The 143,433-nt window shown below is 46.2% G+C and overlaps 3 protein-coding genes, 1 long non-coding RNA gene and 1 pseudogene across 9 annotated transcripts; 2 read left to right on the plus strand and 3 right to left on the minus strand.

The window, feature by feature from the left end:
- Window positions 1–914: 914 nt before the first annotated feature.
- Window positions 915–76,974, minus strand: CUEDC1 (CUE domain containing 1). Of its 2 annotated transcripts, none has more exons than XM_063109649.1 (11): window positions 76,387–76,974; window positions 21,028–21,622; window positions 16,530–16,657; window positions 11,403–11,529; window positions 10,476–10,668; window positions 9,448–9,531; window positions 7,607–7,678; window positions 6,677–6,770; window positions 5,846–5,904; window positions 4,975–5,045; window positions 915–2,643 (listed from the first exon to the last, which is right to left on the minus strand). In XM_063109649.1, the coding sequence occupies exons 2-10, from the start codon at window positions 21,346–21,348 to the stop codon at window positions 4,978–4,980; spliced, it is 1,146 nt and encodes a 381-aa protein (XP_062965719.1). In that variant the 5' UTR covers window positions 21,349–21,622; window positions 76,387–76,974; the 3' UTR covers window positions 915–2,643; window positions 4,975–4,977. The 2 variants fall into 2 exon arrangements, with proteins under 2 accessions (XP_062965719.1, XP_062965720.1); XM_063109650.1 differs by lacking the exon at window positions 76,387–76,974 and adding an exon at window positions 33,827–33,907.
- Window positions 76,975–89,658: 12,684 nt separating this feature from the next.
- On the minus strand, window positions 89,659–105,811 carry VEZF1 (vascular endothelial zinc finger 1). 3 transcript variants are annotated; one of them, XM_063109761.1, is made up of 6 exons: window positions 105,320–105,811; window positions 99,932–100,626; window positions 99,110–99,173; window positions 97,871–98,072; window positions 96,237–96,392; window positions 89,659–93,044 (listed from the first exon to the last, which is right to left on the minus strand). In XM_063109761.1, exons 1-6 carry the CDS (start codon window positions 105,350–105,352, stop codon window positions 92,617–92,619), a joined length of 1,578 nt encoding a protein of 525 aa, XP_062965831.1. In that variant the 5' UTR covers window positions 105,353–105,811; the 3' UTR covers window positions 89,659–92,616. The 3 variants fall into 3 exon arrangements, with proteins under 3 accessions (XP_062965831.1, XP_062965832.1, XP_062965834.1); XM_063109762.1 differs by having other exon boundaries at window positions 97,871–98,054; window positions 105,320–105,808; XM_063109764.1 differs by lacking the exon at window positions 105,320–105,811 and adding an exon at window positions 102,463–102,643.
- LOC134387277 (uncharacterized) lies at window positions 105,294–108,704 on the plus strand. Of its 2 annotated transcripts, none has more exons than XR_010024581.1 (4): window positions 105,294–105,503; window positions 106,342–106,483; window positions 107,042–107,162; window positions 107,561–108,704. It is a non-coding gene; the product is annotated as an uncharacterized LOC134387277 (long non-coding RNA). The 2 variants fall into 2 exon arrangements; XR_010024582.1 differs by having other exon boundaries at window positions 106,385–106,483.
- An 11,334-nt stretch (window positions 108,705–120,038) lies between these two features.
- On the minus strand, window positions 120,039–123,816 carry SRSF1 (serine and arginine rich splicing factor 1). 2 transcript variants are annotated; one of them, XR_010024674.1, is made up of 5 exons: window positions 123,504–123,816; window positions 122,897–123,081; window positions 122,356–122,528; window positions 121,469–122,155; window positions 120,039–120,549 (listed from the first exon to the last, which is right to left on the minus strand). XR_010024674.1 is itself a non-coding variant. In XM_063112495.1 (4 exons), the coding sequence occupies exons 1-4, from the start codon at window positions 123,695–123,697 to the stop codon at window positions 121,961–121,963; spliced, it is 747 nt and encodes a 248-aa protein (XP_062968565.1). In that variant the 5' UTR covers window positions 123,698–123,816; the 3' UTR covers window positions 120,039–121,960. The 2 variants fall into 2 exon arrangements, 1 of the variants encoding a protein (XP_062968565.1); XM_063112495.1 differs by having other exon boundaries at window positions 120,039–122,155.
- Window positions 123,817–137,415: 13,599 nt separating this feature from the next.
- Window positions 137,416–137,725, plus strand: LOC134387282 (enhancer of rudimentary homolog; annotated as a pseudogene).
- The last annotated feature ends 5,708 nt before the right edge of the window (window positions 137,726–143,433 follow it).

The following is a 143,433-nucleotide window of genomic DNA, read 5'->3' on the forward strand; positions in this document are numbered from 1 at the left end:
GGGGTGGGGTTGAGAATTGGAATTTCTAACAAGTTCCCATGCATGCTGGTGCTGTGCCCCAGGGATTACGCTGGTCCACAGCCATCAGTAAACAACGTGCAGAGCCAGGGCTGGAGGATCATCTCCACTGCAAGTGTGGAGCATCACACCTGTCACAGGTGTGCCACCTGGGTCTGACTGGGGTCGGGGGAACCTCTTTGTAGGGAGGGTAGGAGGAACAGGAAGAGAGAAGGTTGGATCACTGAAACAGGACATCGGGGGGAAGAGGGACAGCCTAGGCCCCAGTGAACCAGAGCTGGGGAACAAGATGAGTGGTTGGAAGCCACAAGGAAGCCTTTGGCTGGACATAAGTAAAATCTTTTTAACCTTGAGAACCGTCCTGTCTGGAAATAGCATCACCTTCCTCTTTTGGCAGTGAGCTCCCTGCGTCTGTGGAGGGAAGTCCAGCTGTGCTGGGGAGTAGGGAGAAGCTAGGGATATGTGAACTGGGAGATCTCTGTGTTCCCTTTGAAGTCTGAGATTGCACATCCCTGCTGCATCCAGTCCGGCAGTTACTTAATCCAGAAGTTTTCTGTCTATTTAGGGAGGTGACTGTCTGGAGCTTTCCAAGACTGGCTTTCCCGATGGTGTTTCCTTTGCCTGTCAGCAAGCGGTTTATTTTCCCGGTGCCAACAGTAAGGCGAAAGCGCCAAGCCAGCAGGTCGGCAGGGTTGCGCGTCAGGTTGCAGGTGTCACCTCATGAGGGCAGTGGGGAGACTGGGCTGAGTCCTTTAGGCCCTAGATACGCTGCGTTAATGGAGGCGGGCGAGGCAGGTGGCCCACGACCGTGCCCCGGGGCTCTAGAGGCAAACCCTACCCTGGGCAGGGAGGAGAGAGAAAGAGAAAGGTCCAGCCCACGCCGCCGGCCACATGAGCACCAAGAGAACACCAAGTTTTTATTACAGGAATTCCTATGAAACAGCTCCAAGAAAAAACCCACACATCGGAGGGGGAAAAAATAACAAAGCAACACACAGAGAGGTGGGGCTGGGGTTTCCCTCACCATGCGCCGGGTCCTGGAGCACGGAGAGGTCAGGGCCACAGCCCAGAGCCCCCTCCTCTGCCCCTCGGGGTCAGACCCATCTGGAGCCCAGGCTGATGGCCCGGGGGACTTCTTGGGGACCTCTCCCTGCAGGTGCCACAGGCCTGGCAACGGGGAGCAGTGGAGGGCGGACGGCCCGCCCCTCCTCCGCAGGCGTCCCCGCGCCAGCGTCCCGGGTACCGCGCGCGCTTCCAAACTTGGTCACGCTCTGCGGCGGCGCGTCCCGGCCCCTCCCGCGGCCGCCGCTCTCCTAGCGAGGGGAAGCTCTGCCGCCCGCCCGGAGTCGCCGCTGCGGAGGGCGGAACGAGGTGCGATCGCCCTCTCGCCTCCGCCACGCGCTCATTATCTCGTGGCCACTTGCAGCCACCAGGGCCCCGCCAAGAATAGTATCCCACTCCCAACCTCCCAAACCCGCGCCCCAGGAGCCCCGAAGCCTCGTGCCTGCCCAGGCTTCCAAGCTCTCTGGAAAGGTCAGCTCTTTCCCGTGTGGAGGGTGGGGCTAGATAGTCCGGAGCAGCCTCCCTCCCCTAGGCAGCGGTTGGTGCCAGGTAAGCATTTGCAGAATCAGAGTTTTCCTAAGATCATCTTCTCGCTCTTTGCAAGGGGAACCTGGCAAGTGCTTCTGCCCTAGGCACTCCCACCAGGCCAGCAGCCTCTTTATCTTGCTCTTCAGGTCTGCACCTCCTCCAGCGGTCACTCCGGAACCTGTCACTGCTCACCCTTAGAGGATAGCAGGACTTCTAGTCCGGCTGGGGTAATTCAGAGCCCCTGTGATCTCCCATGGTGGTGTGACTCCAGAACTGGCTGTTGTCTTCTGCCAAAGTAAAGGCCTACCTAGCCAGAATCCTCCAGCTCCGGGGTGGCCACCCTCCCCATCCCTGCTGGGTGTAGGAGAGGTTGCTGGAGGCCCACGCCAGCCCTTAACAGAAGCAGCCCGATGAGCCCAGGCAGGCAGTAGATACCTCTCTGCAGTGCCCCATCACTCCTTGGAGGGTGCCCGAGTGGCTGCCCAGGGCTCTCCCACCAGGAGTTGTGTGCAGGGGTTGTGCAGAGGGTCAGTAGCCGTGGGAAAGGCCGAGATGCAGCAGGCCACGGGAAGAAAGCACGAGGTACCCAGAGGAACCTGGGGATGGACATAGGGGATCAGGTGGGGTCTGTGGCCCGGCAGGAGAAATGGGAAAGGGAGGGAGGCAGGAGCTCCACCTTTGGGCCAAAGAGCCTCTGGTAGGGTCATTCTGCCCTTTCTCGTACTCCAGGGTTGGTGGTTCCTGTGTTCCACTCATTGACCATAGAAAAGCCTGGCTGCAAAAGGGGCTGTGACTGGCTGCTGCCTTCTAGGGGCCCCAGATCCTTCCTCCAATCACAGGATGGCAACTCCGAAGTTCTAAGTCCCTTGGAAAGTGGCAGTGGCTGGGCTGGACTGTGGCCGGAGAATCACTGGGCCATGGTATGCAAGCACCATCAGTCCGGCTGCAGCTGGGCCCTTCAGCTGGGGACCAGTGTTGCCCTCCGGCTGCTCCCACTGGGTCAGATCATCTCCGGCAAGGAGGAGCTGCTGGCATCTGGTAGGGGAAAAGAGATGGGAAAAGTCTTTTTCAAAGGAGCTCAATGGTCTTTCCTAACCACTGGTTCCTGGAGAGAGTTTTGGGCAGAAGATACCAAAGACAAGAGTCCCCTCTTCTCTCCAGGGACTCTAGATCCTCCTTGGAACTCTGCCTGGGGTCATCTCCCCCATCCAAACTCCTAGAAATGTTCCCACTTGCAGAACTGCAGGGACTGTGGCAGCTGGAGTTAGAGTGGGGACATGGAATGCCAGGTGGGAAGCAGGTATCTGGGAAGGTCTTAGTGGTGGGAAAGTGCCTGGCCCATTCGCTGACATGGTAGCAGCTCAGAGGAGCTAGACCAAGGAGACCTGTAGGGGCAGAAAAGTAAACTGGGGACAGAATTTGGTGGGCCCCAGACACCAGGCTAGGGAGTTCATAACACTTAACTCAGAAGATCCATTGAAAGAGCAAGGGAGAAATGGAACAAAAGTGGTGTTGTGTGATGGGATGAACAGAGTAGGGGCAGTGAAGAGACTAGAGTGTTGAGAATCTATCAGGGCAATGGTGGAAGGAGTGAAATGGGGACATCGGGAGGAGAGACTGCCTGGCTTGCAGTGAGATGACAGGGGTGGAAAGACAATCGTGGGTGCAGCTGGGGGTACAGAGCATCAGTGGAGGGCCGACTGCAATGGAGATTCAGATTCTGTAGCCAACTGCACAGCAGCATGCTGGCGCTGTAAAGGAGGTGAAAGAGGCACTGCCAGAGAGTGGGGGAGCAAGAAGACTGTGAAGAGGTCAGAGGCAGCCACGGGGAGAGCGGATATTTAGGGAGTAGGAGGAGCAGCAGGGGCCCAGAAGAGGGGAGAGAGAACCAGGATTCCTCGGGTCACCTGAGCCCAGGGAGGGAGGTTTCAGAAAAGACAATGGGCATTGTGTGTGAAAGAGCACCAGGAGAATGCAGAATAGGATAAAACCCTGGAGCTGGCAGGAGACCTCCTTGAGTCAATCCAGAGGTAGCGAGAGGGGCTGCCAGCCTGCAGTGGGTGAAGGAGGTGCTGCTTTTTAAGTTTGGTGATGAAGGAAAACATTGAGCACCCAGGATTTTTTTTTTTTTTTTTTAGTATTTTTGTGTTTTGGTGGGGCCAGTAAGGGAATCTGAACCTGTGACCTTGGTGTTATAAGGCTGTGCTCTAACCAACTGAGCCCCTGGGTTTTTAAGATAGGGAGGAGGAGGAGGATGTAAACGCGAGGCAGGAGCTGGAAAGGGGAAAGCTGGAAGCTCAGGAGAGAAATCATAAGCAAGTGAGCAAGGTTCCGATGCAGCGGTGGCTTTGGACAGATCCTGTTTTCCTGGGGACGAGTGGGATGGAGAAGATGGTGGGAGATGGCAGCAATGTCCAGTGGGAGCGGACGTTTGTTTCCCTGGCTGGCTTTCTTTGGGCATTTCAGAGAAGCAGGAGGCGGGGGTGTAGCTCTGTGGGTGAAGAAATCCTGGGGAGAATGGCAGGGGCTGGAAGCCCTGATGAGGGATGTGGTCACGAGTCAACCAGAGGGTTGGGAGGACCAGCTGCCCAAGTGGAGGTGAGGGCACTTGTATTTACTTGTTCCTGGCTGTCCTCTGCACCCTGGTTTATCTCACCTTCACTATGACCTGCCACATCATCAGGTCAAGATATCCTGGTAGATGCTGATGACTGCGACCAGGACAGGGGCTGGGGTAAGGGCAGGCAGGCAGCTTTCCAACTGAGGGAGAGGGGCTGGAGGAGGGGCAGGTCTTGCAGGAAGCCCTGACATTCCCTGTCCCTCCTCCAGAGGGGTGCACAGGGAGAGATGAGGAAAAGCAGCCTACGGACCCAGCCTCCAGCCAGACACAGAGCTACCTCGGGAGGGTCCTTTTCCTCATCTGGTTGTGGCAGATCCCAGACTACCCAACCCAAGCAGGGGACTGGAGAGAGTTCTGTGTGTACATGGCCAGGTTTAGGCCACCTCAATTCTTCCTAAATTGTGCTCTCAGAGTGCCATGTGTGTCCTGGACTGTCTCCTCAACTGGGCTGTAAACTGTTCAAGGTCAAAAGCTGATTTTGTTTTCCTGTTCCCAACATCTGTCATAGGAAGGTGTGATTATCTTTTGTCAACTGACTAAATAACCAAATAAAAGAAATGCAAAAGACTAGTTCCCATGCAGAAGGCAATGTCCCCTACCACAACTATGAGGGAAGAGACCCAGGACCTGTACTACCCAGTTGCCTGAGCCCAGCACCTCCGGACACTTGGGAAGACAATGGGGTGTGGGGTGTGACAGGCCTCAGCCTTGGGCAGTCCCTGGGCAGCAGTGGCTCCAGGCCTTACCTCCTACTGTCCTTCTCTTAGGGCTTCCTCTGCCTTGGGTGCCTCCTGCCGCCTTGCCCGGAAGTCTTCATCTGAAAAGCACAGGGATGCAGCCTCATTCTCCACCCTGCAAGGCCTTGCTCAGACGTGTCCACCAGAGTGGGCAACAGAGCTGACCCTACTCTCTGCACCCTTCATCAAATGGGACACCTGTTGATCCCTAGGTGGGCGATGCATGGGTCTTATGAGAGCTGGCCTGGTTCCATCACTGACCTCTGAGACCTTGGACAAATTCTTTCCTCTTCTTTGGGCCTCTCTTTCCTCATCTATAAAATGGGTTGGGGAAGTTGGACTATCCAGATGACCACCAAGGCCTTGCTAGTCCTTGTTTCTGGATGTCTCTTGACCCTTGAAGGGCCCCTCTTGCCTGTAGCATGAGGATCAGGGTTTAGCTTTCAGCCTAGTGGGGTCAAGGTAGGGTCTTCTGGCCCATGTGGCATTCGGAAGGGACTGAGTAAAAGTTGAAAAGTCTCTGGGTTCACAAACTGGAGCTGCCCAGCACCTGGCTCTCAAGTTGAGGCCCCTTCACATAGGTAGGCCTTTGTGCCCCCTCGCACCCCAGAGAATATTCCACAGAAATAGTACCTGGCACTTTGTGCTACATACAGTTGAAATCTAGGTGAAGGTGGGACTATGGCCCCCCCATTCACAGGATGCAGGAAGGGAGAGGCTATATGGACCAAGTGGGGAGGATCCATTTCTTTGGGTCACCTGCCCACCAGCCTTTGATGTGCCCCCAGGTTGGGCCCACTCCTGAAACACCCAGGAGCTCCCCTTGGGAAGTCACAGATCACAGGCAAGTTGGGGCTTAAGGCTCCCCTCCCTGTCTCACCACAAGCATGGCCTTCCACGTCCTCCAGGAGATTGGCTGTTGATGCTGCAGGACCCAGCCTGCCAGGCCATTAAGGAAAACTGTCCTGGGATGGGTGGGAAATGTTGTGGTCTGCCCACGTCTCCCCACTCCCTGCCCCACCCCTCCTCCACACCCACCTAACCCCCAGTACTGCCCCTCAGGCTCCTTTTCTTAGGGTCAGCTGAGCAGCCAGACCATGACCCTCACCCTGCTTCCATCTCTGGGGACAGAAGCAACTTTCCCCCTGCTCCCCTGTGGCTGTTCAGCTTCTAATATCCTGGGCCTTGTTTGACGCGCATGGATAGAATTGGGGTAAAAATATGGAAAATCCTTGTTTCTTTTCTTTGTTTTTGGCAGCTGGCCAGTATGGGGATCCGAACCGTGACCTTGGCGTTATAAGGCTGTGCACTAACCAACCAAGCTAACCGGCCAGCCCTGGAATATCCTGTTTCTACTCAAAGAACTGAAAGTGAGAAGGCAAGGCCAACATGCTTGAAATCTATGGCCAGCACAACTAGAGAAATTAGAGAAAGGTTTGCTGATTTCAATGGAAGAACCTATTTTTCTCCCAAGATGCAGATTACTCCACACCAAAAAAAAAAGCTGTAGGGCAATTTTTGAGCCTACAAAAGGATGACATGAGCCACTGCCCTGCTCCCCAAGCTTGGCCACTGGTGTGAAGGGTGGGCACTGAGAGATGGCAGTGGCCTGGTGTGCTGGCTCAGAGGATGGGAGGCCACAGAGCCCAGCCAGGGGTCTCACTTGGACACCCTTGGCGTCCCCCGCCCAGTGTCAGGCCGGAAAGGATATGACTGATGCTTCAACAAGTGTTTCCGCTTTGACTTCCTCATTTTGGTCTTCTCGGAGAAGGCTCGGGCGAGTTCAAACAGCTTCCTCCGGGTGGCTGGGGGCAGAGACACCTGTGAGCTACTCTCTCATTCTCTCGACAGCCAGAACACCAGATGGCCTGCTTCCAGGTCTGGGGGAGGCGGGGCAGGGAGCAGGCCAGCATGGAGGCTAGGGAGGGGGAGGTGACCGGGATCGCCTACGCGGGTGCCACCTCGGGAGCGAAGCTGCCATCCCGGGTCGGCCTGCAGGGGCAGCACAGGCCACCAGAGCGAGCCAGGCCCAGGCACCGCCAGCAGCCCAAGATCCGGGTATTCCTTCCCCAGTTGCGACAGACAGCGACGCATCTGGGCTTTCTTTCCCGCCACCGCCGCCTTCCCGCCCCTCCCCCAGCCACCTCCAGAGCTGGTTCTGGGATTTCCATGACTAATCCCAGATTTTCCCTGAAATGGAGCCTGAAAAGATCACAGTCTCATTCACCCATGGCTGTGGGTCCATATGGTGGGGAAGCGAGGGGGATGGGAGGGGGGCATCCAAGGTCTCCTGCCCCCACAGAAAGTGGGCTTAGCAAGGGCCTGTCCTCACAGTCACATGCAGCCAAGCCACCTCAAGCCACACAGAAGGTGACCACTAAAACTGGGGTGAGGGGTTGTGCAGCACATTATCTTTCTGTAGACAGCTGGCTCAAGAGGATTTAAAACTTCATTTGTATCCAGACTCAGCTGTAGAGGGAAGTAAGGCAGGAAGGCTGAGGGAGCCGCCTGCGATTAAAATGTCACTTCAGTTCACCAAGAGTCGGCTGCATGAAAACTTCTGGGTGGCTCCCTCCCTCCCTCAAAGCCACAGGCTCGTCTCAGGAGAGCCAGGAAGGGAGGGGACAGGCGCTGGACTCACATTTTCCCATGTGTTTCAATTTGTCCCTGAATAAGGCATCTTCAGACACAGCAGGGTTGGCATCACTGGTTCCTGGAAGGGGGAGACACCTGCTGAGGGTGGGGCCCCGGGGGCTGCTTCAGCCCTATCCTTCCATTCAAGGAAGGCTGCAAAGAGCAGGAGTCCTCCCTCCCAGGAGGGAGTTTACAACGAGGACGAGGACGAGGACGGCACTGGGGGTTCTAGGGGCACTTCTTTCCCTGAGCCTCGCTTTCCTCCTCTGTAGAACTGAGGACAGTCATGATCTGCTGTGTTTGGGGAGCTGGTTCTCATGGGATCCCGAGAGTCCACTTCTCTGACCAACTCTACGTTCAATGAAGTCGCACTAGTAGCATGACATCAGCTGTGGTGGGAGTATTTACACCACGAATGACACTGGGGGCTGCAAACCGGGCTTCCCTGCACCCGGAGCCAGCTGTTAAACAGTCACCAGCACATGCGGGCCTGCCTGTGTCCTGACTCGGCGCAGGAGTCCAACAAGGAGACAGCACAGGGCTGGTGTCCACCCGTCACAAGTCCCTCCTTCCTTCCAGGGCCAGCCCCTCTGTTGCTCCCTCCCAGCCAGAGTTGCTGGCTTGTTAGACAACACATAGGAGTGAGAATGGGGCTGGTCCTAGAGTCAGAGCTCAGCTGCCACCGAGTCCCCCCTGCTCACTCAGCGCCCACTCCGGCCTCTCACTGCACTTTTAAAGTCCCCGCTCTCCATCCTGCAACTTGGCTAATCCCGAGTCACCTTGCCTGCTAAGTCCCCTTTGGGTCATTTTATCCATCTCAGCAGCCCTAGTGTCTAGTTAATTCAGGATCAAGGACAAGAGGCTCCTGTTAAAACTCCCAGATGCGCATCTGGTGGTGCCTAAGCTCCCCGGCCCGGCCCCTGCTTATGAATCAGTTCCACGGGATTTTCTCTCTCTGAGCTGGGGTCAGCTGAGCTCCCCGTCCTTCTCCCCACTCCCACTCCACCGAAGGATGTAAGGTCTGTTTCAGGCAAAAGCTGCTGAGCCTTTCTCAGAGACAGGCAGCTGTGCCACTGCGTGCACAGACACAGAGTCCAGAGCGTGAAACTGGGGTCTCCTGCATCACGACAACACAGCTGCCCACTCCCTGGTCCTCCTTTAGCTAGGGCTCCCACGTGGGAAGGCAGGGGGCGTACAGGGGTGACCCTCTTCTGATGCAATTCTTGCTTCTCACCAGCTTGTACACAAAGCTCAAATTTTCTCTTCCTCCAACACCTAGGGCAGGGCTTGGCACAGGGCAGATATTCTTCAGCTACTGAACAGAGGAATGAATGAATGAACACTTCCCAGGTTCATCCTGCCCTCCTTTTCTCCATGCATTTGCTATGAAAGACAAGCATGTCCTCAGCTTTGCCTGTTTGCTCTGCCTGCTTCTTGGCCATATCTCCTTACGAGCCTGTAAGCTCCCCCAGGGCAGAGAGCAAGCCTTCTGAGTCTCTGAGTCCTTCCCGTCCCATTTTCCACCATGGGACAGTATGTGGTGTGGTATGTCCCCTTGTAGCCTGTGCTCCAGGCACAGCTTGGGAGTTCAGCCAGCCTGTGTTGGCCGACTGCAGCTCAGAACCCCCAGCAGCCGCTGGATTGGTAAGAACCCACGGCAGCTAAAGGGACGCCATGGTGGGTGTGGAGGTGGGGACAGAAGCATCCCTTCCAGCCTGCTGAGAGGCCCCAGGCCCCCACCCGCAGTCTGTTTCCTCACCCTACCCCCAAACTCCAAATACACAAAGCAAAGTTGGGGTGTGAGCCCCTTATACCCTCCGGACTTCTCTTGCAGAAAGGTAAATTTACCTGGCACAGGACTAGGAAAGCCAAAGCCGTTTCCGACAGCCACGCTGCTGGATTTGGATTTCTGGGACTCATATTTCAATCGATCTGGAAAAGGACCACATTCCAGTCAGCTCCTGGGCTCCCAGTGGCAGACTGGGCTGAGACGCAGGAGGTTGTTGGAAGTGGAACTCCCAGAGTCACACGGGAATGCGCACACATGATACTGTATGTGTGCACACAGTGACTACAAGCTCTCAGAGAGCCCGCAATAACGCAGAAACTACTGCCTGACAACCGTCTGGAATATTAGAGTGGCAGAATTAGAAGGACCCTGAGGGATCATAGAGTCCACCCCCATAATTTAAAAGGAAAGGGCTGAGACCTCCAGCACCTTTGCTGCTGAGCCAAGCCAGGGCCAGTCTTGGACTCCTGTCTCAGCCGAGCACTCTCCCTGAACAACTTGCTCCTCCCCCACCGACACACACACACATGCACACGCGTGCACACACGCACATGCGCTCTCACTCTTTGACCCTCAGAAGAACCAGCCTGGGCAGCAGGGTCCCCCACCCCAGGACAACCCGAATACCAAAAAAACTTGAGAGCCTGTGCTCTAATGTCCTCCATTCTGGGAGCCTCCACTGTTCCAGTGCCCATGCACCCAGTCACTCTGTTCCGGAGGCTCCAGACACATCATGTCTGCCTGCCTTGTGGCCAATGCTCCATGAGGAAGGGCAGCACTCTCTTATGCCTGCCTCCCATGCCAAGGCCAGTGCCTGGCCCACAGCAGGTGTTCGGGGGGAAGGAGCAGGCCTGAGTGAGCACACCCCTCTTCCTCTAAGTCCCAGGGAGGGAGAAGGAGTGGTTGGTGACCCAGGTCCCCAGTGGCAGAATTCTGGGGCTCCCACAGGATAACCTGGTGGGGGCTGTGCCTTAGCAGGGCAAAAAGTGCCTGGCACCCTGGCCTCTACCTCAGTGCTCTCCTGAACCCCAAGGCGAAAGCCCTTCTTCAGCCAGAGAAGTGACTGCAGTGCCCTGCTGATGCCCACCTCTCTCTAGGGCAAGGAGGAAGTCGCGGTTGCGCTGCAGCTCCTTCATGAACTCCTCATTCTGCAGGAAGAGTGCGATCCTCTCATCCTCCAGGTACTGCTTCCAGCGGCTCTCCTGGTCGCGGGTCCCCTGCCCGGCTGTGGGAGACGGGCCTCCCTCTCCACTCACAGGCTTGGGGACCCCAGCGTTACCCTGAGGAGAGGAGCGAGCATGTTGAATGCCTATTCACCAAGGCACATGTTGCACAAACTCCATGCACATCTGCGTAGACACGCGCCATTTCCCAGGACCCTCCAGGCTACCCTGAGGCCCACACCTCCTATTGCAACCTAATGGTCACCCAAAATCCAATGTAACAGCCCAGAACCCTCTCTGCTGGAGAAGCAGCAAGGGCTTAAAAACTATTTTTCCTCCTCACTTTGGACCACCTCATCCCTTCATCCACCACCTGAATAGTTCTGAAAAGGGATTTGCAAACTGGTCAGTGGGGTACACATGGACGCCCATACTCAAACCTCTCACTGCACCAGTGGCCCCAGGGTGAGACCCTCCTCTGCAGAGGCACTGGGGCAAGCCGACATCTGGGGAGAAGCTGCCCTGACCCTTTCCCAGGGGAGTGAAGGAAGGTGCCCTGGCCCTCTGCCACTGGCTGCCCCTTGCCCATCTCCCTGTAGCCTGAGGTGATGGCTACAGCCAGAAAGCCTCCTCAGGCTGTCACCTTCCCTGAGTAGAGCAGGAAACCTCCAGGCCCAGACAGGAAGTGAGGCCTTTGGTTCAGCATCCTTTCTCTATAAACCCGGGACAACAGAAATAGCTCAGCCTGGGCTTAAAAATCAGGAAGTAAAACTGGCTGGCACCAATTGTGCAGGCAGAGAGAGATGCCAGGCAGGCAGATGGAAGTGGAAGGTGGGGGGCAGCCCTGTTACCTGTATGCTGTCCAGCTGCTGGGGCAGGATGCGGAGAAAGTCATCGGGGAGGTTGCCCAGCAGGGGTGGGTTCCAGTTCCGGTAGCGCCTCTGGCTTGAAGGGGGTCCAGAGCCCAGCACATCGATCCTGGGGAGTGGGAGATGACAATGATGAAGGACAAGTCAGGTCCGACCACAGTTCTCCGGCCCATCACACTAGGTCATCAGCAGGTCGGATCCTGCCCAGAGCTTCCCTCCAGGACAAAGGCCATCTCATTACTGTCCCATCAGTACTCCGTCCCATCACTGGTGACTCTTCTCGATCAGCCTCAGCTCACTCTCCAGCCTCTCAGTGCCCTCACAGGTCTCCAGACCTAGACAACTCTACTGTGGTGCTAATGTTTGTTGGGAGTTGTGGATTCATACATAGATGTTTCTGAATGTCCTCTCAAGACAGCAGAAATCATATCTTTTCATGCTTATATCCCTGGCACCTAGCACAGGGCAGAGCTCATGGCTGCTGAGTAACAGGTCCGGTCCAATGAATGGATATATAAGCCGCCAACAGCCCAGCCTGCCTACGCGTTGGTTTGCTGCTGAGGGGGGATATGGAGATGCCGGGATCCCTAGAGAGAGTTGGGCTCCGATTTCTGGCTCAGCCGCAGCAAGCAAGGTGGTCTTGGGTAAGACCTTGTTCCCCTCTGGGGCTCAGTTTCCTCATCTAGAAAATGCTACCTCCCTGCCAAGGTGCTTGGGCACCCCTCCTGAGACTGTGTCCTGAACAGTGTTCTGAAAAGGCATATAGAGACGTGCGAGTGGAAGGGATCTCGTTCCGAGGGGTGCTCAGGGGCCGCCCTTCCTAGGCAGGCGTGCAGCAGCAGGTCTGCACGGTGGCAGAGGCCAACAGCAAGGCCGGGTGGCGGTGGCACACGCCCTGCACGACCCCGGGCTCCTGGGTCTGAGGGCAGCCTGGAGCCGGGCCAGCAGCTCCCCACAGCTCCTCGGCAGCCTGCGGCGTGGCTGCCCCTGCGGCGTGGCAACCGCAGCACACGTGTTCTGCTGAATCAGGGAAATGACACACTGAGAAGGCAGCCGAGGCGGGGGCGGTGGGGGCCACTCTGGCTCGGGCCCCGCTTTGATTTGCTCTCCAGCTCCAGGAATCCCGCCGCCCCCTCACTGGAGGGGAGCTTTTCCGGGCTGCCACTGACTATGGAAATAACTTCCTTTCCTTTCTATTTTGGGCGGGCGGGCGGCCGTCGGGGGAAGGGGAGGGACGGGGGCGGCGGCAGCCGGGATAAGCCGCTGCTGAGTGCGCGGTGGGAGCTCCGTGCGCGCTCGCAGGCTGCAGCCGCGGGAACCCCGCACGCTCCTCCACCCTGTCCGGTTCAGACGAGGGAGGGGCCGGGGAAGAACTTGCATCATGACCCAGGACACCTGTTCCTAGCCCAGGTTTCTTTCTTTCTACATCACTCTGCCACCTTCTGTCACTGTGGAGGCCTCATTTTCTCCAAGGGCCTGAGAGGCAGAGGAGAGGATGCCCCGTCCTTCAGGGACTGGCAGACCACCTCCAGCCACAGCTGCGAGAAATCCTCTCCAGGGTCCTTACCCTTCCTTGGGCCTCAGGGTCTTGGTCTGGGACACAGTGTCCACCCACAACAGCCACACCTCGGAGCCACCCAGGAAAGCTGTGAAGGGAGAGCCCTCTAGTCACTTTGTTACGAGATGCCCAAGTGAAGAGGGGGACAGATGGTGGAGGCCCCGATCCACAGCTGAGTTTCCCTTGCTGCTGGGTCGTGGTCCTAGAAGAAGGGCAGGCCAGTCCCTTCCCGGCCCCTTACCCTACACGGGTGGAGATGAGGTCAGCCCACAGCTGCGCCAACCGGGGGAGGGGGGTGCCCTGAGCACTGGCAGCTCAGGCAACTCCATTGTGGTCAGAAAGGAATGTCAGAAATGAGCTGAGAGGCAAATAAAAAACTTTCAAGGCTGTAATTTCAACGGAAAAACAGCAGGAGGCTTGTGTGGAGAGGTCTCCTGGGTGTCCAAGACTCTTTCAGGCAGAAGCAGGGGAGGACAGGCTAGGGGAGGGGAAAGAAAGAGGGCTGGGAGGATATCCTGGCCTGAAGCCTCTGTTCCTGAACTCCAAAACTACAACGTGAAGCCCCATTAGACCCTCAGGTTTACCTATGGAACATCAGACCTGACCAAGAAGGATTTCAGAAACAGGCCTTGCAGGTGGTATTTTTGGTAAAGACTGGACATTGAAATCTAGATAGGGCCAGGCCCTATCCCAGGGCACACAGATCATCTAGGCAAAACCTGGCCCAGGTATTCTGTCATTCCAGGATGCTCCCCTGGGATTGCCCTGCCTCTCTGTGCCCCGGCAGGGTGATGCCCAAGCTCCCAGACTCTGCCCTACCTGCAAGCTCTCAGACACCCCAGTGACTGGAGGTGGCAAAAAGAAGGCCAGATCATTTCCCCACTCAAATTTGATCTCTCTCAACAGCCAGAGGATAGTCCTAAAACACTAACCTGATCGTGTCACTCTCCAGTTTAAACCGCTTCAGTGGCTCCCTGCTGGCTGCAGGATAACATTGAAGCTCCTTGGAGGGCCACAAGGCCCCCAAGATCTGCTTGCCTCTCCAGCCTCACCCAGCCATTCCATACTTCTAGGAGTTCTCCAGGTGGTTCCCTTTTTCCTGCCTCCATATCCTTTGCCTGGACTGCCCTTTTGTCCTCTGCTTCACCAGACTAATGCCAACGTGGTCTTTAGGTCACAGCTTGGACATCAGTTCCTCTAGGCAGCCTCCCCCGTTCCCCATCCCCATGTCTATGGCTTCTATAGACTCTGACCTCCTTGGAGGGAAGGGCAGGGGAATAAGGCATTGCTTACACAAGGTTCAGCACCTGCACAGTGCAGGTGACTCGATAAATCCTAGAAATGCATGTCCTGGGTAGAAAGACTGAGCAAAGCCCCGAAGATGGCCTAGGGTAGATCTGGGCCTACAAGAGTCATCTGGGGCAAAGGGGAATGTACCTCTTCTGAATACTGGCCTCTGGGGGAAGCCTTGCCACTGGTCTCAATGCTCGATATTAGAGCCAGACACAGAGGCCAGCTAGTGCAGCTGGGGGGCAGGAAGGAGCAGTAAACCACTGACTGTGTGTACCTAGCACTGTGCTTTAGTGCTCCACACAACATCTCATTCAGTCCTCATCATGGTGCTGAGGTGGGAGTTAGTATTTCCATGTCACAGATGAAGCAGATGAAGCTCAGAGAGGTTAAGCAATCAGCCAGAGGCCACACAGCACAGGAGAATCAGAAGTTAGGCAGCTGAATGAAAGGGGTAGGGAGAGCAGTCTGCTTCTGTCTGACTCCACAACTCAAGTTCTCTTCAGTGCATCTACTGCCAGCCCAGCAAAGCCTTCCTTTCCTAGGTCTGGTCCCTGAATCTCAGGCAAGGGCAGTAACTTGTCTAAAGTCCACAGGGTCTGAAAGAGGCCTCCTAAGCCTTGGTCTAGGGCTGAGGTCACCTTGCCCCCAACTGGGGTTCCCATCGCTGGGCTGTACTGTGCTGCCACTCAGCCCTACAGCAGGCTGGACACCCAGCCAGAGCAGGGAGAAAGCGTGTAGTCAGGATACCTATGCCAGGTTTACTCTGGGATTCTTTCTCTTACGGCCTCAGTTTTCCCTCCTGAAAAGTAGGCACTCTGCCTAACAGAAACTGAACTTCTTGCAAAAGCATCCTGGGATATTTTTTTTAAAAAGTCAAAGAAAAATCGTTCAGCCCTGAACTCTGTGACCCATCCCAGGCTGCAATTCCTGCCCAGGTCTCATCCAGACCCACCCACCTACCCCCTACCTCCCACCCCATTTAGTCTGCCATCTCCGGGTACCACTTGTAATAAAGACCCTAGCTCTGCTCCTCCCTGACTCAAAACGCTGCCCTCCCCACACCTCATAACTCCCTAGGATTCTATCAGCTCCCTAAGCTGCAATCACAGAGATTTTTCTCATTAGGGAGGTAACGACACTGCAGTGAAGAGTGATTAGCTTTGAAGTCAGAATGACCTGGATTCAAATCTCAGTTCTTAGTCTTGAAGAAGTTATGAAAACTCTCTGAAGCTCAGTTTCCTCATCTGTAAAATGGGGATGATAACAACAGTGCGCACCTCTGCTTCAAATGTGATGGTGTAGGTAAAGAACCTTGGCAGTTTCTGGCATTTGAAGAGTGCTTAGTAAATGGCTGCTGTTATTATTAGCTATACCTATATAATAACAGAATTCTCCACCGCCACCGCTTGGGGATTCCCAAGATCCCCAGAAGGGAAGCTCCACTGGGGCAAGTCTCCTGTCCCATCACCTCCCCCGCAGCCACCCCAGGCCTGAGTCATTATAAGGAACAGCCACTCCAGAATGAAGAAGCAACACCTGGCCTCCAGCAGCCCCACCACAAACATGGAACCCAGAAAAACAAGCACCTCAGAAGCCCATGGGAGCTTGCTGACAACCACCTTCATTTTAAGCTTCCCAATTACAGAGTCTCTAACCTGGAAAAAGTCTCCAGGGACTTCACAGGCTACTCCCCTGCCTCCAGTTATCAAACTATTCCAGAAAAAGAGACTTGCTCCCATTGCTTAAAATCCTCACAACATCTGTAGCCTAAGGCTGGCAAATAGCCATTCCATCAATTACCGATGACTGTCTGGGAAGGCTGTGTTGAAGAGGACGCTGAGGTTCTGTCTTGACTCAGCAGGAAAGAGCACAGTGATGAATTTATAATGTTTGCCTGGGCTCAGGAGGGGAAGTATCAGTACCCATTCCATGTGTTTGTCATTCCTATTCTGGCATCTCCCTTGACTATGAGCTCCCAGAAAGCAGAGGCTGCCTTACTTAACTCTGTGACTCACATGACACAGGACATACCACCTCGCCTAAGTCAGAATTTAGTAAATGTTTGCTCTTGCAATCCTTACATTTTAGAAGTTCTCCTTGGTATCAAGCTAAAATGTCTCTTGCTGCGGTAGAAGCCTGTTCTTGCTGGAATGAAATACTGAGGGGTCCAGCCAAGTTTCCCACCGTGTTTGTACACAACCCTAACCCCTGATCCTTTTCCCTACTACCCTGAGCTCTGAGACAAGATGGATTCTCACCGGGGAGGTGGAGTGGGGGGAGCCAGAGGGTAAGGCCGGTCGAACATGTGCATGTGGTAGGCTGGTGGGGAGTACACAGGCGGGGGCTCTTCATCAGAGCTATCAGGTTCCAAAGTCCTTTCCAAGATCTAAATCAGAGACAACAAAGAAAGAAACATTAATAATCCTTCCTTGAATTTAAATAACATTTAGACAAAACCAAGTTTGGGCGAGGATGTGTAACAAGGGAAGTTTGCGCATTGCTATGGGAGCGTAACTTGACACAACCACCGCTCTGGAAAACTGTTTGGCTTTATCTACTAAAGCAAAACACATGGTTACCTCCGACCCTACAATTCCAGCAGAATCAACAGACATGAAAGTACATGTCCCTGAAAGAATGTTCATAGCAGCATTACCCATCCAAGTAAGGTTCAAAAACAGGCAAAACAAACACAGTGATAGAAGTCAGAGCAGTTTGACCTCTGTGGGTGGGTAAGGATGGGAAGAAACCCAAGGGGGATTCCAGGTTCTGCTGATGCTTCTTGGTCTGGGTGCCATAACATAGTGTATTGATGCTGGGAAACGTCACTGAGCTGCACATCTGATTCGTGTACTCTTCCCTAGGCGCTGTTCTTTGATGATAATGTCATTCATTCCCTCCCTCACAGTACCTCCACATCTTTTATATCATCTTAATTTCAAACAATGTGGCACAGTAAGATATGGGTCATTACCCCCATTTTACAAATGAGAAAACTGAGGCCTAAGCTGACTGAGTAGCACACACTCCTTTTAAATCTGAGTCTTCAACTTGGACCATGGTCTCTGCAGCAAGGGTGCCTCCTTCAGGCTCAATGCCTGCACACCCAGGTTGGATTCTTAGGGTGAAAGAGATAGGGGAATGCCCAGGATGCCTGCTCTCTCTCCTGGAATCCTTTCTTCATCCAGGAGCCAGAAAGAGAGGCAGGGAGAGGCCAAGACCTGGGCAAAAGCTGGGCTTCCTGCTACATAGACTGACCTGGACTCTGCCACAGAGGAGTTGGTGGCAGGAGGCAGCCACCAGCCAGCAGATCCCTCGTCACACATCAGCCCATACCTTAGCCTCCAGCTCCCCTCTTTGCTCCTCCCCACAGCTCAGTTCCCATTTCCTCCAAGACCAAAGACCATGGGAAGGGCTCAAAGGCTGCAAATCAGCCCCGAGTCCCCAGACCTCAGGTGAGTTTGCAGAAGTCACCTGTGCTTCTAACTCTGCAAGTCTGAGCCAGGCTGGGCTGCACTGGCACACCTCTGCCCCAAAACCAGCTGTGCCCGGCACACAGAGCCTCACAGGGACACCTTGGTGGGTGAATCCGCACACTTGAGTGCCCGCACACACACACACACACACATACTGCAGTGATCTGTGTACACACAGCCAGCCTGACCCAAGAAGGCCTCCCTCCCTGGAATACACTAACGTTCTTTCCTTTGAGGAGGAAAGTATTTAAACAGATGCTTTTGCAAGAAAAGAAGAATGTAGCTGCTTCGTGGGCCACTGCTCTGCTTACCCCAAATTTCCACAAAAAGGAAAAAGAGCGAGAACACCATAGGCTCCAGTCCTGTTCACCGGCAAATCTCTGGCACCTGACACAGGATGGCAGCTCAGCATGTGTATGTGGAAAACTTGCTGCCGCTGTTCACCAGACTGCTCTGCTCTGAGAGACAGGGTCCAGGCTGGGGCCTAGAAGCCAGCTCCTGGAGGCTGAGCCCTCTCATTCCTCAGTGGTCAGCCTGGCCTGTTCCCACTGAGGTTGGTCTGAGCAAGATGGGTAAGGACAGCTCAGTGTGATTGTTCCCAGGAGGAATCTGCTTGGTGTTTCCTCTGATTGTGGTCTGTAGCTGTCAGCCCCCCAGACTCGGGGAGATCAGGCTTCCAGGCTGTCCTTACCAGAAGGCCCCTCCCTCCCAGCCCCTCCTGCTCCTCAGCACAGCCTCCTGGGGCAGCAAGACCAGACTTCATCAGAGGGTCCTGGAGCAGAATGCAGACATACCAAGGAGGCAGGCAGCGGGCCAGGCAAGCTCCAGAAAGGCCAATGATCTCCAGCCCCAGGGAGAGAAACCTCGGCTGTGTGTCTGGCCTTCCTTGCTTCTCTCCCCTACTCCACCAGCCACAGTGAGGTTATTCTTCAGGATCTAAAGGTGCTGAAGTCTTCAGCTGTGTGGCCTCCTGGCTTAACTCATTGTGGGTGACGGATGCCTGCCAGGTGTTCCCCGGGGCAGGGTCTGAGCAATTTATCTGACAAGAGATATTTCTCTGTGGCAAGGGTACCCCTTAGGCCAGCCCACCATCCATCAGCCTCCAGAGAGGGGGCTTTTTCCAGTCAGCAGTTATTGTCATTCCAGCTGCTGCTCATAAATTTTCCAAAGCACTTTCTGCTGGCTCAGGAACTGCTTGCCGATGGGCCCAGGCAGAGCTCCAAAGGTGGGGGGTTAGGGAAACAGCCAAGGGAGGGGAGAGGTGCTGAGATGGGAGATTGATCTGGAAAGGAAGATTCTTAGAAAAACAGAAGCGCACACACAGTGCAGGCCTACCTAGGGGATGGGAAAGCCTTGCAGAAGTTCACAGGGCTGTGGGTGCCATGGATAAAGGAGGAAATATTATCCTACCTGCCAGAACAAATGAGACTGTAGAAAGAGTCAGAGCTTGCAGAGAACTTTTCCAGCTCACACTTAAAGGACGTATCTGCAAACACACGCGCACTCTCTCACCCCTCCTTTCCACAAGGTTTTCCAATATTCCCTCCACTGGCTAATCCAGGCAGATCAAAGAAGTGGTATCCCAGGAAAAGACGATAGAAAGCTGTGCAAAGAGAGCAGCAACATTTATTCCTTCAACAAACATTCCTGAGTGCCTGCTATGTGCCTTGACTGTCCTCGGTGCTGTAGGTGACACAGGGATGACACATGTCTTTTCCCACAGAGCTCCTCCTCCCACCAGGAGTTAGTTCTACCAGCACCCACTAAGGGGAGGAGAGTAAGGAGGCGTCGCCCTGCAGGGTGACTTTGATTGATAGAGAGTAGCTGCATGCAGGGCTGTGTTGAGAGGGACTCTGAGGCTCCATCTGGGTCTAAGTTTTCTCACTATAAACAAGGGTGATAATAATGCCCTCTCACAAAGTAGGTGAGGATTAGAAGAGATGATACATCTAAAACACTTAGAATGGTACCTGGCCAGGTTGGGACTCAATAATGAATGGAATTAAATCTCATCTGCGGCAACCTCTTTCCCTGACAGACTGTGTGCCTCACCCCTTCTGCACCGAGCACTGCAGTTCTTTAGAGACATGCCCTAAACTCTTGGATGGGGCCAGGGAGGACCAGCCACCCTCAGCAGGTGGGTCTTGATTCAGGGTGGCGGTCCCCTCTGCCCTAGCCATTTCCCTGGAGAGAATGAGAAAACTGCTTGGGTATGACTCACTACTGCCTCCATCAGGCCAGTCAGATGGATTTGACTGGCGAGTCTAAAATGTCAGTCCCCTTCTGTGGCTCGCTGTGCTCCAGGGATACGGCCCCACCCTTCTTCTCAGCAGCAGGACCTTGTCAGCCTCACTGTTCTCTCACTCCAGCATCCTAGAATGACAGAAGATCCTGCTGCCATTTCTCTAACCAGTCATGTGCTGTTTCACCTGAGCCTCAGCACAAGCTGTTCCCTTTGCCCGCACTCCCTTCCCCCAGCTCTTCGCGCTTCCTTCTTCCTTCGGGTCTCAGCTCAGCCATCCCTTCCTCTGGGAGGTCATGCTCTCCTCTCTGCAGCTTCCATTTCTCCCGTCATAGCACTTAGCACTCTGGGTGGTCAGGGCCTGACTCCTGCCTCCAGTCCACATTGAACTGTGAGTGCTGGGAGGGCAGAAACTTTGTCTGACTTGAACAAGGTGAAAACCCAGAGGTTCAAGAGCCTTTCTTGAAAAAAACACACTTTTTTCAATACTGTGTATTTTTTCAGATATAATCCCACTTCTAGACTCTAGTCCTGGAAGCGGGATTCATTCAGTATGTTGGGGTGGGGCCTAGGCACCTGTATTCTTTTTTTTTTCTTCTTCTTTTTTATAAAGATGACCGGTAAGGGGATCTTAACCCTTGACTTGGTGTTGTCAGCACCAAACTCACCCGAGTGAGCTAACCGGCCATCCCTATATGGGATCCGAACCCGTGGCCTTGGTGTTATCAGCACCACACTCTCCCGAGTGAGTCACAGGCCGACCCCAGCACCTGCATTTTTAACAAGCGCTTTAATTCTGATGACCCCTGACTCAGGATCTAGGACCGTGCCTGGCGCACCCCTGAGTGGGTGGTCAGTGTTTGTTGAATGACTGCATGATTTCTGCCGGTAAAATAAGGCCGATGACTGACGGCACGTTTCCCCAGGGGAAGGAAATTTGCTCGCTGGTTAGAACCCAGACGGGGAGTAACCCAGGTCCTCTGAGAGGTTCAAACGGTGTTTGGAGCTCGTGGTGAATCATCGGGGCCGCGCCCCTACCTCCGGGGGGATGCTGTCCTCCGAGTCGGAGCTGTCCTCGTAGACGCTGCCGCCACCCCCCTCCAGGTTCATCTGCAGCAGCTGGTCGATGGTGGCGTCCACGGCGCCGCTGTTGGCGCGCAGCACGCACTCGATGATGTCGTAGTCCATGTTGGGGAACATGGTCTTGAAGTCGTCCATGGCCTGGTTGAACTCGAGGCGGCGCACCTGGCGGGCCGGCCGGCTGTTGTTGAGCTCCTGCGGGGCCGCGGCCGCCGCGGCGCCACCCCCCGCCCCGCCGCCGCCCCCGCCGCTGCTGCCGCGGCGGAACAGGCTGGTCATTTTGCAGAGCCGCTGGGGGAAAATGTTTCCAGCCGGCTGCGAAGCCGCTTCCCCTGCGTCCCCCCGCGTCCCCCCGCCGTCAGCCGCTGGCTTGCTCTTCAGGCTCGGGGAGCTCACTCCTGCGCCTCCCTGCCCCGTCCCCGGGCCTCCCGGTCAGGACAGTGCGGGCGCGGGGCCCTCGCGGGGCGGCGGCATGCGCCGTGCGGGGGCCAGAGCGCTGGTCATCCACACCCCCGGGGCATCCTGGCGCCGGCTCCACGACGGACGGTCCCACCTGAAACCGAGGGAGACAAACGTGAGCTCAGGGTGAAAGACAAGGACCATTAAGACATGAGGGCAGGGAGAGGCGACACCTACCGTGCCCAGGGGAGACCTGCTTCGTTCTCCTTTCTCTCCAGGTGCAAGAATTACAACACATGAGAGCTAGCAGCTAGCAACGGCTTCCTCTGTGCCACGTATCCCCCTAAAAGCTCTGTGTGGGCTAACTCACGACAACACTATGAGGTAGGTACTGGCATCCCCATTTTGTAGATGAGAAAACTGAGGCATAGACGCAAAGGAAGGAGTCAGGATTTGAACCCAGGACGTATGGTCCCTGAGCCACGGGTCTCAACCACTACACTTACTACCAAGGACCCCTGAAGACCTGAGTAGGGCAGGTGGGGCTCTGTACAGATGTCCTGCCCCTCTAGTCTCTAGCCCCATCCAGTCCCTGCTTTCCTCCTGCTTTCCTCATCATTGCACATCACTGCCCCGACATCACTGTCCCACCACCAGGGCGTGCACCCTGTGCAGAGCTCCACGATTCCTGGGGACTGTGGTGCTGAGAAACGGGACTTCCCAGTGTCTTCCTAGTGGAGAGAGGAACACGATTTCCATCCCTGAGGAGTCTTAGGCTGATAGTGGAGGCCCAGGATCCACTCTTGGAGAACTCACGTCAGGCCCTAAAACTCAGTCCACGTTCCTGAGAAGCACCAGCCCAAGACTGTTGTCGATTGCTGGACTTCATTTTCCTCACCCCAGTGTCAGGCTGACATGTGTCAGATTTGTTTTTACAGAGCACTAAGTATCCTTACGTATTTTTTTAAATTCCGAGAAATTTCTTCTCAAAGCTATCTTGAGGAACCACATACATCATAAGCTCTGTTCTTATCCCCACCAAACCCACTTCCTCTGCTGCAGCCAACCCAGTCCCCAGGCCCTGGTATCAGCACGATGTACCTAAAAACGTGTATGGATGGGACTGAAAATCAAGCACAATTAGGGACCTAAAGCTGCAACAGAAAACTGCCCAGCCTATTCAGACCCAGGCATGTAAATCACTGCCAAAGTCTCATTTCTGCTAGTGCAGACAATGGAGACTGGAAAGTGTCTAAAAACATCAAGTTCCGACTTTCTCATGCTTACTCCAAGATTTACAGTAATTTTGCTAATTGTAGAAAAGTGGCAGCTGTATTTTAAGGCACTGTTCCATCAAAGGATATTCTTAAGTTTGATGAAACAGGTGCAAATTTGTTTTCCCTTTGCTAGGACTTGGGGTCAAGATCTTAACAGCTAACAGAGAAAAGTTTGTTAGTGTGAGCAAATCAACATAATCTTCCTTGCCACTATCTCAAAGTCAAATACCTGATGGTATAAGAAAGATGGACCAGAGGGCTGCATGGAGGTGCGGTGGAAAGGCCTCTGTCACCCCAGGGTCAGAAGACATTATTCATACTCTCTCCCCGGTGGTTTCAAGTGCTACCATCCTGAGGTTCTAACCACCTTAAAACCTCTACCTCCTTAGAGGGATGTAGAAATTGTCAAGGGCTCCTGTTCTGGGGCCTGTTGGGTGTCTACTAGTCCCAGAGAAGTAGACTATATTAAAGAAACTAGAAGCACACGGGCTGCATGCAGCCTGTGGACACTGAGTTTACCAAACTAAAATCCCCTCCCACCCCTGAGAAAATCTGTTAGCACTCTAGTGTGTCTATGTCTAGATACTTTTTCATACATATGAGTACTACCATATGTATGAATTTATAAAATGCGATCAAACCAGAAGTTCTACTATGCTACTGGTTTTGTCCGCTTAATAATATATTGTGGTCATCTTCCCATTTCAGAACATATAGATCTACATTATTTTTAATGCCTGAGTAGTATTCCATTGACTGAGTGAAGCATGATTTGTTATCCAACTCCCTCTACCCCATCTCTTCCCAGATGAGCAAGTCAGAAAGGCCAAAGACACTTCATGAGACACAGAGGGGTGACCTCAAGTGATCGGTCTAAGCATTTTGTTATGAGAATGAACACAGAAAGGTAGCCAAATATGGCATGGCTTCTCACAGCCAGCTTCAGATGCCCCAAAGCCCCACACCCACACCTCCCACCAAGCCCAACACATCAGAAGGTCGGAGGATGCTGCTCCGGCTCTGCCAAAACACCTTCCAAGGAAGGCTCCCCACTGGCAGCTGCCTTTGTCCTGGGCTCTGGAGACCTGCACTGAGGTCTCGTAAGACAGACCTCAGGCACAGGAGGCTTCAGAAGCCACTCACCTAGGCTGCTGTCTGCTATCTTTGTGTCATCACACATAATGGTCAGTGCCTGGTACTGAGACCCTCTGGAGTAAAGCCACCATCTCTCTGACTCTCTGGTAATTTAGTAAGACAGATGAAGGGGCCCAACTCTCATTTTGCCAAAGGCAGTCCCTTGGAGAAAGAAGCCAGGACCTGGCCCACTCCCAGGGGAAGAATAGCAAGATGGCCAGGCCTACATTTTCCCCATTAACCCAGACCTCTCCGAGTATTGAGAAGCCCCCAAGAGTCATTCTTGCACTCCAACCATTTGCAGTAAGTGTGCGCTCTTCCCACCCGGGCTGCAGTTCCCGCTCTGCCACTCCCAGCTGTGGGACGTCACACGTCTCCTGTCCTCTCTGCAGCCCAGCGCCCTCAAGTGGATGTACCCTTTATGGGGCTTCAATGAGAATGCCACAAGATAATGCTCAGCATGGCACCTGGAATGTGATTAGCTGCACTCTTCTTGTCACTGCCCCAGAAGCTGGTGAAGAGCAGGAGCTGTCCATGTACTGGCCAAGCTGCTCCCGCAGTGGATTGGGTGGGGGAGATTCTAGGGTATTCTTCACCAGCATCTGGATCTCAATCCCTGGAGTTCCTTCAGTCCTCTGGAAGGAGATACATACTGATCCTCGCAGCCCCAGGGGAGGCCTGACTGGCCTGGGCAGCTGCAGACACCACAGATCAATCAGCCTCTGCCACTGGTGCAAAGCCTGGAAAAATATCATTTTGTGTGTGCACCACATCATGTAAACGGCTGACCACTCTAACCCAGCCCCACACCCTGCTCCACGCTGCAGATGAAGAGACTGAGACCCAAGACTCAGAGGGAAGTGCCCAAGGACACAGAGAGAGTAAAGAGATAGTCTAGACTTTTCCATCAAAGGGGCGGTTTGGTGGATGAAGAGAAAGTGGCTCAGGAACTATAATGGGAAGCAGGGAGACAGGGTTTAAAGAAATTTAAAGAAATACCATTTCCACAGCACTCTGCAAGGACTCAGGGACCCCCTAAAGCCAGGCTGCCTATAATCAGCTGTGAGGGCCCCCAGTTCTCAGAGAACTGTCCCCCTCTCACCCTTGCTAAGCTCAAGGGCAGAGGCTGAGGCCAGGACTGAGGTGTGGCTGGCAAGGCTGGGAGCAGAAATGAGGGCTGTTCTCAGGGTCGGGGTCATCCATGCCAGGCTCCCTTTTGAAACCAGCACTGCTCAATTGAAAAGCACCTTAAAACATATGAAAGAATGAAGGTACACAGGCCACCTGGGTTTACGGGCTTGTGCCAGGCACTTTCACATTTAATCTTTATAACAATTCCACAAGATATGTGTGATTGTCTCCACTTTATAGCTGTGGAATCCAGTTCAGAGAAGCTAGGTAACTTGTTCAAAGTCACGCTGCCAGTATGTAGAGAGGCCAGAATTAGGAACCCACTTCCTCAGAGCCAAAAATGCCAGGTAAGGCTTGCAGGGCTAAGAGCCAAGGAGCCTGAGAAATGCAGTCACGTGTGCCCCAGGCTCAGGAGACTGGGCACGGCCTGGAGGACATTCCAGCAGAGGAAACATGACCCAGATAGCATGGGGGGAGGTCTGTTGGCTTTGCCCCAGAACTGGCTCTGTGACTTTCAGAAAACCACACCAACCTCTCTGAACCCCAGCTGCTGAGCGCTGGCAGGGAAACAGAGGGAGGTAACCCCTGACCGTCTTCTGTAAAAGGAAGTGAATCAAACCCGCTGTGCCCGTTCCACCTCTCAGAAGAGGCTGACTCAAAGGCTCTCCTGAACTCACAGTTGTGGGTGACTTGGGGACCAGGAAGCAGAAACCTCACACCTGTCCTCCCCCAGGTCCCAGGGAGCCAGGCCCAGATTGGGCCCCGACCTCCCCAGAAAGGGAATACAGGCCTGACAGGGGGTGGCAAACGGCCAACCTCCACTCCTCGTGGGAGCACCCAGCAGAGGCTGAGTCACTCCCCACCTGGCCCAGGGAGGTGGGCAAGCTGTCCCAGTGTGGTTCATCTGGACTTGCTCAAGGTCATTCCAGTCGACTTCCTGCCTCAGGAGGGCCTGTCCATCAGGGCCAGAGTAGGGTCTGTGGGGGGAAGTGAGAGCCCAGGAGCCATAGTCCTGGGTTCACGTTCTGACCTAAGCCTGTGTGACTTGGAAACATTATTTCACTTTTCTGAACCTCAGCTTCCTCTTTGTAAAAATAGGGATAACACCTACCTGGAAGCAGTGTCATGATGGAAGTTATGCAGGTGCCCCTGAGCGTTGTAAGCACCCAGTGGGGGAGGTTGGTGTGGCTGGGGCACTCACTCCCTGAGCGACCATCCAGGTCCATGGCTTTACATGCTATCTGCATACTGAACATGACTCCCATGTTCCCACGTGCTCTGACCTCGCCTGTGAACATCCCCTCAACTCCACACTCGCACAGTCTACCTGCTCCTGCTGCCTCCACTTGGGTGTCCAATAGCAATCCAACCTGGTGACTCCCTTCAACCCCAACCTGCCCCTCCCTGCCTTCTCCATCTCTGTTAATGGCAACTCCAAGTGGTTCACGGCGAAAACTTTGGAGTATTCTTTGAGTGCTCTCATTTTCTTATCCCCTACATTCAACCCACAGCAAATCCTGTCTTCTCTGTCTTCAAACTGACTTCAGAATTTGTCCACTCCTCACCAGCTCCACTGCTACCACCTCTGCCCATCCTGCCTCCCCGCTGCCTACTTGTAGACTACTCATCAGGGTGGTTATGCCATTCCTCTGCTCCAACCCCCCCCAATGGCTCCTATGTCCTCAGAACATAACCCAGACCTTTACTGTGGCCCACCAGGCCCCACACAGTCCTGCTGTGCCACCTCTTTGACCTTGTGATCAAATGTGCATGTGCACGCACACAGACACGTGCACACACAGACACCCACACACAGACACACACACACACAGACCATCACTCTCTCCGGCCACCCTGGATCTTGCCAGTCCACCAAGCCAAGCATGCTTCCATCCACAGCCTCTGCACCTGCTGCCACCACCATTGACCATGTTCTCCCCCACATGTCTACAGGGCTCCCTACCTCCCTTACCACCTTATCAGAGAGGCAACCCCACCCACCCCATCTCCCAGTGTTCCCCAAGACTTTACCCTGCTTCGTCCTCCTCATAAAACAGCCCACCTCAGAGATTATATATTTAATTGTCACTGACTAGCTTCTCCACCAGAATGTCAGCCCCATGAGGGCAAGGTTTTTGTTGTATTCACTGTGGTATCCCCAGTGCCTAAAACAGTGCCCAGCACTGTCTAAAGATACTTGTTAAGTGGATAGAGGAGCACAATACTACGGGTTTTCTTCCCTTCCCTTCCTCCTCCAGCTCATAGCAATGGTGGGAAGGAGGGGCTTTTCAGTTTCCAAAGCCCTTTCTCCTCTACACTCTCCTTTACTCTTCACAGCAAACCTACAGGTATAGAGGGACGTGCATTATTATCCCACTTCACAGACGAAGTGACTGAGGCCAAGGCAGTACAGTGGCACGGCTAAGGTCCCATGAGCCTTCTGCAGCCTGACCTGAAGACCTCCTCTCTGGCATACAAGGCCGATAGCAGGCTGGTCCCCTTTCCAAGCCAACCTCAGCTCCAGGGGGACAGGAGGTCAACCCCCTCCCAGATCTGACTTGACCTTCCATTCTGCCTGCAGGTGGACCAGGACACTTTCCTACCCCTTTGAGAGGTCACTCTTCTGGAAGGCAGGTGGGACTACCCCAGACCAGCTCTGTCCTGTGCTCCCCAGGCTCCCTCCTCTTCAGAGTGGACCCCAGATTTTGTGATCCATCTGTGATCCCTGTGATCCCTGCCTGCAGAGGGTGGCACTGCCAGGCCAGGCCGCTAGGTGGTGTCCCAGGGTTCAGGCCCCGGCTGTTCCCAGGGAAAGGGCACACAAAGCAGCTTCTCCCAGAACCCAAGAATGTGTCCCCCTTCCCAAGACTGACTAAAAGGGCAAAGAACCACCCAGTTGCCCCAGGGGTCTTAAACCCAAGAACTGCAGAGTTACAAAATCATTTAGTCCCAAGGTGGGAAATAAGCAGCACACGTGCCACTACTTTCTCTCCTTGTCCTTGGCAGACGTCACTAATTCATCCAAGTATTCCTGTCCTACAGAGCCCAAAGGGCCTAAGAACCCTTTGCACCCAGTGGCACTCTGGGCAAGCCACTACCGAGTGATTAAAATTGGCACGCAAGGTACATCCTGCTGCCAGCCCTCCGTTTCCCGTATGGAAAGACTAGGCCCAGGCTTATTTGATCTCATCAGGAATCCAGGCTGCAAAAGCCAGCAGGCCAGAATGAGGTCATATGACCCCTGGGAGGCTTGTGTAACCATGGCTAAGGCCTGGGGAAACCTCAAGTGGGTAATGGCAGTGTTAATGGAGAGGCTGCGGCAGGGGCAGCTGCCCCCTGGGCCAGTTGTCACCTCAGATGTAATAGGGGTGGAGTGCAGGGAAGTCTGCCGAGTTTCTTGGCTTCTAAGCTGAAGAGGCCCCAAAACGGTGGGGGGAACAAGAGACAGAGAGAGGCTGTCAGGGTCTGTGAGTGAGCGTGCGTGTGCATGTGCGTGTGTGTGTGCACGCGTGCGCACCCAGCAGGGAGGAGGAGGGGGCAGCCCTGACAGAGACGCCTTGTCCTTCTGCCCCTGCACAGGCTTGTTTTCTTCTCAAGCTATTAATGTCGCTGCAGCTTCAAAAGCCGGGTGACCTTTAAATGCTGAGCCTCCTGCTTCTGCCCAAGGCGCGGAAACGGCTTAATGGAAACACGACCCAAATGGCCACAGCAGCTGGGGCTGCAACAAAGCCAGCCTCATTCCCGAGGGCCCCAGAGCTGCTAAGCAGCCACACCTGTGCCCATCCCCCGGGCAGCCAGGAAGCGCAGGGGGGACCCTGAGGCACAGCCATTGGAGAAAAGAGCCAGGCTGGACCAGAGAGGAGGAGGAGGAGCAGAAAGAAAGACAGGACTTTCTGTCATGTCCTGCTGTGTGACCTTGGATTGGCTCCTAACCTCTCTGGGCCACTCCTCTCTTCTGCATCTGTAAAACACAAGGATTAGATAAAAGGACTCCCAGAGCTCTTTGCCAGGAAGAAGAGCTATGAGAAGCCCTTCTATCACCCAGAGAAGCGGGACACATAGCTTCCACGCCCACCCAGCGGGACTGCTGGCAGGGGTGAGAGGCTGGCAGGCACGCGCAGCAGTGCAGGCTGTGCACTGCACAACGCCTTGACCACCCCTGTTATTTGGTCAGATCTGTAAGGCTAGGGCATTCCTATAAGTAAGTAAATATTTATCTCTCAAGATGAGAATTTAAGAAAAAAAAAAATACATACATACTTTTTTTTAATCTTTAGAAAGTCTGAAGAAGAAAAAAGAAGAGAAAAAAATACCTTTTCTTTCCTAATTTTTCTCTCTCCTGCCTCAACACTTGTGGACAGGTCTGTAGCCAAAGGGAGATATGAGGCAGGGACTTGGGCAAGAGATTTCAAAGGAGGTTACTGTCCCTCTTCCATGGATGAATTGGCCCTGGACTCTCAATCCTAAGGACACCATCATTCATCTCTGCTCTTGAGGCCTAAATATCAGGCTTGGCTGCCGTAAAAGGCACTATCAAGAAGGCAACTCTGCCTTCCAGCTGAAAAGCTCCAAGATGAAGTGCCTCAGGCATGAGTAACATGTCACTGGTTTGGTTCATCTTGGAAAGACAATGGTAATGACAGTGATAATGACAATAGCTAACACGTACTGCCTGCTTCCTATATGCCAGCCACTATTGCAAGTGCTGTGTGCATGTGAGCTCTTTCATCCTCTCTGAAGCCCTAGGAGGTACATATTACTACTGCTATGTCCACTTTATAGATAGAAAAATGAGGCACAGGAGAGTCAAGTAACTTGTTCAAGGTCACACAGCTGAGTGGTCAAGCTGAAACTTGAACCTGGGAGGTCTGATTCCAGATTCAACACTCTACAACCATCAGGCTTAACCCCCTATTCCGTGTTCCCTGGAGCCAAGCACAGAGCTGGACACACAGCAAGAACTCAGTACCTGTGAGTTGAATTGAATCCTAAAGGTGTGGAATTGCCCCTGGAGAGGCTGGGGAAGCTAGGGGTGCCTGGGTGCCTCCAGAGCTGCAAGGTCTGGTGCTCATGTCCAGGAAGCAAAAGAGGGGAGCCTGCAGGTAGAGCCTCACCCAGAAGGAAAAACAGAACCGCGGCAGCTTCTCGCAGAAAACTTTCCCCCACCCTGCCAAAGTTGTCAAGTTGCCTGAGCAACCAACTGTTTTTCACCACCACCTGAGCTGGTTGGGGACTATTTCCACAACAATCCCTCTCTCCATCAACAAACGCTTCCAGCTTAGCCAAGACACTCAACCCAGGCGCCTGGGAGAAGACCAAACCTCGTGGACAGAGGGGTACATCTCTCCACTGCCCCTCGCCCCCCCCAGGTGCCACAGCTCTGGGGAGCCCTGCTGCACTGACAGGAATGTATGCATACCTGGAACCAAGTGAAATGGGCCAGACTGGGAGCAGTGGAAGCAGAGGGCCCCCAGCAGCTCAGGTGCAGGGCCAGAGAAGCTGGGCTGCCTCCAGGCATGAGCTCATACTGGCCCAGGCCCAGCTTCTTGGGAAAGAGGGGTCAGCTGCCCCTCCCTGGGCCTCTCCTGCAGGTGGTGAGACTGAAGTCCCCTCCACAGGCTGGGACTGCATGGTCTGGGGCCAGCTCTGAAGCCTGGACAATGGCAGGAGACATCTTAGGCCCCTGGGACAGGTGGGCAGTCAACACCCCACAGGACCTGAGCATGCCCAGGGAATCCAGGCCAAGGAAACCCAAGATTAAGGAAGGGTTCTCAGGATGGGCAGAGGAGAGTCCCCTCACACTAACACACACTTCACACCTGCCCACTGATCCATGAATTTCACTTCTATGGAATTTACCTACAGACATGTTTGCACATGTGCCCAATATGTGCATAAGGTGTTCCTTGCAATAATGTAACAGCAGAAGATTTGAAACACTCTAAATGTCCACCAATAGGCTGGTGAAATAATGGTACATTATCATCCTCTTCTTACACACACACACCGCATAATATACATATATAATATATATCATATTACATATCATATATATGTACCATAAAATATATATGTATTATATATTCAACAGTAAACAAAAACGAGGCAATTCAATATGTCTCTTTATGTCCAAGACGTACAGGAACACGTAAGGCACAAAACAGTGAAGACAGTCACTATACCATAGTGGATGTGTGTGTGTGTGTGTGTGTGTGTGTGTGTGTGTGTGTGTGTGTCAGAGAGAGTTCTCTGAAAGGATTCACAAGAAACTGATATATAGGTTTCCTCTAGGAAGAATTGGGACATAAGCGATAGAGACAGACCAGGGAAACTTTCGCCTGTAAATCCTTGTATCCGTTTTAAATTTTAATTCATGTCCATTTATTAATTTAAAAATAAAAAACACATAACTTATAAAGAACATGAAGGTGATAGTATCGCCAATGACTTTTAGGTTCTTTTTGCATATGTGTATTATCTACCGTGGACATGAGTTACTTTTTTTGTGTGTATTTTTCGTGACCGGCACTCAGCCAGTGAGTGCACCGGCCATTCCTATATAGGATCTGAACCCGCAGCGGGAGCGTCACCGTGCTCCCAGCGCCGCACTCTCCCGAGTGCACCACAGGCTTGGCCCCATGAGTTACTTTTTAATAATAATTATATCAAATATCTACGAGCATTTGCTACATGCCATACTCTTTCTAAGCACTTGGCAGATATTCTCTCATCGAACCCCACAGTAAAGCAACTATTGCATCTATTTTACAAGTAAAGAAACTAAGGCTCAGAGAGGTTAAATAACTCACACAGGGTCACACAGTCAGTGGCAGAGCCAGAATTTGAATCCAACAATCTAGCCACAGAGTCCATGTTCTTCTTAACCTCCACCTTATACTGTCTCTCTAATTTAAAAAAAAAGCAAAATTTTGAAAAATGACGACAGAAAAAATCTTAAGAAGAACGCACACCACAAAGACTCCAGGGCTTTAAAACCTTTGCAATCCTTAGATTCTCAGCCCAGCCCTTCCTGCTGCACTCCAACGGGCTTTCTCCAGTCCTGCCTCAGTGGGAACCAGGTGGTACACCCCCAGCGGTGCACCCTCCAACCCTGGTCAGGGACCCACCACCTCCTGGGTGCAGGGGAGGAATGAGGGTGCAGTGGGCAAGATGATGGACCACACCACAGGTGTTTCAGAGGCAGGACCATGGTGCAGAGGGCTCGCTGCGGCACGTGGAGGGGAAATCCTCATGGAGGGGAAACCACACATTAGTGTTTACTGGTGCTGAGTCTGGGGTAAGAGGCCATAGGAGAGAGATTAAGAGCAGGGCTTTAGGTGGGACAGACCTCAGCTTTTATCCTGATCCTGCAGCTTAGTGGGCAAGTGGGATTTCTCTGAGCCAGTTTCCTTATCTGTAAAACGCAATACCTATACCTTCCCAGATGGGGTTCCTGAGGGGAATTCACCATGGTGGGCTCACACCGCACCCCACCCTCAATGCTGTCAGTCAGGGGTATCTGTTACTGAGACTGTCATGGGCCATTCACTCCCCAAGGCCGCAGAGTTCTCAGGAGTTACGGCTGGAGGCTGGCCCAGGAGTCAGGCCTGGGGATACGATCTTGACTCTAGTCCTGAAGGAGGAGAGTGTGCAGCCCCAAGGCTTCCCCTCAGGGGCTTCCAGCACATCAGGCTGCAAGGGAGCCCCTCTGCCCTTTTCTGCCCATGCCCTGCACCCCTGCTAAGCTTCCACGGGGAGAAGTGACTAGAATATTAGCTGGGGCCAGGCCTCCCACTCCTACTCAGGGAAAAGGAGATGGCTCGACTGGGGCCTGCCTTTCGGGGAGGAGCTCCACGGGCCTTGGGCAGCAGGAACACAGGCAGAGTGGCCCTCACAGAAATGCCTCCTCTGGCAGCTGAAGAATGCAGGCCCAGGGCGGGGGAACAGAGGCAAAGGGGGCAGGGGGAGGCCCATGGCTGAGCTTCAAAAGAGCAGGCAGCAGCTGCAGCTGGGAGGGCCACCCCCCTCAGGCAGCAGCCGGGACACCATCAGAAATTCCACCCAGAGTGAGAGGGGCCCAGCCTGAACAGCAGATGGGATTGTTTAGAGCTACTTACTGCCAGGCCAGCTACTCCCCAAACCACAGGCTGCTCCCTCCTCCTGGCCTACACCAGCAGAAGCTCTATGCAGCCAGGGGTGCCCAAGGGCCAGCTGCCAGGTGTCCCCTCCCCACCTGATGCCTTCACTCATCCACACACCCACATGCCCACACACGCACTCTGGAGTCACCACGATTAAGAAGGCGGGAGAACCCTCATGATCTCACTTCCAGATGGTGGATGTTACCAAAGGCCACAGAGCTCAGCGGCTGCAGGGCTGGGATTTGAATCCAGACTGTGCGACTCGCAGCCAGTGCTGTCTCCCTGTGCAGGCGCACACTCACCAGCATGCTCATATGCCTGCATGTGCTGAAAGGCTCCCGCTGGCTGCTTACACACACCAGCTCACTCACACCCGTTCCCTCGCACCATATGCTCGTCCCAGGCCTGCACAGCCACAGGACACAAATACTCTCTTTAGGAATTTTCTTGAACCTTCTCATCCATCCCAGCACTCAATCCACTCCTCTCTTCACCCAACTCTGAAGCTGTGTTTTTAAAAGTACAGTCACACTCCCCTACACACACACATGCAATGCACACTAAGAGCACCCTCATCCCCCAACAGCCCACCCTGCGAGCCACTGCCTTCACTAGGCTGATGGCAGGGCCAGATGGAGCCCGAGAGCCCCCTTTCTCTCTTTCCCCCATCTGTACCTGGAATGGTTATTACAGCACTGGTGAGGTGAGGTTGACCTGACTTGCAGCAAAACTGGCCAGAACCAGGAAGTGGCACATCCTGGCCATGTGGTATTTCTCGTTGCCTGCAGGCCCAGCTCCTGGAAGGGAGTGCAGGGAAGGACCTCAGACCTCTAATTCCGGTAGCCCTAGGCCTCAAATCTAACAGCCAGGAGTGCAGGAGCAGGGGCAGGAGCTCCTAGAGGTCCCATAACCAGCCTCCTTTACCTCCTGGCGGCCTCAGTCTCTACTTCTAGAAAATGGAGAAAAATAGTCTGTGTTTGGTCTGATCACTGAAATCTTCCAGGTATGCAAGGATCTGGGTGGGGGAGGCAGATGGGGACAGGGCCAGAGAAAGGCACCACTGTTCTAGATACAAACCAGGATGACACCTCTGTAGGACGTGGCTGCATCCCAGTTCCCCAGGGCTGGAAGGACCTGTACACTTTCTTTAGATACAGAACCGGAACCCCTTTCCTCAAATGAAACGCTCAGCAGAAGTCCACTACATAAAGACATTAAGCAGAAACCTGCCCTCACCCACCCCTGGCAGTTATACATAATCAGAGAAACTGTCATTTACTGAGTGCTAGGCAAAGTGTTCCTCCTGAATCATGTCATTTAATCCTCACAACAGCCTAGTGCTGTAGATTCTTACCTTCTACCATTATCACAGCAATTTTACAGATAGGGATATTGAGTCATGTGTGACCTAGAGGTTGTCCAGGACTGCCGCATCCAAACTGCATGGCCTTACAGGGCAGAGCACAAGTGTGGGTGTAACACCTGGGTTTAACCCCTCGTGCACTCATCTCTTGCACTGTTTGCATCTCTGCCTGTTCCCCCCACAGATGATGTGGCTTCAGGAAATGCAAATGCACTTTGTCCTCAGTCTAAGGAGCAAATGCTCTTTGTGCTATAGCAGTGTATCTCAGGGGAAGGTGGAAGCCACCGCCATCGGACTCCCCTGAAGTGTTTGCTAAGAACACAGATTCTCCACCCCACTATTAAAGCAGAATCTCTGTGGGTGTGACCTGGGAATTTGCATTTAAGAAGCTCCTCAGGTCATTCTGATGCATGGGAAACTGTGAGGACTACTGTATTACAAGGTGATGCAGTTTGGAGACCTGGATGCTGGTTTTAGCTCCATCACTAACTAGCCAAGTCACTTTAGGCAAGTCATTTTACCTCCTGGGCTTTGGGTTCCCATCTGGAAAATGGACAGGGAGAACTAAATGATCTCCAAAACTTTCACCCCAGATGTCTTCGATGCTTGCTCTGAGTCCCCATATGGCCCACAGGTGTACGAACCTAGCTTCATGGCCTGTTTGACACTCATTGCAAAGAGTTCCTCTCTGGTTGATTTAGGGAAATCTGCAAAAATACCTTCTCTCTGGCTCCAGGCCCTAAACAAATGGCTTTTGGATTATCCATGCTCCCTCCCCCATCCCCTGAACATTTATTTTCTTCATTCCAGCCCCAGCCCTGAGCCAATCAGGATTCTGTAAACATTGGGTCCACACACCTGGGTTTAGTCAACAGTCATCAAACAAAGGCACTACCAAATCACCACACAAGCCCAAACTTGCACCCACTCTGTCTCACAGGGAAGGAGTCAGCCTGGGAGGCACGGATGGTGCACTCCCTTCCTCCAGCACAGAATGGGCATGAGCTGCAAGGTTATCCAGACTTAAGGCATGTGTGGAGGCAGCACAAGGAACACCCAGCAGTTGTTGGAACCTTTCAGAAGCGGCTAGACATTTCTCAGTCCCTTGGCCCCTTTGATGATCTGCATTAACATATGTTGCATTCGGCTAGTGCTCACACATTGCTTGCTGGTGGCAAACATATGAATAACTCGTCCTTCAAGGTCTACGAATCCTTGACAGTGGAGTTGTGGGATTATCAGACCCACAGCACGGACACAGGGCAAATTCAGATTCATTCCACCTTTGCATATGGTATGTGCACAAAATTAAACCAAAGGGGAAAAAGGATGCACAGAAAAGAATGTAAACCCAACTTCCACAGTGGGAAACATCTGTGAATTGTAACCAAGATCTGCTGATCCTAGTCATTTAGGAACCCCAAAATAGATCATCTTCTCATTCTGAGCACGCTGACTGCTCGAAATGATGGTGCTTTACATCTGCACAGTACTTAACAGTTTAAAATGCTGGGGGAAAGTCCACGAGCCCTTTCCATTCAGCCAGGCTTTAGGCTGCACCTTGTATACATGGAATCCTCACAACAATCTTATAAGGTAGGAACCTCATTTTGCAGATGAGGAAATTGAAGCACAGAGGAGTTAAATAATTTGCCCGAGGTCTCACAGTCAGTAAGTGGCCAGGTTGGGATTCTACCCCAAATCCCCGACCACTCACCACACTGTCACCCCACTTACAATAATGAAGCTGTATCTTTGCATGGGGCAAGGAGGGAAACAGACTGCAGAAGGGCTGGGCACATAGGATCAGCCTGGCAATGGTCCCACCAGCCGCCATCCTGGAGGAGGGGAGAAGTGGCCACGTTGAGGGTGTGGATGCAGTGGCTGGGCCAGGCCAGGCCAGGGAGATGGAAAAAAACAGGGGCACCCCAGCTCATAACTGAGTGGCCAGTCCCACCACGCGCCTCCTCTGTCCCAGCAGTCCCAGGCCCAGAGGGGACCTCGCCAGGCTCGGCTGCCACCCCCAGCAGGGCGTCCCTGTCCTGGTCTGGGCTCTCTTCAAGTTGTATCGCAGCCACACCGGGCAGCATCCAGGGTGAGTCAGGCCAGGCAAGAGGAAGTGGCTGCATTGAAAATCATTAACATGCAGGGCTGAGCTTGGGGCCTTTGTTCTTGAGCAAGGACTGTAGCATTTCACTTTCAGGAAGGAGCTGGGAGGGTGGGGCAGGCTCGGAATTGCACAACCAACAGCACAGGCTCAGACACACACTGGTCCCATGTGGAAGTCTGCTTAGACAGGCCACCTGCAGAAAAGCGCAGGTAAACCCACGGCCACTCACACACAGCAAATCCACAGAGAGACAGAGAGAAAGTGCGCAGGCCAACTCGTCTCCCCTGCTTTTTAAATCAAACAGGGCTTCCAACAGGGGTTACAATCGGGGCTTTGTGGTCAAAAGTCTAACAAGTCAGAGAAGCCAAGCAAAGGAAGAAAGCAGAAAAGAAGGAGGAGGGAAGGGCCTCAGGCCATCGGACCACAGTGGGAACCCTACGGCTGAGAGATGGATGACCCCCTTGCACCCCAGCTGGGAGGGGGCAGCCCCAGCTCTGGGAAAGCTGCCTTCCTGCACCCCCCTTCCCAAAACAGGCACCCCTCCTCCAACCATGCAGGTGTCACAGGAGCCCCTGTGTCTCCTAGATGAGAGAAGAACACCATTAACAGTCCTAGCAGGCACCCAGCATCCCGGCAACACTGTGCCTAAAGGCAACTTTTCAGGGCTGCGGCTGGTCCCTGAAAGAGTCACATCTCGGCCACCAGTAGTGGTGGGAAAGGCTGTGAAGTGAATCAGTTAATTCTGGGGAGGGAGGATGAAGGTTGGGGAGGTGAGAAGAGAGAAGCAAAGTCAGTCGACAAGGAGAAATCTGTTTTTAAAAATGTAGTACAAACAATAACAAAACAGGTTCTGAGCAAGCCCCATAAGCCCCTGGACCCAGGACCATCCCTAGATCCCAGGGAATGGCCCTCCTTGCAGGGAATGGCTCCCTCCTCCCTGTCCCACCTTGCAGGGGTTGGGTCGTCAATAGGCTAAGATTTTACTCTGCTTCCCTCCTGCACCTCATCAGACCTTAACCTCGAGGCCTTCGAGGAAATTAGGAGAAATGGGACTCTTGTCCTTTGTCAATTACAAAGCAAACAGCTCTCTAGGGGATCACCGTCCTTTGTTGGGGGGGTTCTTCTCACACTCTCAGACACACCCCTTACCCCCTTCCCACCCTCCCACGGCTCTGCTGGGGGCAGCAGCAGCAAGGACCAGCTTGTTTAGGGAAGCCGCCTGTTCCCTCCAGTGCTGTGGGACGTCTGGCAAGGACAGGCCACCCACCAGGTCCAACTCACCCCCCTCAAAGCGGCTCTGTTTGTAAAGGGCTTTCGGGGACAGGAAGCAATAAACAGAGTCAAGCGGCCAAGATGTGGGGGCTGATTATGCAGTTTATGGATTTTCCAGGCCTCTGTGTACTCTCCCACCAGCTGCCTGGGGCTCTGCAGAAAAAGGTGCTGGCGAAAGACAGGCTGGTCCCTGGCTTTACAGGTGGCCTTTTGCCAGGCCTAGCTGGGTCCTACCGAGTGTGTGAGGGGACTGTATGCCTTGAGGGCCCCACAAACCACCATGGAGAACACACCTCCCCCCATACTACTACAACCCCGCCTGCTAATGGCTACAACATCGCACACACACACACACTCTCTCTCTCTCTCTCTCTCTCTCTCTCTCTCTCTCCCCAGCCTACTGCTCACCTCTCCACCCAGCTCTAGGATACTTGGTGGAGGCTGATTCCCGGTATTCCCAGAGGGGAGGACATGCCGAGCTGCAGCTCGGGCCAGGTGGGTGGCCCTCCTTCACAATGAAGCTCACAGCCCAGCTTAGTTTAGCTGCACTGAGAGTGGAAAGCAACTGGGGAAAAGCTGAGGCTGGTGGAGAAGGTGGTTCTGGGCCGGATGGCCTCCCAGTGCGAGGCAAGGCTCACATTCCCCAAACAGGCTGCGATCTGGTTAAACAGTAAGCCCACATGTATAAAACTGTACATGCAGAGCAGTTGGGGAGAGCCAAAAAGGGGAAACCACCCACTTGTCTCTCAATGCCCGATAAGCAATAAATAACACAGAGTGTCTCCACATGCAGCCGAGACCTTCAGTGCCAACACGGAAACACGTGAAGAAACCCAGTGGAAGGTCATGTGAATGCTATAGCATTTCTGTTAAAATGTCTGTGTGCACACGTGTCTAGCTGGATACGCACCAGACACTGAGCAGCAGTCACCTAAGAGGCAGGGGTACATGAGAGGGGAACTTTTGCTGTTTACTTCATGCACCTCTGCATCCTTTGATGTTTTTACAACAAACATGCATGACTTCTGTAGTCTAACATTAAGAATTAAAAATAATAACGAAGTACATTGTCAGTAGAAATGGGAAATGGTTCGGCCACTGTGAAAATCAGTTTGGTGGTTTCTCAAAAAGTTAAGCATAGAATTGCCACATGATCCAGTAATTCCACTCATGAGAATTGAAAAACGATTGAAAACAGGGACTCAAAAAGATAACTGTACACCAGTGTTCACGGTGGCATTATTCACAAAAGCCCACAGGTGGAAACAACCCAAGTGTTCATCAACAGATGAGTGTATAAAAAATGTAGTATACATACTTGGAACAATGGAATATTACTCAACCACAAGAAGGAATGAAATTCGGACATGCTACAACGTGGATGAGCCTTGGAAGCATTATGCTAAGTAAAGCAAACCAGACACAGAAGGACAGGTGTTGTATGATTCCTCTTTTATGAGGTACCCAGAACAGACAGAAAGTGGAACAGAGGTTTCCAGGGACAGAGGGGGGAATGGGGACTTATTATTTAATGGGCAGAGTTCTGATGAACAAGTTCTGGAAATGGACAGTGGTGATGGTTGTACGACAATGTGAATGTACAAAATACCACTAAATGATACTCTTAAAAATGGTTAAAATATTAAGTTTTATGTTATGTATGTTTTACCTCTTGAGAGACGGAGAGAGAGAGAGAAAAGACAAGACAGACTTATACAAGGCAGGCAAGGCACCAGGTTGTGAATCGTGGGGCAGAAGGTGGCACTACTTGCATCATTCAGACCGGGGGCCACCAGTACACAAGCCATCCTGGCCCACACAGAGGGGCTCTGTCCCCATCTGCACAGAGTGGGCCAGGGCACAATGACACCCCTGTTGAGGAGGGCTGCTCAGATGGCCCACAGCGTCACATATGCCACAGGGTTGGGGGAGATGGCAATGCAGGGATACTTCCTGGACATTTGGAATAGTTGGGATGTGAAACATTAGGAAACAGCTATTTAAAAGGTTAATGATGGAAAATGAAGCATGCATCAGAGAGCCTTCGACAGAAGGGGAGGGGGGAGTCGAGATGGTGGGCGTGGGGGGAGAAAAGGGCGGGGGTTGAGAGAGGATAAGCAGAGGGTCTGTCCTAGAGGGCGCTCTGCCAGAGAGAGCTCATTCATTCGGCAGCCCGGAGGCAGCACGCTCCCAGGTGCTGGGCAGGGGGAACGTGGGGAGTGGGGGACAGGAGGGCAGCCCATCTGGTAAGCCCTTCAGTGCGCCTCCCGTGCATCTTGCTCGAAAATATGTACACATATAAACCAAGAAAGAAAAAGCTGCCCTCCCACCCCCACATTCTTACAGAAGGCCAGAATCCCTCTCACGTGAGGCCACATCATTCATCCAGAATAAGAAATAAGATCCAAACGACCAGAGTGGGCCAAACACCCTCGTGACTGGGCCTTATTCACACAAGTGCACCCATCAGCCCGACACCAGGCGTCAACTGACACCAGATTCTCTCACTAAAGGGGAGAAGCAAAGGGGCAGGGGTGCGCCTGAGAGGGATGCCACATTTTGAGGCCTGTGACTACCAAGGACAGAGTTCTCAGGGGCACGTTTTCTTGAGGTTTTACCCACTTATCTCCAATCGTGCGTGGACAAAGAGAAGCTGTGCATGGGGCACATTTGTGGCCAGTGGCAGCTCCGCCTCAGTCAAGATAAGAATATTTAAACAGTGGACTTCTTATAAAGGGACAGCGTATCTAGGGACTTCCTGAAACATGCTAGATATTATTTGTGCGTGCGCATGTGCACATAAGAAAGAGGAGGGTAGTTCTGACAGATCTCTATGTGACACTACGGCCTTCTCAGACACTCACTTCTTCCAGAAACATATTGTCCAGTAAGGTCGCCACTAGTCACATGTAGCTAAAATTTTAATTTTAATTAATTAAAATTAAATTAAATTTAAAATGCAGGTCCTCGGTCCCACTACCACATGTCAAGTGTTCAACAGCCACTGTGGCTAATGGCCATCGTATTGAACAGCACGTGTTTTGGAACACTTCTCACGTCGCAGAAAGTTCTATCAGACAGCACTACTTAGAATCTGAAAGGGAGCCCTCCTTCTTAGTGGGATGAAGCCCTGATTTACTCTAAGTGGAAGGGCTCTATGACGATTACCTGGGGGAGACCAAGGACTGTGGACAGTCACTTCCAACAGAGGAGCCTCCCACATCCTCCTGGGCAGGCAGAGCCCGTGAGCTCTGTGCCCTGTCACCATCCGCGTCCTCCACCTCATCCCAGATCAACACTTTGGCCTCTTTCCTGTGAAACTTGGCACTTCAGGCAGAAGAGAGCAGGAGTCTAGCTGGGAACTAGGTTCTGATTTCAACACTGGTCTCCAAGGACCAGATTCAGAAAAGGTCCTCCCAGTTCGTCTCACCAGGAAGAAAGGTGTCCTTAGACCATCAGGGACCCTCCACCGTCCCCTCTCCTGGGCACTGCCTCCTTGGGCTTCTCCAGAGCAAGGGAAGGAGTCAGAGAAAAAGGGCAGCTGAGGCAGGGGGTATATATGGGGGTGGGTGTAGGTAAGTAAGTGCTTATTAAAGATAAAAACATTGTTTGAACGAATCCAATGGTCAGGCTAAGGAAATGAACTGAAAGAGGTCTAACCATGCAAACGGTGACTGGGTGTTTGGTTCTGTGTCTCTGAACTGACTAGAGAGAGAAATAGACTGAGGGGCTCTCACCCGTGCCTCACACCACACACGATGATATCTGTCTGAGACACCTGTACTCCTAACTTAACCCATCTCCTTAAGAACTTCCCCCACCTGATTCCAAGCAGCATCACCATTCTCGCCCCAAGTTGTCTCAGGTTGGCCCTGAAAGTCAACCAAAATGAGCTGTAAATCTGCAATTTTTCCAGCAAGTAGCAGATTGGGGGTGAGGGCTGAGCAGACAGCCCATAAAGTGTGAGCACAACAGGAGACCCCGTAGAGAGACCCCATGAGCCTGACTTCTCCTCCTAGCTCTGCACGTGGATCTTGGAGCAAGTTTCTTTTTTCTTTTAATCTTTTTTTTTTTTAATAAAATAAAACAGATACAGAAAACTGTACAAAACCCATATAAGCTTAGTGAATTATCTTAAGTCTAACACCTTGTAACTACCCATGACGAGAAACAATACTTTGCCAGTCACTCCAAAACCCAGTTGACTTCTGAAGCAACCACTTCCTAGCATTTCTTTATCACTCAAATGCATGTCCCTGGACACCATACTTTAGTCTTGCCCACTGACTTTTAAGTTGATTTTAATCTACAGCTTCCCTCTGCAGACCTTTCTCTTCCTTACAATTTCGGTGTTGAAGAACCCAGGCCTTTCGACTACAGCCTTCCCCACAGTCTGAAGTTCATGGAGCAAGTTTCCTGTTCTCTCTCAACCTCCCTGCCCAACTCACAGGGTTCCTGTGACAATAAAAAGAAACAGTGAGCCTGAAAGCACATAGGGAAATGCTTATGATATTTTGTTAAGCAAAGAATGCAGAATGCAAATTGATATATATGGTATGCTTTCAACTACTTAAAGACAAAATGTATAGAAAAAAGGACCAGAAAGAAATACGCCAATACATCAATAGTTGTCCAGGACGGTGGGATTCTGCCTGCCCCCCCCAACTTTTTTACCCTTTCTTATATTTTTCCATAATTAGCATATCATAATGTGATCACGAGGGGCAAACTCTTTTTTAAACATTTTTTAAAAAAGAGCACTCTTAAAGTACAGCATGAGATCCAGTGTATCGCCAGGCTTGCCTGTTCTCCCGTCACAGCACCCCGTTTGCTCTCTGTTCCCATGGCCACCACACTCCAGCTGAGACCCTCAGCATCCCAAGCCTGCTTCCCTTGACACCTGCTAGCCAGTCTCCTAGTCTTCCTACCATCTTCTCTTGATGCCACCAACAAAAGAACATGCCAGGTCACTTTCCATCTCCCGAGTCTGTCATATAATGATCACAACCCCTCTCTGTCAGTGGTCATAACACTCAATGAGCATCAGTCACCCAGAGTGCTCATTAAAGACACATTGCTGGGCCCCACCCCCAGAGTTCCTGTTGTCCCATGTCTGGGGGGGGCAAAAATTTGCATAGCTAACAAGTTCTCAGGTGATGCTGATGCTGCTGGTGCAGGGACCACACTTTGAGAACACCTGATTTGCACCTCTCCTGTCTTCCTAAACAAGCCTGTCCATCCTTCATGACCTAGCTCAAGTTCCCTTTTTCCATGAGTCAATCTCTGAAAACTTCAGCCAATATTGATCTCTCTGGAGCCTTCCAGATCACCTCTAGCACTTAAGAGTGGGCTGGCAGAGGGAGAGAGCACTTAGTGACCATAATGACGGGCAATGTAGCACTTTACCATCTGCTGTCCTGCATGGCCAGCTCCCCTCTGTAATATCAGCTCTTAAGGGCAGAGAAAGGAACAGACACTTCTTTAGTGACCACATTATCCAGGAGGCATTCCACATGGCCCAGGTGAACTGAATTTGTCTCATTCACAGGCACCCCAATGATACTCACACACAGACTTCTAATTATTCACGCATTCATTCACTGTCCGTCAAAAAGCACTTGCTGAGCACCTGCTATATGTCAGGATCCACAAGAGAACAACCTCTTTTCTTCACAGTGGCCAAGAATTACAATAGCATGAGTTACAGCAGACGCCTGTAGAAAGCATCTGTGAAAAATACTTCCATCTGCAGCCAAACGGCCCCAACCCCTGGCCCCAGAGACCGCTACACAGACACAACCTTGGCAGGTGTTGTTTCATGCCAACAAGCATGCCTGGTTGCGGTCACACCCTTGTGTAATCATGGTGAGCGTTTGGCTGCCCATTGTAGGCTCTGTTGTTTCCCAGGTAAGCCACCTTGGACTTGGGGGCAGGGTTTATGGGCAGACATTGTTAGGAGAACAGATGTCCAGGCACGTGGGCAGAGCAGCTAGGAACAATGTGACTTCGCAGCCTGGAGCCCACCAGAGGGAGGCAAGAAGACACTGCCTCCTAATTAAAAGGGGTAAATGTCTGAAGAGCAGACCCCTCCCCATTTTTTCAAACATCTGGGGGTCTGGACACTTAGGCCCTGTGCCCAGCGAGACATTTTGAGCAGGCTGAAGAGATCATAGATTCTAGTAGGCAGACGGTGCTTCTTCGTGACCTCGGACAATATTTACTCTTTGTGCCTCAGTTTCATTACTAATATTTACTACTCTAAAAAAAAAATAGTAAAGCCAAAAAAGAAGATAATAAAGATCCACTTTGGAAGAAATAAAAGGAGAGATTAAAAAACAAACCAAGTAATGCCACTGGGTAAAAGAAAGAAACTACAAAGAGACTCAATCGATGCCTCAGTGGGGAAACCCTAAATGCATATGGACCTCCCTGGTGCAGTGATCTCAGCTGGAGGGTGCATCAGAATCTCTGAGATGCTTTTTAAAGACAAAGGCCCAGGGCCCACTACTGAATCAGAATCTCCTGAGGTGTACCCAATCCTGGTCTCCCAAACCCCAAGCAAATCAAAGAGGTTCTGGGATATTCTAGGCTGCTCCTAGTTAAGAGAACCTACCCCAGAGATGAGGTCTATTAGGCAGCAGATCCTCACCTAAGAGGGGAGTAGGAAAGGGCAGAGGCTGCAGGGCTGTAGAGATCAGGCGAGGAGAAGGAATGTGAGCAATGAGGTACCCCTCGGGTCTGTCCCCCGCCCCAGAGATCTGGTTTCAGAGAGGAAATATCATCCTCCTATATAAATTCACTAGTCTTCCAGGGGCCTGCTCCTCCAGCCAGTGCATGGCCAAGTCCTGGGCCACTCCTCCTTCTGGCCACCAGTGGCCACCACCCCATCCCGGCACAGTTACCGGGTTTTGAGACCTAACTCCTTTGCCCCAGCAGCTTCACCCTGACCAACTGCGACTTTAGGTCAGAGTTTAGATTGCACACCTCCTCTTCCGGGAAGTCTTCCTACATGCACTTCTTGGCTCACTCCCTCACTCCCACACAGGCTCAGCCTGTTCGACCCTCTCTCCTCCTCCTCTGTCATCAGTGTGGCAGCATTAGTCACATGATATCACAATTGCCATTGTGCCAGTCAGTGGCCCCGACAGATAGTGCCCATCTGGAAGGTGGGATTTTTGGGGTCTCATTCAGTTCTCTGTCCCCAACCTAGCTCAAGTGCTCAGAATAGAGCAGACAGGCAATACATGTATTTATGTGGATCAGAAGAAAGGGAGGGGAGGAAATTTTAAATCAAACAGTTCCACTAGGCACATTTTTCAAAATGCTAGGGAAATTATAACAAATACTTTTCTTAGCATTTCCTATGTGCCAGAGAGAAGACAGAGATGTGAGGGGTAAACATACCCACATGATATCTCTGGTTCAAAGGGAGAAAGAGCAAAGCCTGAAAAAAAAATAGCTACCTCTGAAGTCCTTGTTCCCTGTGGCTTAGGAGTCTCAGTGACTCCATCACTTTGCCCTTCAGACGAAACACAGACCCAGGGGCAGAAGCACTTCATCTCTGCTGCAGGCCTCTGTCAATAAGGTTCCAGGGATACTCTGTCTGGGAGGGCCTGGGAGTCATCAGCTCCAACTGGGAGCCCCTGGAGGTCAATTTAGAAACAGGGACAGGGATAAGGCTATCCAAGGCCTTGTTGGCATGAAAGGGCTTTTGTCTCCCATACACAAGATTTCCAGGGGAGGGACAAGGGTTTCAAGTCTCCTAGCCCCCTGGTTGGGGGCAGCAGAGGGGCATGGCCTGCACCTGCCCCACCTGGCCTCTCTGGGTCCAGGAACAGGCCAGTAAGGAGGATTCCCACTAGCCCAGGGTGGTTTACTCAGGAGAGGCTACAAAGAAAAGCAGGAATCCTGAGTGCTACAAAAGTAGGTGGGAAACAAAATTTATTCAGAGTCAACCAAACTAATGGAAAATGAACCATATGCCAGGCCCTTGGCAAGGTGCATCCCCACAGTCTGTATTTAATTTTCACACCAACCCAATGAGACAGCTACTATTCTCCTTGTTTTACCAACAGGAAGCTCAGGCATCATTCTGCTGGAAGGAGTGAAGGAGAGGAGGCAACCCTCAAAAATTGGGTGTGCTTGACCCAGGCCGGGTAGAGATTTAGGTGTCCTTGAGTGAAGCATTAAGGATACTTACTCTTTATTCACTATCTTTCTTAAAGACAGAAAAAAACAAAATAGGATTTAGGTTAGATTCCAGAAAAACTTCTTGACTCTAAAGAGGTGTTAGTTCACTCCCCGGACTAGATGGCTGAAAGTTGCAGCTACATCAAGTGCCCATTCTGCAGGCAGGAGACTGGATGACTCAACCTTTCCCCCCACGTGAGCATCCCCTAACACACTCAGTGGTCTCCTTGGGCAACTTGGCTCCAGCTCCAGGCTCAAATGAGGCTTTCAGACAACATGAAATCTGAGGTCAAACACATCCTTTGCTAAACTTAACAAGCAGATGGGTAGAAAGTTCAGCTAGTAAAATGAAGTCTTTTTTTTTAAATGAATGGGCAGGATTTGGAGTTTGCTAATTTAATCAATGAGGTCACTGTGACTCAGTTAAAGTTAACACGTGTGTATGATATTGCTACAAGCTGACCATTTGCCTGGTGGATAGTGTAGTTTATCAAGCCAGCAGTTACAGAGATGACTGGGACAGTGTGGCAGGCAAGCAGCTCAGGCAGAGAAAGGCACCTCACCTCAGGAAACCCCGTCCTGCCTGGGCCTCCCCATCCTGCCTGGGCCTTCCCACCCAGTGGCCATAGCTGCAGTGCTGGAAGGACCTCAGGACACAGAACAGATCTGCTGCTGCCCCCAGCTGCACGGCCAACACTTGTGCTCTGGCCTGGAACAGAAGGATCCCTAAAAGGTGGTTATTAGCCCAGGAAGGCAGAACACCATGAGGGGGAGGAAGGGGACCTGGGGGCTGTATTATAAGCAATACGCTCAATCTAAAGAGAGGCTCTTGTTCAGAATGTTTCATTTCAAACCAGGCAACTTGCTGGTTTGAATCAAACACAGGATTTACTATTTACCATAGAACAATTATATGACAAAAGCCTTGCAGAATTTATCCAGATGTGGGTTTTCCTTAAGGTAAAAGGAGTCACATTACCAAAGCCCAGTCTTCTCCAGATTTCAAAACCTCTCCAACCTCTCGGTAGAAACCAAGCCCTGCAAAGGTTAAAGGCCTCACCCTAAAGGTCCCACCAAAGAATCAGAGCTGTTGCCAGCTCTCCGACTCCTACCCAGCGGCTCACCCCAGGTGGCCAGAAGCTGCCTCTGAGAATACAGTGACCATTTATAAATCACCGCACACCCCTCTCCTGTGGCCTCATGGTGCATAAGTCGCGACCACACAGAACAGGCCGGGTCAGCAGCCACACCATGGGGTCCCTGCTGGAGGACTGACCAGAGCTCCCCTACTCCATTCCCCCCAGGCCACCACAAGGCCTCCTGTCAGTCCCTGCACTGCCCCCACCTCTCCTTTGATCCCAAAGAGGGGAGGCAGTGGAGGGCAAAGAAAAACCCCCAGAAGGCATCAATTTGCCCAAAGCAAAGGCAACACAAAGGCTGCACCTGTTTCCATGGAGACGCGATTGGCAAAGCAAAGGAACAAAACAGAGCGAGAAACACAAACCTCCACCACCTTCTGGGGCTGCGTGAGTGATCAATGCTGGCGGGCCAGAGCCCTGGCAGGAAGACAGCGGAGGGATTAAAGGTAACCAGCAGATCTAGAAGCCTTACTGGGAGCCCTTTCAGTTGGTAGAGGGAGACCAGCAGCCTCCCTGGCCCCCCAGGCCTGCCCTACTCTTGAGAAAGATCCTGAACAAAAAATCCTGAACGGAAATCCAAAGTGAGTGATTATTCACTTCACAAAAGGATTCTTTGCTTGACAAAGGGATTCCTTAAAACAGCAAAATCCCATGGTGGCTTGAGGCAGAGTGTTTGTTTTGTTTCATTATTTACTACTCTGAGCCTGAGGAAGAGGGGCCCAAGTAATTTCCAGTGGGAAGTTTGTAAGAAAAGATGACAAAACACCTAAGGGGACGGGATGGAGGGGTGGGGACGGGATGGAGGGGTGGGGACTGTTTATAAAACATCTGCTGGGAGAGGCCCACAAGAACACTGAGACTTGACAAAAGAAAGGTGAGAGAACTGAGCGCCCCAGGCCCTTCCACAGAAAGGCCATGGGAACCTAGACAGGGACAAAGACAGGCAGCAACAGGTGTCCAGCAAGGCCCTCTGGTCACCACAGGCACTTGTGAAGCCATTAGGTGAAGAGGAAACGTGGGGAGCAGAAACAGGAAAACCCTCATCTCCCCAGGGGCAAGAGGAAGGCGAGAGGCTTGACGTGTCCCCTGGCAGAGGCGAGAGGAAGATGCCAGACATAGGCTCAGCAGATGGCAGGGGTTCAGGGCAGTCATAAGAGCCCCTTGGCTCACTCTCGCCGTTCATCAGGTGACATGCCTTAAGCATCTCTTCGCACATGTTGTCCTCTGGGAAAGGGGACAAGGCCACACACCCAAACAACCCTGCCCTTGGGGGGAGTCTCAATCAGGCCTTCCCTCCAAGGTGCCTTTTCCTGACTATAATTCCTCCAGGGAACAAAAAATAAGGATAACAACAGTAATACTGAGCATTCTGTGTGAGCTGGACACTGAAGAACCATGGTCTCATTTACCCACTCAACCACCCCATGGGGGAGATACAATAGTATCTCCCTGTTTACCAATGTGGAGACAGGCACAGAGAGGTAAGTAACTTGCCCAAGGTCACACAGCTAGGAAGTGGCAAAGCCACAGGTCTGCCCAACTTCAGAGCCTGTGAGCAGGGCTAAACGCCTGCCACATCAGCCCCATTGAAAGGTAGAGACATCGAGGATGAGAGAACACAGGGGACATGCACTAAGGCAGGGACAGAGGATGGACTTTGAAAACCAGCTCTCCTGACCCACCCCAAGGGTTTTTGTGTGTGACGCCTCCCCTGGGAAGCAGTGGGGGGTTGGGGGGAGTAGGGGGCAGGAGGCTTTCTTGGTGGGATACATGGACTGCTCCGTGGCCACGAAGTCACCCTCCTCTTGTGGGCCTCAGTTTACCCCCTCTGCAACAAGGAGGTATTATTATAGTGCAAGCTACCTACCATCTTACTGAGAGAGAGGAGCCGGGAAGAAACATGGGACATGCATCCAAGGTGTAACAAGGAAGCCAGTGGGAGAGGCAAGCTGTCTCAGCTTTGACAAAGATTCCCAAAGATCCACAGGCTCCAGAGTGAGCCGTGTAATGTTCACAGAGCAGAACCCTAGGCAGTAGTATCTCCAGGCCTCTAGTTCAACATCTTCCCACCAGAGTACATTTGGGGAAATCCTGGGGAACCTGGGGACTTCCCGGGGGTGTTCGGACATGGATGACTTCCAGGGAATCAATTTCCAAAATCTCCACTTCCACCTGGGCTTCTTCCTAACTCTGATCTGCTGGGAACCATCTGGGTCTGCAAGGTCTCTCTTCACAACGGCCCACCGAACCACTTCCCAAAAGAAAGGCCGACCCCAGCCATCCCACCCTTACCCAGGTGCCCTGCCCTGGGGTATAAAAGCCACCAAACAAAGCGACAACTGGAGAATGCAGCCCTCCTGGGGGGAGTCCCAGGACGGACAAAGAAAGCTTCCTGAAGACACTGGGAAAGGGGCCTTACCGATCTCACCCACCCATCTGTTTATTTTAGGATTAGAACTAGGAAGAAGGAAGCTGACACAGGGACACCTGCTTAACACATTTATTCGAATAAAAAAATGGAGTCAGACTTTTTCTGACACAAAGCATGATTTCTGGCTGACTGCTCTGACAACAAGATCCGGCTTTGCCAATTAGGAATCGTGGCAGACATTTTCCATCACTGCTTTTCCATGGTTTGCCGTTCTAAGGCTTTGCCAAAAATATAATCGAAGCAAGTATATGACATATTAGAAGCCTGGAAATACATTCCACTTAAAGTTATGATAAAAAGCTTTATACGTCAATTTTAAAATGTGCAAAGGGATACACATTTTTTCAAAGTTCTTTTGATAGGTGTGAGGATAAAAACGTTTGAAGCCTGTTGCTTTCCTTCCCAGGAGCCACGCTCAAGGGCTTTAGCTTCCACCCCCGCGTATCTACCCCACCATGTGCCTGGTAAGTTCTCCAGAGAAAGCAGCTGCATTAGACCTGGCACCTGGGTGTAAGTTTTGTTTCTGCTTCTTCTTAGCTGTGTGGATCTGGCTAAGTCACCAAATCTCCCCGAGCCTCAGTTTCCCCATAAGTACATGGGGATAATACCATACAAGTATTATTCAAAATCTTGATGATGATGATGATAAATAAATAATGCAGAAGTGCATCAGCACAAACAGCCCCAAACAGTAGCCAACCAGCAAGCATTTTCCGTTTGACTTAGACAACTTTACGGTATTTGCCTCTAGATGATAATAATAACTAAAACGTACTGAGTGCTCACTACGTGCCAAGCACTGGACTAAATGCTTCATAGGCCCCAGCTCATTTTGTTTTCACAACAACCCTACATGTAAGGTAGCATTCTTATCCCTGATTCACAGGCACAGGAAGCTTACGTACTTGCTCAGCTCACTCATCTAGCAATGAAAGGCCCCATCTGTCCAATTCCACAGTCTGTGCTCTTAAAAACCCTCCCTATTCAAAGGGCAGCCTGCGACCAACAGCATCCACATCAACTGGTACGTTATTAGCAAAGCAGGATCCCAGGACCTACTCCAAATCTACTCAATCAGAATCTGCATTTTAGCAAAATCTATGAAGGATTCATATTCACATCCAAATCTGAGAATCACTGCTCTAAAGCACCTGATTTGCCATCCTGGTTTTATCTTGCTAGGCAATATCAGAATGTTTGCTTTCTCCACGCACACACACACAGCTGGCAATTAAAGCAAGCAAGATGGTGAGGGATTATAATAATCCATCAGTAACATATGCAAAAGGCCTTTTTTAAAAAGGGCCAGGAGGATTTACATCAAACTGTTATCAGGGGTTACCTCTAAGGACTGGTATGGAAAGGTGGGAGGGGGACAAAGGGGATTTTTATACTATTTGAAATTTTTAATGAAGAGAATGTAGTTGTGTATAGGTTATACAATTAAAAAGAGGCTGGCCAGATAGCTCAATTGATTAAAGCATGGTGCTTATAACACTAAGGTCCAGGGTTCAATCCCTGTTACCAGCCAGCCATCAAACAAATAAAAATAAAATTTTTTTAAAAAAAGCATATTTTAAAATGCAAATACAGATCCCTGAAAATTGATTGTATTTTATGAGCTCCATCTATCCAAGGCTACTGACAGCTTTTAGCCCTAGACTTTGCAAGGCCAGGGTAGGGAGTCAATAGGGAGGTATTGGTGGACCAAAAGGAATGCTGTGCTCGGAGGAGCTGGAAGACCCAGGCTCAAGTCCAGGCTCTGCCCCTAATTTGCTGTGGGACTTCAAGGCTCTCTCTCATCTGTGGCCTCTGCTGTAAAATGGGAGTAACCTCACACTCCTTTTCAGCCCCACAGTGTTGATACAAGGATCAACAATACAGTGAAATGCATAAAAGGCACTTGTGAACTGCAAGGTGCTGTACAACGCAAGGGCCAAATGTTTTCTTGAAAAGAAAAGAGATTTTTTAAAAAGCAGTGAAACATTCACCCTCACTCATTCCATTCCCCAAACACAGATATTCCATGACTTATAAGGAAGATATACAGAGTAACCTGGATTTAGATTCCATGGGAGCCTCAGGCTGATTTTCAAATCCTTATTCGAACTTAGAAGTTAGGTTTGGACGTGGTTCAAAGCACAAAAAGAAAGGGCTATTTCTCAACGTCTGGCCCATTTTCTTTGTGCTTCTCGTCCGGTTTCTCTGCAGGCTGGCAGCCTTGGAAGGTTCGGTTTCAGGATTCTGTGTACTTCCCGTGTGGGCAGCGCAGCACTCTCTTCTGCTGTCTACAACTCCCTACCTACCGGTAACTGTCTCCAGCGCTCTCTCCCAGCCACTCTTACAGCAGACTTGGAGTCTGTGGTTCGGCTTGCTTCTGGCCAGTGCCTCAGTTTCCCACCTTTTATCTTAGAACTCAGATTTGCAGAACTGTAAAGAGCAGCTAGTGTTACCCCTCACTCATCTGGGGAGCGTGGGGAGGCGGACTTTGGGTACAGAGGGATAAAGTGACTTGCTTCACTCCATACAGATAGCTTGAAATAAATAGAGGTGGGTTAGGTTCTCTGGCCCCAAAGTCCAGGCTCCTTAATCCATGCTGTCTCTGGGACCTTTGGAAAAACCTCTTTTATGAGTGCTTCAGACTTCTCTATCATTCATTTGCAACTTGTCTGTCACTGACCTTACTCCGCTGACCCTTCATTCTAGGAGACATGAATCCAAGGACTAAAAGCCAGTGCCTTTTTCCACAAACTCAACAGTCCTAAAACCACATAGTCTTCAAAACCATTGAAGTCGAGCCAGAAAAGAATATCTAGCCAGATTCTTCCAAGGGAACAAGAGGGGTCTAAACCATTATGAGTTTCAGTTACAGTCAAGTAATAGCAAAAGAAGCCTCCGGGCAGGCAATTCCAGCCCCACTACTTAAATGTCCCATTTGGCCTTAGGCAACTCATTCACCTCTCTGAGTCTAGGTTCTCTCATAGGCAAGACAGGAAGAGTACTACCACGTCTCAGGTTTCAAATGAAGATTACAGATAAGGATAAAGCTCCTCATGCGTAGTAGTTCAATAAACAGCAACTATTTCCATCACGGTCATTGTCATTCAGGACCATTCATCCCAAAGACAGGGGTCTAAATCAGTTTTCCAATCCAGTTGCACATTAGAATCACCTAGGGAATTTCTTTCTTTTTTCGATACCAATGCCCAGATCTTATCCTCAGCAAACCTGATTTATTGGTCTGGGGGAAATCAGTACACTTTTAAAAAGTTTTCCAGGGCCGAGCCCGTGGCGCACTCGGTAGAGTGCTGCGCTGGGAGCGCGGCGACGCTCCCGCCGCGGGTTCGGATCCTATATAGGAATGACCGGTGCACTCACGGGCTGAGTGCCGGTCACGAAAAAACGACAAAAATAAATAAATAAATAAAAAGTTTTCCAGGTGATTCTAATATGTACCTGTGGCTGAGAACTGTGGTCTAAATCAATGCCTCTCAATTTTTAACATGCACAAGAATGTCCTGGTGATCTTGCTAAAATGCAGATTCTGACTCCGCAGGTTTAGTGTGAGGCATGAGATTCTCCATTTCCAACTAGCTCCCAGGTGATGCCAATGCAACTGGTTCATGGCCTCAGGAGGAACAGCACCCCAAATTCAAGGTCTTGGGCAGATGGCTGGAAAAGTTATATGATTCTTCTTTCCTGGACAGTCTCAAAGGCCAGCTCTATCCAGCCGAGATAGACTGCACTGCCTCCTGGAAGCAGGCAGTCAACTATATGACCTCACATTGGAGCACAAGGAAACAGAACCAAAGCCTGTCCCCAGATGACTCTCTCACTTCCTGTTGGCTTTTTGGGTTCTAGCAAGAGCCTGCAAACAAGCCTGGCCACAAAGTCGCACTAGTGAGTTAATCATAATGCCACACCCTTCATTCACATAGATCTACCTTCTCAAGATCATCCAAGGGAGAAGCCAGAAGGAAAGAGCTCTAGTTTCTTTCACTCGGATGTGTGGGGTATAGGAGAGCATGGTCTGCCTAGGCAGGATGTAGCAGCTCTGGTCAGCCAGACTCCCCTGATCAGCAAAGCAGTAAAGTTTCTTGCCTGGAGGAAAAGGCACAGTTGAAGGGGCTCCAAGGAAATGTGAGCAGGGAGGGAACTAGGTGGGCTGGCCCCTCTGCCTTTAAGGTTGGTGCATTTTGTAACCCTGAACACCAACAAAACAACACTGACTGGGTACCTACTATGTGCCAGGCAATTGTACAGAAATACTCTCATTTGACCCTCACATCAGCATTGCAAGTCGAGCATCATGTACACATGAGGAAACTGAGGCTCGATGGATAAGTGACAATGGAACTTAACGCAGGACAGAGCCAGGATTGGAATTTGAGGCTGCCCATTTCTTCCTGTTTCTTTACATTGTTGCTCAAAACGCTTGAACCTCTTGATGACTCAATTTACCCTTTCACTGGGGCAGAGAAGAAAGAGAAAAGGAAAAAGTGTATAAATCAACAAAACTGGGAGTGGCTTTGGGTCTCTAAGAACAAAGGAGAATGCTTATTGTAATTATTATTAATCATTATCATTATCAAGAGTAATCAAGAGATGCAGAGAGAAAAGGCTGGTGTCTACCTTACGTTTAGGGTGGCTAAGTAAGGCACCCAGCCCCAGGCAGTTTCCTGCAGCCCAGGCCACTGTATTCCTCTGGAAATGGGTGGACAGCACCTGATGATTCACTTTAGGGTGAATTCCTAAGAGCCTCTGGAAGAAGACCCTGGCTGTGGGATCAGCAAAAGCCAAAACACTCAACGGCTCAAGGAAGGAGATTGAGCTAGGGCAGAGCAGCATATTCCTGGCACCTAGGTCACCTTGCCAGACCAAAGCTGGAAACAAAACTCAGCCAATGCCCTGTTGAGCCCCAGGAGCCAATCTGAACCTGTGTCCCATCGCCCCAACCCTGCATATGCCACAAGAAGCTTCCTGAAGCATCCAGAGGGCACTCAAATGAGTATCCCACTTTAAGGACTATGGAGCTAAGGGCTGAAGAGGCCATGCTAGGAGCCTCTGTCCCACCAAGACTCCAGACCTGTACCATAGCCAGGTCCATCCTCCAGCAGGTGGCAAAAGGGGGCCTCCACTCTGGATTACTATTACACCAAAAGAACCCAAACAAATGGCTCCTGACTTTCATGCTTCATAAAGTTCTGAGGCTTAAAATAAAGATGAGTTGGGAGCAGGGGGGTCAGCAACGGTAAGCAATGGTACGGCCACAGGATAAAATATTATACAGCCATTTAAACAATGTTTTAAGACCACATCATTTCATTTAAATGCCCATTACGTGGTGTTACATGAAAAAGCTAGATTCAAAAATACGTAATCTGTTAAGATCACACTAGTTTTTTAAATAAATGTCAATTAAAAAAAAAAAAAAACGGAGGGAAATACAACCAAATGTTATCAGCGGCAGTATTTACATTATCAGAATGATCAATTTTTATTGGAAATAAATTAATTTTTATTGGAAATTAAATTTTCCAGTTTTTCCTTAATGAGCATGTAAACTACCCAGGGGCAAGAGGAGCACAGTGACTACAGTCCGTGTGTCTAAGAAGCCAGGATGAGGCTCCACCCCCAGCAACCCTCAGCAAGGAACAGCTGCAATCCAGAGGCCCTCGGGCTGTTGTGGTTACACCTGTACAAGCAAGCCAGCGGGGTGCCCTTCCTAAGAGACGGAAATTCTCTAGAGAACGTGACAAAAAGCCCATTAGCACTCAAAGTGCTCTAAAGAAGGTTGGAGAAAGACACCAAAGTGAAACAGTCCATCAGGTGTTCTGCCCCAGGCCAAGAGGAAGAAGACAGCTGCCACTGAAGGGTCCAATGTCCCCCAGAGAACCCCAGCAGATGAGGATTCCTGCCCGTGCCCCACAACCCCAGCACGAGGATATAAAAGAGACAAGCTTCACCATAAGGGGCTCAAGAGCCCGGGGAGGGGGGCAGGAGTTTCGTGTGAGGGAGAGCAGCAGATCCCTAAGCCATGTGCAAATGAGAAGAAGGAAGGGGGTTAAAAGAGGAGCTGAGCAGCTGTCTCCAAAAGAACACTAATTACAGGGGCCTTGTGCCTGAGCAAGGTCTGGGACTGCAAGCAAGGAAGAAAAAAAAAATAAGCCCTCGGAGCTCAGCATTCACCGGCGCCTGTGCACTGCTGCCCGTGGCTGGCCCAGAGGCCAGAGGGTGATCCGGCAGGGGCTGCAGGCCTGGGGGGCTCCCCCCACTGGGAGATTCAGCTTCCCAAGGAGTCCTCATCACGGGTTAGGAGGCCTGTGCTGGGGGCCAGGACTGGGAGACCCTGGAATGTGGGCAGGACTGGAGAATTTCCTTCTCTGGACATTCTAAAGACTTAAGCATCTGGAATAGCTCAATGTTGGGATGGAAAAAAGTGATGTCCATGTCCCTTGAAGCTGGGGAAGGGGCAGAGTTAAGTGGAGAGGTGAGAAACACCAGCTCTTTAGGGGTCTCTCACACGCGGCTCACGGCCAGGAGCTCAAGTTCACCATCACCAAGGCGCCCCCCAGGATGGCCTCCTGCTGCTGCCAGCATTTCTACTGGGACACTGCGGGGGACTGAAAAAGGTCACATTCACGAAGCCAAGGAAGCAGGCAAGGGGAAGGAGCACTGGCCTGGGAGTCAGACCCATGGAGTCTTTTCCCCATTCAGGCCCCTTCACTCCACTGAAATAGGTGTAATTCCCAGCCTAGTTACTGCATTAAAACGTTTACAGATCAGTGAGAAATGCATGGGATGGCACTTCTAAAATCTATCAAATTCTAAACAAATGCCATTATGATTCATGGAGTGCCATTATAAAGTGGGGACATTTTGCTTCCCCTTCAGGACAATATGCAAATTAGAAGCAGCAACAACAGAGCACATTCACTTGTTTCCAAGCCAGTCTTGTGCACGCTGTAAAACAGGGTGGGATGGGGCTGCTTCGGGAACATATGAGATGGGACTCAGAGGCCAGTGCCACCCCGGGACTCGAGGGGGGAAGGAATGACTCAGAGAGGGAAAGGAAGAAACAAAACCAGTGAAACCAGGGAAGAAGTAAGGAGGTTAGAACCCTGCGTCCCTGGGAATGCGGCCGGGATGAAAGGGAGGGACAGCGGGGGAAACAGTCCGCGAGAACAGACCCGCAATTGTTCCCCGGACGGTGGCGATGCACCCGGGCCTCTGGCGGCACCGCCGCTTTGTGCGTTAATGTAATTAAGGGCCTGGTGGGGACCAATGTTTGAAATCCTTGAACTCCCGCCATCCTCACAGAACAGCAAAGGCAGTGTGGGGCCGTAAAGACAGTGGCAATGGGTTTCTGGGCAGCTCAGCTAAAAGGGGGCAGCAAGAGGCAGGAGGGCCTGGGCAGTGGGAGGTGAAGCCCTCATTTAGGGTCCTGAGTGGCACTTCCTCCTCCTCCACGCCGTCCCCAGCAGTCCCCTGAAGCCCTGCCACTTACCTGACCCCAGTTAACACTCCCACTAATTGCCAGGGCTGCAAAGCGCCTGTAAGCCCAAGGAGCAAAAGAGCCAGAGTTAATTAAGGAGATGGGAAAAAAGTCTGCTTCTCCACTCCTCGTTGAGCTTTCCCTCCTCCCACAGCCTCTGGGTTGGGGCGTCTAGTTTCAGGGAAGCTCCATAGGCAGGGATCTACATGCGTGGAGCCAAAACCAACGACAGCACATGGAAATTATTGAACAGGAGCAACTGGGTCTAGAGGGCTTCTAACAGCCTTTTCCAAAGCTCCCTGACCCCCCAGATTTCCAAGAGGTGTATCAAGGGAAAACCATCCAAAGGAAAACCTCACATTCACCCACAATCCAACTACTTATTGATCTGCAACAGAGACAGCACAAGTTCCCGCTACCCAGGTGGGCTCCTCCAGAGAACAATGGGACATCCCGTAGGCTAAACTACAATGATTCATGCAACATGAGCATTTTACAAATATTATTTCATCTATCCTCACAACTACCCTATGAGGTCGGTACTGTTCTTATCCCCACTTTATAGATGGGGAAATTGAGGCTTAGAGAAGATAAATAACTGTACCCGAAGTCAAGAAGTCAGAAAGTTAGCAGAGGAAGGATTTAAACTCCATCACCCTGACTCCAAAGCCTCTGCATTTAACCCTTATTCTAACCTGAGGGCTATTCAGGTATTCATCACACAGTAGAAATAAGCCTTGTGGAGCTTACATCCTGGTTCAAGGCTCTTAGCCAGGGGTCTGTGAGGTTTCTGTGAGGTTCATGGACACCCCTCCCTCCCCCTGAAATTAAATGTCCAATTTAATGTGTTCGAGTGTGCATGCACTTTTCAAGGTCAGGAGGGGTGTCAAAGTTCTCTTTGGATTATTAAAGGAGTCTGGGACCAGTAAAAAGGTTAAGAACAAAGGGCCAATGAGGTAACACTGTAATGCCTTGCTAAGTTGATTCTAGAACACAGATCTTCTGACTTGAGTCCTCTACGTTTTCACTTCATCTCCTTGCTCTCAAGAAATAGCTAACAGGAATCTCAATTTCTCCAGAAAGAGAGGATATACTGGCATTTTGAGAATTAGAGGCAACCTTGCACTGGAAATACACCCTGCCTGCTTGGGAGCCAGGAGCCAGTATACATACTAGGGTAGGGGGATGGAAAGGGTTAACAGCCAGGCCCCGTGGGATTAAAGGATTTCCTACACTGTGTTTTTTCCATCACTTAAAAACAAATTCCAACACTGTCCCAATTCTGGTCCTGGATCTCCTTGAGAAAAAATTCATTACAAACAGTCAAACTATCAGAAATTAGCAGAGGGAAAAAGTTTCTGTTCCGAACTAATTCGCTACAGTTTTCGGTTTTTTTTGTTTGTTTGTTTTTGGTTTTTTTTTTTTTTTTTTCGTGACCGGCACTCAGCCAGTGAGTGCACCGGTCAGTCCTATATAGGATCTATATAGTGCCAGCGCAGCACTCTACCAAGTGCGCCACGGGCTTGGCCCGCTACAGTTTTAAAGACCACTGTCTGTCTAAAAACAACGGTGTCCCTTAACTGAGGACATTGTCCCCATTTCCACATGCTCCAAGACAGCAAACAATGATAATGATACTGCTGCCAACCTTTGACACTCAAATCCACTCAGATTCTGTATGCTGGGCTCCTTGCTTTACCCAAGCTTATCTTATTTAATTCTCACTCCAACCCTATTAGGCAGGAGCGTTATTATCTCCAACTTAGAGATGATGAAAATAAAGCTCAGAAAGGTTAAACAGCTGCCCAAGGACACACTGCAAATCAGTGATACTGCCAGGATTCAAACCTGGATCTGACCCCAAAGACAGGGCTCTAGAACAGGACCATTAAAAGTGCACCAGCAGGCCACCCAAAAATTGTTAGTTGTGGGTCCTTGGCAAGAGATATACAGAAAAGGAAGCATTTAAAAACGTTCCTAGCTATTTGGCGTTACCATAACATCCAAGCGTGTGACTTGTGGACTTGCCTCTTTGAACAGGATATAAACCAGTTCGGATATTGTCAGACTTGTGCAGACTGGTCACGTTCATTGGTCTCCTTTGATAATCTAATGAGAAAAACAAGCTGTCCTTCACCTCAGATTGTTTGAGAGGCAGGGCTTTAAAGCACTCTGCAAAGACTGGTGCATATAAGAGGCTCAAACGAGGTCTCAGCCATCCCCTCAGTCATCCCCTCAGCATCCAAAGTCTTCTAGCACAGGGCTTCTCAGACTTTAATGTGTACCTCAACCACCACGGGATCTTGTTAAAATGCAGATGACTCAGGAAGTCCAAGGTGGGGCCTGTGACTGTCCATTTCTAACCTGGTGATGTCCCTGCTGCTGGTCTGGGGACTGGACTTCAAGTAGCAAGGCTCTAACTGTACAAGCACACCAGGGCAGATGAGGCTGGTGCTGGGAACTCCACCTGCCCAAACGAGTCAGAGCCCAGCAGAGGGACCGATGACTGGTGCACCAGTCAACACTGGCCATGAGGAGGGCAGAAGACCTTGGCATTGGGCTTGGTTCACAGGCAGACCTTGCAAAACATCTTCCCCCTCTTCCTGGCTGAGCCTGGGAAGCCAGGGGCCCCTTTTTCCTGAGCTGCAGAAACAGCAGCCCTTTCTGTCCCAAGGGCTTGACAGAAGGCAGAGAAAAGCAGCTCAGAAGCATTTGCAAACATTCAGAGGAATACTACCCACTACCATTCCCAAAAGGAGGCAGCATTTTGGGAAAACTGTCCTTACTTCCTGGATTCTGCTCATGCCAGATTGAAGCTGGATCTCTAACAGTGATGCTCTGGGAGAATAACTACACATATGCATTTGGACAGCACTTTTTACTTCTAAAAAAAAAAGATATTCACATCTATTGTGAGAGCTAGAAATCTACTTAAGAGCTGGAAGCTGCCATCAACCCAGGAGGGTGGAAATGACCCCTCGACGGCCATGCCTACAGCCAGAAAAGCCACAAGCAACCTAACTCCATAGGGGAATGGTCCCCACTTCTCTCAGGTCACCCTTGAGGTACCTGTTCTACTCCCCAGAAATTACTGACAGTAGAGACCTTTCTTCTTACGACCAACCTCAATCTCTCCTAATTCAATTTTTAGCACAAGGACTGAAGGATTTATTAAAAGGGCAATTTGCAGTAAAAGCCCCAGATCTCCTATTCATTCAGGGTATTCACTCATTCATTCAAAAACCTTGATGGAGCAACTGCCACATGCCAGGCACTGTCAGGCAGTGGGCATACAGCATACACTCGGCAGATGAGAGCCTTTTCCTCACCCTCCTCTAAAGAAGTGGGGAATAAATGATAGAAGCAGTCATGAAGCCACTACTGAGTCCAAGGGCACTGCCTATTCCTGGAGCCAGAAGAAAAATGAGTCTGTGGGCAGCAGTTCTCACCCAGGGATGGATTCAGGGAAAGTCAGCCCAAGGGTGGGACCAGGCATTTGGAGTTGATGGTTCCTGACAGGGACTCCCTGCCTTGACTCACAGGAGGCCTGAGGGTCACTGACCCACAAAGCAAACACAGTCAGAAGGGCTTGCTGTCCCAACCAAAGGCATCTCAGCAAGATGCAAGTCGAAGTCCAGGGAGTGTCAGGGTGAAAAACCTGCTCCGGATCTCAGATGACTTCTGTGAAGCCGTAAGTCTCTTTCTCCTTTGCAAAAACCAAATCACATCCTCCTACCTCTAGACCCTGTCGTGTGCTGTTTCCCTATAAAAGGCCCCACTCCTCTGGCCCAACCAAGTGGAAGTGCATTCATCATTCACTTGTGCATCAGCAGATGTATAGAGAATACCTTATAGGTGATCTAGTGCTTAGAGAGAGGACATGCCATCCTTCCCAATTTTTATATTTGGGTTAGCTTAAAGACAAAATAATAGAAGGAGAATCCAGAAACAAGCTCCCCAAAAGACAGCAGAGGCTATTCAAGTGCCTGCAATCAGATTTCTCACTAAAATCATTGGCTAATAAATCAGAATGCAAATTGTCAATTTAATGAATGGTTTAGTGTTTTCTCTGAGATTTGGCTTATTTGATATTCAATGCCAAAAAGATGAGCAATCCTTAAAGAACTGCTTCAGGGGGCTCTGGCTAGCTTGTTGAAATCAGTCTAGGGCAGTGAGGACTCTCATTTGAGGTGGCCAGCGTGACCGTGATTTTTTTTTAAGCTTCCCTCCCCTCAATTACACACACACACACACACACACACACACACACACACACACACACACACACACACACACACACACACACACACACACACACACACACACACACACACACACACACACACACACACACACACACACACACACACACACACACACACACACACACACACACACACACACACACACACACACACACACACACACACACACACCGGGCACATTCCTGCTGCTTACTCTTCTTTTCAAAAGAGCAGGAGCTTTGGAAACTGGGGCCTCCAGGAAATATGCCTGGGGCTGGGTGAGGGGGAACCAGGAGTGACATTTCCTCACAGACAGCCCCACCCCATCCCCGCTGCCCTCCCTTTCCTCCCTGAGGTTTGAAAAGCCCCAGCAGGCTGGAACTGAAAGGCTCCTGCAGGGAACAAGGCCCCCTTTGAAAGCCTGTGTTTACCCCGCTGCAGCCAGGGTTGCCATGGCCACAGTCCACCTTGGCAGCCCAGGCCTAGGCGAGCCTGGCCAGGAGCAGCCTCAGTGCCTGGACACCCCACCCTGACCCCCTTGTAGGGGACCCTACTGGCTCCAAAACAGCCCTCTCCTGAGACACTGCAACTGCTGTAAGCAGTGATTTTCATCAAGTCCCCAGGCAGGCTGAAAACATAATCCTGGAGGGAATGAAAGAGGATCAAGGCTCCTCTGGGAGCAGACCAGGTGGCCACCTCCCTCCAGCGCTCCTGAGAGAAAGACTAGGCACTTGACCAGCCCTGCTGGGGAGGAGACACTGGCCTGGTCCACACCCGCCTCCCCAGGCACTGCCTTGCCTCCGGGGCCAGCAGCTGGCCTGGCTGCTAATGGGAATGACTTATTTATGTAATTCATTATCACTCTGTCCCAGAGCCAAGCATGATCAGGCGGAGGAGATCAGCCTCCGAGGGAGGAACGGGAGGGGCTGTCCTCCCGGCCTCAACCCGAACCTGGTAGGCCAAGCGGGCTGCAGGAAACCACAGGGACCTCGTGGCCCAAGGACAAAGGTGGCGGAGGACGAGGCCATACAGTGTGGGCTTCGTGGGGCTCCTGAGTTCCTGAGCCAGCCAGGCCAGGGAACTTCAGCCCTCCCTGGCTCCACATTCCTCCCTTGGCCCTTCCCCCAGGAGAAGCCAGAGGGAGCAGAGGCTCTAAATAATTCAGCCTTCAAATTGTTCTGTGGTCAGAAGGGCTTCTTCATTTGTTTTTTAACTCTCCGGGTCCCGCAGTTTCCCAGCAGGAAGCACTCTACTCCCAAACCCGAGGCCTGGCTTTAGAGCCAGGGCCTCTCAAACCCTGGGCCAGGATGCAAGGGACAGCACCGCTGAGCTGGGTTCTGTGGAGCCATCCCTAAGGTTCCCCAGCGAAAGCCGCTGGGAAGCAGACGGGGCGGCAGGAGAGGCAGCAGCGCTGGCTCCAGTACACGCTGCAGAACTGGATGAATAGAGAGGCCTGGGCAGCAGCCCGGGTGAGGCTAGACCCGCCTCTGTCCCAGTCTCCCATTCCTCCCCTCCCCCTCCAGCGTCCTATCCTCTCTCGGCTTCTTCCTGCACTCCCACCCTACCCAGACACTCAGGCCACTGCATCTGGCCATAGGACCCTGTGGCACTGGCCTGGCCTTGGCTTCTGTTAATAATACTAGTTAATATTTTATTGAGCACTCATTTCAGGTCTTCACAACAATAGGTCCTACCAATATCGTCATTTCACAAACGAGGAAACCAAGACTCAGGGAGGCTGAGGAATCGGCCCAGCTCACACAGCTAGCGAGTGAAGAATGAGGATCCAAACCCAGCTGTCCAATCCCAGACTTCATGCCTAACCCCACAGTATACACGTGCTGCACACACAGAGTCTTCAACGAGCAGAACTGACTAAGCCCCAGAGAGGTGAGGTGACTTGCTCACAGGCACACAGCCAGCGGGGTCATGTGGGGACAAGGACTAACATCCAAGCTAGCATCCTTTCCATGTCACACAGTTTCAACTACAGAAGCATCCTATTTATGCAGCAGAGAGATACACATTTACTCTCTCGTTTAAAATGTTATGGTCTAACGGCCTATAAACCTAGCTTAACCCCCGGCAATGCCCCATGCTGGCCCTGACCTGTCCCTCCCATCCCTGCTCCATGACATTCCAACAAACAGCTTCTCAGCCTCCACCAAGACTTAAATTCTGTTTCACAGCGTTATTATCCCTCCCAGGCCCCTTTAAGGCAGTGCAGTCTCCAAGGTTCCTAACAAGAGATCCCGCACACCATACCAGCTCACATTTATGCTGCACGTTACAGTCCTCAAGGTTTCTTGTAGACGTTGTCCAATCAACACAACAACCCTTGAACCAGATACACATGGACACTTTCTGGAGGTATCTGCCCAACTCACATCCCTCCTGTGAGGACTGTCTCCACCCTTTTCACAGGGGAAGGCCCCCAGTACCGTGGTGGTCCTGTATGACTATGTCCTCCCAGCCACAGATGACTGGACCAGCGGTAGGCAGCTGACCCAAGTGAGCCAATCAGAGTCTCTCCCCAGGAATTCGAATCAAGGTTCAGACACTATTCAGTCTCTGATGGTTACTGGAAAGAGGGTGGGTCTGTTTGGGGCCAGGACATCTGGCGCACATCCACAGAAGTGGCGGCGTCCTGCAGATGCCCCGAGCAGAGGCACAAAGAGCAGCTCACCAGCTGCAGGCCCTCGGGAGGCCAGCTATATTTCCTGCTCATCATTCTTCAATTCCACTGTGGCTTCCAATAGCTCAAGCTGGTTTCTGTTACTTGCAATCAGTAGAGTCTGAACTGAGAGATGGGCTGGTATGACTATCCTCCTCGTACAGATGAGGAAAGAGGTTCCAGAGGCAAAGTGAGTAAGTGAATGTTACATGACCAACATGTCACGAGGGAGCAGTTAAAAACCCTGCCATGGGACTTTCCTTCAGTGCCATCTCATGCCTCCTTCCCTGGATTGAAGGAAGTGGCAGATGTTCCCTTCCTATCGGTGTAAAAAACTGGTGAGAGATAAGTGATTCAGCCAGAGGCACTCCAGTAAACTTAAAGCGGGGACAAGAAATACGAAATCCTCTGGTCCGGAACCCTGAAGACAACCCCTATGTTTCCCAGCCCCCCTTGCAGTGAGGTTGGCACCATGTGACTAGCTCTGGCCCATGGAACGTGAACAGAAGTAACAGGTAACAAGGCAGTTAACAGCCAGGGTGCTGCCTCCATCTCTCTCTTCCCTCCTGCGGTAACCTTGAAGTTAATTATACTCCAGATGGTGTGGCTACAGACAGAGGACTGCTTAACCTGCATCTGACTTTCCATGAGCAAAAAATAAACTTCGATCGCACCAAGCCACTGGGATGTCAGGGTTTGATTATTCCTGAGGGGTAGTCTAGCCTCTCCTGACTGAAGTACAAAAATTATTCAACCTGAGCCTTTTGGCAGATTTCTCTGGTCTGCAGAATGCTGTGTTCATTTGTTTAACATTCATCTGTTTAACAAATATTATGGAAGCACCAATGCCAGATGCTATAATGGGTACAGCCAAGGGCACAGTAGTGAAAAATAAAATAAAACCTCAATAGCCACTCTCAAGAAGCTCCCTATCGGGTGACCCACGGCCCTACTCGGGACTAAAAGAAACAGTTATATGGGTGCAAAAGCAGAGCTCCCACCAAGCCCTTAGCTAACCTGAGCTCCGAGCAAAGCTAAGCCACCAGGAGGCAAAGACAGCTTGTCCCAGAGCCTGCAGAAGGGTGGCAGCCAGGAGCGAGTTCACACCAGGCTTTCACACTCCGGGCTCTACCAACTCCCCTCCTGCCTGCCTCATAGCTGCAGACAAGAGCTTTCCTTGCCCTGGGCACAGAACAGAGGGGGGAAGGCATCAAGGAGGAGGAGCCATCAAGAGAGCAGGTGGCTGGTAGAAAACAGGAGCAGCCAAAAACACAGCTCATCTGTCCCACCATCCTCTGTAGAAGAAGATCTACTCTGGGAATCATCTCCCTGCTTAATTTTAACTGGAAAAGTCCCCAGTGACTGAGCTTTTCTCCCCCCTACCCCACATAGCTGACTGAACAGAGAAATCATCACTGCCAGAAACTGCTGTCTGGCTATAGTCTCCTTTCTTTATGTCCCAAAAGTTAGGCAGGCAGAGTCGTCATATACAGTTATGCAGGCTTATCACTGTGCAAGGTGCCCATTCAAAGGGGCAAATGGGCTGGAATTCAGCCTACCCTCTGCTTTCCAAGCTGTGTACCCTGGATCTCTAATCCACCCAAAGGTGTCTGCTGTGTATGCCCACAGAAGCACTGGAGCCAGGGCTTCTCCATAGAGTGAAGAAGCTTGGTGATGGGTACGTGGGAATTTACTGTACTAGTCTCTCTACTTTTGTATATTGAAGTTTCTCACAATAAAAGATTAAAACAAAAAAACACACACCCAGTAAGTGGGTGTGTTACTCTGACAAGTTGCTTTGCGCTCAGCCTTGGCTCCCACATCCAAAAAGACAATAATCCCTGTCTCATAGGGCTGGTATAAGGATTAAATTAAATTATATAAGTAAAATGCTTGACACAGAGTAAGTCTTCTTACAAATGGGAGCCATTAACCGTAGCTACTGCTGATTGTGGGGGCAGGAAGGAAAATGAGACAGATGGGGACAAGGGAATATTGTCAAGAAAATCAAGTGCTTTGGGAAATGAATGCCCAGAAGCCAGAGTCTGAAAACTATGACCACCCTGTTAACTCTCTTAAATTGGGCTTGGGGGCAGGCAGTCCTGAGGGAGTTCTCAGGCATCCCCTCCCTCCCTGGCACCCTTCATATTCCCCCTAGGGACTCCAGCCTCAGCTCATAATCCAAATTAAGGTCACTGATCCACAGAAAGTTCACCAAGAGTGGCCCAGGAAAGGATGTGCTCCCCAGCCTCCCCACAAGTGGCTTGTAGGTGGGGCTGGTGGCTGGAAGTGCTCACACCTGGAAGGCTCACAGCCAGAGTCCTAAGGAAGAACTTCCTTTAAGACTAGCCCAAAGATGTCCCAGGGGTCAGGCAATAGCACAGAGAGACCCCTGCCACCCTCACAGGAAGGGGGAATGTGAATGACATTCACATTCCTGAAGGTCAAAAGCTATTTTTGAATTGTCTAGTCTCATAGGATGAATTTTTATGTTATTGTCTTCAAAATGATCACTGCTGTGGATGAGTCTATTTTTAATGACACTTAGGTCCCTATCCATTTCCCTTTAAGGTCTAGGACCTAGAGTCTCAGCAGGATGAGAGGTTGAGGGCGGCAGTGACAGGAAGCTGGGAGCCCTCCCCAAATGCCTGAAGGGACCTCACCCTTGGCACGAACCACCAAGGCCTGCTGTCGGCCTGCTGCCTGCCCTAGGAGACCGACACAGAAGGCTTCTGGTTTCAGTCAACTGCCATCTCACTCACTCGCTCTCTCCTTTCTTTTTTCTTTTCCAGGATGAAAGCTAATGGGATGATTCATTCTCTTATTAAATCAACTCATGAGAAAAAGGGAAGTCACCCAAGTTCCCAGTCCTCTGTCATCTGAACATAAGCCACTCCATGGCTCATCCCCTATATGCACTAAATAGAAATGCAATAACAAGAAAGAAATTCCATGAAAAATCCCAACCTTCTCCTCTCCTTTCATGTCTCAAGAATTCACTATCCCTGGAAGTTTTCTAAGTTTCTAAGTCTGCCACAGCTGAGGGCTGAGCTGGGGTTTAAAGATAGGTTTCCCAATAAAATGTGATAGGAGGGGAAAGAAACACATGGCTCTTAAATCCACAGATGTGCAGTCCTCACTGCAGAGAGTAAAAATCCACCCAGAAAATGTCCTTCTCTGTCGCTGCTGCATCTCTTCTGCTCCGTCCCAAACTTAGAAACAGCTGTTTCTCTATAACTCCAAAAAAAGATTTCATATGCTCCGTCTCCTCATTCTTTCCAACACTGTGATCTGCACACTTAATCTACCTCCAGGCTCAGTTTATCCCTCCCTCAGATTGTCAAATAAGAAGAGTAATAGTGAAAGAATAAGAATCACAACACTGAAATTTATATAACGCGCTCTTGTAAACATAGCTACAGACTCCGGGGGTTGGCTTTTTGAGTTCAGATCCCCCTTCCTCAACTAACTAGTAGCATGACCTTGGGCAAGTTAACGTACCTGTGCCTCGGTCTCCTCCTATTTAAAGTGGTGATAATACTATCTTATATAGGGTTGATTAAATAAATTAATATGCCTAAAATGTTTAGAAAGCTTACTGGCATGCAGTAAGCATGCAATAAATGTTAGCTATTATTATTAGACCATCAAAACAATCATGTGCAGGAGGGATTATTATTACCAGCTCTATGTGACAGATGTGTTCAATAGCCATTTGCTGTTGTGGAGTATAATAATAGATTAGCCTCTAAAAGTAGATTAACCTCGAAAAGTATGAATTAAGAAGAGACCTATTCAGAATGACACAGCCCACACGTGTCAGAGCTGAGACTGGAACTCCCTTCGTGGGCTTCAATACACACACCTACAAATTCCACACTTTAACATGCTCCCTCCTTCAGGCATGGAAATTTGAAAAGTCCCATGGACCAGTGTCAAAAACAGATTTGAATTCTGTAACCTCTAGAGAGTGGCAGTACATCAAAGGGGTGTTGCAGGATTCGCCAGACAAAATTAATTTCCATTTGTTTTCATATTCAAAACCACACACCAAAGTACTCTTAGGGCGAGGCTGCCACCCTATGAAAGGTGTCAAAGACCACTCAAGGCTGGAGATCACACCAGCCTCAACAATGTTTCAGACTAAAACGTCTCCCTTGGGAGGCTCCTAGGCTGTCAGTGATTTGCAAAAGGTCAGTGCAAATCACTTGGAAACGCATTTGTGTAGGCATGGCCTAAGACATGTGGACTTCTGCCAAGCCCATATATTTTTTTAAAACATCTGCACTGTCTTCACCCTTGATAAATAGCAGCCAGGCTACAGAAATATTTCCATTACACCCAAAAGCCTGCTTCGCCACCACAACTCATTGAAATGGATGTTTCCAATTTGAGAAGAACTCCTCCACAAAAACATCTAAAATCACCCCAACCTTTCCAGCAGAGGCAACCAATCAGGCATTAGGAAACCTCTAAACAAAGTATACAATATTTGTGGAAGCAAATTATTTGGTAAACATATGCCCTCCTGCCCAAAGTCTAACTATATCTAATAAGTGGATTAAGACCATTTCTTCTAACTTTATTATGAACATTCATTAGAAGGCTTCTGTACAAACACTTTCATAAAGCTCTCTTCACATATTTCAATACTGTGATGAAATCACCTTATGGCCATGCTGGAGAGAACTGGGAATAAAAGAGTTTGTAATCATTATAACCCTGGCTGTATCACTAAGGAGCCATGTGATTTCATGAAATGAAAATAATAATAACAATAATAATAAAAACAGCAGCAGTTAGCATTTGTTCAGGACATACAACATGCTAAACATTGTGGTAAAGACGTAATAAGTACTTGATCCTCATTAGCAACCATCAGGTAATATTATTACTCCCACTAAATGGATAAGGAAACTTTAGACTCAGAGAGACTGAGTAACTTGCCCTAAGAACACAGCAGCGACTAACCGAGGCCTATTCAAACACAAGGAGTCTGGCTTAGTGTTCTTTTTGCTGTTGTTTTTTATTTTCTTTATTTTGACTTCGTGTTCTTAACCACATACCACCAATCTGTTCAAGGTGTTTAATGACCCAGGGCCACAAATTCTTCTAGGAACACACTGAGTGATCTTCCAAATCCTTTCTGGCTTTAAAATTTAGGGCTTCTCTCTCTTAGAAATAAAATGAATTTATGATGTTGAGAAATAAAATGCAATGATGTTCTAGCACTGCTAAGATGGAAAGGAACATCTGTGTATGCCCCACCCAGAACCAGTCAGGGAGGAAACCCACCGATTTTCTAGGGTAATGATGCCTTGTGAAACAACCAGACTGGCCCCAAACAGTCTCAAGAGAAATGACAGCTTAAGGTTCTCAGAGGATGCAAAGGTCTGCAAGTTCACAATTATTGGTTCTCAAACTTTGACTTTCTTTCTTTTTTTTTTAAAGAAAATCAAATGCAGGAAAATGCTGCCCAGCAGGGGCTAGTCTTCAGGATGCCAACCCACGATGTGTGTTGCCCTTGTGCATCATGACCTTTGCTTTCCTCTCAGCTCCACACCTGCTTGTGGGAAACCCACCTCATCCAGGTAATTTGTGTTTTAAGATGACCTTACGACCTCCTAGCCTGTGGCTCAGTAGTCATGTTACTGTGTGGGGGTTTTGTCCTGTACACATCTGTCTTTATACGTTCTCTCCCCCCACCATCACCCAACTCAGTCTCCAGACACACAAACTCAATCGCCACCTTCCCCAACTCCTTCTCTTAATTCATCTTCTTCTTCTCCCTGCTCAGCACAAGTGTGCCCTGTCCACCTACCTTGACACTCACCCACACAGCCAATGCTGAAACTTTTCCCGTCCAACCCCGCCACTTCCTCCAAACCCCTCCACCCCTACCCCACTGTCACTAAACCTCTCCCTCTGCTCCTGGTACGGCCTGAAACTGAAACTAATCTCAGACCCGAACAAAGTGAAATCATTTCCTGCGCCTGATCCCCTTACAAGACCACAGAGCACCTTCTCAACAGAGCTCCAAATCCAGCTTGCCGGTCACTGGGGGAAAAAACCCAAGCTTTGCAGATGCCCTCCTAGAAACAAATGCTTTCTTAGTGAATAGGGAACCACAGGGTTAGGGGAGGAACAACATTCTTGCCATCCTGTTCTGCTGCTACTTCTCTTTCATTTGCACATGTTAATTTAAATTCAGCCTGGGAGCTAAAGTTCACCACCTGGTATTTTAAACTCCTTGTCCAGCATCCATTTATATTTGGTTCATTCTTAATCAGATTGTCTTCTGAGAGCAAGCCGTGTTCTCTTCTGAGATCTCTGTAACCATCTTGCTGAATGCAGTTGAGATTGTTATATTACATGTATTTCCTAAATTAGAAAAATGAAGCCTTTATTTTTATGCTGGGAACAACAAAAAAGAAAAACAGCAAAAGCCATTATAAATGAACAGAATGTCAGCCCTTGAGGATCTCTCGAGGAATTATACATTTGGAAAAGATCTTCTACTGTGTTTTGTTCATCTTACCTTGGCCCCACAGCACACACGTGTGCACCTTTCTCCATGGCTGGGGGTATTACGAAACGATTCTATTGTTGGCATAAGCAAAACAGAATCACAAGGGTGAGTGCGCTGGGCCCACAAGTGTGTGGCCAAAGAGAAATCACTTTTGGATTATCTGTTATTTACTCATTTATTCGACAAAGCTTACCGTGGGCCTCAAATGCATTCCCCAAACTCTTCTAGGTGCAAGGTCCGCAGGGTGAATGAGACGGCCTGTTAACTCCAACTGGGAACACCATCCTCAGAAATGTCTCCTGAGTGGGAGCTGATCCACTACCCAGACAAATGCTCAGCCACTTCCAGGTTTCCTTCAGCTCTGCTCACAAGGCTTAGACTCCATCCTGGAGGGCTGCGGGTCACTACCAGTGGGTATCTCTGCTGACCCAGATCAGGGCAGGGCAAGAACCCCAGCTGCTGGGCAGATGGGTATGTGTCTTGGCTCACTAATGAATGAATGAGCCACTCAGTGTTACTGGTCATTCTTTAATCACTTCAACAGTAAAAGGATGGGTTAGGCTAGATCTGAGCAACCTTCTAACCGAAAAATCCCAGTTCCTTTTATCCTCCTATCACTGAGCTGAGATGGACCTCTAGGGGCCTTAACTTCATCTTCCTGTCTCCAGATGAAACCTCTTAAACCACAAAGACAAATGAAACTTGTTCCCATTTTTAAAGATCTTCGGGGAAGGCCATTCCCCTCTGCTCTTCTGAGTCACTTTTCTGACACTCACATCCTATCTGAAACATCTTCCTCATACCTTCCTTGAGTCCTTCCTCTGCAGTTTAAATTCATATGCCTCTGGTTCTAAGTATGGAGATAAGAATGAATCACTGTGTTCTGAGCAGTAACTCTTGCCAGACTTTTATTTCTTCCTCAGCATGTTCACTGCAGGAATTACAGGAGGTGACAGTGTTTCTCTACTACTAAAAACCACAAAGGCATCAAAGAAGCCAACCACACTGCCCAGTTCCCACCTCCCCTGGCAAGGGTACTACTGCAGGATCCAAAAAACCTGACCTCCCTGATGCCCACACACTGGCCACTGGGCTCTACTCAGGTTCACGGAGCAGCAGAGTGATGTCCTCCCATGGCCAGATTAAAAGCCCAGGAGACAGCAGCCCCCTTTATCCTCACTCGGCCCAGTGCCCCCTCCTCCAGGAAGCCTCTCCTGCCCACCTCCTCTTCTTTCTGACAGAGTGCCCCCTTCCTCAGTGCTTTTTCTTATCACAGCACTTGCCATGGCACCTGGAATTCTAGACTAACATGTTTGTCTCTCCTCCTAGACTGTAGACACCTTGAGGGCAGGGGGCCATGCCTTGGTGACTTTTGTGCTCCAGGCCAGGCCCCAGCAGAATGTCTGGTGCTTGACCAGTGGTTCTCAGCAGACTGTGTTAAGCATATTCCGATGATGCTTGGACATTGTACTGGCTGCCCTTCCAGCAGAGCACAAATTGGCAACTTCCCACCTCCACTCTCCCCCCACACACACACCCCCAGCTCAGAAGGGGTCTCTCTGAGAATTTCTCTAAGGGTGTGAGCCTGCAGCCAGACTTCCCAAGTTCAAATCCTGGCTCTGCCACTTTCTAGCTACATGATTTGGGCAAGTTACTTAAACTCTTGATGTCTCTTATGTCTGTTTCCTCATCTGAAAAATGGATATGATATCTCATAAGGTTTTGTGAGGAGTAAACGAGCTGATCCACGTGAAGCACTTAGAACATGGTCTGAGCCATAGCAAATGGTCTGATCACTCAGCGGGTGTTGGAATTATGATTTCCCAAGCCTCATCCTTCACAGGGACTCCCCACCCCCGCAGCCTCCACTCCTGACTGCCTCCTGGGCCTGCCCCACCCCCTCATGAGACTCCTGTCCTCTAGGCCCCTGTCGGCCTTGTTCCCCTAGACCAAAGTTAGCATTACCATAGAAACCCATTCAACCTTCCTCACTGATCATGCCTCCCACCCCTGCCCCAGCTTATAGGGCAAATTCTCCAAAGAAAAGGGAAGAGAATTGGTTCCAGAGCAGAGCTGCAAATGCTGAGCCATTCTGCCCCCAACCATGCTTAGCTGTCACCCCTGTCATTTCAGCCCCCCCGTCTCCACTGTGCAGTCCCCTCTGCTCAGAATTCAAGAACCTCACCTAATGCACCTCCCATCCCTTCAAAAGCCACCCTTTGCCTCTACAGTTTTACCAAACATTTTTCTTAATAACGAGCCTTCAAACTTTTGCACCCACGTGCAGAAATAACAACAATCATAATAACAGCTTCCACCCAATGAGCACGTACTCTGTCTGGCATACATGTTAGATCTCCCTTAACTCTTCCGAACATGAGAACCTGAGGCACTTACAAAGTCTTAAAGTAATATAGAGAGCTGGGATTCTACCTGGGGATGCCTAACTTCAGATCCTACACTCTAAACCACTAAGCCATGGGCCGAGCCCGTGGCGCACTTGGTAGAGTGCTGCGCTGGCAGCGCAGCGACGCTCCCACCACGGGTTCGGATCCTATATAGGACTGACCAGTGCACTCACTGGCTGAGTGCCGGTCACGAAAAAAAAAATAAATAAATAAAATAAAATAAACCACTAAGCCATGATAGAAATGGGCACAAAATGGCTGGATTCCTTGGTGGGGGAGATTAGACCAGTGGAGTTGGAACTTTTTTATTCCACCAAGAATTCCTCAAAGACCCTTGGTGCCCCATAATAGAAAAGAAATGGTCACATTTTATGAGAAGGGAGTTTATGTTTACAAGCATTGTTATTGCATTTATCATTTATGACCTGTTTCAATGACAAGAACTTTTGCTGCATTATTAGGAGTCCATTATATGGCTCTGACACACCCACGGTGCTTATTGGGAGGCTGGAAGCACTGAGTGAGTCAACACAACTACCATCCTGAACTCACCAAACTGCAGCAGCCAGGACCACAGCAGGCAGACAAATCCTGGCCACTGGGGAAGGCAAATCCTCACCTAACTGCCACAGGACCCTCACATGCCGCCAAGAGGACTTCCAAGTCCTGAGTCAGGTACCACTGGACCTCAGCCCTTCAGGGTCTCTAAGGTCTTTTATGGTTTTTAATTCCCATAAGTGTAAGAGCCAGCAAAACAGAGGCACCACCTTCTCCTGGTCACCTTATATATTCAGAAGTGACCCCTGTCTGACAACCAGCTTCTTGCCCAAGGCTCTAGAATAGAGCTGCTTTTGTTGCTTACTGCCAGAGAAGAGTAAATGTGCTAAACTCTGGAGGAAGAAACAGGTGTGAGTGGGGCCATACACCAAACACCATGCTTGCTAGTTAAAGAAAAATCCCCATGAGCTACAGTTGTCTAGAATACCAAGGCAGAGAAGGCACAAATGGCACACCATCCTAAAAGATCTTCCAGATCCCTAGCAAGTGTACACAACACAGACACCCGCATAGCAGCCCAGGCCCAAAGGAAGAAAAGACAAGCCAGGCCTCTTTGGGGGCTGCACTGGGAATGGTGACGGCCAACCCCTCTGTTCCCCACTTGCCTTCTAAAGTCCAGAGGGATCTAAGGAACCTACAATATCCAGATCTTGGCCTTGCACAATTCTACCCCAGGCCCTCCTCTAGAGGAATCTTTCATACTTAACACTCTGCTAAAGCACCTCAACCCCATTTCCTTCAACATGAGCTGGGGCTCTTGAAGGGTCTGGTTCCCACAGCCAGCTAAAACACCAGAATACCCACCCCCATCCTAATCCCTTTTTAAACTCTAATTCAATAACCCTGTGGCCCCAGCCCAGTGCCCACAGCCTTCCCAACACAGAGATAGCAAAATTCAGCCCCTAGAGAAGCACCACCTCATCCGCCCCCATCCTTTAGCTAGCTGTAGGGAGCTGGGATTCAGTCCAGAGTTTCCAGGTCTCCATGGCCACAAGCCCAAAGTCATATAGGAAGGTCATGAGAAAAGACCTCACAAGAGGTCTGCTCTTTGCACCCTGTGATTATTCACTGACTGGCCACAAAGGAAGGAACTGTTCTGAAGTGCCCAGGCTAGACCACAAACTCTAGAGCAGGGGTTAATGGGGGCTCCTAGTTCCAAGTGGGTATAGTAACCCTCTGATATTGAATACAAATGTGTCCCTTCTACACATGCATGTAGGGGGAAGGGAGGAAGTTAGAGCTTTCACCATATTCTCAAAGGGGCCCTCAAAGGGGCCATGTTCTCAAAGGACCCCAGCCTCTGGCCTCAAGATCCCTCTAGTCATATCACATCCCTGGGCCATCCTAGCTGTGCAGGGTCTGCTATTCAAGGATGTGCCCAGGTCTGCAGCACCACCACCCTGTTCCCTTGTCTCATGCTCCTTCCAGCTGCAGAAAGTGGACAGGGGTTTCAAACCCAACCCTCCTGTACATCCGCTCCAGCCTCCTGGTGGCCCGAGCCAGGTCTCTCCCAGCAGTACCTCTCCATCCCAGAGAAGCCACCCTCTGTGCAAACTGAGATCCCAACAGGACCGACCTCCAACTACAGAGAGAGCCCAACCTCACACTTGATGGGTAGGGCCAAACCTCCTGGTGAGATGACTTCTTCCATCAGAGAACTCCCGAGTCCCTCACCTCCTTCAGCACACCTGGCTAACTCCACCCAGGCTGTAAAAGAAAGGGGTGAGAGACCCAGGAAATCTCCCTGAGTCCTTTCACCTGAGGCAGGTGGCACAGGGTGCTGCAAGATGACCCAGGGAAGGTGTATTCCCTATGCTCTATGATGCCGCTGCTTGAGGACCAGGTTTGAAATGAGATGGCTGGTCCTCTCGCATCCTTCATCACCTCTAGAACATCTTAGTCCCCTCACCCTCCACTCTCCCCAATAAAAGGAATATCTAAAATCTTCCTCCCCTTAAAACAAAGTCCTTTCCAATAACTTAATTTCAGTATAAATTCCTTGGAGCTAAAACTTTTTGTAAGGGGAAAAGAAATAGGCAAGCCAGTGCAAGGTGAAGAGCAACAGTGCCAAGAAGAAAATGAAGGGGGCAATGAACAAAGGCAAAGGCCAGCCCCCCGGAGCTTAGAGCCCGGGGCTCTTAGAGCCGGAGCGGGGAGGGGCCGGGGGGAGCAGGGGCGGGGACAGTGCGTTCTGAACTTTCCCTCCCGAGCCGCCGGGAGATGCAGCTCCCAGGGGACGGGGTGGGACCAGAAAAGGCTGAGTCGACCTGTGGCATCGGCGGGGGCAGGAAGCGAACCTCCCCTCCCCCTAGAAGGAGCTCAGCCCCCAGCAGGCGCCCCCGCCGGCCGTCGCCGCCCAGCCTGCACCCCCAGGCCGGGGCCGAGTGGGGAGGGGCGCCCACACGGAAGGGGGAGCGGCTGGAGAGGGGACTCAGGCGGCGGCGGCTCGGCCAGGCCTCGCTCCCCTTCCCCGCGGCGCCTGCCCGCGACCACCCCTCTAGCCGCGCAGCCCACTCCCAGCCCCCCGATGCCCGCACGCCCCCCGCGCCCGGGGCCTGGGATGAGGTGGGGGCTCGGGAAGGAAGGCAGGGCCGGGACCCGCCGCGCGCGGCTGGGGCGGCGCGGGCTCCCGGGAAGCCGCGGCGACAGCACCGGGAATCAAACTCGCGACGGCCCGGCCCTCCCGGCGGCGCCTCGGTGATGGGTCCCGAAAAGGTGGGGCCGCCGGGCCGGGGCCGGGGCCGGGATCGCGCGCGGGGCGCCCGGCGGGGTCCGCGCCCGGGGCCGGGCGGGAACCGGCGGGGAGCGAAGGAGGGTCTTACCGAGCAGCCGCCACGCGCGTCCGCTCCCCGCGGGCCGGCCGGGCCGGGCGGGGGAGGGGCGGCGATCCCGCGGCGGCGGCGGCGGCGGCGGGCCCGGCTCGGCGGCGCGGCTGGGCGCGGGGAGGCGGAGAATGCGAGGCGAGGCCGGCTTCCTAGCGGCGGGCGGCGAGAAATGCAGCTGTCCCTGCACGGCTGCCGGCGCGGCCGCAAGTGGGGCCGCGCGGGGAGGAGCGGGGCTGCGGGCGGGGCGGGGGCCCGGCTGCAGCGCCCCCAGACCCCCTCCAGATGCCCGACCCCTTTCCAGCGAGGCGGGGAGCGGGAATAGGGGTCCGGAAACCAATACGGTTGCGGAGGGCGGAGAGGGGGGCACCCGCTGAAGATAGGAAAATCCCCTCCGTGTCACCCCCGCACCAGCCGCAGTGACTCCCCGCTTGCGGGCAGGAGGGCGTGAGCGCGGAGCCTCGGTCCCCCGGGCGGAGCGGGGTGGGGAGCGTCTTGCCCCGGCCGGCTGGGGAGCAGCAGCGGGAGAGGGCGGGTCGGGAAGACCCGAGATCTTCGAGACTCGCAGGGGAGCCTAAGAGCGGAGCTGCCAAGAGCAGGGCTGCCCCGGGAGCTTGCAGATGTATGCCAGGAACCCAGGGTGAGGGTGCAGAATGTGGACGCACAGCTGGGGTTGGGACACCGACATGTGGGGGAGGGAGGCTCCCTGGGAGTTTAGGACTCAGGAAAGGGAACAAAATCAAATGCTGAGGCCGGACGAGACGGTGGGGAGGGGACAGGAAATCAAAGCTGTTACTCATTCTCACCATCATGTACCACCTGCCATCTGCCCATTCACCACCTCCTCTCCCGGCTTCCCCAACGTCCGGGTCACTTCAGAGGCTTCTGAGCCCTGGGAGATTTTCCCCTGAAGACCTCGTTTAATAAATGGGAGATCGACTTTGGCTATTCTTTTCCCACGTGGTTTGGTTTCAGACTCCAATTTGGGGGTGGGTAGGGTGGGTCAGATGGTGACCTTGCTTTGAAGAGGAGCTACCTAGAGGACCTGAGGAGGGTGAAGGCCAGATGCAAGTTCCAGCTCTGCCCCCCAAAAGCTTTCAAAGGGTATGTACCCTAGTGCTGGAAAAGCCTGCCTTAGAGACCCACTTGCCTATCTGAGCCTAGATTGCTGGGAATAGCCCCATCTCCCCACCTCCAAGGGCTTGCAACCCTCTAGCCTTGCTGAGACAGATCAACATGCTCAGCCACAGAGACATCTGATGGTAAAAACCACAAACCAAAGTGCCCCAGACACCAATGTATTTCCATCATCTGCATGTCAAGGGTAAGTTTTTTCAGCAAGTTGGGAACCTGGGAGGGGGAGAAACCTCAGAACCGTACCCTCCTGGGGTGGGCCCAACATTAGGTCAGCATGTTGAGCTGAGCTCAGGGACTGGGTTCCCAGACCCCTCTGAGGATCTCATCTCTCCTGCAGCCCTCTCCCCAAGCTTCTTCATTCCATGCTGCATCTATTTCTGGGGTCCCTTGAAACCCCAGGAGCTGGTCTCTAGACCCCAAGTTAAAGATTCATAATCTAGAGGCACTGACCCATGCCTCTATGCTGACTCCTTGTAACTGAGAGCTCAGGATTTATACTCCTGGACAGTATAGTCTAGATCATGTTATCAAGTGCGTTACCTTATACTTACCCACAGTGCAGTTCCTCTGCCACTTTTCTGCTTACTTGCAAGATCCCCTGCAGTTCATCTCTGTCACCTTGGCATTTCGGAACCAGGAGAATACATCTGCAAACTTGGAGATTTCCCTGTTTACACTTGCTTCTGTATTGCTCATAAAAACTTTAAATATATTATTAGTATAGTTGTTAATAAAACCAGTCATTGTAATGAACACTTCCTTGAAGCATGCTGTTCTTTGGGTTTTGCTAACATACTTCTCCTTTTGGGGCTATCCTCCTGGAAGCTTTTTCTCAGACCCCTTACCTACGTGTTACCACCCTGCCCTTGACTCCCACCACTGCCTCGAGCTCCCAGGGTTCCAGGGCAGATCTCCTTCCTGTGCTCCAGCCCCTCACATCAGCTGCCTACAGAAGGTCTCCACCTGTGGGTCCCTTAGACAACTCAAACTCAAGGAGGCTAAAGGCGGGGGGGAGGGAGAAGGGAGGGAGGTTTTGGTGATGGGGAGCATTAATCAGCTACAATGTATATCGACAAAATAAAATTTAAAAAATAAAATAAAAAAAAAATTTTAAAAAATTTTAAAAAAAAGGAGGCTAAAGGCAAATGCAGAGCCATTCCCTCCCCAAGCCACACCCTTATCCTCTCCTGAATGCAGGTCTGTGGCTCAGGCTGGAAACCTCAGTACCCCATGCCCCTTCTCCAGGATTCTACTGGTAATCAGGTCCTGTTCATTCCTCCTTCTCTCTTCCCCTCCATCGTTCCTCCAGCTTCTGCCTGATTCAGGCCCCTGTTGTGTCTGCTCTTAGAGGATGAGGTGTCTGTTTTGCCTTCCAGCCCAAATCCTGCCTACTTCAGGAGACTCTATTAGTTCTTTCTTTCTCCCCATCTGTGCTTCAAACCTACAAACACTTCAGGGTGCCCCTTCTAAGAAAACCTTGCTCCAATCCTGGCCTGCCTTCAACAATTGCCCTATTTCTCTCTTCCCCATTCATCAGTAGACTTCCTCTAAGAAGCAGCCATACACACTCTCTCTGCTTCCTCTAGTCCCATTCAATCCTCAACTTCCTGCAGTCCAGCATTCTTCCCCATCATTCTCGTGCAGCTTTCAATGGGAGGCAATGGCAGGATCCTGGTTGTTTCAACCCATGCACCTCCTCCCTATCCCACTCCTTGGCTCCATTGCAGGCCTGGATGCTCTTAATGCCTCCTTGAAATTACTCCTACCCTACGGCTTCCTAGCCTCTTGAGTTTTCTACCAACTCCTTCTCTTCTTCAGCTCTGCCTGCCCCAGGGAATTCTCCAAGGCTCAGTCCTCTAACTTTCCATAAACCCCTCTTGCCAGGATGTTCTCACAGAGGTAATAGAGTGGAGCGGGTACCAACCCCTCACTGCTCTGTTTGTGTGCTGCATGACTTTGGGCCCTTAACTCTTTTTGTGCCTCAGTTTCCCCATCTGTATTCACGACTAACAACAGTGCCTACTTCAAAGAATTGTAGTATAAAGGGCACAGAGCAACACCTGACATATTACATATTCAACAATTGCTAGTATTGTTATTAATGATATTATTACAGTATCTACTCTCAGATGGAGAGTGCAGATGACCTATCCTGCACCCTATTCCCTCTCTTGAGCCCCCTGACTGGAATGTGTGGTTGCCATGGGATAGGCTGTCCCACAGCCACCTTATGTTAGGCATCGCAGGCCTGGAAGCCATCATCTCCACATCCTCCTTTGCTAGAATTCTCTGGCCTGGATAAGGGCACCTCCCATCTACCCAAGTTACACACTTTACATGCTGCCTTCCTCTTCTCCCACATTCAAACCCCTCACGAAACTCAGGGCTTGCTACTTCCTGCATTTGGAATCTGCTCCCTCTCTATTCTGCTGCTCTGCCCTGGTTGAGGCCCTGATGCAAGAGTCCTGCCTTTCCATCCATTCTCCTCAGTGCTAGCAGTTATTTTCCCGAAGCATAGATTGGTGATGCCTCTGCCCTGTTAAATGGGGTAGATGACTCCCCGTTGCTTGGAGAATTAAATTTAAATTCCTTGGAGAGGCCAATCCCAGTCTGCCCTTCACCTATGTTTCAGCTCCTCCTCTCGTTTCTTGTCCCCATGCCACCCACCCACCCACCCCCTTGCTAGAACCAGCTAAGAACACCTGCTGTTTCCACAAAGTAATTAGGAAGGTGATGGAAGCCTTTTGCTGAGTCTCTGGCTACATTAAGCTGAGATCTTTGGGAGCATGTGCCATTATCTATTGCGAGGATGGGGCTAATGGACAGCTGTTGGGCTCAGGCTTGGCAGGGGTGGGCTCCACCTGGACCAAAAGGAAAGCAGGATATCTTCCTTCTGGGATTTCCACAGCCCAGGGCAAATGCCAGGGCATGAATGGTGGACAAGAGCATACGGCTGCAGCTTTGGAACAAACCACATTGTCCCTGCCACCATGAGACCCACTCCTCCTCCTTGAACCACCAAAGGCAGCTTAACAAGGCCCAAGGCAAAAAGCAAGTGGTGTAAACATCCAGATAATTTGGATAATCCTGTCCCTTCCTCCATCTTGACTGATTTAACGAAGAAGCTCAGAGGAAACTTTTAAAGAATTGGTAACATCACTTGGGGATTTGAAAGAATGCATGGGTGAAATGTGGAAGCAGTGCCCCCCCCCACCAAATGAGTAAATGACCCCCATCTGGAATAATAACTAGATGGATGCCTGTGGGATTGCCAGTTGGATGCCTGTGTGAGAGGATTCCTGGGGACCCCACCCCTTCCCCAGAGCACCAGCACAAATATAAGTGGTGTGGTTCTTTCCATGAACCCACCTTTTCCTGCATAACAAATTGCTCCCTTGAAGTCCCCTTGTCCATCCTGCCAGCCTATATAGAGCACATGATATTACAGCTGGTCTCTTCATGAGCTCCTGAGAGGTAGGGGATGTCTTCCATCCTAGTGTCTATACCTCCCAGCCCAAGGGCTGGCAGGTCCCCAAGAGTGAGTAAATATTTGCCAAAGGACTGACTTCTAACAGGTGAGTAAGATATGCCTGGTTTGCCCCTACAAAATCCATGTGTTTTCTCCTTTATTAGTAATAGTTTGTAAGGCTCCAGAAATCCTGTCCTCCTGTGCAGAGGCTGCCAGCTTGTCTTCTCCAAGGTGGTGTGGTGGAGATTAGGCATAGATAAATGGAGGCCCATATAACAATTAAAATTGTTTCTAAAGAATGTCTGTAAAAATGTTCATGATATAGTGTGGGAAAGGAAGGCTACAAGACAGTATATGCAATAGGATCACATTTATTTATATTTATTTAGTTATGAACACAGAAGACTAGAAGAAAATATGCCAAAATGTTAAAAATTGTTGGACAAGAGCTTTATAGGTAACTTTTATTTTGCTGTTAATATTTTTCTAGATTTTCCAAATTTTCTGCATTGAACATACATTCCTTTATAATCCACTATATATATATATGTATATATATGTATATGCACCTATATTTAGCCTTCAAAATTATTATGATTGGAAGGAAGAAGGTTAAACATAAATAACTTTCTTCTATAATTATGTTTAACTTAGGTTATTTCAACCCAGTTCCATGAACATTTTTGTTCACCTCTCGTGTGCCCACACTGAGACCCCAAAGATGAAAAATGCATAGCCTCCCTCACCCAAGCCTATGGGGAAGGTAGATGCGAAGCATCTGGCAAATAATACAAGGCAGAGTGTAACACGTGCTAAAAGCAACCAGAGAGTTCTGGTACTCAAAGGGAGGAAGTGGTTGATTCTGATGGGGGAGAGGTCAAAGAGGGCACCTCAGGAGAGCTGGCATTTGAGCTGTGCCTTGAGAGATGAAAATGATCTTACCTGGGGATAAAGGCTTTCCCACCTGGGGGCACAGCCTCAGCAAGGGTGTGGAAGTGGGGATATTGAGTCATATTAGGATGTGAATGAATATCCACTGTGGCCAGAGCACAGGGCGATGGCAACAGCAGGGTGGGGGGAGGCTAGAAAGAGCAGGAGGGTGTGACAATGAATGGTCTGGAACACCAAACCAGGTAATCAGCAGTGGGTGGGTAGGGGGCATCCAGGGCTTTTTGAGAAGGGGTATGTTACAGGTTCACGCCTGAATTTCCAAATAAAGTATTAAAATTTACTTTGATTTTCCTGACAACACCAAGAGTTGAGGCAGTGAGGTCCCCAGCCCTGCACTGGAGCAGCTCCGGAGTAAAGCCCAAGCATATGCTACAAATAATTCACAGAGGCCAGAGGAGAGTTTGCTGGCCCCAGGGATTAGGAGGTTCAATCTGGCTTGGAGTAGCAGATGGCTTTTTCCTCTTGAACTCCCTCTAAACCTTCAGAGTATAGTGTAGTGACTAAGTGCCTAGACTTTAGTGCCAGTCAGACCAGGGTACAAATAAATTCCTGCTGTACCACCTATTAGCTGGGTGACCTTGGGCTAATTACTTAACCTCTCTGGTTCTTATTTTCCTTATCTCTAAAATGACATTAAGAATATCACCTTCTTCCTCACTAGATTAAAAATAGTAATAATAAATGATAATGTTTCTTGAAAATTTACAGTGTGTCTGGCCTTGTTTTAAGCTCATCTCTTTGGCTCATCTCATCTAATCTTCAGAAAAACCCTAAGAGCCAGGCATTATAGATGTGAAAACTGAGGCACAGGGAGATCAAATAAATTGCCCAAGGTCCTACAATAACTAGTGGAACCAAGATACAAACCCAGACCGTGGCTCCAGGACCCATGTACTTCACTATACCCCTGGAGATAACAATAACAGTAATAATAAAAAGCAAACACCTAATGCTTCCTGTGTGCCAGTTAACACCTACATACGATAACTCATTTACTCTTCAAGGATATTGTGGTAGGTACTACCATTAGCCCCATTTCACAGACAAGGAAACTGAGGCACAGAGAGATTAAGTAACTTGCCCGTTTCTTTGCAGAACTGGATAAGAACTCGGGCGGTCTGGCTGCAGAGGCTGCTCCTCATCACTCTAATACTCAGTGGATAATGCCTGTTTTTCTTATTGTCATTCTTATAATTCCAAGGAGGGATACCTGAGATCAATTTAGTCCAGATGTTCAGATCTGGTTCTTCCCAGCAAGGAAGATCTATAGAGGAGGTTGGGGGTGAGTCAGGATGAATATTCCTGGGTGCACTTGGGGAGCAGGCACCACAAGCAGAAGAGCCTTATGGACTTGGTGTCCTGGGGAGGGGTCCTTCCCAGTTGAAGAGAAGAGCCCTCTGCTGAGCCAGTAAATGCCAGGAAAAGGAGAGAAAGCTGGCACTATCTCTGGGCACTAGTGGAAATGGCAGAAGTGTCTTATTCTTTGGAGGAAGAGCCTCACTTGGGTTGCACAGCAGCCAGTTCCAAACTCCTCGTGAGCAGAGCACCCTACAGAGGGCTGACTGATGTCTTTGAGGGAGTTTTTATTTACATAGTGTCTCTTTTAAAAGGGAAAACAGAAACCCCTCCCCACAGCAGGACTGAGCCCCTCCGGGCAAGAGGACCCTGAAGCTGTGGACGGACTGGGTTCCTAGGGTCCAGACTGTCAGCCCCAGGTCTCACACTTGAACCTACATGGAGTGCTCCCCTTGGGGCAGGGGAAGGTAGAGCCCGGGCTTGGTTCAGGTCTGTTCCCTAATTAGGCTAGTGTCACATTGTTGTGGCAGGTTAGAGGAGAGACACAGCTGGGGGTAGCAGCATAGCAGGGCACACCTACCACTGCAGGGCTGGTTGACAGGAAGGCTGAGAATTGAGATTTAAAGGAGCAAGAGGATTTAGTTATTCATTTATTTATGAATTCATGGATTATTATTTTCTTTCAGTAGCTTATAATTTATTATTATCATTATTTATTTTGGTGCTTAGATTGTTTCAGATTTGACCATTTGCAGCTCCTGATATTCTTCCGTTTCTTTCCAAATCTTCTTTGAGCACTTCTTTATTTTCTTGTGTAAAGCGATGTTTTGCCCATCGTGGTAAAGATTGAATCAGACCATCAATGGATGCTAAATCTAGGGGGAAATTTTGATGAAGAGTAGTATATTTGGGTGGTCTTAAAGTGTCTCTCCATAGACTATTTATTAGTTGTAAGGAGGAGGAGTAATTATATGGTGGAGAAATTGGGCAACACCTTGAGTGAGTGTTCAAAATCTACCACGGATAGAGGAACATCACGTGCCTCTAGATGTGATATCTTTCAGTACTCCAGCTGAGAATGCATAAGCTCAACTTAATCATGAGGAAACACCAGACAAACACAAAATGAGAAATGTTCTATTAAAAAAATAAGGCAGGGGTCTTTATTTTTTTAAATGTCAGCTATGCAAATATTTCAGAGTTAAAGAGGTGAAAGAGACATGACAACTAAATGCAATACCTGACCCTAGACTAGATCTTGTACTGGAGAGGAGAAAATGCTATAAAGGACATAATTAGATCAACTGACAAAACTGGAAATGGTTGGTTGGCAGATTAAATAAAAGTATTATATAAATATATGAAATTAATAACTGTGCTGTGGTTTAAGGATATATCCCTATTTTTAGAAAATACATGCAGAAGTATTTAGGGGTAAGGACTATGATGTATAAAACCCTGGAATGGTTAAGGAAAAAAATTAGATAGAGCCCACAAGTGATTAAGCCAAGGGATAAAATGTTAATAATAGGTGAATCTGGATAAAGGGTATATGGGTGTTTCTTGTACTATTTTTATTTTTGCTTTTTTTTTTTTTTTTTGGTAAGTTTGAAACTATTCCCAAATACATTTTTTAAAAATGTTCCAGTCTCACTTTATGTTTTCCCTAACCAAGCCCTTAAATCAGCTTTTTCTCTAGGAGATCCTACTGAACAGGAGTATTTAACCACGTTGTACAAGTAAGTGAATGAGAAGGAAAAGTATTTCTAGTATTTGGAACAGCATGATCAAATGCAAGGAAATGTGAAACATAAGCGTAGATGGTGGAAGGGACCGGTGCTGGCCAAAGTGGGTGAAAGGCTAACCGAGTAAAAGCAGCCCTCACAGCTTCCTACAGGCCTCGCCCCTTTCACTCGCACACGTGTGATTTGGATACAGGATACAATAAACCGACAGATTCATCCGTTCCCGAGGCCTCCAACGCTATATTGGGGGCATGTCATCTGCGGAAACCATAGACCCGAAAGTTATCTATTTACACAGAATCGAGTACGACTCCTGTTGCAGTGTAGAAAGTCAAGCTGCATTGAGACGCGAGCTTCGGCTGGAGGAGCAGGACGCTCGGTGAATGAGCGCCTCACCGACACCCGACCAATCAGAGCGCAGGAGACGTCAACCAATCCCAGCTCGGCGGTGCCCCAGCCCCCGCGGGGCCGGCGCGCCCACGAGCTGTTTGTCTGTTTCGGCTCCTCACCCGCCCTGGCTCCAACTCTAGTCTATCCTGCAGGGAAAGAGACGGAGACGAGGCCAGGAAGCCGGCAAAGTAAATTAGGCAAAATAGTGAAGGGCATCGAATGCTAGGCCTAGCAGATTGGGCACCACAGCAGGGTGAGTGATCCAGCCATGGCGATACCCACTTTTGCCTTGCGCTCTGCACTGCGGGGCTTCTCTCTCAGATCCTTGAGTCCAGGACCCCCTAAGGAGAGGAGGTGGAGCTGTGAGGGCTGACTCAGGAATCAGTGTCTAGAAGGATTCAGGCTTCTCTCCCCCGACATACCTGGGTAGGGGGCGGTGCTCCCTTTCTTCTTGGGAAGGAAGAAGGAGGTAAGGCTTGTGCCAGGCTTGCAGATAGGTGTTCAGAAGAACGAACTCCCTGATTATCAGATTGTGAGATTGCAGAGGGAAGTTGTACAGGCACCTTCTCTGGATATAGTGAATGTGGGGGAATGAAACGAGATGGAGCAAGCTTTCTAAAGCAGGAGACCATCCCCGCATGGGCACATATCAGATCTCCCAGCCTGGTGATTCTTCCCTGGGTCTAACCTGAAGCCTCCTTGCTACATCTCTGGCCAGCCCCCAATAAGCTGCTTTTCAGACGTGTTTTCCATCTAATTTTCTCATTCCTGTGATGAAGCTCTGGTTCCCATGCTGGATGCCAACCCCCAAAATCTCAGATCTGAGGTGAGAGTACTGAAGCAATGCAGGAAGGCATTCAGCTCCTTTGCAGGTCTTTCAGAGGATGCAGTTGGTGCCTTTGAGCAAACTGATGTTTCCATGACTGAGATAGAAAGTAGGATTTGGTGAAGACTAGGTATGTTGAATGTGAGGCTTCCTACTCTACCAGGCACTGTGCTAAGCACTTTACATGAATTTGATCAAAACTTCACTGGTTTGGAGCTATTGTCATCCTTATTTTATAGCTGAGGAAACCGAGGCCACAGAGGTTATGTACTTTGCCCAAGGTCACACAGTTCCAAATGGTACAGCTTGGATTTACACCCAGGCCTGTCAGATTCCAAGCCTCTGCTCTTGATCACAGCTTTGTATTACAGCACCTCCTGACTGTCCTTTAAGCCAAATCTCTCTGCTCTGGATACTCTGGGGGCCCTTCTCGCTTACCTGGATGTTTGCTCCTGTTTCTGGCCTTGGTGTGTGGTTCCTTGCTGTGTTTCAGGCCTCCTGGACATTGGGACTTATCAATACAGGGAAAAATGAGCAGAAGTCACAGGCTGCCATAGCCCCACTAATTTGGAACCAGAGATTTAGGGACTGTGGCAAAACTTTTGGAACCTACAGTCTAATTTAGGAACTAGCCTCCCTTCTGGGGATGCTGGACTACTTCCACCTTTATTTTGATATCTCCCAACTCCTGTCATACCAAGGAGTATAACAAGGAACAAACTAACCGCATGAAGTTACAGGGGAAGATTGCAGAAGAAGCAACATTTAAACTGGACTTTGCTGGATGTCTAGGTGTTCACAGTGGAGAAAATATGTTGGAACAGTTGGTTGTGGGGAGAGCATTCAAGGCCTAGGGAACAGCATAAGCCGTGGCTGTCTTCTTTCTCTCTTTCTTCCCAGAGGCTCTTCCCCTCCTCCTATCCTTCTCCCTCAGAGATCCCTGATAGCCAAAGAGCCTCTGGTGTTGACAATGTGACAGAACTTCCCCCGTGTTGGACAGGGCCACCTTGGAATCAGGGTTTACTCTCTTGGGATGGAGGTCTGGGATTCCAGCAAGGGGTGGGTCCCCACCTCTTCCAGCAGGAAGCAGCTCAAAGTTCCTCACTGTAAGGAGATTCTCTCCTAATCACTTAAATCTTGCCTGTTTCTGGAGCTACTGATTTTGTCCTTCACCTGGCTGAGAAAAGTAGGTCTTTTCTGCCTATTGACTGAGCCTGACTCCAAGTCTTCTGAGTAATCATGTTCAGCCCAGATCAGGTTCATGGAGAGGGGAGGGGGACAGGGTGGGAGTGATGCCACAGGGAGCACAAGGACATTTTCTCCGAAATCTTTCTTCCCCTTCCTTAGCCTCTTCCTAACCTCCAGAATTTCCTTTTCTGCCTCCCCCACACATTCGCAAAACTGATTCTCTGTCCCTTTTCCCACCACTAACAAAGGTAGGGATTTTGTGGCTCATGAGCAAGGGCCTTGAGGATCTAGGCTGCTTCGTCAGATCTCTGAATCTGGCTGACTCTAAAGGACCATGGCAGAAAAGGCTCTGGTGGTCCCCAACTGCTCCTGAGACTGACAGACCTAGCTCCCCATCCCAGTCTCTGAGGCTGGCTCTCCTCTCCATGAGCAGCATCTAGAATTGGCACATCTGCCCCAGCCTTGGACCTGAGCACTGACTGCCAGACAGAGCTGCTGGTCCAGTCACTGGAAGAGCATGTCCTTTCCAATTCCCCTTGGTCTCCTCATTCTCCCCAGCTGTCATGCCAAAGGAATAGCTCACTGGCAGAACAGAATGTTTTCCTCAAATGTCCACCTTCAGCTTCTGACACAACCAAATGCAGGTGGACCTCACTTTAAGAAAACTCCACAAACAATGAGAATTTACAAAAACACCTCAGAAAATTCTTCCTGTATGGTTAACAGTTACATACACTAGAAAGGATTCACTCCAGTAAGAGTAATGATTTTAAATTCTTATTTTATGCACACTTCAAGGAGAAATTTAAGAGTTGGGAGGGAGGTGGGATGTTAACAATCAGGGATGAAGAACATTTCTGAAATTATGATGTGGTGATACAGAATCTGAAGTATGAAAATTTATTTCCTTTATCATCACAGGACAATTTTTGTAGTGACATGTCCTTAATCCTCATGGTCCAGGGCCAATATCTGGGTCAAATGCCTGTCTTGGGAAGAGGAAGGCTAACTAGCCAATTCCTAATGGACAGGTACAGGAGAGGGCTGGATCACACAAAGATCTAAAGTAAAGGGCCCTCCATTCCTTTCTTGGGAACTAAATGGGCCTCAGATCACCCAACGGTGGCCAGCCAAGAGAAGCTGGAGTCCTGACTAATGCAGAAACTGAGTCAGAATTCAGCCCTGGATCATTTCACACTGACCCGCCTGTCCCCTACTTTTACAAGTCAGGGGGAGATTATCCAGTAATCTGCCAGGGTCAGGCCAGCTGTGGGAGAGATTTATAGGCCCAAATGGGGATAACCGGCATTCTTTCAGGCTACAAGACTCTCTTAAAGGAGGAAATGGAGAGGGTGTAGGACTGAGGGCCAGATTTATTAGGGTAGATACCATCCCTTGAACAGATTGGACGTTTTGTCCAGTGATCCTTGGGGACACTAAAGTGAAAACCTCCTCTATCCCCTCTACATCATGAACCCAGGTCTTTCCACAAAGGACCCAAATGCAAGGCCCCTTGAGAAGGGTGGAGACACCTGGATAGCTGGGATTGAAAAGATTAACTAGCAGCTCAGTGAAATAATGCTTCCCTTGTTCCCAAGACAAAAACAGCACAAGGAACACTTTCCTCCGGCTGTGTTCACTGAGTCAATAAGACTAAAGCAATTATCACGGGAAGTTTGAAAAGCCTCAATTCTATATAAAACAGATGTAGGTATCCAAAACTTTTTCATTAAACAAAGTGTCAGATTTATCTTGATTTGCTATCTGGTGATACCGTGGCTTGGGTACTTGTCATATCTCCCTTAATAGCCTCCTTGGAAGCAGCAACCACGTCTTCATCGCCTTTGCATACCCTTTCAGTGCCTAACAGTGCCTGGCACATTGGTAGTCCTCAACAGACATCTGGTAAGTCCAGTTGAATGCAAACGGGCAAGGGACCCAGCTTAAAACCCCTTTCAAGTAAAGAAACTTGAATATCCTCATTCGGGTAGGACAGGGGCCTAAGCCTGTGACCACTGCCCCAAGATCTGGCTTCCTGGGGCTTTACCCAAGCTGCCTGGCAGGGCTACTTCCCCTTCTGCAGTCAGTCTGGTTCCTTCCCACCCTCCCTTCTCCATGGTATCAAGATACCAGCCAACCCGACACTGGTCCCTCCCTCTGTCTCCAGCCCAATACCGAGATACGTACACCCGGAAAAGCAATGATTTAAAAATTTCTCTATCATCATAGTAAATTGATGAAGCTTCTGAGGTATTAAGCAATCCATCATAACATTTGTGACCGGTTAACTTTAATTTGTCAAAATAAATCTGCAGTATTTTGCATGTTAGTAATACAGTGCTGGTATTGACAGGTAAAATCATCATCATCTGCTTACAGAGAAACCTTCATTTAGGAGCACACCTTAGGAGAGAAATGGATACACAATAAAAGGCAAATGCAGGCCAAGCAGCAAGCCCTAGAGCATAACAGGCTGGATGTCAGATTTGAGGATTATCTAATACAACTTTTTAGCTGCCAATCTGATAAAGGGGAAGCTCTCAACCAGGTTACAAACAGAAGGGAAAAACATACTCTGCCTTTTAGTAGAGCCGTGGCCATCGTGCCTTCAACACCTGGTTGAATCAGTTCATCAGCATCAAAACTCAATTCCAGTTCCAAGACACAGGAGAACTTCACCACAACCTATTCAGCCCCCCTTTTCAGTGGCCCACCCTTACCCCTCATTCTGCCATCAATTCTCTCTCTCCCAAAAGAAGACACGACGTGGCTTTATTATTGCAGACAAGCTTCTTAAGTGAATAAAGAATGCATACAAAATAGCATTTTAACTGAAGTCATACAATGAAGTCTCACTCCTGTTTATTATACAATGAATTGATAAAACAATAATTTCTAGTATATATCTTGTTTTTTTTTTTTTTTTAAAGAACTAATACTTTCGGGGTTCTGATGATCACACTCTACCCCGGATCACACCTGCCCCCACTGAGGACTGCTCCTTGGACCACTGTGGAGGAAACCTGGGCTATCTGAATCATGGAGGATCATGATTGTCAGCCACCAGAGAGAGATGACAGGTCCCAGCAGGCAGAGCCAGAACCCAGTCTTGGGTCTGCATGCCAAGAAATACGGGCTTCCTCCAAACGTGGCCACTGCCCTCCCAATCCAGGCCTCAGCAAGGCCATTCTTGGGCCTTTCCTACACGAGTCCTTCCAGTAGTCCACACATAAACTCTACATATTAAAAACAAACCATTTTTGTACTGTGGATAAGAACAGTTGTAACAAAGTCATAGCTACATATTTTTCTCTACATTTTGTTTATTGAGACAAACTAATTAAAAGGCACAAACATAGGGCATGTTTACATGGACATTATAACAAACATATACATTAAAAGTGTAGGAATGTGTTGCCTTCCTGCTAAACAGAAAGTTCCTAAGCTTTTGTATATACAAAAGTTGTACAATTTAATGTCCTAAAGTACAAAAGATCATTTATAAAATTATTTTACACTAAGTACTATTTATTTTTATTTTTTACTATGTAGTTCAACCCCCTAGAACTGTTTTGTATAACAACACACAGATACCTGTCCCTGATGTAGGAAGTCTGCCTCAGATGCAAGGTATTTTGATGCTTGAACTGACACAGTAGGGTATAAATGAAAGTCATCCAGTTTGATAGTCAGTCCTGCAAACACTCTGCAAGATCAACACAACTAATTTCCATTTCGTTTAACTGCAAGATTCAAAAATGAAAAAAACCCAAAAGACTTTGCAACTTAAAAAATAAAAATCACAGCGTCTTGGTTTTAACTTTTTTTTTAAACACAATGCTTTAAAAACATCAATGCGTGGCATGATGGTGTAAAGAATATCTGTTTCCCTAGCTTTTGGTTTCTACTTTATGTACAGAAATAAAACATCCTGCTAAGAAATAAAAAGCACACGTCTCAACGTGCACAATCATTGCTGGGTTTCCACAGGGAGTGCAGACAGCTGTCTCCCTGAAAACACCACAAAGCTGATATAAGTGTTTTCTCAAAGAAAAGAAAAAAGTGATGACCATATTTACAAAGCTGAACAAATTTGCACAATACCTGATTAAGAAACAGAAGAAATTAAAAGAAAAAAGATACACTCTGCTTGTTCTGAAGGGGCATACTACCTAGTTAGTGGTTAGAATAAAAACTGTATACAATTTAATATAAGACATAAACTCTAGTGAGCAACTAACACGCCTGTCCCTGTTGTAACATCAACAGGCTCTGATCGGGAGAGAGAGGGGCATATCATATCCCAGTGCCTCCAGCGTCTTCCAATTTAAAGCAATATATTTGAACTGTTCCAAAGTACTCCTGGCTCCTGAACTGGAGTCCCACTGGCCTCTGTTTGTTAGGAACCTGCCGTCCACACACTCAACTTCTCTTCTGTCAGTTGCAGCCTTTTCTTACCAAAACGCAATTTGTATATTTTGTTTTTGTTTTTAAATTTTTTTTAAAAAGTCAACTACAATGCTATATTCCATCGGGATTAATATGCTGAGCAATATTTACATCTCCAAATATCAGGTCACAATCCCTATTATATGTTGAAGTTAGAATGATAAATTATCATATGCTTTGCATATCAGAGCTGGTATCACCTTTCCCATAGGGAATGCTGCCTGAAATTAACATATTCCCAAAGGTAAAATGCATATTCTCTGAAATGCATTTTATTATGACAATGCATGTATTTACTCATGAAAACAATAAACACAGACAATTCTACACTAGCTCTCAATCCAAGGATTAGAATTTCAGGTTAAAATCAGCCATCTACCTTGTACAGGGAGAAGAGTTCTTGCTAGTGTTTAGAATAGAATAAAATGATTTTTGGGGACTAGAAACAGTAATGCTGTTTTTTAGAAATTTTTAAATGGATTTTGCTTTTTTATGATTGGTTTTAATTCTGGCATTTCATCTTGCCAACTACTATCCTGTTTAAGCAATGCTGTCAGCTAAAAGGAATTTATGATTAAACTAAAGTGGTCCAGTGATAAGTTACATACACACCCTACTTTGAACAATCCCAGCCAAATTGGAGAAAAATGCTACTACGCTCTTATTAACTACTGTAATAAAATCTCCCAATTTCATGGTTTACTTTTTGCTTTAATCAACTAAAAGTAAGTTGCTGGTAAATATTTACTTTAACTCATATTTTGATTTTATAATACTGTTTACCAAGGCGGTGATGTAGGCAAAGCTTGGGGCAAGAAAGGCATGCTCTCTACAGGCCTCATTGCTATATTGAGAGGGGCGGCTAACGTCATTGGCGTGGGCAGGTTCATTGGAGATGTGATCGTGACAGGGTGTGCTATATTCACTGGAGCAGTGACAGGGGTGGGGAGGTTGACTGGGGTAGTGAGTGTTAAAGGAGAGGTCATGGATAATGGACTGGTTATAGTTACAGGATGCCCTATGTTCATTGGGCTGGTTATGTTAACTGCACTTGAAACATTTACTGGACTTCTCATGCTCATTGCAGCTGCCACTGTGACTGGGCTTGACATAGTCCCAGACGACACAGAGGACGTTATATTGAATGGAGTAGTGAGAGTCACAGGTGTCGTAGCAGCCGTGGAGGTTTGGCACAGGTTAGCAGCTTCTAAAATAAGAAGACAAAAGGGCCTTAAGACTCTCAAAACAGTGAAAAAAATTCACAAACAGTTTCTGATTCAACTTCTTTTAATTAAAAAAGACAAATATTTAATAAATCAAATTACAGTTTTCTACCAAGTGGTCAACAGGAAGGGAGGATGCTTCTGAGCACAGGCCTGGTGGTGTTAGTGGTGGGAGGAGGGGGGTCGCCAAGGATCCCAGTGTGGGAATTGCCTTTTTGATGCTACACCTCCTGCAAAGACCTAGGCAACTTGTTTAACCTTGTACTTTTGATTTTAAGTTCAGATTTACTTACCTACCTCACAGTGATGCTGGGAAGATCAGTTAACTTCTGCAAGGCACTCAGAAGGGGGTCGGGGAGTAGGGAAGGGCAGCAGCAGAGATACAAAGTAGGGCCAAGTGTTCTCACTACTACTTCATGTAGTTCCTCTGAGTTCTAAGGACTTTCCTTGGAAGAGCCAACCACCAGCAGGCCAGGCTAAACAGCTTGTTTACACAGAGCTGTGCCAATGGTTACACAACAATAGATAATCAGAAAAATCTTCTCATAAGACACACTGTAACTAGCAGAGAGAGGTGTGCATACTCAATGATATGTATGCTAAAGCCTTCTTAGAGGTGAAGCAACATTCTGTTAAGGTTTTAAAAATGCTTTCTTAGGGAATGATAAACAAGCTATTTTAGTATCATCTGTTTATTTCAGTCTTAGGAAATCATTCCAGTTAAATGATCTTGTTGTTCCTGGTTATGTTTCTTAATTATGTTAAGAAAGAAAAAATACTCCTGAGTAGGTTTATGTTCTCCTCTCATTCCCTCTTCTCTTTCTGATGTTAACATAATCACCTACTTTATGCCTAGTATCATTTAACTGCACATATTACACACACCATCAAGCATACCAAGGAGGACTAACTATGCAAGGAGACCCTGCAATGTGTTGGGAGACCCTGATCCTTGTTATGTAGCAAAGCCTGGACACTTCTTAAAACAAAACTTCCCTCAAAGACGACATCTTCAACCCACCCCTCAACAAAGCACAGCACTACCTGCTGGTGTACCAGAAAATGGCAGTAAGGGAGATGGATGGGTGGGCCGGCTGTGACTTGGGAACAAAAGATGGAGGTCTGTATATGGTCCCTATGTGGGTCAAATCACCTCAGGTGAAGCCATGAGTCAATAAGCAGCCCTTCCTTGATCAATACAATATAACACTGTCGTAATCCGTATCAGGGATTCCCAAACCTGGATGATGATCAAAATCATCTAAGGAGCTTTTTAAAAAAATGGATTCCTGGGAAATTCAATAGTGACTTTTTTTTTTTGACCGGTAAGGGGATCGCAACCCTCGGCAGGGTGTTGTCTGCACCATGCTCACCCAGCTAGCGCACCTGCCATCCCTATGTAGGATCCCGCTGCCTCGGCGCTACCAGGCGCTGCCGGCCCCAAGTGAAAATTTAAATGGAACCTGAGAAATGTATATTTCTAAAAAGCTCCCTAGATGACGATCTGATTGTCATCCACGTTTGGGAACTTATATTACCTTGTTTAGGCCTAAAATTTAAAGGGATACTGGTGATTCAAGTTTAGGTTTTCAGGTTAGGAGTCTCCTCTCCCCCCAAATGTGACATCTGCTAATGTGAATACATAGGTTTCTAACATTGGTGATGGTTTCTAGAGAGATTCATGCTACAAATGCGAATACAATAACATTTTGTTTCATGGAGATCAGAAGATGAGCTAAACAATCAAGTCTTATTGTGCAAGCAAATTGAAATACAATAGTAAATAAAAGAGTACAGAGAGAGAGAATGAAAGAGAAAACCAACTCACTTTTGAGGTAAAGGTAGCAGTGTGAAGGATGTTCTCCTTCTGCCTTCCCTAAAGGAGTTTTCAACTGTCTTGTGTGCCATCCTCCCACCTTCCCTCCCATTTTCTTTTTAATCTAACAGTGTCCTTTTATTATGACTTGAACACTTTTACTTACTCATTCTAAGTAAAATATCCTTCACACTATTCTTTAAGTCCACTATGCAATTATCATAGCACTACATTTTAATTCCCCACTGCCAGCGATACCCCCCCTCCCTAACATTTTATCAAAATAATGACAAATCTTCATTTGGAAGACAGGAACAAGCAGCACCTGAGGAAAAAGCCTATCAGGACTGCTGTACTCTTTTTGTTCAATGCCAGTAGATATATGAAAAAGGATGCTATTCCTTTCATCTTTATCCAAGTACAGGATGTTTAGAAGACCACACTACGTGAAAGCAAAACATGGACGAAAGTACACAGCAAAGGAATTACGTACAGAGGAGCTTATATGCAGAGGATTCCTCAGAATTTAAAATAAAACAGTAAGACAAGGCAGGGGTCGGAGAGGAAAGAAGTAATTTAGGAATCTGTCCTGTGGCTGATGGTACATTCACAAAAAGACTTTTTTGAAATGGCTACACAATGGTTCAGAAGCCAAAGCTGCAACTAGTAAGTTGAAAAGTATAGTGAAAACTGATATTCCAACTGATTCTTTATAAGATATACATGAAAAAAAGCAAACCATTCTCAATTTTTGTAACAATTATAGTAAAGTCCCTAATAGCAGAAGGGCAGACATATTAAGCTGAGGCCAGTCCCAGCAATAAACTGAAGGAGAGTAAAGGTGAGACCAAGAGAAAAGACATCAGCACCATAGAGTCTGAAACATGTAATAAATAATACAATGCAGAAATACTAAAGAACAGAAAACAGCACAGTTGTAAGAAAGTGAACTTACATATACACAAGGATATTTCACCCACCTCTAAAAGTGGGAATATTTTAGAAAGACGAAAAACAGGAGCCCATAATGCATGGAGGTAGACATCAAAATGAACATAAAAATGGAAATCTGAGAATAACAAACAACCAAATTTGGCTCCCAATTTGTAATAAAAGTTAATCAAAAGAAAGAACATGATAAGAAGTACTGAGAATCATTGTTTCCTAGTAATAAAAACTTATCCGGAAGCTTTGCTGCCAACAACTAAGTTTCACCAGATATTTCCTAGCACACAATATTTACGTCTTTCCACAAAGCTAAGTTCCACAAGCTGTGGCTTCTCTACTTTGATCACTTGGCATACGAAATGAAAATATTTCTCTAGCCATACTACCTGGAACACTGGGATCTTCATCTTACCTTTCTTCCTGGCTTTGACAGCTTCTTCCCACAGTCTCAGTGTCTCTACCTGCTTCCCTGGCCAGCTTGTCACATGCTGCTGTTGCTGTTGCTGCTGTTGCTGCTGCTGCTGTTGCTGCTGCTGCTTCTGGCTGCTGGTCTCTTCACTCATGCATGCTACTCCAAAGACAAACCAGAAACACTATATTTACCTTGAGAAAGTGTGACAATTTTTTCAAAATCCAAAACTTAGATACTTTGACTCCTCATGCTTCTGTGATCTTTATCATTTAACTTGATAGTTCTTAATACAGTACATTTTTTTTGCTTCTTCTGTCTACATTGGTCAAAATAAATAAAATGGTTAAAAAATCTAGAGAATTAGGGAAAACCAATATAAAAAAAGAGAAAAATTATTTGCTATATTAAAAAGCAAGTTTCTTTAAAAATGAAAGTTGGTAATATTAGCACAGACGAATCAATGTTCATCAAAATATCTAATGTATTTCCTTACTTGACCACAATGACGTAACATTACGAGTAAATTTTTGTAAAGTTAAAATACAAATGCTAGATAATAAACCCAATATACTTACAAAGAAGCAAAAATGGTTTGGATTAAAACATTTTGGGTGATTAAAGCTTAATGCTTTATTTTCCATTCACTTTTGGCCACCTATATTTTGAGAATCTGATGTTTCTGCTGTATAAAGTAGATACATACTAGAATACTGAATTAGGAAAATGCTTTATTCTAGTGGTTAGAGCAATCTTAAAAGAGAAAGCCTGGGTAAATCCAAGTTTTGAATTTTCTCCGCAAGTCTCTGGAATATTCCATCTTCATCTTTGAATTTAAGGCAAGCAAACCATTTAAACCTTCAAGTGGATATGATATCCCATTTTTTCTACAGATTTAGGTTTGAAAAGACTTGGTTTTGAAACTTACTAACACTGCTTTCACCATTAAAGTTATTACAAAGGACATCATGTAACTAACACAATCAAGAGTTAGGGGAACACTGATAATTGAGAATCTTCCTAACTTTAAATAAAAACAATTAAAATTGCCTAGCATAAGATCCAGCTTCCTAGTGTGGCTTCTGCTGCCTCAATTCTAATACACTAGAGCTTTTTATTCAAACCTTATAGAAGAAAGGACACACTGAAAAATAGCTGTGGGGAAATTCTATTCTTCCAATATGGGTATTATTAGTAGACAGCACAGGACTGAAAGCAAAATTAGTGGACAGCTTTTTTTTTTTTTTTTTTTTTTTTTTTTTAAGATGACCGGTAAGGGGATCTCAACCCCTGGCTTGGTGTTGTCAGCACCACGCTCAGCCAGTGAGCAAACCGGCCATCCCTATATAGGATCCGAACCCGTGGCCTTGGTGTTATCAGCACCGCACTCTACCGAGTGAGCCACGGGCCGGCCCTGGACAGCTTATCAATGCTGTTTGCACACATACATGTAAAGCATAGTTCCAACACTAATACATTTTCTCCATTGATACTTGTTTGCACACATTGGTTATAGGAGGAAACATATAAGATGAACATTAATACAGTTCTGCGAGCATAGTGAAAATACCTTATAAAAACATCTAAATTTCATCAATCTGAAATGCAAAAGAAATAAAATCTGAAGCATCACCTACTTTTACTAATGCCTTGTTTACATGTATTACAGTTGATACTTTGGCTCTGCCCATGCGTCTTTAAGTGGCTGGTGATATATGCTGCACTCAGGAGCTTCCCACAGATGTTACATGATACCTTGCCTTCATGGCGCACCATGTGTGTCCGCAGTCTGTCTTTGGTGGCAAAGGCAGCAGTGCATGTCTGCATGAGGGAAGAAAACTTTTTTTAAATATAGACTATCCTGTTCTACTCATTTTAAAGTATGTTATATTCTATGCATTACCCTACCTATGTCAGCAAGCTGACTGAGCTAGCTGAATTTTAATTGCATGTGTTACGTAGAATCATAATCGTAATCAAACATGTGACGAATTTTGGACTCTTCCATTTCGGCAGAAGAAAATATATCAACACAGAGCAGTGAAAAGCTTTAGAGTCAGTTAAACACGGATTTAAATTGAGCTCCACAACTTATTAAACAATGGGATGTTGAACAAGTTAGTTAACCTACCTAAATTTGTTTCTTCATGTGTAAAATGGGGATAATAATACCTGTCTCACAAAATCACTGGTGAGTTAAGAGCCTGGAGCACATAGAAGGTATTCACTCAATGACACTAGCTTCCTTCCTCCAGTTAGATTTTTCTTAGACTTCAAATAATTTACTTAATAAAATTAGTCATTAACAAACTTAACTGAAAGAAGCACTAAAAGACTTCTAGCAACAAACTAGAATTATTGATGCCTAAAACATTTGATTTAGCAAAATTCTTAACTTTTTTGTTATCACAACTTATGGCAAATAAAATCATTAACCTGAATAGATTTTCAATGAACTAGAAAATGCTCCAATTTGATAATAGCAGACAAAAATCCAGTAAGTGACTATTACAAGTTAAAACAACCTCAACCATCAATCCAGAAACTAATTTAAAGCCCTTTATTCCTTTAATCATTTCAAATACACAACAACCTTTGCAAGACTATAAATTATTTTCTCTTATAACAAAAAATGCTGCTGCCCAAGGAAATGGAAATGTAGCTTAACAAAAACACACTTAAATTTTTAAATGATATTGCCTTACAGAAATAGAAGCTGTCATTTATATTTTATAAAACTAGAATTCAAATGGGCTACATTTACTCAAGTCAGTGATTTTTAAGACTATTCAAGAATGGTGAGATTTAACTGGCTCAGACCTTCTGGATAATGTGCATTAAGTGCTACACTAAGGATAAGTCATTTTAACTCTTACTTGGCATTTGAAGGGTCTTTCTGTTGAATGGACATGTTTTACGTGACAGCTTAAGTGGTCAGGCCTGTGAAAGAGAGAGTTTCAACAGAAGATATAATGGAACACACATAGAGAAATGCTACTTATGTGATGCTTACATGCTTGGCAGATGGGGGGGGCATTTTTAAAAAGGCTAGCAGAATTACCAATTCCTCCTCCCCCTAGTGCAAGCCTCCTTACCTCTCTTACCATAAACAAAAGTCTTAGTCCTTTGCCTGTTAATTTTCTCTTCTACTCAACACCAAATCACACTAAGTCTTGATTCTTTACAATTACGAAAAGTCCAAAGTTTTAGTCCTAACACTTGCCAGAAACAGTTACCACTATATTAACTGTAAAAGCTTTTAAAAATGAAAATTAGTGAAATGTTAGTGCCCACAGAAAAATGGAAAAACATTCTCCTAAAAGTTTTATTAGGAGTATCCATGGTCATCCAACTTCCAGGAAATAAGTTTCCTTAATTTGCACCGTGAACTTCATGTCTAGTCTCCCATATGAACTGGAAACTGGTGGTTTTACAGTTATAAGAAGTACTCATGTGCCAAATCAAGGTCTGAGTCCACCAAGGCACTTCTTAAATGAAATAATAGGTTAATCACTACATCACCACTTGTCAACCACACCAAACTGGCATTAGACCTGGAGGCATAATACTTCTTTGTCACCCATCTCCTCTAATAACATAGGCCTGCCCACATCTATTCTCACATAAATCCTATAGATCAGAGATAAAACTGAAGTTCACTCACATCATGATAAAAAAGCAAAAGCAAAATGCAGTACCTCGAGAAGCCTTTCCCACAAACACTGCAAGTATAGGGTTTGGTGATGCCTCCTTCATGAGACCTCACATGGTAAGTCATCCGGTCCTTCCTCTTGAAGCGCTGATTACAAATAGGACACTCGAAGGGCTTTTCATCTGAATGAGAGAGCTTGTGCCGATTGAGATGGTACACATCTCGGAAGGCCTTCCCACACATCTCACAAGCATGGTTCTTCTTGACAGGCTTACTGGGTTTCTTAACAGACTGGGTCACAGGCATAGCTGTGGTGCTGGCACTGCTACTTGGGTTGGTGCCCGAGGAAGATGTAGTGACTGTTGACAAGATGCCTGCAATGGTTGAGACCAACGAAGTTCGGCTGCTGTCCCCAGCGATGGTGGAGATAAGGGGAACCACTGTGGTGGGGGTTTTCTTTGGCCGGGACACCAACTTGATCCCTGTGTGGCAGGACTCATGGCGCCTCAGGTGATAGCTGTCCCTGAAAGCTTTACTGCAGTAAGTACACACAAATGAAGTTTTGGGTTTTTCTTTTTTAATCCCAATGGCATCCTTTAATGTTTCTGGTGCAGCCTGAGGTTTCTGAGTTATTGGTATTGGAAGCAATGGTTTCTGATCAGGGGGCTCCACAGCAGAGCTCAGGAGGGGCAGCAAGCTGTTTTGTGCTGCCTGCTGTTGGTGATGGGAGGCTTCATGGGCCTAAAACCAAACATTTACACTTCAGAAACTCAGCCTCTCACAATGATCTTCAAAATTCAACATGCTCCAGACAATCGAGACCAGAAGAAACAGTCAAAGAGCCTGTAAGCTACTCTCTCCTGCAGAGATCCAGCAACCATCTAGTTACTCTCAAGAGTGCCCAATACAAAGTACTGAAAATCACTGTGCAGACACAAAACTTTTGCCACTAAGTTGCTGACAGTGATCTTGCTTTCAAACAGCTGACTAAACTACACACTATCCTGGTTCATAAGGGACATACCAGCTGATGAAATCAGTTTGCATTAGTTTGTCAGTGCTGAAACCAGGTTTAAATAACTTGTCAAAAAAATTACACTCCAGACTTAAGTATTTACCGGTATCTTACTGTAGCAACATACAAACACACGCACTCACAGACACACAATGACATAATTATCTACTGTCTCTTACACAGGAAAGGAAAAGCACCACGTCTCTCCCTTTTTATCAGAAAACTCTTAGTGACTGGGAAAGGGGGCTGTTGCTACAGGATGAAAGGAATCTAGTTCTCTGAATACATATGCTAGTTTTTAAGTTTTCACTTAACTGTACTAGAATATTTGGTTGAAAGAAACCTGCTATTAATCAAACTAGAAGGCATCTGTGAAGGTAACCCATAGCAAAACACCTGTCAGTTGTTTCCCAGGTCATTTAATCTTACACTAGAGTCTGCACCCTTTAGCAACACTAGCTGTTCAAACACTCAACTCTCAAAGACAGACTAATAAGAGAAAAACAAACTATAAACACTTAAATTACTTTCATGTTCTTCTTCTTCCAGCAGTTGTAGGTTCCAATAGAATATTAGACATTTGTTATGTGCTTCTCCACTCCAAAACTAGGAGTTGAACACTGTCTGGAAATTTTCATTAACTGCACTGAAACCAAAATTTCATCGTGGATCAGGTTCTTGGTATTCATAAGTGGTTACTTTCTTGGTTTTGATTCTTTCAAAATTCTCCATACTGATAAACATTTAAGAAATCATGGAAAAAATTCCTGAAATAGTTCTTCCTAATATGTTGTTCTTTACTAACATTATTTTTGAAACTCTTGACAGTGACCCCAAGCCCCATGCTTGAATTTTGTAATCCTAAAAGAATATGTGCACTCAGAGGTAAGAGTTCCAAATATTTCACGCTTACAATGTCCTAGAAGAGGCCCATCCCATCACCTTAGACACTTTAGACAGTTATTTATCCAGCTAATTTGATTAAGGAAGGAAAAAAACAAGGAAACACACACACACACACCCCTCCCCTGCTGGATAAGAACATCTACCATACACGGCTCCATGTTTTACTTGATGACAGCTCACCAACTAAGTCTGCAAATAGTTTCCCTCAAATGATTAAGAGGTATGATATCCAGAGTTATCAGTTTCAATTTAACAATTTTGATTTAATCACCCTTTGAGTCCTGGAAGCACTCTCAGAAATGGTGCGTTTTTTTATGAGTAACTTTCTGGATTTAATGCAGTCTACTTTTAATCTAATTTGTGGATCTCCTGTAACTGTTGAGGTCTATCTACCCAAGTGACATCAGCAGAAACTTTACAGAATTTGGCCTCTAATCTTACCCCTTTTCCAACCTGGCTGTAGGATACTCAAGTTTCCATGCAGTACACAAATGGTTAATAGTTGAAGATAGCTCAAGATATACAATTTCAAAGGCTAACAGATCAGATAATAAGGAATGCAAATCTTCTAGACAAAGTTCAGACTTATAGAGCGTTTAGAGGCATTTTTCAATTCTAAACAACCATTAGTACGATGGAGTACTAAAAGCACTTACTGCCATTTTACCAATTCAGATGTCTGTGGCAACATAAAGTATTTTTACAGCATTGCTGAAGCTCACTCTCACACGAGGGTCACACCAGGTCCCTGCTTCTTGGGTGAAATGCTGTAGAACCACTACAGGAATCACTCTCTGAGGATTCCTAGGATCCCCACACTTCTACATGAAGCCTTCTAAGAGGTAAACTGGGTTTTCCCAACTTGTTCTCTGGGGGAGAGACAGAGTAAAATAACAGCCACGGCCTGCCTTCAGTTAAGTGATTTATTTTTAACATGTCACTTCTGGGTAGGCTTTTATTTGACTAACATTATCAAATCAAAGGATTAATTTTATTTCCCATCTATTTCAACTGCAAGGCTTTTTAACCCTGCCCAAACTTTTCTTTTTCTGGGGCTGGCAAAAAACAAAACAGAAATGTTGTTTCATCACCCAGGGTAGTAGGATATGGAACCATGAAATCACCAGTGCCAGAGGGTAAAAGATTTTGTACTGAACAAATTAGCATCGGTGAGTCATATCTTGAATGTCCTGTTAGGAGAATCATCCATCAAATATTTTAACAGCTACAGCTTTCACTTTCCACCAGGTTATATGGAAAGCAAGCATATATTGTTTTAAAATATAAATTCAATAGGATGCTCCAGGAAACAAGAGAGTTTAACTCCATTTCCCCAGTGCAAATTATTTAAAACTGGAACTGATTAAGTCTATTCGTACCTTTCCATAGAAAAGACTGAAATATTCTCTTTACCCATTCAACTGTCCTCGGCTCTAAATTAAAAGTTTTCCAACAATTTTCACTGCACAGTGCCAAGCCCAGGATCAAATATTAGCTTTCACACTTCTCCATCAGGTGGAAAAAAAGATTTTAATAGCTGAAAGAAATTAAATAATATAAAACCTTATTAAAAATTTGATCAATAAATGCTTGGCATTTGCTTTACCCAGGGAAAGAATAATAATTAAAAATATTCCAAAATATTTTTCAACTAGCTTTCCAAAGACAAGTTACAGGTTTTTCCTTTACATAAAAAACTCTTGTTTTTTTCAATCTCTATTAAATTTATAAACACCAAGTTTAATATTGTTTTTATCATGTGAAAATTACTTCAGTGGCCCATCAATTCCATATTTTAAAAGAACCAGTTGAAAGTGTATTTTAGAGAAAGCATTTGCCATCTTTATACCAAACCAGGTGCCAGCCAGTTATGTATTATTTACTTTCCAATGCATTTTTACGTTGATTTATCACCTTATTACCAAGCTCATCAAAGCACAATAAAACAATACTAGATGAGAATGAGAAAAGGGGGAAGTTTGTGAGTTCCATAATTTTAAGTATTTTCAATTTTAAGCAGCCTAAACATATATCAACAACTACTTGAAAACTAAATTGCCCACATTTTAAAGAATATATGTCTTAAGACAATAAACCAGGTCTACAAATAGGTAATGTTAGAATTCTCCAATTCCCCATATTAATACTCCACTGCGATGGGTTCAGTGATTGGGAGGATAATTTTTTGAAAATTCTGCCTCCATTCCTTGGTTAGTTCCGAAAGACCTCAAGCGCCCAAGCTACGCATTTGGGATTTCACGAAGTATTCAAAGAAGGAAAATAACAGAGAGGCGGGAAAAACGCACTCAAAAGCGACAAGCTTCCTAACAACGCCCCCCCCACACCCCGTTCTGAAGTTTCCTCGTGAGCTCATCTCTACTGCCCACTAAATGCTTCGTTTGCAAATAGAAACGAAGCAGGGGAAAAAAATAAGCTCCATCCTAGATCTTCCAAAGAGGGAGTCCCACACCTAAAGTGGGCGGGCAACAGGATTGCCAACGTATGGGCTACAGTCACTTTTGAGTTTATTGCGAAAAGCGAAGACCAACACCCCAACGAGTGACTCATCTGGGGGCTTTGTGAGCGGACTTTGTTTGCTTTCTCCACTTTCCGTCTCCCCACTTGGCTGGACGAAGCGTTCGAGGTGGGCCGAGAGAGAAAAGCGCTCAGGGAGAAGGTCGGGCCTCCAGGAGTCCCGGCCCCCACCGCTCCCCCCGCCCCGGGCCGGCCCGGCTGGGGGATTCCCCGGGTTGAATGGGACGGCTCGAGAGCTGGACAGAGGGAGAGGGTGTCAGCTGCCAAGGCTCGGATGAGGCTTGGTGAAGAAAACATGTAAATCCAGTGAAAAAGTTTGGGGAAGATATACACACTCACAACACCCCCTAACTGGGTAAACACGAAGGGGGCTGCGGGAAGGGGGAGTGGCGGGGAGCCCAGAGATACCCGCTATTCGCAGGGATGTGGGAGGGGGTCGGAAAGTCAACACACACACGCATACACACAGAAAAGAGAGGAGAGGGAGGTGAAAAGAAAGGAGAGCGAGCGAGAGATGGATGGGGAAGGAGAGACTCAGAGCAGGACCCGGGGACCCCCCTCACCCCACGGTGCGGGCCCGGCCGGCGCGCAGTGGCCGAGCGGCCCGCGCTATACAGTGGCGCGGCGCCCTCCTTTCTCCGGGCCGCGGGGTGGTGACAGCGACCGGCCTCCTCCCTTCCCCTTCAGGGCGGGAGAGAAGGGTGTGTGTGTGCGTGTGCCTGTGTGTGTGCGTGTGTGTGATGGGGGGGCCCGGGTTCACCCCGAGGCCTGCTCTCTCCCCCGCACCCCGTGAGGCCGCCTCCTTTCACCTCAGCAGCCCGGCTCCGCTGAGGCGGGCGGGCGGAAAAACAAAGGGGGATTAAGGCCGGGCCGGAGAGCGGAGCCGGGAGGGAGGGGAGGAGGAGCGCCCGCCCGCCCGCCAGCCCGGGGCCCGGCCCCCCTGTCCCCCCCGTGCCCCCCCGGGGGGGCCCCCAGTACCTGGAACAGGAACGTGGTCCAGTTGGCCTCCATGGCTGCGGCAGCCGACCCCCCTCCTCCCCACTCCCCCCGCTCGGGGAGCCTCCTCAGCCGGAGGAGGCGACAACAAAGCGGCGGCGGCGGCGGCGGCGGCAGCGGCAGCGGCGGCTCCTCAACATGGCAGCGCCGAGCGCGGCCACTTCCGGTAACCTCCGGGACGCACCACCGCGGCGGCGAGCGCGGGCGGGGGGGGAGCCCCGGCCCGGCCGCCGCCGCCCCCAGTTGCCCCGACCCCCTCTGGGCGTTCCCGCGGCCGGCTCGCCGCCTCCGAGCTCAGTCAGTGCCCGCGGGCGGTGGGGTCAGGGCCCCCGCGGGGGGGCTGGGGTGGGGCCGGGGGCGGGGATGGGGCGCGGCGTCCCCCCCCGCGGGGGTGTGTGGTGCTGCGGTCCGTGGCTCAGGCAGCTGGAGCAGGGGGAGCTCAGGAGAGAAGATGGAGGACGCCAGGGTCTGGCGCTGGCCCGCTGGGCACAGCTGGGCCGTCTCCCGTGACTCAGACACGGTGCCCAGCAGCGCCGCATCCCAATCACACCCTCAGCGGAGAGCACAGGCCACAACGGTCACCCGGCTCTTCAGGCCCTCATGCACAGAAGAGCTCCCACCTCCAAACTGGGGGAAGACCCTTCGACTTTGGGTGTCTGTCCCCTCTGGCATCTCATCCCTGGCCAGCTAAGCCCTCTGCACTCTGAGCGGCCTTCCAACTCAAGCAGAGAATCCCACTGGGGTGCAGTCTCAGATCCTCCCAGTGTTGAGGGAAACACTTCCCACGCATGGAGATGTCATTACTAGGTTATTCTTGGGTGAAGGGCTGAGCTTCCCCATCCTCCCCTTTGACTCCAGATAGGATGTGAAATTCTAACAGAACACCCCTCCTGCCCCACCAAAAAATAAAAACAAATGAGAAAGTACAAATTATTTTAGTCCTTTAGTACAGTCTGCTTCCTTCTTCACCCCCCAAAACAAAAATCAAACTTCTGGTTGGACAGCGTCAGGAGATGTCACTGAGGTGACCCCAGCCTCTGTTTGCAGTTCCAAGTCTTCCGTGTAGGCGTCACTGCTACTGGAACTTTGTAGATGAGGAGCCTGTATGATGATGTCCTGAACGTTTTCTAGCCTTTCCTCACAGAGGTAGGTAGCTACTGGGAATATCAGAGACAAGCTATTATTAAACAAGTATCTCCAGTCCAAGAAGTCTCCTGTGACAGGGTAATGAAGGGGCAGCCTGTATTAGTGATATTTTTATATCTCTGGTTTAAAATTTTTTTCTTAGATTTCAAGACTTCAACATCTTTCAAAACTGACTTTTTTTCTTTTTTTTAAATATGACTGGTAAGGGGATCTTAAACCCTTGACTTGGTGTTGTCAGTACCATGCTCTCCCAAGTGAGCTAACCGGCCATCCCTACATAGGGATCCGAACCCATGGCCTTGGTGTTATCAGCACCACACTCTCCCAAGTGAGCCACGGGCCGGCCCCCAACTTTTTTATCTTCTCCATTTAATACCTTCCAGACACTTCTAATCAAGGTCACCATCTCCAACATTCCCCATACATAAACAATAAAAATAATATGGTTGCAGAATTATATGGTAATAGAAACTGAAGAGGCATAGTAATTTGACAGTCTGTGTTTCCTTGCCATCCACTGCACAAGTATGCCCCGTCCTAACTCTTTCCTTTTCTCAGTCACCAGAATGAAGGGGCTGGAAAACGCTGGTCTGGTTCCTTTTAGAGCTGATTCCCCATTGGATACTGCCTGGAGGCCTTGGGGAGGAATGAGAAGTTCTGCAGTTTGGATCAGAAGCAGGTAACACACCAGAGAACCGGTCAGCCTAAGACAGGAGGGGACAGAAAATCATGAAGTTTCTGATACATTTCTCAGCTAAACTGCTAAGGCAGCCCCATGTCTCCCATAAATGTCCATTAGTCTCTTTTGGAAAGAAAAATAAAATGGTTCAGGAAGCCTAAGTTCATATATACATGTGAGATAAAGAGGGAACCAAAACGTAAACCTAAGAAATTAACTAGGTAAACTAAAGCTTTTTTTTTTTTTGGCGGCTGGCCTGCACAGGGAACCAAACCCTTGACCTTGGTGTTAAAAGGCTATGCTATTAACTAACTGAGCTAACCAGTTTTGGGGTTTTTTTTAATGTTCTTGCTCTGACCTTGGACACTGCATGTTTTTGTTTTTGTTTTTTTATTCAGTGGATATCAAGTCTCTGCTTCTGCCCTACCTTAACACATTCATTTCATGGTCTCTGTAAAGCATCTCTTCAGTTTTCTTCCTCCCACGTACAGCCTCTCCTCCTTAGCTGCTGCCTTTCAAACTGTGGTGAAAATGAAGCTTCAGGATTGTGAAAACTAGTATTTAATGAAGACCATTACTCTAATGACTGTATTGCTGAACTCTCTTGAACTCCTTACCCTGGGATCTAGAAATGCTTTCTCCAGCAATCTTTCTCACAGCACCTCTAAGGAGGGGTTTTCCCACTAACAGGAAGTAGAGGTTGAGTGAAGAAAGTCCAGTTCTCATTACTGAAGAGGTGGGATCCAGAAGTATCAATTTTCTTGAGGAAAACGGCTAATTTTATCTTTATCCATAAGACAAAACTGGAATTCCTAATTGTTCCCCAGACTCTCCCTTATAAAGAAAAATTAACAACCTTTTAAATTTAGATGCAATTTTAAAAATCTGGAAAATATCCAAAACTTTGGAATAAGTATTCAAAAACAATCAGCTCCAACTGTTAGAGGAATATAATGAAACCAGTAAAATCAAAGACTCCATCTCTAGAAGGGGCAATTTTACCTTTAGAACAGTCAATATTCTTAACCACAAACAAAACAAGCCCCTTCTCAAGCCACCTGCCACAGATTATATACTGGGGTCCAGTCAAAGAAACATGTCTAAAGACAGTAAATTCATCCACTCAAAAGTCAGATCCCCAACTCACCCTGTTCAGGTTACTCCTCCCACCCCGAACTGTATGACCTTTTACCTAATCTTTCAGTGACTCAGTTTCCTCATGTGGAAAATAAGAACAAAATACCCATCTCACAGGGATGACCTGTGGATTAAATGACAAATATATGTAAAATGCTTACAACATTTCTGAAATATAAAAGGTACTAAGTAAATATTTTTATTGGTGCTATTGAATGGTTCTAGATTAAAAGATTAACTTTGGAGCTGAAAACTACACACACGAGCTCTGAGCCAGTTAATTATTCCTCTCACTTTCTCTCAAAGAGATAGGTTTTCTCTCATCCCTCTCTCCTTCAAAGAGCCCTAAGGTCTATTTCCCTAAAGACAACTTTTTAGAAAAAATTTATTGAGGCATAATTGATTGTATATCTGTGGGGTACAGCGTTGAATATCAATACCTGTGTTCAATATGTGATGCTCAATCAGGATAATTAGTATATTGAACCTTATATATTGTAATAATTTTTTGTGACCCTTTACCAATTTTAAAGACAATTTTTAGCAAATATTAGAAAGCAACAGGATATTTCCTTCCTAGTTTGAAAAGGATTTTAAAATACTGTGAATAAATTAAGGATTTGGATTACAAACTTAGACTCCTAGGAATGGAAAGCATCTCTGCTGTTATCAATTACTTGTCCTTAGGTAAGACTGCTCAACAAACAGAAAACGAATCAATTCCAAAACTTTCAGTAGAGAATAGTTAGAAGAGGCTTGAAACTGGCAACTGAATTTACGAATTCTTCATGCAAATCTACTAGTAAAAACCATGACTATATTTATAAATATCAAGAAACTGGCCAGAAAGAAATGTTACCCTTCAATATCAGCCTCAATGCAATTGATAAGAAAAGGAAGTACACTCTTACCAGACCAAAGGGAACTGCACCCACCCCCGCACCCCAAGCTTCTCTGAGAGAAAAGCATAAGTGATCTCCTCCCCTTACAACCCCCTTACCCCTGAGGTAGATTACCACACTAAGGGCTTAAAGCCACTTGCCTGTGGCCAATGTGGTCAGACGTTGGGTTTGTGTTTCAATTCTGCCACCTAAAGTGTCTTCACTAGTTATTTCTGTTTTAACTGGCAAGGTGAGGAAAGGGGAAACAGTGAAAGTTTTCCCCCTGAATACCTATTTAACTTCCTTGACAGCTGGAACATAGTCACAGAAAACAAAGGGACAAGGAACAAATCTACCCATTTTCCTAGTAGACACTGAGTTCAACTGGTAGTTGAGGGTTCTTAATTAAAACACATTATTGTCTCTAAGAAGGGTCACATATTCCAGACTCCAAAAGAGTCCAAAGGCACAGATACACATTTATCTCTTTAATTCTTCATGAAAGACACTGGCAAAAATCAATGCTAAACCTATCAGCTTCATCCATAAAGAATGACTTACGAAGGAGAATATCCAACAAATAGCAAGCAAAATAGCATAGGCCACAAGAAGGAAAGAAACTAAGGTCAAAAATACACCACGTAAGAAATTCAATACAACTGGAAAACATACTCTCAGGCACCAACATTTCTCCTTTGGACACCTGTTCTTCACTGCCCTCAGATGCCCCAGGCCCAGGAGCTTAAAACAAGTTGACACTGAACAGTCACACAAACTTTGTGAGCCTGAACCACACCACAAAACTCAGTTACAAAATCGTGTTAAAAGTTGAAAACACAAGTTAAATTTTTACATAAAACTTGTCTAGTACAGAGGTAATCTCTTCTCAGTGGCTATAGCTTCTACCCCAAATACATTCCACTGGTTAAGTCGGATGTAATGACACTCAACAGCATTGTGCCACTCACTTGCATTACCAGAAAAACTAAAAATTCTATTCATGTGCAAAAAAAAGTACTAATTATTAATGCTGCCGTCCAAATGTTCTTGTGAAGAGTAGGGGTGGGGCAAAAATATAGATAAATCAAATGAACACTCTTTAAACTCCAACAGAAACATCTTTTAAGTTTCTTCACTGGAGCAATTTGATCTTCAACTGAGTGTCCCTCTATTCTTGGCAGTGAAGGGAACAGGGAATAATGAAACAGATGTTGAGGCACCTATGAAGTATGTTCCCTGGATAAGGGAAGTGAACAGCAGTGACCTAAGACACTGATGTGACATTACAAGACTAATAAGCTTTGGGAAGGCTGCTCCATTCTAGAAAGCAATGCCAACACATGGTAACACAAGGCCCGGACAACATATGACCTGGCTAAGGCTCCAGGAGAGGGAATTAACTCCTTTAAGGATGTTTCTCGACCCTGAGAAGTCTATGAACTAGAAACTGCCTAAAGTTCTACATTTCCAATACAGGCATAAAAGCTGAAGGGATCTGGTGAGCTGGTTGTTAAAAGTTCTACATAGGGACAACAGCTATACTCAGCATTTACTCTTTAAGCTGTGAATAATACATCAAGCTTACCTGGTGCTATCCATAAATACTTGAAGCACTTCATCCTTGGTTGCCTGAGCAGTGGCAGCAAGCTCTCTGCTAGCCCTGGAGAAGACCAGAATTCCTAGAGGGCAGGATAGATTTTGACCTGATGAACAACTTACTAAGGTACACAAGGAAGAATCTAGGTTTTCCTTTTAAGTACCTTTGATCTCTTTAACACAGCACACAAGGCTCTGTCTACTCAACTGACAGAAGTTAATTAACCCTGTACTCCCAGGGCTGACCCTGGGAGTACTGACCCTGCCCTCTGCTAGCTTTTTGTTTTACTGACCTTACATAAGATCCATCTCCTCAGCTTCCAGCTGTTTCCTCTTATTTCTTCAGCTTCCTCTCCCCGCCACCCCCCTTCTCCTTTCACTTTCTCTCCCTTTTCATTCAGCAATGAATGCTCATAGAGCAGATGGCAAGTAGTCAACCCAAGCCAGTGAAAACACTTCCTGAGCATCAAGTATAAAGCAAGCCCAGAAACAGACACTGTGGGGGTTGGAATACACATTAGTTCTGCCTTTTAGTACTTTGCAATTCAGATGGGAAAGGCACAATATACCTACTTCTCACATGTGAAAGAATACTTTCAGGCCACTTTATTAAACTACGTATGTAACATGGGATGAAAAAATCCCTTAGTGATATTTCTTAGGGACAAGAAGATGGATTGTTTATATCAGAATTGATAACTTTTACTTCTACAGTAATTCATCCAAAAAGCATTTGCATAGAAATACTAACATCCACTTCACTGAAGCCTGAGGAAGCCCCACGTATGTTCTATACACGTTTACTTTGCTGAGGCAGTTACTCTGAACACTTAAGAAAAGCACATGGAAGAGAGGTCCAAATTGGTACTACAATCTGTGATTAGTCCTCTCACCAGAGAAATGAGAAAATTCAAAGGTAAACTTGACTATTAGATGGTAGGTTTGGGATTTCTCCTCAAAAGCATGACTTAGGAGTTTGGGGACTGAAACTCACCTAGAAAAACAGGAGAGAGGAAAAGGGGCACCACAAGTCCAACATCTCGATTCAGTAGCATACTCTTAGAATTTAGAAGTCCCCAGTGGCTTGAAGAGCCCTGGTAAACACCCAGTCCAAGAGATTATCACATGGATGACACCTAAAGAGAAACAGCTCAGATACAACCCCAAAATTCAGGCTAGAATGTACTGAAGATTTTGAAAGGCCAGCCAAGACACCCCAGAGACTAACTTCCCAGTTCATAATTAATTTTAATCAGCCTGAAAACAAAAGACCTCTCTAATGCGGACTCACTCCTTAGAAAAATGACACATGTAGAATCATCCCAGAACTATTATGGAAGTGTTGCTATTTCAGTAAATAGATATTTATTGAGCACCTACTAAATGCTAGAAGCTGAACTAGCCACTGATGATACTTTTAAGAATCTTCTCCAGTGGAGAAATCAAGACTCGTAAAGAAATAATTATAAACGGGTTATAGAGATGTGTACAAAGTATTTAAGGAGCACTGGGAAGGAAGCAAATTTTTAAGGGGCTATTTGGTCTCTCCAAGTAGTACTAAATGTGAGACTTCATCTCATTGGTTCTCACATAAGTGATAGCTTTGACACTGTAGATTACCATCTAGGGTTGCTGAATATAAAAACTGATATCTAAGAGGTTGTATGTATACTGCAAACATTTTTACTGCAAACTGAAAAGTAGAAAGTCACCACACACTGGCTTTTAAAACTCATCTCCCTACAATGGTAAGTTTTGTGCATCTATTTTACTAATATAAATTTAAGAGTATACTCAACTACCAAAACAAATGCAGATGTTTGTAGACATTTACCCATTCAGGTTCTTTTCTATGCTTCTGTCTTTTGCGAGGCTGTTGCCCAGTTACTGAGTGGCTAGCTAGGCCCTGGGCACTGTGACCTGCTGTCCAGTGGGGCCACTCTGACTACTAGCAGTCAGAGGATAAGGGCTTCTCTGTGAAAGCTAGCTGTGCACTGCACACTGGAAAACCAGGGAGCTAAGCATCCCACTTTCTTGCTACTGGACTCTGGGCCACAGCTACTGAGACTAGATAGAACTCCTGCTCTGGAACAGCCCCCAGATCCCAGGGTAAGAACATGAATCAAAGACAGCACCATGGGACACCCTGGTGGCATCACGTAGACATTACAGGTGGTGTTCTCTTCCAAGACATTCTCCCAACTGGAAAAGGCAGGCTGACTAAAAAGCAATGTGGTAAGGCCGGCCCGTGGCTCACTCGGTAGAGTGTGGTGCTGAAAAAGCAATGTGGTAGTTAAAGAACAAGAATTTGTCATCAGAAGACCTGGATTCAAGTTTTGGGCCTGCCACTTTAACATCTCTGAGCCTAAAGAGAAAACAAACAAAATACCTCTGAGCCTATTTCCTCAAATTGCAAAAAGAGGCTAATACCATTTGAGGATTAAAATGAATCATAGTGCTTTGTAAAACAGTTAGCTATTACTTTCATTTGAAAAATATTAGGTATTTGCCCTGCAGCCTTGCATTTTCCCTCAAACTTTTCCATTAATAATAACAGTAGCAAGGGCATGAACCCTTGAGATCACCAATCTGGAAATAAGCCCTATTTGACTGGAGGAGCACACTGCATCTCAGATTTAAGCTATGCAGCACACCTGCCTATTTACAAACATTAAGGTAGTATACTAGACATCTGGGAAGAAATGTCAAAAAGTTAAAAGTAGCCCTTGGTCTGAGAGAGTTTACTATGTAGCTGGGGAAGTAAAACACATACATGAATCAACTAGAGAACAGCTTAACGGTGACATGTAATTAAAATTGTATGCATGTCACCACATAAACACGAAGAAAAGCAAAGCAGCAATAAGTGCAATTAGTTCAAGAATGCTTCAGTCATTAGCTGATCACGAAGAGGTTAAAGAATTTAACAGCAAAAGGAATGAGGTGGCTTGTGGGATTTGGAGTATGGGGTGTTAAATACGAGGGTACTGCAAAAAGTTCACTGAAAAATAGAATTAAAATACAAATCTTTCCATAAACTTTTTGAAGTACCCTCACATACATATGCTGAGTCTCTTGGCTTTGAGAGAATTGTTTAAGCTAGTTGATCTTCTATTAGCCTAAAGCCCAGATTAGGGTCCTGATGTAATATTAAGGCTCTTTCCCACCCCAAGGAAATAATTACTCTCCCCTTAAGACTTACTCTCCCAACTGGAAAAGGTAGGCTGACTTTGAGGGAAATAATTAAGTCTTTTAAGAAACAATGCCATCAATTCTTGATGACCTGTACTGAAAGAAAGAAGTGTGCACAGCTTACAACAAAAGAACCCTCTTTTGACTCTGCAGACCAATTTTGGGGGCATTTACTTTTCCAATTATACTAGGGCGTAGACTAGCATTTAAATTAATTCTAATTTCCTGGCTTCACGTCTAAGCAGGATTTGATCCAACATTTAGGATTAAAATAGTTTCTCCAATAATTCACCCGCAGTTAGCCAATAGTTTGTGAAATACAGACTTCTATAGCACTTTGCTTTTAAGGAGTACTAAGCTCTTTCCAACTCATCAATCAATATTTATTAAACTGTGTCAGCACTGCATTTGGCTCATTGGGAAGTACAAACATTACAAAAACTCCATTGGGCAGGAAAAATTAACACATGCAAAACATTCAACAGCAATGAGATAAATTGAGGGGACTAAATGCATTTTGGAGAAGAGCTATTAAAGGGCTTCAGCAGCTTGCCTTTTATAGTTTCAGAAATGAAGTGTGACTTGAGTTGAACTTTTGAGAATGGACAGGATTTGAAGCAGCAGGGAGACTACTTGGGGAGAAGGGACAGTCTGAAAATATAAGCAAATACAAAGAAGCAAAAACCAAACGTGGCCAGTATTTACAGATCAACTAGAGTTGGGCAAGATGTGATTGAGAATAGTGGTAAATTGGAAAGAATATAACCCTATTTGATTCATTACTATGAGAGCAACATTTTAGGAAGTACCTGAAACCCATGAAATATGGGTGCACAGACAAGGATGCTGATATGGAAAATATGATGGTAGACAAATCCAAACAGTATTTTGAAGAACTATCTGGCAAGTAAATAAGTCTCCAGTTTAGCCTGTCATAGATGCAATGGCCTTGTGGCTAAGACACAGAATTCGACAATCACCTTGCTGCAAGTTTACTACCTAGTTTTAGAAGACGAAAGAACCATTTTGTTTTCTTCGTAGTGTGCTTGCTATATTGCTAAGCAACATTTTACACTACTAGTCTCAAAATGTGGATGTCACTCTTTATTTTGTAATTTAAACTTCTAGTCATGCCACTGTTAAGGACAGGTGAGATTCAGGCCAGGACTTCATTCGTAGGTTCCTTTTTGATTGATGCTGCAGTCTATTCCTATGTAGTAAGCCTTAATAATTTGCTGCAACTTGAAAGCTTATTCCAAACAGACACATAAAGGCTCCTCTACTACCCAGCACCTCAAGGAATAATTCTGCCATGCCTTCTAGCACTTTTAACAATATCCTACATTTAGTCCTTCTCTTTTACAAAGGAAATTCTGGCTTTCATTTGTACAATTTGTGGCTTCAGAGTGCCTCTTCACAAGTTAAATTATTAAAGGGCCACCAGAACTAACGTTTTTAGGATTAAGGATAAGCTTAATAAATCTGGCACACTTTTAGCATTCTCAATCCAATTTGCAGCAAGACTGCTAGTCAGCAACTATCTTCTGTAGCCTCCCTTGATATAAAAAGTGTTAGCTTTGCAGGCAGGGAAATCCCGACTATGCAACCTTGATGAATTCTTTTCTGTACTGCAAAAACACCTTTATTTGCCCACTTGCCTTATTCTGCAAGGCACAAGTTTCTAACATTAGTGTTTCAAGGCCAGTGTTCCAACACCTGTCTTCTTGATGACTAAATCCCAGCAAGTAGGCCTAAAACAAAATTGTTAATATTCTTAGTGATAATTTAAACAGGAGGCAAGTTTGTGTCCCTTCCATTTTTGTAATGTAAACTTGTGGGAAAAGGGGATAATGGAAATGACAAATGCTGAAGTGTTTAATTCCCAATAATTTTCAGCTCTTAAAATAAAATGGCACTAAGTAAACATGTCAAGAGAACTGTGTGTATTTTTTGTTCACAAGATACTTTGAGTCTACTAGGAAAGGCCTAGAAAACAAAAACCGTTCACTTGACAAATACGCAGGTTTTTAAGACAAAGTGATCATTAAAAGCCTTAGTAATGCCCAGAAATAAGACTGGTAGATCATCACTCCTGAAACTTTCACACCATGAAAACAAACTACAAAGGTCCCTAGGACATGACCAATTTTATGCCTTCTTTTCGCAGTACACCTACTACTGTACCCAATTCTCACACTCCTGGCCTTACTATTCAATACCTGTACAAGGTAGGTGAGTACCTTGTAAGGCAAGCTCTATTCAAAACCTAAATGATCCAGCTGAAAAAGGAATGGATTTTGCCCAACAGATGAGGAGGCAGAGGTAAAGTTAAAGATACAGAAAGAAAACTTACCCAAACCATTTAATTTTAGATATGATACAGAGGATCAAGGTAGTTGATCTTTGCTTTGCTGGTCGTATTCCTTATAGCTAGTTCCCGATTGATTTTGTCATAGCTCCCTCTAGTGGCTAAGGGATTTTCCCTTGCATTTACTTGAATGGGGAGTGGAACAGAATATTTTACAATTCCTATTAGACATTTTGGCATCCCTACAAATTTTTGTTCAAAGTACACTTGTTGGGGAGTCTCAATTTCCACTTTTATGTCTATAGTTCTATCAATAGTTGACAGATATGTTGTACGGTGACAGGAGTTAAGACAAATTTTAACCTGGTGCTTGAGCATTACCTCCTTCATACTTTCCTTTTTTCTTTTGGTGGCTGGCTGGTAAGGGGATCTGAACCATTGACCTCTGACATTACCACCTCCTTTGTGCTTTGAGATGGAGAAAGCACCCAGCTGAATTCTCTATATTGTTTCATCTGTTTTGCTTACCTACCTAAATGGTAACCTTCTTATGAAAAGGCATGCATGACTTCTCCCTGAAAAACCGACCTAGCATCTATTAAAAAGTTTTGAATTATGAGGTTATTTCTGCCTAAATTAACTTCTATATGACAAAGACTAATTTATTCAATTTATTTTCTGTGTACTACTGAAGCACCAAGTGAGTTTTACAATAGAAAAAAATTGTTCCCTTGACCCCGACAAACTCACTTTAGGGTTGTCATGCATAGCTTTCAAAGCTAGTAAGAGGCACTCTAAAGTTCTTAATCATGGAATAAGTGCTGATTTAAGTACAGTACACTGTAACTTCTTTAATCTATGTTTAAAGCAAAAATTATTTTGCCAAGATTACTATTTATTTAATAAACAATCACAATAGACACAATGAACAGATGTTTCTTTAGAATCTCTATACTTCACGCCAATTCATCTTTCAGACAGGATCAGATTGGTCAATGTTCCTGTTAACTACTGAAACAAATAATTACCTCAAAAGAACAGAGTAGTGTACTGTACACTCTAGGATGGCTGATTTTCTTCTTCAATGGAATACAACTGTTTTGAATCCACCAAATCAACAGAATATAGAAATGTAGGCCATACCTTCTTTCCTTGTGGCTGCTTCAGCCTAAAAAGACTTAGAAGTTAGATCTCATCTGATGAAGGATTCAGTTAACAGGTTTTTCACTCACATACCCCAAACTACTCAGAAACATTAGACCTGTGTATTCTAATACAGTTCTACAATCCCTTATCTGAACTCTTGGGGACAGGTGTATTTGGGATTCAGAGCTGTTTGCACTTTATAAAGGTATGGTATATATACCGTTTATTATGTAACACCTTCTGCAAAGTCTGTAGCCACTGTGTAATGAACAATGAAGCACGTCAGTATTTCTGCAGAAAAAGTTTAGTCACACGAAGTGCAAAATGAAGGCATCAATTCTGGTCAAACTACATTTCATCAGCTCAACAACAAAAATATCTTTTGTTTTCAAAATTTTTTGGATTTCAGGACAGTTGGTAAGAGACTGAATTTGTTTTCTGCCTTTGCACTCTTCATCATACTGTGATGGAATAAGTTAAGCCAAAGGGTGGTTATGTTACAACAGAACTTCACAGTAATAGTTTCTCTCCTTTTAATACTATTTATGGTAAATACATACACACAACTCAATTCATTTGTAATTTCATAACAAACTTCATATACAAAAGCAAAAAGGCACACATAAGAAATTCACCTTGACCACAGAAATTCAAAAATAACACCAGCCCCAATAACCAAGACATGTTTCACACACACAACTAAGAAAAGCTGAGATTCTAGAATAAACCATACTGAACTCAAGCACTACAATGTGTGGATATATGAGCACTTAATTTATTAAAAGGAATAAACCACTTTAAATGAGGGAAATCTATTCATATTCCAACCAGCATCTTTTTAAATGTTAAACTGTTTTTAAAATAAAATTCAGATCCCAAACAATTAGCAATCAGAAAATGGGTTTCTTACCTTTTGTTTCCAGTAGGATGTGGGCTGAACAGCAAGGTAGGTTATTCAATCTGATGTTATGGTAAGTAATTGCTTCTTAAAGAGACTTAAGTTTTTCCTTGGTTAGAAAATAAACTAATTATAGGCTCTCTACAAAATTTTAAGGGGACATAAATAGGGAAAAAAGGGGGAAAATTCTACACAGCTTTTGTAGCCCCAGAAGAGTGTAGTTATCTGGTCACCTTTACCTACAAAACCTATGCCTACCTTTCATAAATATGCATGAAATCCTCTCTAATCTTCAAACTCAGCCTATATAGCAGATAAGAAATACTTTCTACTTCAAACTACCAAAAATTTTCAGAGCTTAAATACACTAAATCTTGATTGAAGGCCATTTACATTCTGGTCCTTTGTTTCCAGAACATTCAATGAATACAAACCCAAGTTTGCTTAAGTCTACCGCACATTAACCTTTCTCAAAATGATCTTTTTAGTCATTTGATATCTTCCCTCTAATAACTCAATTTATTTAAGAAATATTCTACACATGAAACAATTTAAAACTTCAAGCATGTCATGTAAAATAATTCTTCACAATTGTTTTAAATAGTATATTTCCTTCTTAACCATGTTGATTTCTTACATAAAAACTAGAAACATTTCCTTAATGTATCTATATCAAATGCTTTAAATATTTAAAGTGAAATCCTAGTTTTGAACTTAACATCCCTTCTCTTCCTCCTAACATTCCACAAGGTTCATTAAAACATACCGGTTGGATAACTTTATGCAAATCTCTCTTGGAACCCATTTCTCCCGCTACCAAGATTATTTCTGGCTTTCTCTAGGTTTAAAATTATGTCACCTAAATAATTGTCTTAAATTCAGCTTTCAACTATGATTAGCACCCAAGGGAAATGTTAAGATCTATTTATTTCTTTTGAATGTGGAAAAGAGTGGTCTGATGGTTATGACTAGCTATGAGGAAATCTGAAGACAAAGATTAGGAATTTTAAGTTAAACTCCCCTCCCCCAAACCAAGCAAGTTTGGAAACTTGGCATCAAGGAAATGTCAGTAAAAAATATATAAAGACTAATAGATTAAAAGATATAATCCTTGCTTTGGTACAGAATATGTCTTGAGTATAGAATAACTATGGTTGAGAAGGGTTTTACATGGCTAAATTCTAAGTTTCCAGCTTTTTATTACAAATGATTCACCCAAATAAGCAGTTAATCCTCTAGTGCACTGTTCACATTTCTACAAGAGCTCTAATACATCTGTGCCAAAGTTAACATTTAATACCAATTTTTTGAGATTAGTTTCATTGAGAACTTCAAAAGCTATCTCCAAGTTAACATTAATTTACTAGCCATGAACCAATTTTGCACAAGTCTATGTTGTCTAAATGACCAACATTAAGCGGTATCTATAAATTTTTAGTCACTTTCTAGCAAATTACAAGCTTATCTTTCAGACACTAGATCATCCCCTCATTTACCATTTACATACTCAACTGCCTTATTCTCACCTCATTCCCTGAAGACTTTGACAATTAACAATAAGAGATGGTTAATACCATTTATTAGATTGCCTTTCAAGAACCTTTAATTTACTAACACATAAACACAACAGTCAGAATCTTATCAATTTAAAGTATTAAGTGATAGACTAGTCACCCAGTTAAAAATCTTACATGAAGAGGAAAAAGGACAACCATGCATAGTTTTTTAAAAAATGTTTATTTTTTCAAAGAAAAACGGCAATAGCCAATTGGAAACCTACTTATTCTTCAACTCCAATTTTGTTTTCTTTAAATTTAGAAGTAACTTACTGATTTACTATTTTAAACAAACCCCCCTTTCCCCTTTAAATGTTTACCATCTACTCGTGCTGAATCCTTCCAAGGAGATTGCTCCGCGTATATCTCCAGGTCCTCGCTTTGCTCCTTTTACCAAAAAATGCAAAACACAATTCCATCGTGCATCTTAAGGGCTCCAATCGTCAAAAATAGGAAAAAAAAAAATCTTTGGAATAGCCAATTAAGTTGAATAAAAAAAAATCCACACGAATGCGGTTTGGTTGGGGCAGGAATCCACTCCTATGTTCCTGGTAATCTGATCCCGCTCCATGAATCCTTGTAATTCATCCTCCCTATCCTATCCACATTATGATTTGAATCCAATGATCCAGCTCCAAGGATTGGGATCCAGTGAGCCCTCTCCAATCCAAACCTTTATAACCAGCAAAACCAAAAAAGAGGAGGCAAAATGTTAGATACTGTAATCAAAAAAGGTTTCTGGGGAATGATGAGTTATGTCTGTCATCAGTTTAATAGATGTACATCAATAACTATCAAATTCCCCAAAACAAGTTTCTGAATGGTGTTCAGATAAATTTTAGAAACTTAATCATCATAGAGACTAATTGGAAGAAGCATTTTATATTTACAGTTCAACTGATAATGCCAACAACTTGTTACTGTACAGCGTATTACAGGTTTTGTGGTTGCAAAGAGTTATGTCGTTGAAAAGTTTACTGGTATTGCTACCCACCTAAGTCTAAACTAAATCTAATGCTCCCATCTGCAATTTATTTTGTTAATCAAAGTGTTTTAAACATATGAGTCAATTATGAATAGTAGTTTAAAGGGGAAGGTGAGACTTAAAAAGTATTCCCAACTAAATTATCTACACCAATACATTGGAATTCTATATTTTGCTTTCATTTTGTCTTAAAAAAATGAAACAGCAATGCTCTATCAGTCACACAGAGGACATGCAGATTTAGCAGTATTGATATTATACTCTATCTCGTTGGAATTAAAGACACCCTGTACCCACATGTACACCAACAGCAGGTCACACATTAACAGTTGTAACTAAGCACTGTGACAAATTAGCCAGTTCTTCCCATATTAGTCCCTATTAAAACAAAAAAGGGAAGGGAGCAAAATAATTGTTACAAAATGGGCAATATAATTTTGCCACAATTGCAAGGTTTAAAGAGCAAAGCAATTGTAGCTAAAGATAACTGCATAAGATGTTTACAAGTGTTTTAAGGTAGATGTATTCAATCATTCTTAACCCTTGCCTTTTAGTATAAGGTCAATACTGCCAATTTCATCTGTGACAATAGCACTTGGAGTCATACCATTGCCTCCATTATTGATCTGATCCTCCTCAATCCTCCTTTTGACAATCCTAAAATGATTGAAATGTGCTCCACAATCCTTAATCCAAAGCATTCTTAATCCATCTCTTCAGATATGTCTACAGAAAGACACATGAAAAGCAAGATAAACATAAGAACTTCCCCAAGTAAGATAACCAAAAACACCCCCAACATCCCAGTTCACACAAACCAGAGCAGAATAGACATTTACACAATATCACAGTCTGAAGAGCATGGAGAGTTTTAACTAAATTGAAACAATCCTGTCTATGACATCACTTAAAATACAATTTATCAAAGACATGAGGGGAATGTAGATGTTAGGAGCAAGGGGATATTACACAAGAATGCAATTCAACACTTTTAGCCCATTCTGAACAAAACAGTTTGAATTAAAAAAATGAAAAGATTGTACTGAGTAAAGGAAAACTGTATACAACATGGGTTCTACAAAAAGTGTCACCAATCATCTTATGTACGAGAGCGAGATCTGCTATGACGGGGAGAATAACGTGGTGATCCTCTGCTTCTCCTTGGGGAGTAACTGCGACTCCTGCTGTTGCTTCTGCTACGGCTTCTGCTACGACTACGGCTTCGAGATCGAGATCTTCCATAACTTGGACTTCTGGGCCCATCAACTTTAACCCGGATGTAGGCAGTTTCTCCCTATTGGATAGACAGAACTTTCCATTGAAAGATCTAAGCTTTCACCTGTCTTCAGGCATGCTGAATGAATACAATGTAACTAAACCCAGAAATCTGGCAATATACTTGGACACCCTTGCCTGAATCCTTACCTTCAAATTCCACTGTTAAGACCACTGTATCCAATTCGGGCCAAAGAAAAGAATAAGTGTATGACCTACCTCATGAGATCTAAACTTAGTGTTATCCAGTTTTCGAACTGCATAGGTCATATCTTCTTTCCGTACAAACTCCACGACACCAGTGCCATCTCGGTAAACATCAGCATAACATACATCACCTGCTTCACGCATGTGATCCTTTAAATCCTGCCAGCTTCCACTTGGAGGCAGTCCTGAAAAAGTCATTTTTTTCCTTAATACAAATTACCCTAAACTTCACATTCAACTTATGTACATCACAACAAAGATTATTTCAAAATACTTATTGGTTGTACTTGAGTGATTCCAGGTAAAAAGCTGGTAAGATTCTGGAATCCAGAGTCCAAAATTATTTGTAAAGGGTCTTCATATTCTATACCGCAACCGAATTTGCGGTACTAGAATCACCACAGTAATCCTTGTTTACTAAATTCATTCAAAAACTAAAGTAATTTAAGACTTTGCATGAAAAATTCGCAACTGTTAAACTGGCCATGCAAGGAAAAATTTTAAGTGGTTTCTGTCCCTTCTCATCGGTCCCCACGAGCAGAAGTAAACTCACCAGAGACAACCACTCTGTTTTCAGACCGCCTTGATGGGGGGCCATACCGACCTCTGGGAGCTCCGCCACCTCCACCCCCACCGCCGCCTCGGCCTGTACCACGGCCGCTTCGAGGAAACTCCACCCGCAGACGGTATCCATCGTAATCATAGCCGTCGCGACCGTACACCGCGTCTTCCGCGTCTCTGCATGATCACAGAAAGCAAAGGGGATGAAAAAAGAAACCGGGGGGAGAAGCTAACTCAATCGGGAACCAGCGGCCCCCCGCACACGCGCACCCAAAGTGGAAGAGCCCACATGCGCCGCATAATAGAGACGGCCCCTCCCCCACCCAGGAACACGCCAGGTTCCCGACCACTACACCAGCCCTCGCCGCCTCAGTTTCCCGCTCCAAACCCGCGAGTCGGCTCCGGGGACGTCCAAGGCACCCAGCCGCCAGAGAAGCCACACCGACCTGGCTCCTTACTCGCCTCCCACATGGGCGATGTCGTCTCGCCCCAACCTCTCAAAGAGCTCCCTCTTCCCCATTCTCTATGTTAAGGCCTTCGAGCCTTTCCCAACTACTCCGACCTAGTTCCTCAAGGCCGCAAGCCCCATGCCGCCTCACCGCGGGTCCTCGAACTCAACGAAGGCGAAGGGCGGTCCCCCGCGGCGATTCTTGAGGTCGATGTCGCGGATAGCGCCGTACTTGTAGAACACGTCCTCAATGTCCTTGGTTCGGATGTCTGGAGGTAAGTTACCCACGTAGATACGGCAATCGTTGTTCCCCGCCGGCCCACGAATCACACCACCTCCCGACATGGCGGCGACGAAAAGCGCGGACTCGAGCACAGGCCTTCCCACCAAGCCTAGCGCACAGCAGAACAAACCCGCAGCGGTACCACGTCTCCCGCGGCCTCTCCAAAATGGCGCCTTTATCAGCTCGGCGCACGGATATGGGGGGAGGGAGGAAGAGAAGCGAGAGGAAGCAGCTCTTCGATCTCAATACGCACGCGCAGGAGCGTAACGGATGCTGAGATAGTTCTTCTGACGCACGTCCGACGTCACCCTCCGCACGAAAGAGTAAAAAAAGTCCCCGCGTTCCGGACTTGCCCAGTGGTTTGCTAATGGAGTGAGTTTAGTAAAATTAAATACAGAACCCTTGTTAAAGGGGCTGTTAATCCCTGTCGGGTCTTCAGGGATAGTCGAGTTCCACAGGACTGAGCCTCTTTGAAAGCAACTCGGCGCCTTGAGAGGACTTGGTGAAACCTAGCCTAGAGCCTCGTCCCAGCATGCTCCGCGGCGTTAACGGCCTTTGGCGGGAAAGACCCCGAAGGGCGGTGCCAAAGGGGGAGGGACCCGGCGGTGGCTCCGGAAATAGAGGCATCCTCGGAGAGTGCGTCTAGTCTGGGAGCTGGGTTGCAGGTGAAGCAATTAACAGCCAGCACGTAGCTTTGTCTTCTCTCCCCTTAACAGGCAGGCAGTGGCTGCTTAGACAATTAGACAAGTGTCTAATCTAGAGGAACCCAGTTTAGATTCCGTAATAAATACTCTACAGTAAGTACCGTTCGGTTCAGAACTTTGCATAGCCACCACTCCTTGCGCTAGTGGCGGTGACCCCGATCAGTTCCTGGTGATACGTACTAACCAGGAGGGGTGACAACACCGTACCGCCTTCAGGGCCTAGATTACTGCTTCTCTTTAATTGCCTATCGCTGGGCCTAGTGCAGAGTAGAGGCTCAGTGGATGCTTGCGGCATGAATTATGCCAATTGTCTCTTCTCCTTTCGAAGAACGAGAAAGAAAAAGGATGTGTGTGTGTGCAGAATCCTGAAATTAATTGCTTTTTCAAAAGGTTCCCCTAAAAGTTACTTTTATGCAAGAGTTTTGAACTCGTTACCGGTCCTCTCAGATAATACAAATGAGCAAAGTGGAGGTGAGAATAATCTTAACCACTGGAGAACACAGTTGCTGCTCAGGACTGTGATTGCGTTTGTATGCTGGCTCGGAGATAAGAACTTTTTTTTTTTTTTTTTTACATTTTTTCCAGAGACATCGGAAGTCTGGATTTTAATGTAAAATCCTGGGATTCTTAAATGTCAGTGATGAATTCATATTAAAAAACAAAACCCTGTAGTCATAAATATGCTAAAACAGATCTGCACCCTGAGTTGAAGGATGTTTCTTCATATTGTGTATTTGTTTACAACATCCCTCTCTCTAAAGATGTGAGGCGGCTTACAGAGATACCATAATACATTATTAAAACTGGATGAAGGGCCGGCCTGTGGCTCACTCGGGAGAGTGTGGTGCTGATAACACCAAGGCCACGGGTTCGGATCCCATACAGGGATGGCCGGTTGCTCACTGGCTGAGCATGGTGCTGACAACACCAAGTCAAGGGTTAAGATCCCCTTACCGGTCATCTTTTAAAAAAAAAAAAAAAAAAAAAAAAAAAAAACTGGATGAAGAAATCAGTGGAAATGGGAAAATAAGGGGGAAGAGATTAAGATGAAGTCATGCATAAGGTTAGCACACAAAATGTCTGTTGAATTCCTAGAGATATACTGCAAATTTGACTCTGGTCTTCCTAGAAGTTACAGTAGAGAAGGAAACACTGTATTAAAAATCCAGTGTCTTTGGGCAGGCCCGTGGCTCACTTAGGAGAGTGTGGTGCTGACAACACCAAGTCAAGGGTTAAGATCCCCTTGCTGGTCATCTTTAAAAAAAAAAAAAGTCCAGTATCTTTGAAATAAAAATAAACACGAGTAGGTCATTTAGGAGAAGGATATGTTTTCTTAATTCTAAAAGCTGTTTGAATATATTTTTCAAATGTCTCTTAGTGACCCCAAAATACAAATTAAATTAGAAATGAGCAGCTATGCTTAATCTTGGGTCTGTGGATCCTCTACAGGACCTTTGGTGGTCCTTGAACTCTCTGTAATGGTTCCCAAAATTATATATGTATGTGTGCATGTACCTTTTATGGGAAGAAGAATTGAAATTTTAGTCAAATTCTTAAAGGCATCTGTAGATCCCAAAAGGGAAAAGAACCTTTGAAAATTTTATAGGGAAAGATAGATTATCTATTCTTCAGACCATCCTTCAATGATATTTTTTGAAACTGAACTTTTAATAAAAAAGAAAACTTGATTTTTAAAAAATGAGGTGACCAAAAAAGACGCTAGTTCAACAAATTATTGTTTCTAGCACTGTCCCATTCAATTCGTGACAGAAAAGGTGAGAGGTTTTTTTTAAAGCCCTATCATGTATTGATTCCTTCCTTCAACAGTTATATACTGAGCACATTTTCTTTATGTTCTTTTATCCATCAGTTTAGATTTTTTTCAGGGTCATTTGTTGATTAATGTTAAGGTAGCAGTAACTGAAGTGATTTAAACATAGGTGCTTTTAATTTCAATACATTTTCTTCCAGAAAAATAAGAAAACCATTAATTTGCTTTGACTTATTCTTGTATGTCTAATTTAACGCAATCATTTCTGATTTTAAGTTCAGAAATACAAGGTAGAACATAATATAGAGCGAATAGGACACACTCATTTCTTTATTGACCCATTTATATATATATATTTGAATGTAACCAAATTATAGGTTCTGGGGTTGATGATGAGGTCAGTATATTGCAGGAAAAGTCTAGATGGCTGTTTATTGGGATCTCCCAGGATGGCATTAGCTTTTGGTTATTATGGTTAAGAATGTGATCTTAATGTTATCAGTGCTCCAGAGGTGATTAATATATTTTCAGTCTACAAAAAAGGAAAAAAACAAACTATTTGTGAATCAGAACAAAACGAGGTGAATCATTTTGAGGGATATTGTGTTCAGATTGTGGTAAGACCTGATTAAGTGATCTCTGCCCCACAACAGAGTCCTCTCCAAGACTGGAAAATTCATAGCCCCTGGATTTTGTGTCTCTGTTCCTTGTACAGTGCTGGGTAAAGATTGGCAATTCTTTTTCAATAGGCTAATCTTCACACAAACTTTCTCTAAACAATGTTCTAGATGACTGATTAGTTTTCTGATGACCCAATTACAACCACTTCTTGTTTTCCCTCCTGAGATTACATCCTCATTTTAGTCAGAGTTTGGGGGTTTCTAAACTCCTCAGTTATACATTTGCCAGCATTTCTATGGATTGCTCCCACAGCCAGCTAATTTACTAACTATATACTTTACCAGCTTCTTTCTCAGAAGCTACCTTATTTTCAACACCATTGCTGTTTATAAAAAGTTACTTTCCTAAAAAGAAACTTTTCAAATGCTCTCTATTCATTCCAGTATATTAGTGTCAGCACCATACTTTACCCTGGAAATGATTACCTGGCAGCAGGGGGATGGGAATAGGGGTGGGAGAGAAAGAAATTCAAAGAGTTAATTACGGTAAGAGTTGAAGTCGCAAGACTCAGTTTTTTCAGTGATTTGTTTAACACTTAAAACTCTATACTTGTGCTGTTACAAAACTCTGAATATACTACAAATCATGGAATTGTACACTTAAAGCAGATGAACTGTATGGTATGTAAATTATAACTCAATGAAACTTTTTAAAAATGATGGGTCCACAATCAGCAGAATCACTCTCCAGTACCATTTGTCCAAAAACATGGAGAGTTGAGGGAGTCTAAGAGTAATTTGCACTGAAATAAGGCTCTCCTAATCTGGAAATTCTCCTAATCTGGAAATTTTCATCATTGATTTTGCCAATCTCTACTGTCCTCCCTGGTGATAACTCTGTTATTTTTACTACTGGGTAAAGAGAGACTTGAAAAGTTTGGGAATACTGGATTACACTGTGTGCAGGAATTCCAGGAATAGTTCATTTGCAGGATTCTCTGTTCCCTTGCTCTACTTGTTTTAGTGATACTTTCTGAAAAGGAAGGAAATAGTATGTATCTTTTTATTTTACTTATATTTGTCTCATCTTCCCTAGTAAATTATGTTGAGGACAGATTTCTGCTGTAACTCTCTTTGTTATCAGTACACTCTGTTAAAATGAATACTATTGACTATTTATTGACTGCTCTTTGAAAAGGTGGGAAGTTAGATAGCAGAATGTTGTTTCTGTGGAAAACTTCATCATGTTGCTGCTAGTGGATAGACACAAAGGGTACAAGGATTATTTTCCATTTCACAGTGTAAAAAAAAAATGGCCACTTTTCAAGCCCAAATAAATCATTTAGTAATATATTCTTGGTAATCTTATTTTAGGACCGTTCCCCGCTCCCCCCAACCCCCATTATTTGATTGTTTTTGTTTGTTTTTGGCTAATTCTTCCCATCTTTATTGTCCCACTATTGATAACAATAGGATATGATTTTGCCAGAAAACAACTCTTAAAATGATATACAAAAAGATATATTTTCACCGTGTCTTTCTCTTTCTATTGCTGCTATAACTCCATCTCCTCTTCCTGCTTAGTTCTTTCTCTTAAAAACCAGAACTCCAATTCATATTGTACTCTTCCTCATTGGAATAAGTGGCTCTTTAATGTATTATATTAAAAATATGGCAGATATGCTTTATTTGCCAAAAATGCTACCTTTTTTGGCAATTTATTCGTATAGTGTGAGTCCTATATAAATGTTAGCTATTTTTTATTACTAGTAATCGTGGTATTATATGTTAATACTGTTGCTAAGTAAGTTAGGAAATTAATTTCAATAAATTTTTTTTTATTTGAAGTTTTGAGAGCATGACTATTTTTTTCTCTTTGCTTTAAAAGGTATCCCAGATTAGGTGAGCTAAAAAACTCTCAGAATTACATTTCTAAATTTACTGGCAGACCTAGAGCATGAGGTCAGCAAACTACACACCTCTGCCAAATCTAGCCCATGGTCTTTTTTTGTAATGCTCATGAGTTAAGAATGTTTTTTTACATTTTTCAATGGTTGGAAAAAATTTAAAGAAAAAATTTTGTGACATATGAAAATCAAGTTTCAGAGTCCATGTACGGTTGTGTGCTGCATAACGACATTTCAGTCAGTGACTCACCACAGTTAAAACCATGGTTGCTATGATCTGAATGTTTGTCCCCTACAAAGCTCATGTGGAAGTTTGATCCCTAGAGTGGCAATGTTAAGAGATAGAGCCTTGGGAAGGTGACTGAGTTGTGAGGGCTATGCCCTCATGAGTGGATTAATCAATTCATGGATTAATAATGGATTAATGGGTTAATGGATAACTGAGTTATTATGGGAGGGGCACTGTTGGTTTTATAACGAGAGTGTTAAAAAAAAAAACTTTAGACAAATTAAATGTAACAGAGTTTAAATGAGCAAAGAACAATTTGCGAATTGGGCAACCACCAAAACCAGAATAGGTTCTGAGCGACTCTGGAGCAGCCACAGTTGACTAAGATTTATAGGCAGAAAAAGGAAAGTAATGTACAGAAAATGGAAGTGAGGTACATAAACAGCTGGATTGGGTACAGCTGGGCTTTTTCCTTATTTGAACACAGGTTGAATAGTTCACTGTAATTAGCTGAGATTGGCTACTTGTTACAAGAGTAGATTACAATCTGTTTGCACATCAAGTTAGGTTACAAGAATAGGATATAGTCTATTTACACATCAAGTTAGGTTACAGTTCACTATGTCTGCAGAAACGTTTAGGCCCAATTTAACATGAGCAAGTACTGTTGCCCTGTCACATATGATACCCTGCACTACCTTGGGCCTCTGAAGACAGTCCTGAGCCCCACCAAGAAAACGTCCCCCACCAGATGCGCCCCCTCTACCTTGGACTTCCCCGCCTCCCAAACTATAAGAAATAAATTTTGTTTCTTATAAATTACCCAGTTTCAGGTATTCTGTTATAAGCAACAGAAAACAAACTAATACAGTGGTCCCATAAAATTATGATGGTGCTCTGGCCAGCCACCAAAAAAGGAAAAAAAGATTATAATGGCAAAGAAAAATTCCTTTTCTATGTTAGGTATGTTTGGATACACAAATATCAGTGTGTTACAATTGCCTATAGTATTGAGTATAGTAACATGCTGTACAGGTTTGTAGCCTAGGAGCAATAGGCTACACCAGATAGCCTAGATGTATAGTAGACTATACCACCTAGGTTTGTGTAAGTACTTTATACACTCTGTGATGTTTGCACAACAACAAAATGGCCTAACACATTTCTCATTAAGTGACCATTTCTCATTAAGCAACGCATGACTGTATAAATTTTATTGGAACACACTCATGCCCTCTTGTTTACATATTCTCTATGGCTGATTTCAAGCAACAAAGGCTGAGTTGAGTAGTTGCAACGTAGACTATGTGGCCCACAAACCTGAAATATTTATTATCTGGCCCTTTACAGAAAAAGTTTGCCGACCTCTGATCAAGACAAAAGCAATAAACTGCTTTTGTGATTTTTGCTTACCCTGATTCAAATATTCAGTTTTATCATGTCCTCTCCTTGCAGATGTTTTTGTCATGGGTAATATATTATTAGTTGTAAACATAAATAATAAACTTTTCCAAGTGATATGTTGTTTACATGTGCTTCATCAGCCACTAGTACAGTTCAGTGATAAAGTACTGAGAGCTGGTGAAAATAAACTCCCCTGCCCCTCTGCCTAGCCTGGAAGAGGAGGTGTTGCTCTGCTCTGGTTGGTTTCATTCTTTTGTAGTCTAGTTGAGCTAAAATTACTCAGTGATTGCAAGAGTAGAGGTTTCTATAACCATTCTTGCACTGAAGTCATGTTGCACACAGTGAGTCCATAATACTTTTGTTCTAAGTAAGTATTAGTGTCCGCTCACTATGGAATTTTCAGATGAAATTTCCAACGTTTGCAGGTTGTTTTTCTACAGCTCTGGGATCACTAACTTTCAGGCTGGTGCTTTTACCACCATGCTGGACCCAGGGGTTTTACTAGATATGGATACCCATTTAGTTTTCAGTCCAGACCCGTGTCCATGGAGTCTTTCTTCCTTTGGCTTCCATCTGCCTCCATGTGGCCAGGAGACACTCTGCCTCACCAGCTGCGATTCCCTCCAAATTAATTTCTACTGGTTACAGAATACAGACTCCAGAGGAGACAAAATTATTTTCTTGGTTCTGAGTCTCCATTTCCTGTCTTGGGATCTACCTTTATGTAGGATGATTGAAAATGAGAGTGTTTGCCATTATAAGAATTTCCTCTTTTCTGTGGAGGTATAACCTCTCCCTCTGCCCCAACAGAACAATATCATCAGGTCTTAATGGGCCAACATTGATATATTTTCTGAAATCTGCATTGTTTGCAATTAACATCACATGTAGGACACTATCAGTACATAGTCAAGGTTAAACTTTGCCAGCCAGATATGATCCAGTACCATTTTTCCTTTTCCAGTTCTGGTTCCTCTAGTGAGCGGTGAAAAGCAAGTCTGAATATCCTTTTTGTGGTCTTCTAGATCTGTTTCTAATACAGCGCAAGCAACAGCTTAAACAAGAACATACACATCTCCAGAAAAACATACAAAGGTAAGCCCATACAAAGAAATCCATACAGCCATACAAAGATAAGAAATATTTCTATCTAAACATCCCTAATCCCCTGCAATAACCCTACAGTGGCAAAGCATTTCTTTTACCAAAAACAATGTTTTATATGCCCAAGTAATATACCTAGCTTGTCCATCTAAAATATCTGCACTCAAAAAAAAGCTTTTTTTGTAATTTTCCCCAGGGTGAGTGTCGCTTTAAATTTGTGCAACTAAACAGCCCCTTTAGGTAGCCCCTGTTAGGAAGATTTTGTATTAACAAAGGAGGCAGTTTGCTCTAAAGAATTATGCAGGTCTTCCACCTTTATAGATACAACTACTTATCAACTTTATATGCGTTTTCCTAGCTTTAACTAAATTATTCCAGGTTTAAAAAAATTATATGCATTTCTGCCGGGCACCCTGTTAATTTTTTGTTGTTACAATTTTAGAAAGTTTCTTATAAATTCTTAATTACTTTGCAAGTGCACTTATGAATATCTGGGGCCCTAGATACATTTCCCATCTACAACATAGTCTTAAAATTCTCCAGTTGCCCCTAAGAAAATATATTTCTCTAGATATTTATATAGGAATTTATATTCAACTATTTGAATGCCCAAAACCTGCTCCAGCAGATTCACTGTCTTCTCTGGGGAGCTTCAATAATTTTTGAGCCTTTGTCTAATAAAAGTAAGTATACTTGTTTGGAGATGGTGTAAATTAGTAGAGGCTCTAACAGGCATGGTTTGCACTGCTCTAAGTTATTAAAGCAGTTTCTAAGGTTTACACTACTATAAATAGTAAATAAAGATACCTGTTATCAGGCAGCTTCTGTTAGGTAAGGCTGCAATAATAAACAACCCCCCAAATCTCAATGGCTTAACAAAATACCCAAGGTTTACCTCTTGCTTATATTACTTATTGGCAGCCATGGGTTGGCTGAGGCACTTCTCCATGTATCTTATCTTTAAAAGGCATAATGATACAGTGGAAAATGGGCTTTGAATGAGATGGATTTGGGTTTAAATCTCCTATACCATTACTAGTTGTGTGTTCTTGCACAAATCTCTTAACCTGATAAGCGTCTTTTTCTTCGTCTATAAAATGGGGGTAATAGCACTCCTAGGGCTAGTGTGAAGACTAAATGAAATTAACATGTGGAAATCAACTAGTCATAGAGTGTCCTGCAAATAGAGTTTCTCAATAATTAACAGTGGTTGCTATTCATGCTCTGAAAACCTTTGCCCTTGGTTTTTTAACATTTGTGGTTTAGACTTTGGTCCACTTTACTCTAATTTGGAGGGAGGAATAAGAAATGAAGCTCAAGTCAGTCTGTCTTGTGTCTAATTTGATATTGTGGATAAATAGCTTAGTGGAAAAGAAGTTTGAAGTCCTTGCCTGAATTAAGGTTTTTGTTTGATATTGTTTTTTGAGGGGGGAAATATGTCCTATGCTGGAAAAAAAAAGTTGAGAAATTCCCTCCATGTATCATATACAGAAACAAAAGTGTCCCTGGCCGCAAAGGACACAGACTCTAATGCTATCTGAATATATAACTGGAGGAAATGCGATGTAGCTCTTCTGCCTTTCTAAGTTTCCAAAGAATATCTGCCTAATGGAAAGCTGACAGGATGGTAAAACCTCCTGATTAATGTAATGCTTTTCTCTGTTGCTTGGGGCCTCTCTATGTGTTTTTTAACAACCAGCTATTTGGAAAGACATCTCAGGTTCCCCCTTGCTAATCTGTTTGGTATGCTAAGCAGCACCTATTCTTGGAAAAGTACAGGCTCTGTGGAGTTAAGCAGATCTGAATTTGAATCCTGCACCTCCCTTTACTACTTGTCTTATCCCATTAATCCCAAATTGATGTCCTTTTGTTCATGAATCTACTTAATCATGTATTCATTCTCATTCAGAACATTTATCAAGCACTCTCTCTTTTCCAAGTCCCAGGCTAGACTTGAGTACAAAATTAAAGAAACCATGAGACCTGCTCAGGACAACTTGTGCTTGATCTACCACAGTAGCCTACAAACTTTCCTGACCACTCACATCATCAAAAAACATTTCTGAGCACAAATCCTTCATATATGTACATTTTTGTACATTACATACATGGATTTCTACACTATTTTATCATGTACATAATAAGACATTTGGTTAAAAAAATATAATATTGTCTCACTACCTGGGTGCATACATCCATTTTAGAGACTACCATTTTAGAGTTTTTCTGAACTAACTTTTCTCATCATTAAAATTGTGATGATAAAATCCTTTTCTTAATATTTGTCTTCACTCATTTGAGCTGCTGTAATAATAATAATTTATAAACAATAGAAGCGTAGTTCTCACTGTTTTGGAGACGGGGAAGTCCATGAACAAGGCACTGGAAGGTCTGGTGTCTAGTGAGGGCTGCTCTGCTTCCAAGATGGAAACTTATGGCTGCATCCTCTGGAGGGGATGAAAAACACATGGCAGAAGGGATGGAAGGGGTGAACTCACACCCTCAAGCCCTTTTATAAGGCACCAATCCATTCATGAGGCCAAAGCCCTCATGGCCTAATCACTTCCTAAAGGCCCCACCTCTTAATACTGTTGTATTGGGGATTAAGTTTCAACATGAATTTTGAAGGGGACACAGACACGCAAACCATAGCAGTATTGTTGCTCATTCATGCACTTAACAGATTTCATTAAGCACTCTCAAGTATTAGATTCTGCCCAAGGGACTAGAGATAGAGTGCTAATTAATGTCTAAGAGGAGACATCTGTTGTGGAAAGATATTATTTAGAGTTACTTATGTTTAAATGATATTTAATGTATTAAAATCCTTAAGTTTTAAAATCTTCCCTATTCATCTAGTTTGTACTAGGTAAAAGAGGGGAATAATCACCTCTAACTCGAGTTAAAAGCTTTCCAGAGAAATTTACGCTTGACTTTTAGTCTTAAAGAAGGGCAGCATAGGCAGAAGGAATGGCATGTTTAAAGGCAAAGAGCAGTGAAGGAGGATAATGCATCAGATTACTCAAGAGGTTCTGTTTGGCAGGAGCATTGGGAATAAGATAGAAAAGTGTAGAGAAGAAAACTGGATAGACAGGCAGGGACTAGTTTAAGGTAGGCCTTTTCATACTGAAGATTTGAATTTCATCCTGTGAGAATGAAACATTGGAAAATATAAAATGGAGAAATTATCATATTTGAATTTTTAGATTACCACTTTGACAGCCATGTGGGAGATAAATAGAAAGCTGGAAAAGTGAGATTGTAATCAGGGAAAGTCATTAGGGAGTTCTTGCAGTATTCCAAGTGAAAGACAGAGGGTCTAGGGTGACACTCTTTGAATAGTTATTGGAGGAGTGGAGGAAGATGTTAAGGAAGTAGAATGTACAATATCAATGCATTATGAGTAAGAGCGAGTGTAGTCTAGATTATCTCTAATGTTTTTGACTTGGTTGGATTGTGTGAGAAAAACAGCTTTCCTACCCAATCTTACTTTGGGGTGGCAGAGAGAAGCTAAATAAGTTTATTTTGACATATTGCATTTAAGGTGCCTGCTGCACACCCAGGTGGAAGCATCCAGTGGTCAGTTGGATATATAGGTCTCGAGTTCAGAAAAAGACAGTGCTGGAATTAAAGATGCAAAGATCGTCAGTAATTTAAACTAGTGGTCTCTAAAATGAGATATGCAAACACTGCATTTGGGGGTGTTATAGTGGAAATATTTGAATTTATTTTAATTTTCTATTTCATCCATTCACTTTTTCTATTTTTGTATGTCTTATAATGAATAAAACATTTTAGAACAGTGATACACATGCATAATTTGTAAATGTATATATGAGAATGTGCTCAAAATATTATTACCTTTGGCACATGATCAAATTAGGAGATAACTGTTTTAAATTGGTTGGGAACCAGTGGTCACTTATGAGCATTTTGCTTTTTAATAAATTACCTGGAGGACTTTTTAAAAAAATACTTATTTCTGGACCTTCTCTCCAGAGACTTATGTGTTAAGTTGTATAGAAAGGAATCTGACATTTTCATCTTTTAATTTAATTCCTCAAGTGATTCTCATTATTGGCCAGGTTTGGAAACCACAGGTTAAAACCATGGAAAACATGTAGGGATAGAAAGAGAAGATAGATAAGTTTGAGTTACACTCTGCTGATTCTAAAAGTTCCAACTATTTTAACACATACTCTTTTGATTTTAATAATCTGATAGAATGGCTATAATCAATATGGAATTGATTACAAAAAAAGAAAAAGAAAAGAAAAATATGGATGTGATGCTCCCCACTAAGCTAAAATTAACACTGAAAATTCTAATATCTGTTTTAATGTTGTATACTTCATTTTTTGACACAGGTTTCTTTACCACATCTATGCAGATTATATCAAACATTTTTTTGATTTTGGCAAGTATCTAGAGAGAATTTTTCCCTAAGCATATAAAATTCTGCATTGCTTATATGCACCAAAACATTAAACTTGGAAGGCTTAGTATATAATGGCCAACAATTACGCTGGCTTGTTAGCTCATCTGGTTAGAGCACAGCCTTGTAATATCAAAGTCATGGGTTTTGGATCCCCATACCAGCCAGCCACACACACACAAAAGATAAATAAGTTTAAAAAATAATAAAATGGCCTATGATTTAAACTCTATTATTCAAATTGAAATGGAAGGAATTGCTAAGAACATCTAAAATCTGCCTTCTGTGAATTAAAATTTGAGAAAAGGATGAGAATGTAATGTGAATACCTGGAAGGATCATGTAATAAAAACTTTTGAGGACTGCTATGGGCTGAATTGTTTCCCCCAAGATTCATATGTTGGAGCCCTAAATCCCAGTACCTCAGAATGTGACTGTATTTGGAGAATAGGACCTTTAAAGAGTTGATTAAGTTAAAATGATCTGATTAAGTTGAAAGAGTTGATTAAATTTAGAGTAGGCCCTATCCACCCTCATCCAATCTGACTGGTGTCCTTATAAAAGGAGGAAATTTGGACACACAGTAACACCAAGGGCATGCACGCACAGAGGAAAGACTATGTGAGGACACAGGGAGAAGTTGACCATCTGTAAGACAGAGAGATCTCAGAAGAAACCAAACCTCTTTTGATCTTAGACTTCTAGCTTCCAGAACTTTGAGAAAATAAATTTCTGTTGTTTAAGCAAAATAAATAAATATAAATAAATTAAGTTTAAAAAGATAAAAATCTAGTTTTTCTGAAATCTTTAAACTTAACTTAAAAATCTTAATAATCATTAATCTAATATGTTGTATAAAAAATAAGATCCATCATTTTTATTTGCTCTGTGATTAATATTCAATTAATACTTATATTTAAAAGATTAAATCCCTAAACATTTAACATATTATGTAAGTAGTTCATTAAATTTTATTAAGTATTTCAAGTACTTTCAAATTTAATCTGTCTTATTCTCTCAAACATTTCGAATTCCTAATGGGGTCCATTAGTCAGGGATCAATACAGGAAACAAACGTTCTAGGAGTTTTAAGCAGAAAGGGTTAAATGCTCCTACTAGGTTAGGTACTTGCAAAATTGTTGGAAGAAATGGAGGAGTGGGCTTAAAAAATCCCTGGCACTCTGCCTAAAATGTCCTTCAGAGACCATAAAGCCAGGATCAGGAGTCACCGTCACAGTTGCCTCATCATCAGATGATGCTGTCTGCATGCCACTGCATCAATTGCTTCTGAAGAAGCTAGAACCTGGACATTGGCGACTCCAACAGCACTACACACGGCAAAGCGTCACGAAGATGGACCTTGCCAAACCTCTCTCTCCTGTCCCATTTGATCGTTGTTGCTCATGTATATGTGGTGATTCTTCTAAATGAATTGAAACTTCCATGAGGAAAGATGACATCACTATCTTTTATTTTTAAGCCTGTGGACAGGCACACGGAAGTTGACCGGTAAACATACTTTGATGCGGCTGTTGGTGGCTGTTGCTGCTAAGATCGCGTGCAGTGGCAGTGTCGGTAGCGGATGCAGCGCAAAGAGTTTGGCGTCATGTCTCACACTATTTTGGTGACACAGCCTACCAAGAGGACAAAGACATAACCTAGGCTATGCATCAGTGAACGAATGCGTGGAAGGCGCTTGTAAAATCTATGAAGAACATCTGAAGAGAGTGAATGCCAACTGTCCCTCTATCATATATGGTATCAGTCAGTTATTTGAGTTTATAGATGATCTGGCAGACCTCAACTGCCTTGTTTACTGAGCTGATATCCGGACATACCAGCCTTATAACAAAGATTGGATTAAAGAGATCCATGTGCTCCTTCATCTGCAGGACCGACGGGCAAGAAACAATTGAGTTGGAAGCATTAGAAGGATGGGGGTGGGCTTGGAACACAAATGTGCACAGCCTGCTGTAGTGGAAGTTTTATATTATAGTAATCCTGTTTCCATTTTGTTACACTCTAGCCAGTATTGAATGTATTAGATGAGATGCGAGGATCTTGTTCGATCTAAAACCCCATTGCCACTCTGTTTTTTCTGGGTTTTTGTTTGTTTTTTACTTTTTTAAAAAACATTTTTATGATGATTTAGATAGAGGTTGTTTGTCAGTTAATGTTTCCAGTCCTTCAAACTGTTTATATCTGCTTTATAACATTGACTGTACTCACCCTTCTTCAAGATGGTGTGGGGGGTGGTAATACAGTTTAGTTACATCTTCAAGATAAAGTCTTAGTGAAAAATAAATAAATGTTCTTTAGTTAATAAAAAAAAATGATACTTCAAAAAGTTTATGGAAAGATGTGTATTATCTTTTAATTCTATTTTTCCACGAACTTTTTGAAATACTCTCATATATACTTTGATGCTTGAGTATTCAATATTTTGATACTATCATTTTGATACCTTGGTTTTGATTGATTATTCTCGTCTTCCATACCCTTCAGCTCTATTTCTAGTACAACAACTGAGCACACATAGTAAGTACTATTGAAATGGGAAAGAACAACAGGGTCACTTCCACTGGCACTTCTGTTGGCGGTTGGAATCAGAGGAATCCATTGTAGACATTACCATGTAGCTATTTTGCTGCAGATAATAGATGTTTAGTAGTGATTGCCTACAGCCAAGTTTTATAGTTATTGCATAAGGCACCAGTAGATCTAAGTGGTGTAACTTAATTTACACCCATAACCCTGGCTGCATAAACGTTTTGGGAATGGCACCCATATATAGCACTCATGGTCATCATGCAAATATAATACAAAGAAAAATGTCCTAATGTAACACACCTTACCAATCTAATAATCATAAAATTCTATTTCAAAAATTAACCAGATTCTCTTCAACTTTTTGATTAAAAATCACAAATATTAATCAAATCTTTCTAAAGAAAAACATGACCTATAGGTTTTAAGATGGCAGAGTAAAGACATTTCTGTCCTATTCCCACCTCAAAAAAACACAAGAACAAAGACGAGAAATACAAACTCTTGGATGAAGTTAGAGGACATACGAGGTCTTGAGCCATATAGGAAAACAGAAAGTGGGGGAGGAATGATGGGTGACTTGGTAAGCTGGCAGAGTCATAGGAGGGCAAATCTGGGCATCCTAAACAGCAAGCTGATTCCCTCAAAAAACCCATGAAAGGCTCAGAAACAGAGACTCCAGGTGCCTGGATGGGTGGGGCCAGCACAGGATACAGAATCTCTGGAAAAGTTCAGTCTGACCAAAAGCACAATGACTGCAGTCAGATCTCCTTACAGTGAAGTTTTGCTCATATATATGTGGTGCTTTCAATCAACTTTTTAGTGCTTACTCATATATGAACGGCCAGCCAAGGACCACCAGATGTTTAAGGAAAATGTCCAACAAGAGAGAAACTGAAGCAAACATAGGAAAAAAGGAGATCCAGATAAAAAAAACTCAAGATAAGGTACAGGAGAAAACTTCAAAGAAACTACAATTAATATCCCCCAAAAGATAAAAGATAGTATATTTCCACAAGCTAACAACAGGAATATTTATATTTTTACCCTACTTGCAAACATATATGTATAATATATATTTTTTATACACACAGACACATGCATACGTGGGTGTATATAAAAAAAACAGTGAGCGATAAAGAAGCACTCTTGAAAATTCAAAATATGATAACAAAAATTAAAGAAAAACTAAACAGAAGAGTTAGAAGATAAAATCCAGGAGACCTCTCAGAAATTCGAACAGAAAAACAAATAGAAGACAGAAAGAAGAGAAGATACGAATATTAGAGATTAATTCAAGCAGTTTAAAAACTGTAAATGGGCATTCCAAAAAGGCAAAATGGTAGGGAAAATATTATGAAACAGGTAGTACAAAAATATGGGAAAAAATTTTTTTGAAACTATTTCCCATATTTTTGTACTATCAAAAATCCAGAACATGATTGATCAAGAACTAAAGGATATGAGGCTTCAAATTGATAAAGCCCAACACCATACACAAAAAGAAGACCTTCACCAAATTACATCACTGTAAATTTTAGAATACCATGAATAAAGATAAGATTCTAAAAGCCTTTAATATATACATACACATATATACATATAAAATCAAGGTGTTGCAGGTTATAAAAAGGAAGAAAAATTAGGTCACATAAAAAAACAAGTCAGAATGTCATTAGATTTCTCAATAACAATGCTAGAAGCTAAAAACAGCAACAGTGATGGAGTGATTTCTTCACATTTCTGAGTGAAAATTACTTTCAATGTTCAATTCTATACCCAACCAAACTCTCAATAATGAATGAAGCCCAAATTTTCAGTGATGTACCTTCCATTTACTATTTCTCAGGGAGCTGCTGGAAGATATATCCCAGTAAAATAAAGAAGTAAACCAAGAAAAAGGAAGATACTGGATGCAGGGAGCAAGAGGTTGATATAGAGAAAAAGGAATTGCCAGCATGATGTCAGAAAGCAGACCCAGGAGGACAATTCTGCAGCTTCTTTAGAAGACACATAGTCTAGAGTGGAGCAGGACACTGGAAAACTGCAGGTGTGGTGTCTCTGGGAATGGGGAAGAGGGGAAAGGAACTAATAAATCATCTGACAATATTGAGTATGTAAAATTTGCATTGAAACATTTCAATTTGGGGGAGTACTACAAGACAACTAGAAATTAAAAATAATGTACGTGCATGAAAAATAGGGTTGGTACATTTGTACAATGGAATATTACTCAGCAACTAAAATAAATGAGCTGTCAAACCACAAACATGGATAAATCTCAAATTCTTGTTGCTAAGTGAAAGAAGCCAGTCTGAAAAAACTACATACCGTATTCCAGTTATATGACATTCTGGAAAAGGCAAAATTACAGAGGTAGTATACAGATCAGTGGTCATCAGGGTGTTAGGAGGATGAGGGTAAAATAAGTGAAGCACATGGGATCTTTTTAGGTTGGTAAAATGATTCCATAAGATACTGTAGTGGTGAATACGAGACATTAAGCATTTGTCAAAACCCATAGAAGTTTACAGCACAAAGAGTAAAGTTTAATATACTTGGAATTTAAAGAAAACATTTAGGAGACTGGGAGAACCCAGCATGAAACGCAGACTGTGACAAAAGTATCTAAATGTATAACAAATATTTGAAGCAACTTCTCTGAAGAGGATGGGAGAATAAGGGTCTGACCTCAGTAACTTTGGAAATGAGTGGATTCTGTAAGACTAAAGGCAAAAGGAACTGTATGTAAACACTGTATGCTAGTTGATAAATAAATAAATAACCAACAATTAGTCATTTCCCCCAGGGATACAGGTTAACAATTCTGAAATCACTGTATGTATATACTGGAATTGGACAATTAAGTAGATGGATGCCTGATGGTGGGAGCTAGGTTTTCCTTGGAATGGAAGCTTACAGATAAGTAGGGGGACTAGGCTAGAATAATATGAGTGGTAATGGATTAGACTTGGAGATATCAGTATGAATTCATGTTTAGCTTAAATAGATACAGATGTCTACATATAGAAATTTATATATATATATATATATACACAAGTTAGTATGTATGTATATCTCCTTGCTCTGCCAGCTAAGAGGGCCTAGAAGCAAGACACCCCAGTAGCAATGAGCATACCTAGCACTCAGATCTTGGTTTCTAATACCATTCTCCAATAAAAGGAACCAGGGCTCCTTGGAAAATAACTGATTCCAGGACTGGGGCAGGAAATATACACAATGAGCCTGAATCATCTTGTAGTGTCATAAAGTAAGAAAGTGCTAAAAAAAAATCACACAAACAAAACCAAAATAAACCCACCACAATAATAGGGTTATGTCAAAGTGACATAGGACCAATGGACAGAGCTCCCAATGGCCAAAACTGAAACAATTTGAGCAATAATGAAGGAAAAAAATACACCAAGTAGTATTGGATTATAACCCAAAGTTTAAAATAAGCACCCATGTATCCATACTGATACAAGTAAATGATGAAAAATAAATGATAATAGACATATATTAGACATATAAAAGCCATTAGAGACATATACATAGAACAATTCTAAATAATTTATGTAAACTCCCTATTCATTAAGTGTGGGCTGACCATAGTGACTTTCTTCCAGAGTACAATATAGAAATGAGGGGTGGGGTGGGGTGTAACTTTGCAGAGGAGAAAACTGACAAAAACTCCCTCAAGCCAGGTGATTGAGGTTAACATCAACAACAAGTCATATCAATAATATGTACCCTTGGTATAATGTGATGACAACGACGCTTTACCTCTGTGGTCTTTCTCCCCAACATATATTATTCCAGTCTAATCATGAGAAAAACATCAGACAAATCCCAACTGAAGGTCATTCAACAAAATAGCTGACTACTAATCTTCAAAACTTCAAAATCATAAAGACAAGGAGAGTTCAGGAAACTGTCACGATCAAGAGTAGCTTGAGGAGACATGGCAACTAAATGTAATGAGGTATCCTGGATGGGATCCTGGAACAGAAAAAGAACATCAGGAAAAAAACTGAGGAAATCTGAATATTGCCTTTAGTTAATAATAATATTATTTTTGGTTCATCAGTTGTGACAAATATGCCCCACTAATGTAAGATGTTAATAATAAGGGAAACTTGAGTGTGGGGTATATGGGATCTCTGTTCTATCTTTGCAATAATTTTATAAATCTAAAACTATTCTAAAATTTTTAAAGTTTCTTTTAAAAAATGAGGCAATTTTTGATTTCAGGAAAACTAAATGTACAAGAAATGAAGTAAAATCAGTTTACTGTTGGCTCAGCCTTGAACAATATGTACAAAGTCATGGTAATTAAAATATGAAACGCATAAAAAAAGAAGTATGAAATGTGAATGCAAGCAAAATTGTTATATAACTATACTCGTATTTGGAAATTGGATGGGGGCTGTAAGAGAATTAAACATTCTCATCTACCATAATAGGAAGTCATTGGATACCGTTTGCAATTGATGAATCAAAAGACAGCTGTACACTATAGAAATTTGGAGGTAACTATTAGAAGAACTAAAAGAATTTAAAGTGCTTGCTCCTGGGAACTGATTGCAAACTACAGATTTTTTGTTATAAGCCTTAAATCATTATTTCACTTTTTAAACTATGTTTAAAAACATAGTTTATATTTTGAATCATTGTGCACTTTGATAAAAATTTTAAAATATCATGCCTAATGATATTAAAAACATTCCAAATTAAAATTTAAAATGTGATATATTAAATTCTTTAATATGTTGGATTTTCAAAAACATTTCAAACATCTACTTCATCATTGACACCTTTATGGATAGCAAAGTCTCTTTATCTAAGAGAAGCCAACGAACTAGACTTATTTAGTCTAAGACTCAGGACCACAATATAGTCAGAGATCTGAGTTACAGTAAGCTATTCTGTACTGAAACACTGGTTCTTAGTTCTGCTTCCAAAATGATTCTACCTAAGCCCCAGGTTTTCATTCCAATTCCTTCATAGAGTCCTGGAAATACCACCTTTAGATGCAGGCAAGAGAGGCTCCTGCTCTGGGTCCAGTGCTTTTACA

Source organism: Cynocephalus volans, chromosome 10 (genome assembly GCF_027409185.1).
Source record: "Cynocephalus volans isolate mCynVol1 chromosome 10, mCynVol1.pri, whole genome shotgun sequence".
NCBI classification, from domain to species: Eukaryota; Metazoa; Chordata; class Mammalia; order Dermoptera; family Cynocephalidae; genus Cynocephalus; species Cynocephalus volans.

Coding starts and splice junctions, on each gene's coding strand:
- VEZF1 (XM_063109761.1), bottom strand. CDS start 105,352: ATGGAGGCCAACTGGACCACGTTCCTGTTCCAG. Junction 100,627..105,319: donor GGACCACGTTCCTGTTCCAG/GTACTGGGGGCC, acceptor GTTTGGTTTTAG/GCCCATGAAGCCTCCCATCA. Junction 98,073..99,109: donor AAAGACCCTTCAAATGCCAA/GTAAGAGTTAAA, acceptor ATTTAAAAAAAG/TTTTCTTCCCTCATGCAGAC.
- CUEDC1 (XM_063109649.1), bottom strand. CDS start 21,348: ATGACCAGCCTGTTCCGCCGCGGCAGCAGCGGCGGGGGCGGCGGCGGG. Junction 16,658..21,027: donor AGGACAGCATCCCCCCGGAG/GTAGGGGCGCGG, acceptor TCTCTGATTTAG/ATCTTGGAAAGGACTTTGGA. Junction 7,679..9,447: donor CTTTCCTAGTCCTGTGCCAG/GTAAATTTACCT, acceptor TCCCCCTTCCAG/GAACCAGTGATGCCAACCCT.
- SRSF1 (XM_063112495.1), bottom strand. CDS start 123,697: ATGTCGGGAGGTGGTGTGATTCGTGGGCCGGCGGGGAACAACGATTGC. Junction 122,529..122,896: donor AAACAGAGTGGTTGTCTCTG/GTGAGTTTACTT, acceptor TGACTTTTTCAG/GACTGCCTCCAAGTGGAAGC. Junction 122,156..122,355: donor CTAAGTTTAGATCTCATGAG/GTAGGTCATACA, acceptor TCTATCCAATAG/GGAGAAACTGCCTACATCCG.